The sequence below is a fragment of the Schistocerca serialis genome, chromosome 3 (assembly GCF_023864345.2).
Source record: "Schistocerca serialis cubense isolate TAMUIC-IGC-003099 chromosome 3, iqSchSeri2.2, whole genome shotgun sequence".
Classification (NCBI taxonomy): Eukaryota; Metazoa; Arthropoda; class Insecta; order Orthoptera; family Acrididae; genus Schistocerca; species Schistocerca serialis.
In genome coordinates, this window is record NC_064640.1 from 217,444,326 (window position 1) to 217,556,918 (window position 112,593).

General features: G+C 43.8%; 1 protein-coding gene across 1 annotated transcript; it reads left to right on the forward strand.

Annotated features, from left to right (window-relative positions):
- The first annotated feature begins 1,650 nt into the window (after nt 1-1,650).
- Nucleotides 1,651-75,469, forward strand: LOC126470754 (uncharacterized). The gene is made up of 3 exons (XM_050098761.1): nt 1,651-1,775; nt 63,405-63,805; nt 75,356-75,469. Exons 1-3 carry the CDS (start codon nt 1,766-1,768, stop codon nt 75,467-75,469), a joined length of 525 nt encoding a protein of 174 aa, XP_049954718.1. The 5' UTR covers nt 1,651-1,765.
- The last annotated feature ends 37,124 nt before the right edge of the window (nt 75,470-112,593 follow it).

Below are 112,593 nucleotides of genomic sequence, written 5' to 3' on the forward strand. Positions count from 1 at the left end.
ACAAATTCAGAGACATTTCAAGATTGTTTTCTAGTAGTGTTATTTATGGGTTGGTTCACAAATTGTGACTACTTCCTAATGTAGGAGTTTGTAATCTGATGTCTTGTTTGATATGTCCTCCAATCCTTTTGAGAAGCAGCTGATAGACAATGTTTCAAACAGTGCCAGAAGGAAGTGCACCAGTTGTACAAACTGTGGTTGGTTGGTTGGTGGGTAAGGGACTAAACAGCGCCCGCATCTCGTGGTCGTGCGGTAGCGTTCTCGCTTCCTCCGCCCGGGTTCCCGGGTTCGATTCCCGGCGGGGTCAGGTATTTTCTCTGCCTCGTGATGGCTGGGTGTTGTGTGCTGTTCTTAGGTTAGTTAGGTTTAAGTAGTTCTAAGTTCTAGGGGACTGATGACCATAGATGTTGAGTCCCATAGTGCTCAGAGCCATTTGAACCATTTGACTAAACAGCAAGGTCATCAGTGCCTTAGTCAAGTGATAATTAATCTGGAGTTAGTGAAGTCAACCAGAAATTTGATCAAATTATAATAGTAATGTAGGAGTGGTAAAATCAGTATTGATGCAAGATCTGACAAATAATTGAAAGAAAAGTAAAAGTATATAGGTTGACCCATTATGTAGGTCAGGGCAAATGAGAGGTCTCCCAAGTGTCATCTGTGATGAGACAAACCTCACCTACATCTGACCTCTCAGAGAAGCTACTAAAAGGTGAAGACAATTGAAGGGTAGGGGATGCCTTGTAGCAGGGATACTCATAAGGCTAAAAGTGTAATAGACAGCAGTTGGACCAAAAAAGTAAAGTAAGGTGAGAGAAATAATAAGGTCAGTAGGTGGTTGGGGCCAGGCGAGTGTTTCTTGGGGCTCTGCATATGATGGGAAATGTCCCAACCCTGACCTGTTACAATCAAAGTGTTAAAGAGAGGAATAGCACCCACTATTCATCAGAGTGATACCCCTAAAATAGAAAATATGGTGAAACAGAAAAAAGGTGTTGACCACATGCCAAGCAATCAAAAGAGTAAAAGAAAGGTGACTAAAGCAGCTGGCAAAGGAGGTAGGGCTGAGGGTGCCCTAATCCTGCCATGCGACTGGATACACCTCAACTGCAACCATGCTGACTCTGCCCTGAAAGTAGTTTAAAACCTTATAACTGAAAATAACAAAACCACTTTTCCAGAGAAAACAGAAAATCAGTCCAACTTTTTGTGAGACATCTGCCAGTGGTTAGTTACATGTTTCCTGGGTCATTTTGCACAACAGGTCATAACGATGTGGAACGATTCCTTTTACATTCACACCACAAATTAATTAGAACATGTTGCAATATTCTGAACATTTCTAAGTTTTTTTGATGTATATACTGCAAAAAGAGAAAAAAGAAATACAGATATGAGTTAGTAATTCCTACCCACAACCTTTTACACATTGCAGAAATAGAAATTATTCTATGGAATAGAAGGGGTTGTCAAGGTGAAACTTTCTCAGTTTGTTTTCAAATTTTACTTTGCTTTCAGACAGTTTATGTCTATCACTGGGTAAGTAATGAAAAATTTTTAGTGCAGCATTGTGCACCCCCTTTTTGTGCTAAAGAAAACCTTAATATTCAGTAATGAATGTTATATTTCCTTCTGGTATTGCAGTTATGTACATCACTGTCCCATTTGAACACTAGTGGATTTTTTACAACAAACTTTATGAGGGCATAAATACACTGTGAAGCATTACTCAGAATGACCAACTCCTTAAACAGATGTCTACAAGATGATCATGGGTAAGAATAGCATATTATTCTTATAGCATGTTTTTGTGCAATGAAGACTTTCTTACTTAAGGATGGGTTACCCCAGAACATTATTTCATATGACATTACTGAATAAAAATGTGTCATCTTACTGATTTGTTACTCTCCAAGATTTGCAATGATTGTAAGTGCAAATGTGACTGAACTAAGTTGTTTCAGTAGTTCCAAAATGTGCTTTTACCAGTTTAAATTCCAATCAATATGGGCACCTAAGAATTTTGAGGTTTCCTTCATATTTATTATTTCCTCACCATGCGTTACACTTATCATTGATGTAGTACCCCTAAAAGTTCAGAACTGATTATGTTGTGTCTTTTTAAAATTAAGGGTGAGACCATTTGCAGAAAACCAGTCAGTGATACCTTTAAGAATTCTTGTTTTCCATTTCTTCTGTTTCTCTATGAGTTTGGACAGATTAGAGTACTAGTGTCATCTGCAAAAAGAATTATTTCTAATTCAATAAATATTAGAGGCAGATAATCTGAAAGACCATGCTTAGCATGGAGGGCCAGGAGGCGTGAGTATTTCACCAGCATATGAGCTACTGCCTTTAAGGCTTACCAACCAGTGTGGTGGTGGTTCGTTACATGAAATAAATCTATGGCTTACTCTGATATGACCAATGTGGGGGAAACATAGGATGACGGATTCCTTCTAGAAGGAACACCATGCAGCCATAGTCATCTTGATAGCATGAAGTTTATTAGAGGAGCCAGTAGCCCACCAGATGATGATCCATCTCCAAGTGAGTACTCTTATTTCTGCTTGCAAATCCCCATCTTGGAGTGCCAAAGTGAATGTTGGGCAAGTAACTACTACTCTAATCAAACAGTTAGCCAGTTCATTCCCTCGGTTACCCCCATGACTTGGGACCCAGGAAAAAGACAACTGGGCAGGTATTACGACTAAGTTTGTAGAGAAATTCATGAGTAGCAGATATTACAGGGTGACAAGAGTAAAACCAATCAATAGCCTGGTGACTGCTCATTGAGTCACTACAAATTAAAATGCAGCCAAGGGAGGTTTGTTTAATAAAATGTACAGGGCTATTGCAAATGATTGAAGCGATTTCATAAATTCACTGTAGCTCCATTCATTGACATATGGTCACGACACACTACAGATACATAGAAAAACTCATAAAGTTTTGTTCGGCTGAAGCTGCACTTCAGGTTTCTGCCGCCAGAGCGCTCGAGAGCCCAGTGAGACAAAATGGCGACAGGAGCCGAGAAAGCGTATGTCATGCTTGAAATGCACTCACATCAATCAGTCATAACAGTGCAACAACACTTCAGGACGAAGTTCAACAAAGATCCACCAACTGCTAACTCCATTCGGCGATGGTATGTGCAGTTTAAAGCTTCTGGATGCCTCTGTAAGGGAAATCAACGGGTCGGCCTGCAGTGAGCGAAGAAACGGTTGAACGCGTGCGGCAAGTTTCACGCGTAGCCCCCGGAAGTCGATGAATAAAGTAAGCAGGGAGCTAAACATACCACAGCCGACAGTTTGGAAAATCTTGCGGAAAAGGCTAAAGCAGAAACCTTACCGTTTACAATTGCTACAAGCCCTGACACCCGATGACAAAGCCAAACGCTTTGAATTTTCGGCGCGGTTGCAACAGCTCATGGAAGAGGATGCGTTCAGTGCAAAACTTGTATTCAGTGATGAAGCAACAATTTTTATTAATGGTGAAGTGAACAGACACAATGTGCGAATCTGGGCGGTAGAGAATCCTCACGCATTCATGCAGCAAATTCGCAATTCACCAAAAGTTAACGTGTTTTGTGCAATCTCACGGTTTAAAGTTTACGGCCCCTTTTTCTTCTGCGAAAAAAAATGTTACAGGACACGTGTATCTGGACATGCTGGAAAATTGGCTCATGCCACAACTGGAGACCAACAGCGCTGACTTCATCTTTCAACAGGATGGTGTTCCACCGCACTTCCATCATGATGTTCGGCATTTCTTAAACAGGAGATTGGAAAACCGATGCATCGGTCGTGGTGGAGATCATGATCAGCAATTCATGTCATGGCCTCCACACTCTCCCGACTTAACCCCATGCGATTTCTTTCTGTGGGGTTATGTGAAAGATTCAGTATTTAAACCTCCTCTACCAAGAAACGTGCCAGAACTGCAAGCTCGCAGCAACGATGCTTTCGAACTCGTTGATGGGGACATGCTGCGCCGAGTGTGGGAGGTACTTGATTATCGGCTTGATGTCTGCCGAATCACTAAAGGGGCACATATCGAACATTTGTGAATGCCTAAAAAAACTTTTTGAGTTTTTGTATGTGTATGCAAAGCATTGTGAAAATATCTCAAATAATAAAGTTATTGTAGAGCTGTGAAATTGCTTCAATCATTTGTAATAACCCTGTAGGTCTCTGTAAATGGTTATCAGCTCCTCTGTATCAACATCGCACATTCCCTGCAACAGATGTTGTTACTGGTTGGAAGGGGATGTAAAAGCACACACCGTTCTACCCATGATTTTAAAACTGTCAGTGTAACTGGTAGTAGCATCCTATGATCCTGAAGAGCTCAGAAGAACAGGCTCCAAAAGGTCATGGAGGCAACTGAAACTTTACATCCTTGAAATGGATTGGTCCTAATTTGTGATCTGGGTACAAATCAACACATGCATGCTGGAAAACATGTGGAGCACATTCTAAGGGGATCAGGTAGAGTTCGCAGCACATGTCCTTGAGGCATATTGCAACTAGCAATCCCACATGAGACGAGTGTCAGAGGGTCAATGCAAGAGTTTGATAAGTTGAATGATTAGGCAATTGTCAGCTGATGATTGTATTAGTGAGCAACAGTTGGTACTGTTGAGACTGAAGAGAGAAAATCCCCACTTTGGCCGAGGAGAATGTCTGTGGGACTAGGATGGATGATGCCAGTGGCCAGTCTTACTCCATGATGATGGACTAAGTCCAACAATTTCAAAACTGAAGGCGCTGCTGAGCCATAAATGTGACAACTGTAGTCCAAGTGTGATGAGACAAGGGCTTGGTAAATATGGACGGGAGTAGTGCAGTCCACACCCCAAGATGTGTGGGCTAAGAAACAGAGCATTAAACTTGCACATGCAGCTAGTCTTTAGTTAAAGAATATGTGAAAGCCATGTCAGCTTTTTATCAAAGAGGAGTACCAAAAAAATTGCGACTATGCAACAATGTCCAAGTGTTGGGTATCTAGCAGAGTTTTAGATCAGGACGTAGCGTGGTACCATGACAGAAATACAAAATGTGTTCCTGCAGGAGAAAATTGGAAACCATACGAAAGGATCCTAGTGGAGGATCTTCGAATGGTGCCTTGGAACTATCACTTACCCAAGGCTACAGATTGGGTGCTATACCAAATGCAAAAGTCATTAATGTACAGCTCTGAGGTGACCAGTGGTCTTATCAAGTTCAGTAGCCCATTGATGGAGATGAAGAAGAGTAATACTCAGCAGGGAGACATTCAGGACATGTGGTGTTCAGCAGAAACTGACACTTTGTTAGATATACCACCATGAAGGAGAAGAAGCAGGGAAGTTATTGATGTTTGGTCGCTGAGTAGAATATGGAGATTGGTCCATACCTGAGATGGAGAGGCATACATTCCTAAGGAGGAAATGTAATGCTCCCAGCATTCTTTCTTACTGTGCTAATTAGATAGCTAGCCTTAGCACAGAGCCAGTTGAAAGTGATGAGGAGAGGTCTTCTGTGAAGGATGCTGCTTGAAACAGCGTAGGGCCCTTCGATGATCCTGGATAGCTGATGCATTTTGTTTGGTTGGCTCTGGCACCAGCCAGTTGAGGCTGTAGAAAAGGGGGATGACATTTCCATTGGTGTGGTTAATCACGTCATAGATGTGTCTCGCAACCTCATCAATGCAATCTGACAGAGAGAGGACAAATGTGATGGCAGAGGTACACAACTGCCATTTGGCTCTTTGAAGAACCCAGTGTGGTAAGTGTTCTGTCAAGCAGTGACAAGAAAGTGACAGTATCACCAAAAAGTGGTCACTGTAACAATGATCATCATACAGTCACCATTGTAGCAAATCCACAAGACTGGGGGAAGAGATTGTAAAGTCAATAGCTGTTTGTTCTCCAGCATTTTCATCAGCTTCAGGAAGGAATAATTTCGTGGGAATAGCTGCTGTGGACATAGTGGCAAGTCGCTGTTCTCGTCATGCAAATGGGTGGCATATTCCAATTCTACCTCCAGGACATGGCCCATACCTGCATCTGCAGCCACATCCTGGATCTTTCCCTTCAGTCTAGCTATTACCCCTTTGGACATCCACTGGAATCTTCCAAATGGCAGACTTTGTTGCATGGCATAAGCATAGAGGTTGTTTACATCAAAGTGAAGGATGTAACTTAAATCGTCAAATGGTCTGTACTCCACACATTCATGGGTTATTCCCCTTGATGTACCTCTGCATGCAATGGCAAACTCTGCCATGAGTCTCACATGGACCGAGTGATGCCCGATGCTTACATCTAAGGCTTCCATGCTAGCAAATGCCTGCAATATGCATGTTACAAAAATTTGGTTGGTATTCTTTGACAGTGGCATCTGCTGTGTGGGCTGTGAGTTGCAGATAGCTGTTGCAATGCACAGGAAATCTCAAAAGCATCGGTAAATTATTCTCACTCACTGAACCATAGAAATGAGGATGTCACCTTAGCATTAGGCGATTTCGCATCCATAGCACTGAACTGGAGGTCGCAGGTCTGCGTGGCCATATATTTCATGGGTTTGCTAATTGAGGTACACAGATCATTCATGGGATGATTGCAGCATGGTTGCCAATCCAGTTGATGCAGCAGAAAGAAGGAGGTGGGCAATCCCTCTCATGAACACCCTTGCCACAAGTTACAGATGTGGTTGCGTTTTTACAGGACATGCTAGTATGGTTATAATGCTGACACTGGTAGCAATGCATTGTGTTCAGTATGTAGAGTCTGACATGCCTTGATCTTTGACAGGAGCTCTACTCTATCAAAGATTAAGAAAAGGGTGCGGGTAGGTGCTAATTCTGCACCAACCTTCTTCATATCCCAATGGATTGTGGTTATGCCCTGATAAGAGGGATAATGTTGCATATATCCCTCAATCATAACACCAAGTAGCTGAGTGTGTATGACACCGCATGAAGAATTCAGTGTTCAGTGACACTCAACATGAACAGGCTATCAACCCTGTACATGAAAAGGCCATCTGTGGAGGAATGTAGCTTTAAGTAGTTTTTGGGCTTGAAAGGCACTGTGTCTCTAGAACCAAGTTTCCATTGTGTAAGTGAGTGTGGTACTTCAACGGGCCTGCAATTGTACCCACACTTTTCTGAATGATGGACAGGCTCGCTGCAGAAACATTATGACCAACTCCTGTGCATGATACCACAAGATAGCAGGGTGCAACTGGGAGATTTGTCGTGTCTTAAGCATCATTCTATTTCTGTTTACTAGATGGAGGTTGCATTGATGGAGTTGTTGTACTCACCACGGGTGAATCCCCCATGGTTGCGAGTGTCTCCGATGGTGCGTGCCTTCCTTTTGGGGGGCCCCACAGAGGGGAGCACACCCACCTCAGGTAATTGTTCACAATTAAGGTCACACCTCCTGAATTCCAGGCAGAGAGACCATTTGCAGTTGGGAACATAACAGCTCAGGCAATCACCTCTCTCTGGGCCTGGCATTTATCAGAGGGTACACGTAAGCCATACCTGTCGACCTGGGTGCTGGGAGCTATGCATTACTCAGTTGCCCTCTCTGCGTCAAACACGTGAGCTGACCTCCACACATGCACAAGGAGGAAGACAGACAAAAAGGGAGACCTCCAACGCTGAAACGGAGGGAGGACAGGAGAAGTCAGAAAAAGAAAAGAGAGGAAGACAGAAATGAAATCCACCTAAGTCTTCCGATACTTTCTCAATTCCCCATTATACACAAGGAATAGTCCCCAAGAGGGGGAAGAAGAATAATAGGAGGAGAGATAAGCAGCACGGAAAAGAAAGGAGTACTACAAGGACAGGAGCCCCACGTGTGCTAAGTACGTAATCACAATAGAAACATGGGTCCCGTAGAGTGGGAAGGCCGGGAGTGGGTAGAATGTTCTGATCATTGTTTACAGATACTTGGTGACTATGTTGAAACATAGTGTCATGTGTCTGTGTCATCTTGAAGTGTAGTGCAGAGCTCAATAAAAGTTACTTGGCCTGTCATAATAAAGTGTAACTTACTTTTTGAAGTCCTCTTGTACAAGCCGGCCGGGATGGCCGAGCGGTTCTAGGCGCTACAGTCTGGAACCGCACGACCGCTACGGTCGCAGGTTCGAATCCTTCCTCGGGCATGGATGTGTGTGATGTCCTTAGGTTAGTTAGGTTTAAGTAGTTCTAAGTTCTAGGGGACTGATGACCTTAGAAGTTAAGTCCCATAGTACTCAGAGCCATTTCAACCCTTGTACATGAAGTACAGTTTATGGTAACTTATAGCGGTCAATGTGGAAAGTATTTATTCACATTCATAATGGCCACACAGTGACGCCTACTTTGTTTATTTAAATGAAATTTTATATTTTTCCCTTGGTATTGGAAATAGCCTTTGAACAGGACCTTTTTCTTATGACATCTGTGGAGCTTTATCAAGTAGTGACAAGAAAATATCACCGCAGGCCACTGTCCTACTGTTGTTAGACCAAATGTAGGCAAACACACAATTCATGAACCCTTTGTATGCTTAATACTATGAGTCATATCAAGTAATCAGTATGTTGAGCTTGTGCACTGATGCATGCTTTAAGAAATGCCACCTACTGATGAGACTGTTATAATCCTTGTAATCGACGGATGAAATATTCATGACAAAGTCCCAGAGTTGGAAGCACTCCCAAAAAGCAGTGGAGCTCACATGGTACCAGGTACAGAAAGATGGATATAACATGAAGTTGACAGCATTAAGATTTTTGTGGCAAATTTAAGTGTACATCAAAAGAATATGCTGAAGGGAAATGAAGACAGTGAGCTTGTTACCATAGAAAATAAATTCAAATCCACCTCGACAGAAATTGAAGCTGCATGCAGGACTGTTTGGGTAAAACTGAGATCAGACTCACCCTCAGATATAACAGAAATCTTTTGAGAAAACCTTATTTTATTGGTACGTGTGTTCCCCAATAATACTGTTAACAATGGAGGAGACTAATCATCCAACAATTGATTGGAATGATTAAAGATTGCATAAATGGTGAGGATGATAAGACATCCATCTGAATAGTTCTGTGTCTCCTCTGAAAACTTCCTAAAACAAAAACTTTGGAAACCCACTTGTGATGTAAATATTTTAGAGTCATTGGAAACAAACAGAACTAGTCACTTTGAGGACACCCATATCGAAATAGGGCAACTGAAACTCTTAGAAATAATAATATGAGAAGGAAAGTTGCTACTCACCATATAGCGGAGATGCTGATTCGCAGATAGGTTCAACAAAAAGACTCTCACAATTAAAGCTTTCAGCTATTAGGGCCTTGTCAACAACACACACACGCACGCGCGCGCACACACACACACACACACACACACACACACACACACACACACACACACACACACAAAAAAAAACTGCCATCTCAGGCAACTGAAACCCCACTACAAGCAACAGCACCAGTGCATGAGGGGAGTGGCAACTGGGTGGGGGTAAAGAGGAGGCTGTGGCAGGGAGGGGGGGGATAGTATGGTGGGGGTGGCAGTCAGTGAAGTGCTGCAGGTTAGGAGGAGGACTGGGGAGAGGTGGGGATGGGGGTGGAGTAGCAGAAAAGGAGAGAAATAAAAAGACTGGGTGTGGTGGTGGAATGATGGCTGTGTAGGGCCGGAATGGGAATGGGGAAGGGTCTGGATGGCTGAGGACAGTGACTAACAAAGGTTGAGGCCAGGAGGGTTACGGGAACGTAGGATGTATTGCAGTGAAAGTTCCCACCTGCACAATTCAGAAAAGCTGGTGGTGGTGGAAAGGATCCCTATGTCACAGGCTGTGAAGCAGTCATTGAAATGAAGGATATCATTTTTGGCAGCACGTTCAGCAAGAGGGTGGTCCACTTGTCTCTTGGCCTCAGTTTGTCGGTGGCCATTCATGCGGACAGACAGCTTGTTGGTTGTCATGCCTACATAGAATGCAGCACAGTGGTTGGAGCTTAGCTTGTATACCACATACTGGTTTCACAGGTAGCCCTGCCTTTGGTGGGATTGGTGATGTTAGTGACCGGACTGGAGTAGGTGTTGGTGGGAGGATGTATGGGACAGGTCTTGCATCTAGGTCTATTACAGGGGTATGAGCCATGTGGTAAGGGACTGGGAGCAGGGGTTGTGTAATGATGAACGAGTATACTCTGTAGGTTCAGTGGACGGCAGAATACCACTGTAGGAGGGGTGTAAAGAATAGTGGGCAGGACATTTCTCATTTCAGGGCATGACGAGAGGTGTCCTACCCACATGATATCTTTCATTTCAGTGACTGCTTCACAGCCTGTGCCATATGGATCCTTCCCACCAACACCAGCTTTTCTGAATTGCACAGGTGGGAACTTTCCCTTCAATACATCCTGTGTTCCCGTAACCCTCCTGGCCTCAAACTTCGTTTTTCACTGTGCGCACACATCCAGCCCCTTCCCTGTTTCCATTTCAGCATTACACATCTGTCATTCCACCACAACACCCAGTCTTTTTATGAAATTACAATGAAATCCAGACCATTAGATGCTTACAGGCGTTGATAAATATCAACAGGGACAGCTGAAAATGTGTGTCTCAACAGGTACTCAAACCCGGGATCTCCTACTTACATGGCAGATGCTATACCCGACTGAGCCACCGAGGACACAGAGGATAGTATAACTGCAGAGACTCATCTCTGGCATGCTCCCCGTGAGACCCACCCTTCAAACTTACTGTCCACACACCACATTTGTAGTGCCCCTGCCCAGTATACTCACTACTCGCGGCAGTCAATCATGAATTGCATTTGCATGAGGGTGTGTATGTGCATATGTTGTAGATGAAGGCCTTAATGGCTGAAAGCTTTAATTGTGAGTCATTTGTTGAGCCTATCTGCGACTCAGCATCTCTGCTATATGGTGAGTAACTACTTTCCTTCTGACAATACTGTTACATTTCATCCTGGATTTTCCTTTGTTTGAAACTCTTAGAAAGATTTCCATGCTCAATAGACTGGAGAAAGATGCCATAGTGTCTTATTTCAAACAAGAATGTGAAGTATTAGCTATAGGCAGGAACATGTAGGGGAGTGTGGCTGAAATATATAATAACCCCTTGCGGGCCTAGGGGTTAGAATAGGCCCGAGGTATTCCTAGCTGTTATAAGAGACGATTAAAAGGAGTCTCACACCTTTTGGCCTTCATGTGATGGTCCCCTGTAGGATTTACCTCCAGTTTTCAAAATTTTCCCGAAGAGCGAGCCAATTGGGGAAGGGCACCTTACATGGTGCATTGTGCATCAATATCTTTAGCCCACTCTCTCGTCGTGGCATTGCAGTCCCTCTCATCCTCCATCTCTTGAGCGAGGCCACCCCACTGTGCAGTGTCATTTTCTGTGCTGACGATGACCATGGAATTCTTTGCACCTCATATCGAGCATGGTAGCCAGTCTGTTGTGGTGGGGCTGCCATGTACCCTGTTGGTTGTAGCCCCCTGACTACACAGGGATCGTCCTGCTGCTGCCTGTGTCGCTAACTCCCCACGTATGCCAAGGAGAAGATGCCCATCATCGTGAGGCATTGGGACTCCCGGCAATGGCCATCCTGTCAGGTGGCCTTTGCTGCGGCTCGGTGGCGCCTGTGGGAGGGCCCATGGTCTGTGTGGGTGGTATCAGGGCAGATGACACACGATGAAGCATACCGCGTCATCACTTGCTGGTGATCAAACGCCAGCAGTCTGTAAACGTTCAAAGTCACAGTACAATGCAACAAAGTATGATCCTAAATCATTCCTCTCCCTGGCCACACCAAGGAAGGAACGCCAAGCTAAGGATGGCAGTGAACCTTATTTGCCCCAGTACTTGTATCTATGAGAGCTGATGGGGACTCCTTTGTCTCGATAAAGCCTCAGTTTTTTGTAGAACATTTAGAGGACAAGTTTGAGGAGGTGGAGGGCTTGTCCAAAATGCGGTCTGGGTCAGTCTTGATAAAAATGGCTTCCTATGCCCAGTCACAGGCATTACTCGCTTCTGACAAGCTGGGGGATGTTTCTGTAGCCATCACACCCCATAAGAGCTTAAATATGGTCCAGGGTATTATATTTCACAGGGACCTTCTTTTGCCGTCTTAATGATGAGCTGCACGCCAACTTAAAATGACCAGGAGTTCATTTCGTCCAGCTTGTCTATCGGGGTCAGAGGGATAATCAGGTTGCCACCAGTGCCTTCATCTTGGCCTTCGAGGGTGACACATTATCCAAGAAGGTCAAGGTGATGGTCTACCGCTGTGATGCCAAGCCATACATCCCTCCGCCAATGTGGTGCTTTAAGTGCTGGAAGTTCTGCCATATGTCTTCGCGCTGTACTTACAGCTTCACATGTCGAGATTGTGGACGTCCATCCCAACTCAATACTCCATGTGCCCCTCAGAGCCAGAAGACTACACCTGCCCCCTTGATGGTCGGGAGCACTTCCCTCCCTGTTGCTCCCGCACCACCTACCTTGGGAGTATTGTTCCCCCAACCATCGGGGACACCAGTCCCCACTTCTCAGCCAGAGAAGCGCAAGTCTTCTTCAGCCCCTCTTGCTAGGAAGGGGGGTCCCTTGGGTCACTCCCTTCCCAGGTTTCTGCTAGTGGGAATGATGACACCTGCCAGTGGCTGAAGTGCCCAAAAGCAGCTGGGTTTCAGATCATCCTCAGTCCCAGAGACTGAATCAGTGAAGCCTTCCCAGACCAAGAAACCCAAGGTTCGGCGAGAGAAATCCAGAAAGAAGACCCCCAAGAACAAGGGAATTATGGTGGAACCCACACTACTGCTGCCTAGAAGCTCTGCGTCTGAGGAGAAAATTCTGATGTCCGCTGAGGACCTAGATCTTGCCAGACCCTCAGACACAATGGATATAGCCTGTTATGATAACAACAACAAGAAGGCTAAGAGCAGTGGAGAGAGAAATTCAAGATACAACCAAAGAGAATAACTGTTTGACAACCAAGTTAGTTATCAAGCATTCCTAGTACAGCAAAGAAAGATCTGACAATATCGTGTGAGCACTGAACTGCCCAGCTGTGTGCTGAGCTGCTGCCCTGTGTACTGGCTGCATGGAATCCTGTTGGCCACCATATTCACATGGTGAAACGGTGGCACTATCGCCATTTGAGCATAATGCTGCATAGCTGCAGTGCCCCCTTATGTCCATCTAAGTCCATCTTCTCTGGCCAGCATTCACCATTTGTAGTGCCCAATGCCAAATCTTCTTGCCACCCTTCCCCTCTCCGAAATAGGTGCATACAGAAAGAAATGTCCCAGAAGGTGCTGTTGGAGGGGAGGGGGGGGGGGGGGCGAAAAGATGATATGGATGAAGACTCAGTCCCTTCAACTGCCGGTTGTGGGAAAGGAGAGTGTACGGCAATGTCTATCGCAATGTTGCTGGAGTTGAGGGTGCCAGAGGATTCCTCCGATCCTCGTGGATGCAGAACGTATTGCTGGTGCGCCCATGGGGAGTCCTTAGCAGTGCTGCTCCTGGGGCTTCATGATCACTGGAAGATAGAGGTGGAGGGGGTGGTGTTGGATGTGTCACCTGTGCTTGAGGCTGGAGCTGGTTGTGGTCATGATGCTCGAGCCCATGTTGTTTTTGGAGAGACATAACCTATTGCCCGTGGGTCTGTACTGCTATCACTGGCATTCAAGCCACAGTACCGCCATAGAGTGGGCTCACATAGCCAAATCAGGTGTGTAAGGCTGTGATAGTTGGCAGCAGCTGGTGTCAGAAGATGAAATGGAGTCTGTGGTTGCCACCCATGGGGCAGCTCAGCAGGACTATGACCAGCAATTGTCGATGTAGTAGCAGAGTATTTGAAAGCTTTCTTCATTTGCTGCTTAAAGGTCAGAATGAGACATTCCACTTCACCACTAGAGGAAGAATGGAATCGAGGACTGCAAATATGTTTTATGCCATTGACCACACAGAACTCTTTGAAAGCAGACACAATGACTTGGTGCCCATTATCTGAGACCAAAGTGCATGGTAACCCTTCGGTGGCCAGAATCTGGGCCAAGGCAATGAGGGTGGTGTCAGTCATGCTGGATGCAATGCATACTATATATGAGTACTCGTCCATGATGAGCAACCGCGTCAACCCCAAAAACAGGCCTGAAAAATGGAGGTGGATGTAGACCAAGGTGCAAATGATGATGGGTTGCTGCCTGGTGGCAGGTGCACACCGTGCAGCCATGGGCCAATCTCTCAATGTCACTATTGATAGCCACATTATACATGTGTTGGCCATTCAACACCTTCATCCCCCAGTATCCCTGGTGCAGCAAGCTAAGGACTCATTGTTGCAATTTGAGTGGAATGATTACCAAATGCATGTCAGTCTCAGTATCCAAAACAAGGCTGTCATTGATAACCAAAAGTCTGTGAGAAATGTGTTGGGATTGGGGTTGGTCGCCAACTGGCAGATGAGATAAGTTGTCCAGCCATGGGGCTAAAACCAAATGGTATAATTGTATACACTCAAGAACAATGCCAAGCACTAAGAGGTGTTCACTTTGGTAGATTGGACTGAGGCCCAAATAATGTAACCAAGAGCTTATGATCCATAATTAGAGAGAACTTCATCCCAAACCGATAGCCATGAAAATTTTTAATGGCTAACATTATTGCATATGCCTCCTTTCCGATCTGTGAGTAGCTGAACTGAGGAGGGCCCAACATCTTTGACACTTATGCTGTTAGCTGTTCGGATGCATCCTCTTTCCAGTGGACCAGAACTGTCTCGATGCCATAGGTGTATGCATCAGCCACCACAAACAAGAGACGTCTGGGAGAGAAAGGTGAGATACAGGAGGCAGGTTTCAGCACGGTTTTTAACTGGATAAAAGCCTGGTCACAGGCAGGGATCCATTAGAAGAGCACCCCCTTTTTTATGCAAGTGATTGAGGGGTTACAAAATATGAGCTGCCTGGGTAAGAACTTGGAGTAATAGTTGACTTTGCCCAAAAACACATGCAGGTCAGTTAAATTCCTGGGTTAGGAAAGGGAACCAAGGTGGCGACATTTTGGTGAGCCAATGACCCAAATACTCCACTACTGGTTGGAAAAAATCTACCCTTTTCCAAACAACAAGGCAAACGTGTGTCCTGCATGGTTGTAAAGAGGGTGTTTAGGTTTTTCAAATACTCCTGGCCAGAGGGTCCAGTAACAAGGAGGTCATCCAGATAATTCACACAAACATATTATTACCTTCAGCAAACTTTCCTTAGATATGCAATATTCATCACTCTCACACTACTCTTGAAGACTACAATAAAAATGTTCTTTACTGCCAACACTATTAGAATCTAGCAGCACCATCCAGTGTTGTCTGTAGCACGTGTCTATGCAACTGCATATGTGGCAGTCATGCTTGGACCGCCACCATCCAGTGTCGTTGCAGCCGCAGATACGATGATTGGTCTTGGACTGCCACCAAATCTGTCATATGTCAAGAACTGCAGAAGTAGATGACTTTGACGATATTGCATCACTCTCATCACCTAGTGTGTAACCTACATCACAGTTATTACAAACTATGATTTATCATATTTTGGCTGGACAAATGATGTTGCTACATTGTAATCAACATTTAAAATCGTTGAAGGTGAGGAAAACACAAATGTACCTATATGGCAATACAAATATTGGCAAGTTCCAGATACCTTTGGAGGATTGCGGGTGCTGAGGCAATGCCAAACGAGAGTAACTTGTACTTATATATTCGAAAGGAGTGTTGCGACAACAATGTTCTGAGATTCCTCTTCTAACAGCAACTGAAGGTAAGTGTCAACAAGGTTGATCTCTGGATACTATTCTCCTCCAGCAAGTTTGGTAAGAAGGTCTTATGTCTGAAGAATATGATAAGTTTCAACCTGTGATTGAGCACTAATTGTAGCTTTGAAATCCCAGCATAATCAGAGCCATTGGGCTGTCTAAGTATGACTAGTTAGATGGCCCAGGCACTAGATTTCACTGGCTCAATAACTCCAGCAGCCTGGAGGTAATCAAGCTTCTGCTTCACTGCAGTACATAAGCCCATCAAAATGGGTCTGACATGATAAAAACGTGGCGTGGCATCCTGCCGAAAGGTGACATGCACACGAAAATTCGAGGCACATCATAAATAGGGGGTAAATAAAGATGCATATGCCTAGACGGTGGTCCCCGTGTCCACCTGAAAACGGATTTCCTTGTTATAAATATGTAGTGTCAGAAATAAATTCCACATGAAAGGATTATCCAGCAGGATTACTGACTGCAGTGCATGTACAGAGCCTTGAGGTCCTTTTGGAGCATGATAGAAGAGGGTTGTGTGACTGCAAGACTCCGATCGAAGATGCACCTCTTTTCCACAAAGTGTGCAGGATCACCACCGATCTGGACAGTCTGCATGGCAGTAAGTGGAAAAACACTTCGGCACAAAGGGAGCGGCCCCTTTGATCTATGACAAGGTGAGGCAAGAGGCTCAGATGCTACAGAGACGTCAGACGAGGACGAATCACAACTGTGCTGCAGCCTGGGGACTGTCCTACGTCTGTGGTGCGAGAGTAGAGTGTGCGGAGGCACATTGATGGCCACAATTTGTTGCCTCATCGTGTGTCATTCGTTAGCTGCTTGTGTTTCGAACGAGTATCCGATTCATGAAAATGTTCTCCACAGAGGGATTATCTAGTTTCAGCGCTGCAGTGCTGACCTCTGGATCAGCTGCAACCTGGAACACCACATCACAAATCAAGGAGTCCGCTTATGAAACCTTTCAGTGTTGATTGGTGCAAGAGAAATCGCATTGGTGGCTGAGACCTTGCAAGTCAGTGACTGAAGAGCGGTATGATTGTGCCAGTTGTTTTTGGTATTGATGGAACTCGAGCCTGGAGGCAGCCACATGGTATCTCTGGTAATAGTAAATTAGCCAAAAGAACACATCTTCTGAATGGTGAATGGACCAGGGTCTGACAGAGCCGCTAACTTTCGGAACAAAAAGAAAGTATCTGGTGAAGGCCAGTACAAAAATAATGACCAGTTCAATGAATCATCCGTGACTTGAAAAGCCGTGAAATGCTGTTGCAGACGATTCAAGTATGCGCCCCAGTCCTCCTCAGCATCACTGAAAGACGGAAATGACGGAGGATGTAAAGGGGGGCGTCAATAATGGAAGGCTCTGAGGCTTTGTGCAACTTTGCCTCATGTGCTCTGAGTTTGTACACCTGAAGCTGAAGTTATTTTTGTAACAGGTCTAACTGACGCTGCTGCTGCATTAGCTGTTGCTCCATCCAGTTTAGCGTCCATGCTACTACCTACCTACCTTCCTTTTTCCTAGTTGTCAGTGCTATATCTGCAGGTAGCCGGATATATGTGCACGCGTCGGAGTCCAGAAGAATTGGAGAAACAGAGGAAGTTCCCAGGTGGGAGAGTCGCCTGCTGGAGAGTGAACTAAACTAATGGTAGGGAAGGGAAATGGCTGACAGATTATGGACAAGAAACGAGACCAGGACAGACAACATAGATGACAATGAGGTGCTAAGCAAAGCCTTCGCCACAACAATAACAACAAGGCCAAGAGTGGAGGAGAGACAAATCGAAGATACGACCACAGAGAATAACTGGATGACAAGCAAAGTAGTTATCAAGTAGTCATAGTACATAGAAGATGCATCCGACAATATAAAGTGTGAGCACTGAACTGTTCAGCTGTGTGCTGGGCTGCCACCAATATACTGACTGCGTGGAACGAGATTGGCAGCCGTATCCATGTTGTGAGATGCCCTCGCCGTGCAAGCACAGCGCTGCGCGGCCGTGGTGTCTCCTAAAGCCCATCCAAGTCCATCTCCTCTGGCGGGCATTTAATCTTCACAGCGCCAGATACCAGAATAGCAAATGAAATACGGGATAGACATACCGTGCTATCTGAATTCAAACACGGACTCATGGTCCTTATCCCAAAGCAAATTGCGACCTATCACACTTCTTAACGCCGACCTCAAGGTAGAACAAGCACGCTTAAGATCTGTAAGAATCCTGCGCTACAGAAATGGCTGAACTATCAAACCTGTGCCGATCCCCACCGCAGCGTCATATGTACCGCATGTAGCCTCAGGGATCTTATCTGTTCTTCTACAGCCAGCGTGCTTATTTTTATTCACTTTTCATACGTCTGCGATAGGATAGGGCATGAATACCTTCTGAAAACGCTACACCACATTTGGGGAACCTTTAATCAACAACATCTTGCACAACCTAGTAGCAGGGGCTTAATCCAAGAGATTATTAAACAGTCGTCTTACGAATGAGCTTTCCAATAGCTGAACAATACGACAGGGTTGCCCATTATCAATGACACTCTACAGAATTGGCGTCGAAACACTCCTGGTTAAAACTGAATGGTTAGTGACAGGTATATTTATGGCTCGTGTCCGACTCCATTGCACTGCATATGGTGATGATCTGTAGGTTGCTGTTTCGAATACGCAGGAATTCAGAAGGCTGACAGACGAACAGGAGGAATACGCTACTGCTACTTGTTCTCGAAACAACAAGAAAAGAACAACACTATTCCACAATGGAAGGGGTATATGAGACACATCTCACATCAACCGATGCCAAGTTATACGAATTTCAATAACTTGTAAGATGCAACCTGGCTCAAATCCTACCAATACCCGAATCCCAAGCAATGAGCATTTAAAAAGCACTCAACTAGTTCATTTCCATGAACATCTTCAGGGTCAGCTTCAAAACGCCCACGTTCCCACCAACATGTGTCGGGATCGGCATTTCTAGTGTGAAGCGTCAGAGTGTGGCACTTTATCCTAACTGCATGCATAAGTAATCCCAGAAACAAAGGTCTTGCTTGATCAGAACTTAACTGAAACATTTCAACGCAAAGCCGGACTGCGCCGATCATCATTGCTGGCTTCCCACTGACAAACAAATCCACAAATATCTTTTGGTGTTCAGCTACGTGCAGCCAACCCATAGCGGCCAAATCAGCTATGCACGAAAAACATTTATGCGCTCCTGATGGTAGCAACTGATTGCAACATATTAGGACACAATATACATACACTCGTTTTTCGTTCATTACCATCACGAGCACATTTAACTTAATAATGTTAACGAAGTAGTGAACTATGTTGGTGACTTGACAGCCCAACCAATATAGACCTTTTGGTTCGAATGTCTGGAATAGCTCGTGTAGTTGGAAATTTTTGTGCCACGAACAACATACTAGAAATCCTGACTGGTGAGGAATGAGGGTGGCGGTAGAGATGTGTGTGAAGGTAAATTTGTACGTTTTTCTTGAATAACTCTAAAACCGTCGCCTCCAGCGAAAACTTATCCCAGTACAAAAATTTAACTACATTACATTTCCTACTAAAAGGTCATGCTCTTTTTTTCTGTGGGACTAATAATTTGCACGTAGTGAGCGTCTGGTTTATGAAGGCCAGCTATAACATAGCGCACTGCATAAAACGACAGCGGTAGAGCAACTGAAATATACTCAGAATAATCAGACTAAATGTGCCCTACACGCATGACATTCGTGACTCTCGCACACCGTAAGACGAAGTACACATATAACAGATAGATCAGTCGAATACGATAGAGTAATAACCACAAGAGACATTACAAGAAGTGTCAGCATAACAGAAATACTTAGTGAACATGACATTACTTATTTCTCTCAAGCAAAAATTTTTTGGTGTGCAAATAAACTAATTTTTGAATATAATATTGTGTTTTTTAACTACAAAGTTTTGTCTTTTATAAAGAAGTTTTTCTCAGTTTTATTTTCAAAAAAGAAGCATTTCGCTTTTCGTTTTTCCTGACTGAGGAGCGGATCCATTTGTTTATAGAAAACAAAATTTTTATTTCAAGAAGAATATCTACCTTTTTTAGGAAGATAAATTTACCTTTGTTGTAAGAAAGGTTGAACTTTCAATTTAACAGAAGAAAACTTTTATTTTCAATGTGGTAAATGAAGACAAAGAGACAGTAAAGCAAAGGAGTTACCCGAAAATGGCAAGGAGGGGGGAGAATGGTTGGGCTACAGAAGTTTGTGACTCTTGCACGGAGTGACACTTGTACGGAGAGGGAATTTGTTGACATTTGCAAGGAGCCTAGGACACTGTACGTAGTGACAGGGTGTTTCAGAAGTAGAAAACACCGACCTGTCCGCTGCTATTTGCGACGTATTCTAGGGAAGGCCAAAGCTCATTTCCTGCATAAAGTTTCTTGTTCCCGCCCCAGTTCGCAGTGAGTGTGACTTTCTCCCAGAGTTCAGTACCTCTCTGACAAGTAGTGATCCGTGTTTCAGTGCTGAGATAATGGAGTTCACCGAGACCACAAAAGGGAACTCTTTACTCATTTATAACGGGCATCAGTACATATTGGACAAACAAACAAGAAATGACTTACTGGCGCTGTGTGAACTTTAAAAAGAATAAATGCAGCGGAAGAATATCCACAAAAGTAACACAGTTTTAGGGGAAGGCAGCCATGTTTGTATTCCACATTAAGCAGCAAATGAAGTGCGAAAATATTTTGTCAGCACAAAGAAGCGGACAAAAGAAACAGACGCTACAGTTTCATCAGTTTACGTTGAAGACGTAGGGCAGCTCTTCAACCGAGGCCAGGACTTAGTAACATCGTTACCATCTACACAGAAGTGGGGAAAAATCGTTACAGCGCATTAGGAGAAAATGTATGGGAGCTACATAAGAGACCACCGCTTCTGGAGGAATATCCTGCCAAGAAATAATTTACTGATGAATGATGGTACCAATTTTTTACTTGCATATGACAACAGGGGGCTGAATGACAGAATACTGGTGTTTGCCAGTGAAAAGGGAAAATCGTGTTTATGAAACTGCGAATCATTCTTTGCGGATGGAATGTGAAGAATTCTAGCAAGCAGTTTGGAAATTTATTTATACTCCACATCGAACTTAATAGATCTTGGTAGGAAACGAACACCATTCTAGTTGTTTACGCTTTGCTACCAAATAAAAATCGAGTACATATGAACATTTTCTTTGAAGCTATTGATACTAATGTGACTGAATGGAACCCTGTATCTCTGATGATGGACTTCCAAATTGCCATCGCCCAAGCAGCTAACAGTTCCTTTCTTGGAACAAAGATTACTGTTTGCAGTTATCATTTTGATTAATGTTTGTGCAAACGAGTTCAGTGTTGCGGCCTCGTCCCAGCCTATAAGGAAAATGAGGAAATACGCTGTACCATAAGTATGTGTTCTGCTCTGGCTTATCTTCCCTTAAAACATTGGATGATGGTTGGCTGTGTATCCAGGAGAGCACGCCTGAAAACCAAAAGCTTCAGGACTTCTATGACTATTTTGGGGACAAGTGGCTCGGCAACGAACGTATTCCAAGAGAGATGTGGAACTGCAGTGGAAAGCACCATCGCAATAACATCGCGGAAGGACGGAAACGAAGAGTAAGTGCATTAATATCAAAAGTTTATCCAAATGTTTACTCATTACTGAAAAAATCTTCGAGAAGATGCAGAAAACAACGACCACGAGTTTGACCGACTAATTTTAAACTTTGATAACAATAAAACCAAAGTCAGCAACGAAGACTGACGAAACAATTGCAAAGACTTTAAGGTGGTGGTGGTTAGTGTTTAACGTCCCATCGACAACGAGGTCATTAGAGACGGAGCGCAAGCTCGGGTTAGGGAAGGATTGGGAAGGAAATCGGCCGTGCCCTTTCAAAGGAACCATCCCGGCATTTGCCTGAAACGATTTAGGGAAATCACGGAAAACCTAAATCAGGATGGCCGGAGACGGGATTGAACCGTCGTCCTCCCGAATGCGAGTCCAGTGTGCTAACCACTGCGCCACCTCGCTCGGTCAGACTTTAAGGAAACTCCAAACTGATGGGAACTTAAAATCATTTCTGACTTGTGTTGCCTACACCTAGACGTTGCAATGACGAAAAAGCGTCAGAATCATTGAAAAAATTATAAATATTGAAAAGTAGTTTAATGTAATTATTGACACTCTATTTCCCAGCTGTGCCCCTGGAAACGACACAAAATCGGCTAAATTTCTCTTAAAATTTGTAAAATATTGCCTTATGAAGACTGACATGACTATCTCAAAGGTCAAGCCTTTTCTAGGGAATAATTGTAGCATTCACCTTAAGAGATTCTTTGAATCAAAATCTGTATGGGCAGGCACCGAATATGTCTTTGTAGCGGAAACACAGGCAAATGACATGCAATTAAATCCATACTTTGCCCCTCTAGAATGACCAAAATGAAGCCGGTAAAATCAAACTAAATTATCATAAAAAAGTGATTGGCTGAATTTTTGCAACCTTTCAACGTATGCTGCAACTAATTTCTAGTAACACGTCGTAGACTACAGCAGGACTGTTGAGGATGAGGCTAGGCAAGCAATGTAAATTTTCACGACCTTACAAATCAGCAGCTACGATTATGCTTAGACTTACATGTACATGCTGCTTTTTTATGCAATAATGAGAACGAACTCCATCCACAGAAGCTCTCAGACAGACTTCACCTTAAGAGCTTGTCTTCGAATTAGCGTTACTCGAAAAGTGGTACCTTTAGTGAAAAGCAAAATAAGTAATGTACATTGGCATTCTGTGTTTTTGCGTTTAACGCTTAAATAAAATCTCAAGGAAATATAAATCTGTCAATTTAAATTTCGACATTCTTTGCATCATCAAAATATTAAAAGAGATGGTGAATTTCATTGTGAGTTCTCATTAATACAACAGTCTTAAAAATAAGTTTGCTACGAAACTCGTTAATGAGCCATCCTGAAGCGATTCATGGTTACTCTCTACTGTGGTGTGGGAGCGAGCCACCCCTGCTGAACTGACATAAAGTCGCGAGTTTCAGTCTACTCCTTCGTTAACTTGTTAACCACATTTTGGCTGTCTGATAAAGGTATCAATCGGACGGAACCTCGAAGATAACTTGTTTCAGCTCCTAGTTCACTAGTAATAGCAAAATCTTCCAGAACAATTCCGCAAAACAGTTAATGGCTGTGTCAAGATCAGAAAAGCTTATGCTCTAGAATTTCCTCGCCCTACAGCCGCCTAGATATTTAATCAACACGAGTTTGTAAAGCAGAATACTGCTAATGCGGTATTCGAACATTACGGAATGGTTTTTGCTACTTGTCCACATTAACTTAAACTTTTTACTTTTAGAGCAAGCTACTATTCATCATACCAAATATGAATTTTGTCTGAGTCATCTTTTATCATCCCACAGTCACTCAACGATGACACTTCCCTATACACCACAGCGCCATCAGCATACAGCTGCAGACGTTTGCTCGCCATGTCCATCAGATCATTTTTTCATACAGAGAAACAGAGCTGTCATGTCAAACTTCCATGGAGTACACCTGAGATGCCCTAGTCTCTGATGAACATTCGACATCGAAGATAACATACTGGGTTGTAGTAGTTAAGAAGTCTTTGAGCCGCTCACATATCTGGGTACCTAGTCCTCCTGTAACAGTCTGTTGTGGGACACCTTTCCAGAAATCCTGAAACAGGGAATCTATCTGCTGTCCTTCATCCACGGTTCACAGGCTATCATGTGAGAAAAGGGCAAGCTGTATTTCAAATGCTTTTTAAATCCGTGCCGAATTGCTGACAGGACCTTTTCCGTCTCAAGGAAATTTGTTGTATTCGAACTGATAATATTTTCAAGAATTCTGCAGCAAATTGATGTTAAGGATGTTTGTCTGTAATTTTGTGGGTCCAACAGAACATGCCTGTCATGCAGGGGCAGCCTACATGTTGGAGGCTGGAAAGCCATTTCTTGCCCCTGACATGTATGGCTGCCCTGCAAACCAGGCCAATTTGACAGGTAGATGATATTCCCATACAAATTTTCAGTATTGCAGGGCAGCCTACACACCAGGGCTGAGAGAAAAACAGTTTTGCCCGTGTTCTTCCCCTACTGGACTTAGGTGGTTATAAACCCCACAGTGCTGATACTCACAAGACCTGCTGTTTATGTGCCAAATTTGGTTGAAATTGATCCAGGGACTTGGGAGGAGATCCAAGACAAACATATGCACTTTGCATTACATATGTTGAGAAACAGATGAAATCGCTAAAACTGAACAAATCAGCCGGGTCCAATGGAGTCGTTATCATATAATTTATAGATTTTTCGTAAGAGTTAGCAACTCTGTCACCATAATATTTTGTACTATATGTCTCTGTAACAAAAGGCTGTGCCAAGTAGTTGGAAGAAAACAGAGGGCACAACCATGGTCACAATTACATGAAGGTACAGATGTAGATTTACCCTGCCAGATCAAGAAGCATCAAGTCTGGATTAATAAAATAAAAATGGAGAAAAGTTAAGACCTACGTGAACCTGTCAGCAAAGTCTTTCTTTGATGTGTTGTTTAGTTCACATTCCGCATTGGATTGAATATGGATTATGTTGCCAAAGACTTGATCCATCATGGGAATTTCTGCACTTTGTCGTTTTGTGGTAGGTTCGTCACCTATGATGATTTTTGTCAGAAGAGAATTGTTCGTGTTTCGCACTTCTGTTAAGTCGCAAAAGGCATTGTTTCTGTTCGTGAGTACAGGTGTGTAGAGCAAACTGTGTATGCACTTTTCTCTTAACATTCTAGAGAGTGTGTTAACACTTAATTTAGAGATGTTACTCCATTATGATTTGCAAAACAACAACACTTATACACTACAGTCGCAAGTCCACTACTTAACAACGTCTGCGTCGAATGCACATCTGTTGTTTACAATTGTTTGTTTAAGCTGCCATCGAAGTTACTGCGCTGGCATCACTTTATGCCAGGAATGAAATCAATCTCTGAACTTCTTGGATGGATGGCGTAATTATTTGATGTTGCCTTATTCGTGTCAATTTCCGCGTGACATGCACTCAACCACCTGGCGCTTCAGTTGGCAAAATCACTAACACTTAAGAGAATGATTAAAGGAATTTTACTTGTTTGAAGTTCGTTCGATTTCATGGAATGCCAATTTCTTCAATACCTCATTTCATCGACGTGCCGACATATAAAGTGTCAAATAGTGTTATCTAATATCAGGCTCGCTTTAAGAATTTATTTGGCTCTGATGGTCACAAGGGGAAAGAGCATTTTCATTCGCCCAGTTTTGAAAGTGATATTTTAAGACAACTGAGTTATAAAAAATTTACAAGCAGCTTCATTAGCACAAAGTGTTGGCTGAGATCAGCCAGTAATTATATCTGAAACTATCATTTTAGGACTGGTTGTTTTGGAAAGAGTCGTATTTGAATAGAATATGAATAAAACTTGCTTGGTTGTAGCATTCCTTTTGTTACCTTACATTTACCTAGCAAAATATGTTTAGTTATAGTTACAATGCGATAGTTTTCGTGTTGAAATACTGATCTTTGGGTTTTTAAGAATTATGAAAGACTGTTATGTAAATGTAGACACCTGCAGATACAGGTAGGATGCAGGTAGAGTCTCGTACAAGGTGGTCAGAAGGAGTCTGAAAACCGGCGTTGCAGGGTAGATTGTGCTGAGAAACCACTGTTAAGAAAAAATTCAATACGTTGCGCCGTTTACGAATTAATTAGCTTCGAAGTCAGCCAATCAGGTCGACTGGTGCGCAAATTCAAGCGGTCAGCCAGACACAATTAGTGTCAGTTGTCCTCATAGTGCAGATGATAGTGCACGAGACTGTTCAGTCTTTGCCAGCCGCGGTGGTCTCGCGGTTCTAGGCGCGCAGTCCGGAACCGCGCGACTGCTACGGTCGCAGGTTCGAATCCTGCCTCGGGCATGGGTGTGTGTGATGTCCTTAGGTTAGTTAGGTTTAAGTAGTTCTAAGTTCTAGGGGACTGATGACCACAGCTGTTACGTCCCATAGTCCTCAGAGCCATTTGAACCATTTGTTCAGTCTTTGGCTCGGGTTCGATCCTTACTACCGTCCCAGGTCCAATTTTTGTATCACTCTCTTGTTCGGTTTTAGAAAGCCAAACGAAGATCGCTTTCGGCAACACCGTCTCTAACAGGCCGCTTGAATTTGCGTGCTCATCAGCCTGACCGGCTAACTTCCATGCTAATTAACTCGGAAACACAGCAACATATCAATTTTTTGTTAACAATTATTTCTCAGCACTACAATATTTTCAGAATGTTTCTGACCGCTCTGCATAATGATAAGTCAGATTTAGAAACCAGATAGTACATTGTAAAACATGTCCAGGGGCAGATGTGGACTTCGATAAACACCACCTGTAGGAAACTATGTAAGCGCCATATTCCACCTGGAATGTAAGGTATACGAGACAGGCAAAATAGCATCATAACTGAAAAAGATGGTAATATTTCCAATTTCGAAGAAGTAGGCGCTGAAAGATCTGAATATTATCGAACAATCCGTTTACTAAATCATCGTTGCAAAAGACTTGCACAAATTATTTGCACAAGAATGGAAAAACGGGTAGAGGCTGACCTCTGGGAAGATCAGTTTGGGTTCTGGAGAAATGTTGACACGTGAGGCAATACTGACGACTTATCTTGGAAGATAGGTTAAAGAAAGGTGAACCTACACCTATAGCATTTATAGATTTAGAGAATGTTGACTGGATTACACTATTTGGAGCTCTGAAGATACAGAGAGAGATACGTTACAGAGAGAGAAAGATTATTCACAAATTGCACAGAAACAAGACTGCACTTAAACGCTGAAGCGCCAAAGAAACGTATAGGCATGCGTATTCAAATATTATGTAAACAGGCAGAACGCGGCGCTGCGGTCGGCAACGCCTATATAGGACAAGTGTCTGGTGCAGTTGATAGATCCGTTACTGCTGCTACAATGGCAGGTTATCAAGATTTAAGTGAGATTGAACGTGATGTTACAGTCGGCGCACGAGCAATAGGACACGGCATCTCCGAGCTAGGGATGAAGTGAAGACTTTCCTGTACGACTATTTCAATAGCCTACCGTGGATATCAGGAATCCGGTAAAACATCAAATCTCCAACACCACTTTGGCCGGAAAAAAGATTCTACAGGAACGGGACCAACACTGACTGAAGAGAATCGTTCTACGTGACAGAAGTGCAATCCTTCATCAAATTGCTGCAGATTTCAGCGCTGGGCCCTCAACAAGTTTCAGCGTGCGAAACATTCAACGAAACATCATCGATATGGGCTTTCGGAGCTGAATGCCCACTCGTGTACCCTTGATGACTGCACGACACAAAGCTTTCCGCCTCACTTGGGCCTGTCAACACCGACATTGGACTGTTGATGACTGGAAACATGTTGCCTGGTCGGACGAGTCTCGTTTCAAATTGTATCTAGGGGATGGACGTGTACATGTGTAGAGACAACCTCATGAATCAGTAGGTTCTGCATGTCAGCAGGGGACTGTTCCAACTGTTGGAGGCTCGGTAATGGCGTGGAGCGTGTGCAGTTGGAGTGATATGAGACATCTGATACGTCTAGATACGACTCTGCCAGGTGACAATTATGTAAACATCCTTTTATGATCACCTGTATCCATTCATGTCCATCGTGCATCCCGACGGATTTGGGCAATTCCAGCAGGACAATGCGACACCCCACAAATGGTTCAAATGGCTCTGAGCACTATGGGACTTAACTACTGAGGTCATCAGTCCCCTAGAACTTAGAACTACTTAAACCTAATTAACCTAAGGACATCACACACATCCATGCCCGAGGCAGGATTCGAACCTGCGACCGTAGCGGTCACACGGTTCCAAACTGACGCGCTTAGAACCGCACGGCCACACCGGCTGGCCGACACCCCACATGTCCAGAATTGCTACAGAGTGGCTTCAGTAACACTCTTCTGAGTTTAAACGCTTCCACTGGCCACCAAGCTCCCCCTCGTAGTCTTATGGATCTATGGCCAGCCCTGGTTTCAAATTGGTCAGTTCCCTCCAGCACTACTTCAGACATTAGTCGAGCCCATGCCACGTCGTGTTGTGGCACTTCTGCGTGTTCGCGGGGACCCTACACGATATTAGGCAGGTGTACCAGTTTCTTTGGCTCCTCAGTGTAAGAGTCTAAGGATATGAAAAATAAGCGGTACCAGTGCTTGACAGGGAATGAGACAGGGTTTTTCTGTTTTGTTTTGGGGCGCAAAAATAACGAGAGTCATCTGCACCCATGTCAGAACCTTAGAACACGAAGACAAAAAAAGAAAAAGAAAAAGGGAGTTAAAAGCGATTAGTCCAATCGATGGAAGGAACGACAGCTAAAAACAGGTAATTGAAGAAAAGTCCAGAAAATACGCCATAGAGAAACAAAAGTCCTTAACTAAAGGTTAAATGTCCTTCGCCATATTGCTATGACGAATAAAAAGTAAAACAAGATCGACAGTCCGCCCGTCGTTCGCTAAAATGGCTAGTAACACAGATGGTAAACATAAATTGGAACGTAAGTGGTTAAAAAATGGGACATTCAGTCAGGAAATGGGGAACTATCAAAGCTTGAGAGCAATGAGCACAAAGTGGTGGGGGAGCACCAATTAACAATTGGCGATGACTAAAAAGTCAGTGCCCAATAAAGAACCTAGCTAAAATGATCTTTTCAGGCCGAGAGGAGGTCGTCCAAGCTGCTGGAGCTTGTTCCCATGGAAGGAGGACCATTGCTGATGCCAAAGTGACATCACCTGCTGACAGATGACAACACAGAGATCATCAGAGGGAATGGAAGAACTAGTGGGCAACGGCACGAGGACAGCATCATCAGTATCATCAGCCTTGTTTCCAGTCAGAGCGATGTGACCAGGAAAAACATCATATTGGCTCCATCAAGAGTGAGCAAGTGACAGCTTTCCTGGACCCATTTCACTAAGGGATAGACGATGTACAGTACACAGAGGCTCTGAAGGACACTGAGAGAGTCGAAGCAAATGACACAATCGAAAAGCTTGTGTCTCCAGATGTACTGTGTGGCCTGATACAGGGCTCTGCTGTAAATACAGAGCAGTGTTCCAGATGCCGATACCTATAAACGTTGGCGCCAATGATGAAGGCACAACTGACAACAGTCAGCCCTAGAGCCAACAGTGTACACAAAGTTACTATCATGAAGGTCCGTGCGAAGGTCGTGAAAACGTGAAACTGAAAGCAACTGAGCCGGGCTGGAGTAGTGTCCTTAGGAAGCGAATGAAGGCCTAGGTGAACTCGGGCCGCCGCACAAAGCCAAGGTGGTGAATGTATCACATCCACCGGGCAATGTGTAGGTAGCGTGAAATTAAGCTGTCGTAGCAAGAGCCAAAAGCAAACTCCAGGAGGTAACAGAGAAGAGGGACGCGCCCCATTCTGGCGATCAAAGGGGTCATCAGAGAAGTAGGCATAGGATGGGTGGTCAGGCATAGCAGACAAACGGAATGTATACCTGCTGAGGAGGAAGTCACGGCAGTACGACAGCAGTAGTTCAGCAGCTTCTGCATACAGACACTCAACTGGCCAGTGCAAAAGGCGCCAGTGGCCAAACAGATGCCACGATGGTGAATTGTATTGAACAGCGTAACATGGACAGACATGCAGATGCATAAACGAAACACCCATAGTCTAGTTTCGCATGGAGAAGGGACAAGTACAAATGGAGGAGGGTCGTCCAATCCACTCCCTGGAAAGTACCGCTGAGGACACATAGGACATTGAGGGACCGCATACAGTGGGCAGTCAGGTAAGACACGTGGGAGGACCAAGAAAATTTCTTATCGAGCATGAGCTCCAGGAATTTCGTAGTTTCAACAAATGGAAAAGCAACAGGCCCTAGACGTAAAAACAGTGGAAGAAACCAATTGTGCCGCCAGAAATTCATACAAACGGTTTTGTCAGTGAAAAAGCGAAAGCCATTGTCGATGCTCCATGAGCAAAGACGATCCAGACATCGCTGGAGACGCCGCTCAGTGAGACAAGTCTGTGGAGAATTGCAATAGATGGCAAAATCGTCAACGAGAAGGGAGCCAGGGATGCCTGGTGCGAGACAGGCCATAACGGGGTTAATGGTGATAGCAAAGAGGACAACACTCGGGATGGAACCCTGAGGCAAACCGTTTTCCTGGATAAAGGTGTCCGACAGGCAGAACCCTCATGTGCCCTGAAAACTCTGTCTTTTAAAAATTCCTGAAGGAAATGGGGCATGTGGCCATGGAAGCCCCATGTGTAGAGTGTATGGAGGATACCAGTCCTCCAGCAGGTGTCATAGGCTTTCTCCAAATCGAAAAACACAGCCTCAGTCTGGTATTTACGCAGAAAACCATTCATGACATGGGTTGACAAGGTGATGAGATGGTCAACTGCAGAATGGCGCACTCTAAATCCACACTGTGCAGTCGTTTGTTAACTGTGAGACTTGGGCCACCATACCAGCCGTGCAGGAACCATACGGTCAATCACTTTTCAAACACAGCTGGTGAGAGAAATGGGGCGATTACTAGCAGGAAGGTGTTTGTACTTAACAGGCTTCACGCCAGCATCTGGGAAATGTGCCCTCTGCCCAGATGCAATTGTACGTATGAAGGAGAAAGTGCTTGCCTGCAAGAGAGAGGTTCGGCAACATGTCAATGTGAACATCACCTGGCCCTGGGGCAGAGGATTGGGATGAAGTGAGAGCATGATCTAGCTCCCTCGTAGTAAAGACGGAATTGTAGCATTCGTGATTCTAAGAGAAGAAGGCTGTCGCCTGAGCCTCTTCCACTCGTTTCCGATGATAGTTGGAGGAGCTCGAAATCTCCTCAAAACAGCGGCTCAAGGTGTTGGAAATAGCAGTAGGGTCCACTATGCCACCATCTGCTACAGTCAGGTGGGAAATTTGGGAATGGACCATGATCCCAGGGAACTGTCGGAAGTTGGGCCACACGACAGAAGAGGGAGTGGAACTGTTAAAAGAACTAGTAAAGGAAATCCAGCTAGCTTTTCTGTATCCGAAAGAACACGACTACACTGTGCACAGAACTATTTATAATGAATGCATTTTGCCATCATAGGACGACGGTTTAAAACATGGAGAGCACGTCTAAATGCGCGAATAGCATCGCAGCATGGTGCAGTCCACCAAGGGACTGGGACACAGCGCAGTAGAGAGGAAATGCAAGGAATGGAACGTTCTGCGGCGGCAAGGATCATGTTTGTAAGATATTCTACTTGGTCATCACAACTGTGGCAATGTGTTTCGTCAAAGATCGCCAGGGAAGAGCAAGGCCTCCTGTCAGTCTTAGAAAGTTGCCATTTGTGTGTAGGCTTAGATGGGGCAGGAGTCAGCAAATGCATAGCACATGGGAAATGGTCAGTCGAGCATGTGTCAGACAGAAGGGACCATACGAGAAGATGTGCAAGAAGGAGAGGTCTAAATGGGAATAGATGTGCATGGGGTCTGAAAGGGACATGGGTGCTCCCGTGTTATGGCAGATGAGGTTAAACTGATTGAGGTCAGCCAAGAGGGCACCTCTGATACAGGTTCTGGCAGAGCTCCAAAGGGGATGGTGTGCATTAAAGTCACTGAGCAGCAGAAAGGGGTGAGGGAGTTGCCCAATAAGCTGAAGAAAATCTGCCCTGGTGACACCCAATGATGGAGGGATGTAAACGGTACATAGGGAAAAGGTCAAGTGAGGAAGGAAAAGGTGAACTGCAAAAGCTTGAAGCCGGGTAGTCAGGGAGATGGGTTGATTATGAACCTCATCCTGGATGACCAATATGACTCCACCATCAGATGGAATGCCATCCTCAGGGGAAAGGTCAAAGCAGACTGGGAAGAACTGCAGGAGCTCAAAACAATCGTAAGGACACAATTTTGTTTCCTGGAGGCAGAGAACAAGCGGATGCTGCAATTCTAAGAACAGCTGTAAGTCCTCTTTGTTCCATCAGAGGAGAGAGGGGGAGGGAAAAAATGAAGGGTTGTGACGTTGGCAGCTGCCGAGTTCCAGCTTTAGAAGACTCACAGCTACAGAGCACAGAGGCTGAGGATCCTGCTCCATAAGATCTACAGAGACATTGGCATTCTCCTTCTGTCGATCTGTGGAGTCCAGGGCAGAAAAACGGTTGGTGGTGCGTACTGCCGACGTGGACGTCGGCCGGGCACGGGTATCACGTGGTGACGCCGTCAAGGAGGATCTCCAAGTCAACGAAGCAAAGGACCGTTTGCCTTTGTTCGACTTCTTGGAGCCTTTCCAGTTGGCAGAGGGAGACTCAGATGTTAGTTGGCTGGAGGGTCGTAGGAAGTCTTTGCAGGAGTATTCCTGCTGTCCTTTCCAGCCTGCTGGTTGTGTAGCAGGTGACTTCGCCCAGTAAGACGAAAGTTTGGTGGCTTTTGCACAGCTGGAGGAAGAGACGTGGCTGCTACAATGACAGTGGGAGAGTTTACATCCACGGTGCTGAATTTGAGGTCGCCTGTCTGCATGGCCATGTCCTTTGTGGAGCATGAAGCAGCAAGAATAGTACTGCAAGTGCTGGATGGTAGAAAGCAGGGATTCCGACTAGCCAACAACTTGCAAGCAACCGGGAGTATTGGGGCAAGGGGGGCACCATCCAAAAGTACTGTTATCGAAGATGGCGGCGATGATGTCATCCACGATGGTGGATGTGATGTAATCTGATGACTTCATCCAATATGTCGGCATTTTGCGGGAAGTTTGAATATTGGCGAGAAGTTTGAATTTTTTCGAGAAGATAGGTCAATTGGGCTACATCCACTAACCTATCCCCTCCCCCAGAAAATGGTGGGAAGTTCAAATTCCATCAGGATATTGCAGTCTCTACTAATGTAAGAAAAATGGCGGGAAAGAAAGGGTAGTTGGGGTACCTCCACAAACCCAAGTCAGCTCAAACGCCACCTCCTCCTAGGGAGGGAAAGAAAGGTCTCTTGGGCTACCTCCACTAACCTAAGACATCCAACTGCCACCTCATACTAGGCACTGGTACCAAGTTTGAATTTCGGAGGGAAGATAGGTCATTTGTGCTACGTCCACTAACCTAAGAAAATGGCGGTAAAGAAAGGGCACTTGGGCTACCTCCACTAACCTAAGTCACCCGACCGCAATCTCTTCCTAGGAAATGGCGGGGATAGGACTCAACCTGTGCTAGACATAAGTCTTTATTATTTTGCACGCACTATTTATTGAAACAATTTGATGCTGTACAGCCATCCAGTGTGTTCGCCATGAGGTCCAGACTCCAGCTGACCTAGTAGACAGTACCACCACCACTGGGCACTCTCATCCATGATGTAATCCAAGATGGCGGTCATGGTGTCAGCTAATGATGCAAGTACTGTTATCAAAGATGGCAGGATACAGTGCGTTTACCACAAGGTCTGGACCTAGTACACAGTACCACCATCAGAGAGTGCTGTCATCCATTCTGTGATGTAATCCAAGGTGGTAGGGGGAATGGCGGGAAACAGTGTGGTTGCTGTTGGGTTCGGAGTCCAACTGACCTAGTACACAGTACTGCCACCAGAGGGCACTGTCATTCATTCTGTGACAAAACCCAAGATGACTGAATGGAGGGGAAAATGACTCAGTCTGAGCTGGGTGGCTGGAGAGAGGAAGGAGTGTACTTTATTTATTTTGGAATAATTTCTTTACTAATCTAGTATATTTTTCACACTGATACAAAAAACTCGCTCTGACATGCTTGGGGTCATGCCACACGGCCTACAGACATGTAAACTAGTCCTAAATAATGTGTTACAGACAACTCCTAAATTACTGTAATAATTTCAGTACAGATCTGCAAACTGCTCCTAAATAATGCAGCACACTGATGTGTAGACACACTCAGTACTCATGAGTTGTTCAAATAACACATAGCACAGCCTACAGACCTGCTCACAAAATAATGCAACAGACACGCACAGGCACCGCCCGCCACCTACAGTGCACTGGACCACACATGCTCCCAGAAGTTGAGATGCAACATCAGCCCCTGTGAAATGACGCACAGGAGCCGCAAGCATGAGACAGCGACACCCATTTCATTACCTGACACCCCAGGAATTCCTCTCGAAATACATGATCACCTAGGCACCATTGCTGATGCTACCTCATGCAAGCGAGGGTCCATTTACAGAGCGCAGATGCTCCAAGGACACGCATGTGTCGACTCCATCTAAAAGATTCCGCAAACACGCTTACTAATTGTCAACTTTCGAAATCATGCAGTGCACACACATTCACAAAATAATGAAACAAACACCAAAACAACAACTAAATCCTCAAACCATATTTCATGTCTAACGCTCACAGTGCTTAAACAGCAGGGGAAAAAATCCAGTGCACAAACACTCAGTGCATGTAAAAACGCTTCCGAACTATCATCCATCAGAGCTATCAGGGCCAGCCTGCGCGTGCCAGTGCAGGAGCACTGACGACCGCATGTGAAAGTTTTTCGGATGTCATACTGACATCACATGTGTGTGATAGGTCGCATTTGAGCATCAGGCGTATAAAGTATGTGTTTGTGTTCCGACATGTGCAAAGGAAATGACTATGTCCAGTTGTAAGGAAGGTATGGATTTGACGTGGAGTACTGTGATGGCAAGAAAAGAGTATGTCAAGCCATAAAAATGGGTACCGATTTTTCTATTTTCAGAGCCACTGCCGTCAGCATGGTATATTTCCGATACTTCGCTCATTGTCGAGTATCATTCAACTGAGACCTCAGTGGTAACATTTAGTTGTAAGTACAGGGATAAAATATGTAAGTGAACGATTTTGTAGGATCATTCTGTCTATGCATACTTGGCCTGCAGCGCCAGTGATCTGTGGCGGGAATGATTCATGTTTCCCACTAACGGCAGGAGACCACCATATGCAAAGGCCTATTGGAATGCAAGAATGTAACTGAGTTAAGTTTGTTGTCCTCTAGACGGCTGAATAGCGAACTAATACTTAGTGTGTGTTGGGCAGCTTTAGTGATCACATGGAAATTTGAGAAGATTGAATAGGGACGTGTGTTTGTGCTGGACTGTTATTCCCTCCCATGTAAATTGTTTGGTTGACTGCTTCTGCACATTTCCCGCCTCTATTTAGTTGAGGGAACATGGATTGTGGTGTGTGCATCTAGCAGGTGGTTCTCTGGACATGAGACATGAGAAACACACTAGTTGACTTTGTAAATTATAGGGATGATTTGCAATATGTTACATCACAGACATCGGTATTTGTGAGTGGAAATATCAGTTTCCTCTAATTGTTTCGAGTTCTCACGTAAAGGTTTTTGCAGACGGGATAAGCGCTAAAGTTTCGGGTTTGTAGAGAAATAATTTTCAGTCTATTTCTTCAGAATTATGTTGTGTGAGCGATCGGTAGGCTACTGCTGTGTGACTGACAACGAGAAGTGCCGCAAAAATGGTACTTTCCTGGAAATGGAAAAAAGAACATATTGACACCGGTGTGTCAGACCCACCATACTTGCTCCGGACACTGCGAGAGGGTTGTACAAGCAATGATCACACGCACGGCACAGCGGACACACCAGGAACCGCGGTGTTGGCCGTCGAATGGCGCTAGCTGCGCAGCATTTGTGCACCGCCGCCGTCAGTGTCAGCCAGTTTGCCGTGGCATACGGAGCTCCATCGCAGTCTTTAACACTGGTAGCATGCCGCGACAGCGTGGACGTGAACCGTATGTGCAGTTGACGGACTTTGAGCGAGGGCGTATAGTGGGCATGCGGGAGGCCGGGTGGACGTAGCGCCGAATTGCTCAACACGTGGGGCGTGAGGTCTCCACAGTACATCGATGTTGTCGCCAGTGGTCGGCGGAAGGTGCACGTGCCCGTCGACCTGGGACCGGACCGCAGCGACGCACGGATGCACGCCAAGACCGTAGGATCCTACGCAGTGCCGTAGGGGACCGCACCGCCACTTCCCAGCAAATTAGGGACACTGTTGCTCCTGGGGTATCGGCGAGGACCATTCGCAACCGTCTCCATGAAGCTGGGCTACGGTCCCGCACACTGTTAGGCCGTCTTCCGCTCACGCCCCAACATCGTGCAGCCCGCCTCCAGTGGTGTCGCGACAGGCGTGAATGGAGGGACGAATGGAGACGTGTCGTCTTCAGCGATGAGAGTCGCTTCTGCCTTGGTGCCAATGATGGTCGTATGTGTGTTTGGCGCCGTGCAGGTGTGCGCCACAATCAGGACTGCATACGACCGAGGCACACAGGGCCAACACCCGGCATCATGGTGTGGGGAGCGATCTCCTACACTGGCCGTACACCACTGGTGATCGTCGAGGGTACACTGAATAGTGCACGATACACCCAAACCATCATCGAACCCATCGTTCTACCATTCCTAGACCGGCAAGGGAACTTGCTGTTCCAACAGGACAATGCATGTCCGCATGTATCCCGTGCCACCCAACGTGCTCTAGAAGGTGTAAGTCAACTACCCTGGCCAGCAAGATCTCCGGATCTGTCCCCCATTGAGCATGTTTGGGACTGGATGAAGCGTCGTCTCACGCGGTCTGCACGTCCAGCACGAACGCTGGTCCAACTGAGGCGCCAGGTGGAAATGGCATGGCAAGCCGTTCCACAGGACTACATCCAGCATCTCTACGATCGTCTCCATGGGAGAATAGCAGCCTGCATTGCTGCGAAAGGTGGATATACACTGTACTAGTGCCGACATTGTGCATGCTCTGTTGCCTGTGTCTATGTGCCTGTGGTTCTGTCAGTGTGATCATGTGATGTATCTGACCCCAGAAATGTGTCAATAAAGTTTCCCCTTCCTGGGACAATGAATTCACGGTGTTCTTATTTCAATTTCCAGGAGTGTTGATGTGTTCTTGTAATCCCATAATCTGGAGATGAATGTAGAAAAGCAAGCAAGAAGGTCCGGACCAGAAACAGTAACACATTTGTGCCGAAGGGGGGGGGGGGGGCGGGAACGAGGCCGAATTTGTAGAACAGTTCTGAGAGTAACTTTGGCCCATTTGGCCCACTGAGGGCGCTCTGGTCACACGGTGGGGGTGGATGACCGCCGAACCCTGCAGGGAAATATCTAGTGCTGTGAGGAGTATTTAGCATGCTGCCTGTCTTCGCGGTATATGTACAAATGATGTAAAAGGGATGATTTTGTGTGGCACAGTATACGAATTGTATGTTTACTACATCGACACGGTTTGAGATCAGTATCACGCTCTAAATATTCAAGCTCCTGTCCTCAGTGGGAGAGCAATGTAATTGGGTAAGGGTCTTTCCATATTTGATGATATGTAGGGGCACTTCACAGGGCTTAATTGTCGGTGCAATATGGTGATCTGTGCAAAATACAATCATAATGCTTGATTCACTGACAAGACATCCTTTGTGCCAGGACGTAGGAGTGTCTACAAGTGGATTCGAAGAAGAATGGGGGTAAGGTATGTACGGAATGTTCTGAGAAAGTGTTCAAAGACAAGTTGAAGCATACCATTCATCTCTGGCAGGGATGTCGTCACTCATCCGCCACTGTGGCATTAGGACATCTAGTGCTTTGAATTCTATTTGCGTAATTGTTCTGAGTCACCCCCGTATGTGCTTAGACAGTGATCTATTTCAGAACAAGGAGAATGCATTTATGATTAAGAGTGTTTTCGCAAGTGTGCACCGGCTTTTAGCTGTGTGAACGTTTAACGTTTCTGAGAGGTACATTGACAGCAGGACGAACATTTCGCCATGAAGAGTGAGCCACGCTGGGTATGCAAGAATGGCTAGACACAGCTCGCATGTTCTGTTAGGGATGTGAGGATCAGTGGACCCTGTGATATCCTGTTAACGATTTCTGCAGTGTCTGTGAGAATGAGTCGCTAGGCAATTAGGTCTTCACTAGACCACAGGTAGAGAGAGGGTTCACACAAGCAGCGGTGAACACATGCGAACAGGGCCCAGAGGATGACTTGGCACTTACTTAGACAGACAGACATGTGACATCAGTATGACATCTGAAGAACTTTCACATGCAGTCGTCAGTGTTCCTGTGCTGGCATGTGCAGGCTGGCCCTGATAGCTGTGATTGATGATAGTTCAGAAGCGTTTTTTACATGCACTGAGTGTTTGTGCACTGGATTTTGTCTCTGCTGTTTAAGTGCTGTGAGCGTTAGACATGAAATATAGTTTGAGGATTTAGTTGTTGTTTTGGTGTTTGTTTCATTATTTTGTGAATGTGTGTGCAGTGCATCATTTCGAAAGTTGATGATTAGCAAGCATTTTTGGGGAGTCTTTTAGATGGAGTTGACACACACGCGTGTCCTTGGAGCGTCAGCGCTCTGCAAATAGGTCCTCGCTTGCATGCGGTCGCGTCAGCAACGGTGCCTAGGTGATCACGTATTTCGAGAGGAATTCCTGGAATGTCAAGTATGAAATGGGTGTCGCCGCCTCATGCTTGCGGCACCAGTGCATCATTTCACAGGGGCTGCCATTGGATCTCGACTTCTGGGAACGTGTGCGGTCCAGTGCACAGGAAGTGGTGGTGGTGCCTGTGCGTGTCTGTTGCATTATTTTGCAAGCAGGTCTGTAGTTTACGAGTACTGAGCGTGTCCACACATCAGTGTGCTGCATTATTTAGGAGCAGTTTGCAGGTCTCTACTGAAATTATTTCGGTAATTTAGGATTTGTTTGTAGCGCATTATTTAGGATTAGTTTATTTATCTGTAGGCTGTGTGGTGTGACCCCCAAGCGTGTCAGAGTGAGTGTTTTGTATCAGTGTGAAAAATATATTACATTGGTAAATAAAGTGTTCCAAAATAAATAAAGTACACTCCTTCCTCTCTCCAGCAGCCCAGCACAGACTGAGTCATTTCCCCCTCCAGCCAGTCATCTTGGGTAATGTCACAGAATGAATGACAGCACCCTCTGGTGGCAGTACCATGTACTAGGTCAGTTGGACTCTACACCTCATGGTGGAGACACTGCCAGCAAAATAAAGACTTATGTCCAGCACAGGCAGAGTCATTTTCCCACCATTTTCCCCCATGCCAGACCGCCATCTTGGACTACGTCATGGAATGGACGACAGTGCCCTCTGGTGACAGTACTGTGTACTAGGTCAGTTGGACTGTGAACCCCACAGCAACCATACTGTTTCCTGCCATTTCCCCCCACCACCTTGTATTACATCACAGAATGGACGACAGTACTCTCCGGTGGTAGTACTGTGTACTAGGTCCAGACCTCGTGGTGAACACACTGTATCCTGCCATCTTTGATAACGGTACTTGCGTCATTAGCTGACGTCATGACCGCCATATTGGATTACATCACGGATGAGAGGGCCCAGTGGCGGTGGTACTGTGTACTAGTTCAGTTGGAGTCTGGACCTCATGGTGAATACACTGGATGGCTGTACTGCATCAATTTTTTTTCAGTAAATAGTGCATGCAAAATAATAAAGACTTATGTCTAGCACAGGTTGAGTCCTATCCCCGCCATTTCCTAGGAAGAGGTTGCGGTCAGGTGACTTAGGTTAGTGGAGGTAGTCCAAGTGCCCTTCCTTTCCCGCCACTTTCTTAGGTTAGTGGACATAGTGCAAATGACCTATCTTCCCTCCGAAATTCAAACTTGGCTCCAGTGCCTAGTATGAGGTGGCAGTTGGATGTCTTAGGTTAGTGGAGATAGCCCAAGAGACCTTTCTTTCCCGCCATTTTCTTCGGTTAGTAGATATACCTCAAGTGAACCTTCTTTACCACCAAAATTCAAACTTCACGCCAATCCCTAGGAAGAGGTGGCAGTTGGATGACTTGGGTTAGTGGAGGTACCCCAACTGCCCTTCCTTTCCTACCATTTTTCTTATGTTAGTAGAGGCTGCATTATCCTGATGGAATTTGAACTTATCTCCATTTTCTGGGGAAGGGGTTTGGTTAGTGGAGGTAGCCCAAGTGACCTATCTTCCCACCAAAATTCAAACTTCCCGCCAAGACCGCCATCTTGGATTACGTCATCAGATGATGTCACATCCGCCATCTTGGAAGACATCATCGCCGCTGTCTTGGATAATGATACTTTCGGGTGGTACCCCCCTAGCCCCAATACTATCGTGCAAGGCACTTTTTCCTTCACCCTGGAGTTTCTGCTATTCGAGATACATGGGACAATCTCAGGAGGTGGCGGCATGGTCGCCATTGTGGTTTATACAGCAGGGAGAAGGAATCTGACAATTGCTCGCATGAGCATCCTTACCACAGGTTACACGTCTAGCTGGGTGTCGACAGGACACTCAAGTGTGGCTGTAACAATGACACTGGTAGCAGTGCATTGGGTTTGGAATGTACAGTCTGATTGTTATAACTTCGTAACCTGATTTGATCTTCTCTATCAAAAGAGAGAGAAAGAGTTACCATGGGCACTAAGGAGGCATCTACCTTTCCCATCACCTGATGGACTGCAATGACACCCTGGTCACAGAGATACGTTTGGACTTCTGCCTTGGTCAGATCATCGAGCTGCCTAGTGTAAATAACACCACGGGAAGAATTCGGTGTTTGATGGGCCTCAACATGAACAGGATAGCTGTGGAGGAGCAAAGCTGCAAGCAGTAGTTGTGCTTGAGAATCAAAAGTACTCTCCAAAAGCAAAGTCCGATTGCGTAAGCGAGAGCATAATTTCAAAGGACGAGAAATTGCATCAGCACTTTCTGAATAATAAACAGATTTACCATAGCAAGGGAGTGACGATCTTCAGTATGTGAAACTACAAAGAACCATGGTGCACCTCGAAGGGTCTTTGAATCGTTAGTCTAATTCTGTTTACATTTTGTAGTCGTTGACTGTGAAGAAGATGATTGGGTCATTGCAAGAAAATCCCCCATGATTGCCAGCATTTCCGATGGCGCGCTCCTTCCAACTGTGTGCCCCCTTCAAAAAGGTGTGCACCTGCCTTAGGTGATTGTTCATACCTCAGATCACACCTCCCAAACACAGAGGGACCAATTGGCAATATGGGTACGTAGCAGCTCAGACAATCACCTCTCTCTGGGCCTCTCCTGTTCCAGGACGTACGTGCAAACCCCACCTGTCAACCAGGGGATGGGGATTACGCGTTACCCAGTCACCCGTTACATGTCCGACGTGTGGGCTGGCCTTCAAGAGCGCACAGAGAGGAATAAGAAAAAGCGCAACCTCAAACGCAGAATTGGAGGGAGGATAGGAGAAGGGGAATGAAGACAGGAAAATTTTTGGCGCTGAGTAAGCTGTGAAGGAGACTAAGGAGAAATCTGGAAAGGAAAGTGAAGTTCAGGAAGAAGAAATAAAAACTTTGGGGTTTGCTGATGACGTAATTCTGTCAGATGGCAAAGGACTTGGAACAGCAGATGGCAAAGGACTTGGAACAGCAGATGAACGCAATGGATAATGTCTTGAGAAGAAGTTATAAGACAAACATCAATAAAAGTATTCCAAGGATACATGAATGTACTCCAACTAAATCAGGCGGTGCTGAGGAGATTAGAGTAGGAAATGAGTCATTAAAGTAGTCGATGAGTTTTGATATTTGGGCAGCAAAATAACTGATGAGGGGTGTAACAGTACAGAAAATTCAGACTAGTCATTGAAAACAAAAGTATTCGGAAAAAGATAAATTCGTTGACATCTAATGTAAATTTAAGAGTTAGGAATCCTGTTCTGAAAGTATTGGTCTGTATTGTAGCCTAGGTATCGATTGTTGGGGCATATCCTGAGGCACCAGGAAACAGCCATTTTTCTAACCAGTGGAAAAAGGCTCATATCGGAGCACAAAAAATGTGATTGTGTTCCTGTTTATTTAAAAGACTCTGACTGGAAAGTGGGGTACCAGCTGCCTCATTCTACCTTCCTCGGTACCTTTAAAAATGTTCCCATAAATTTTGGCATGCAAACATATTCGCGCTATTTTTAACATGCAGCTCACCTCAAGCTCCCACAAGTTCCGCTAACTGTAGCTCACTCACACCCACCAGTCCACCGCTGTAAGTCGCTTGTACCCATCCATTTCCAGTTTCCCTTTCTCACTCATTCAGCTCAACTCACTGTCATTATTTCTTCGTGTCTATCCTATTCTCCTGCCACAGCCAAAGTCTCCTTTGTTCTGTCCTACTACTACACTCTCCTCTCTCTGTCACTGTCTCCCTCTTGCTCTCTCTTACCGCTAACATCTCATTTCTTCCTTGCTACTGCCACTGTGTCTTCTCACTGTCACTCTCTCTCTCCTCCTCGTTGTCACTGTCATAGTCATATGCTCTGTCTTTCATGACTGGCTATCATCCACTTTCCCTTTCTCTTTACTTCTCCCCTGCCCCCCAGTCCCCCTCCACTGTCTTACTCTTTTCCTAGCACTGTTCTGTCACTGTCAACTATGTTCCACTGCTACTGTGTCCCCCTCTTTCTCTCACACTGCCATTGTCTCCTTCGCTTTCTATAATACAACCACTGAGTACCGTCTTCAGTATTTATTGCTTTTCCGTCTCTTTCCCACTGCTGCTGCAGTCTTCTCTCCCCACATAAAAATTCGCGAATATGCTCACGTGCCAAAATTTTTGAGAAAATTTTTATAGGTGCTGAAGAAGATAGAATGAGACAGCTGGGAGCCCACTTTTCAGTCAGAGTCCTTTAAATAAACAGGAATACATCACATTTCTTGTGCTCCGATAGGAGCATTTTTCCGCTGGTTCCCTTCTTCTCCATGTTGCAACAAGGCATGTAATTCGTATGAAAAGAAATTTATTGGTCCGTAAAATTTACAGTTTACTTAAGTGGAACTGAAATAACGCAACACTAATTTTACATCTCAGACATATGTATCTCGGAATCGTAGAAAAATATGAAGACGTAAAAATTACAGCCATTTACTGTGCATAGCCGTCTCGGAACCCACAGCTGGGTTTTGGTACTCAAAAAGGTTTTTGAGGTGTTTCTCGATAATGGATAAAGATTTTTGAAAACGAGGAGATGGCTCTTTTAGATAAATGCCAAGAGAATATACCATTAAAATATGAGCAATTTTCTGTTGCTATTTACTATTTAGATTTCGCCTCATACCGGATTCTACGTGCAGAAGTATGGTAACTTTTAATCTCTGTATCTTAGAAACGGATAAAGATATCAAAAAAAATTTCACAGTTGTTCGAGATCGGGAGCTGAATAATGTATCGCAAATCTTTCAGATATTTGCTGTGCATAGCCGTCTTGAAACGCTCGTTGGATTTTAGTCCGCTGCTGACGGCTAAAATGTAATAAAAATCCCTTTTTGGGGGTTTTTCCGAGGAACCGCCGGTGAACTAATGGTGCCTCCGTAAAGCCCCTTCAAGCCCAATGTAGCCCACATCAAATGCAGAAAGAACCAACCGATTTTCTCCACTTGTGAAAGTGTGTAATATTCATACTTTGACCCTGTACTGTAGGATAGTGACACCTAGACGATCCTTCTGCTGGCTATACAAACGGTCCCTAGCCCAAGGGCAATCCAAAACGCTTTACCTTACCTTACCTTTCTATCGTTTTCGTGCGCGGCGTTTTGGAACATATTAGGTACGCATGCTGTCGCACGCATATCGATGACGGAGTGTGAGGCGTGAGAAAATTTTAGAGGGAGGTGAAGCATCGAATACAGTAAGCAGTTTAGAATGAATGTAGGTCACAGTAGTTGTGCGGAGATGATTCTTGTACAGTACAGACTAAGGCGTGGAGAGCTGCATCAACGTAGTCTTCAGGCTGAAAACCACCACCACCACCAACAACAACAACAACATTAAAAACTACTGCTGCTGCTGCTGCTACTACTACTACTACTACTACTACTACTAGTACTACTATTCGACTTTGCATGGACATGTATCAACTTTTTTTATTGTTTTTGTTCATAGCAATGTTAATTAACCGCGTTGAATATCTTAACGATCTGAATTCTTTTCACTTTTAATGTCGTCAATTCATTAAATCATCATCTGTGTAGTACAGTTTTGTGCTGTATTTTTTGGTAAATTTATACAAGAATGATCGGTTTCGATTGATCAGGGGAGCTTATCTGCAATATATAGTCAAAAGCGTTTCGCATTTGAAACATGTTTCGAAGAGCAGATTTTTAACTTAAAACGGCCTTTGGCACAAGAATTGATGAACATAAACACTCCACAACAGACGTAAACCAGAATATGGAAGCGTTACTCACAGCAGTCGAGTGAAGAGTACTGCATGTGTAGAGGAAGTGGAAATATTTAGCATCAAAAGGTGCTCTCCTGAAAAGATTTTAAACGACACAGAGTGAGTTTACTCAGTATTACTATTTTAACAGATTTGAGTAATTGCTTTAATAATCTAATATTTTGACGTCATCTGTTGAAATGTAGTGCATTAAAATATAAAACCAAGAATGACTCGGATCCATACTTCCTCGTATGAAAGCGAAGAGACAGTGAGGTCGCTTCCTCATGGTCCGCTAGCACTCTTCAACGTCACACTAGCGACTGAGTACAACACGAAGACAGATCGCGCGGAAGGCGACCCCTACTGGCGGCAATTATCATGTCGGCGCTACACGCTTTCCGCTCTGTCCCTTCTTTCCTTTTTCTACTTGACATCTCATATTTTTTAAAATTATGTCGCACTTGACTGATATATGTTAATTTACAGTTTTTTATCTACCGTCCCCAGTATTCTTCCCACATTTTATGATCATTCAGCTGTTGATTCTTCTATCACCTTCAGTTAGGTTTTTAAAATTCCTTCGTTATATATTTTGTTTAATTTAAACTTAATCGATCCCCCACCTCCTCCTGTTCCTCCAACATCTCCGCATCCTTTACATTGTCCGCAGGCTTCATGCCCCCCACCCGCTGGTTTCCTCCTTCCTCTCCACCCCACGCCCGTTGGCGCGCCTCTATCGCTGTATCCCTCCCTCTCTCCACCTCCACACCCTCCATCTCCTTCATCAGGGAAATTTTCAACGCCTCCCCCTCGCGGATGATGAACTTCGCCGTGACATCTACCCTTCCTTCCAACTATAACCTGGCCTTGTTCCCCCCCCCCCCCCCCTCCAGGGCTCCCTTTTTTCCTCTTCCCTCCTTCTCTGGTCCCAGAGCGGATTCTTCCTCCTTCCCCGCCCCCCCTCCCCTGAGACACTGCACCCCATACTTGCCTCTTTCCTTCCCACATCCCTCCCTACCTGGCGCTCTTCAGCGCGCCCCCCGCTCATCTCCCCCATCTCTTCCCATCCCTCCCTTCTTCCAGTCTCCCTCATCTCCTTGCGCCTGGCAGATCCTCTGTTTTGATCATCGTGAGTGTGCCACATCAGTGGGATGGGAGTTGGCTTTTGTCTTAAAAAGTAGAGTCACAGAATGCACAGCAGTTTTAATGACACAGTACGTGCTAACGCTAAATTTGAAGAATTACTGTAACAAGGTTTCAATAGAACGTTGTCTGAAGGTTTCTTATACCGGACATATCGCATGTAGTTAGAACAGTTTACGAACAATGCTTTTTGCTGTCTGTCGTAGATTTGAAGATGATTTGCCCGATGACTCGAAACCGATCATCCTAGTATAGGGCGTTTGGAAATTCCCGTTTCAAACTTATCGGACTTGTAAAAGGGGGTGAGTAGATAGTATTTTGAATTGGAACCGACGTGCAGAAACTTATCGTTTCTGTGCTACAACAATTTGAAAACATGTTGGTAATGCGACAACTTTTACAAGTAATTGATTAGGCATGGCCCAGTGCATCACTTGTTTTGCCATTCCACTTATTAATTCCACAAAGACATCGTTCGTGTACTCTTTGACGGGTTCTCTTAAGCATGATGCAGTACGACCTCTTCCGTCTCGGGTGTGCGATGTCTCCTTGGAGCAACACAGTCACGCCTCTGACGGTGAAGGTACCCTTTCTCGAAGCCGTTGCGTAATTGTGGCGAAAAGGTTTGTGCGATGGAGTCGGACGTTCTGGAGGACGATCTTGATAAAGGTGACGAGCAGCTCTTCCGTCAGCTTCGCCATTCAGAGGGATTATGTCGGTGTATTCTGCAAACGTGCACTCAACCATGTTGCTCTAACACTCACAGACAAGTGAATGAGGCTCGAACCAGGTCTGAGAGGTAAGACAGACGTCAAATGACATCACACACATCCATACCCGAGGTAGGATTCGAACCTGCGACCGTAGCGGTCGCGCGGTTCCAGACTGTAGCGCCTAGAACCGCTCGGCCACTCCGGCCGGCTTTACAACAGAAAAAAAAGTATTTCCTCTCTAGCGTAAATAGAAACTCGTAGAGTCACTAATAGCCGCCGTCCTACATTATGGTGATCCTATACTCCAAATATTTTCGTATGAGACCTAACGCAGGGTGGAACTCGCGATGAATGCTTGTGTGCGATACATCTGTGATGTACGCTATTTCGACCATATCATTCCTGCCTACGAGCAGTTGTCATAGCTACGTACTGATAAGTGTAGAGATTATCAGTATTGCACTCTCAAATGTGCAAAACTAATCAGTATCATTCTCAATGGCACCATTATTTTATTATTATTATTCTTAGCGTTACTGTCATTATTATTACTATTTACTAATAATGCAAATTTTTATTATGTCCGCCAATGTAACTGTGTGGTCAGTGTGGCTGAATACCATGCGAGGGTCCCAGGTTCCATTCTTGGCCAGGTCGAAGATTTTCTTCAGTCGGAGACTGGGTATTGTGTTGCCCTCATCGTTAGTTCATATCATCGTCACGTAAGTCGCCGAAGTGAACCAAAGATTGAACCAGGTGGCCGAGCTCCTCAAAAAGGAACCTCCGGCCAAATATGCCACATGCACATTTCATTTCAGTCATTATTATTGTGATTTTTATGTAATATTTTTTATTGGCCCTAACCTGGTCAGGCTAAATAAGCAATAAATAAACGAATGAATAAAATACTGTCACGTCGCGGAGCAACATAATACTTACTTCCGATTGCGTGCTGCGAGCGGTTTCAAGACGTCAGCAAACAGAGGCAGGATCGGCTATTAAAAGTTATAAAGCGCAAGGCTAAACCTACAATTTTAAAATGATAAGATCTCGGCTGGCAAATTAGTAGATTCTGAAGGTGCTTCAAGAAAAGAAATAGGTTGGATATAGCAAATTTTATTATACCAAACGACGATTTCACTCGGTTTCACTTAGTCGACCCACGACTAAGTTAAGAACTTACACGACGAGTGAATACAGTCACACACGCAATACATTCAGTTTTCTCACGACAGTGATTAAGTTGCAATTGGAGCAAATGATATCTACATTCAGCAGAGTTCTGAAATACACAGACAAGACCTTACACGGGCAGTGCAATTGCGGGCAAGCCGAGGCGGGTTCACAGCCTTTCAACTAAACTTCAGACTAATCACTCCATATTCTCTAGTAACTGTCGATTAACTAACTTTCGGACATCTTGTCCGGAGATTATACGCTACTCTGTGTAACGTCAGACTTGGCCTTTGCGAGATCACGAAATGTTTAAAGTTCGTATTCCACTGAACGTCTCGCGACATCCAGAACATTCTTCGGAAAGTCACCGTTTACACCATGTAGAGCGCCTGCCGAAGCGACACTTTATCTTATTTCCCGAGTCTGCGAACACAGAAGTAGCACTTCTGTCAGTAAGAGTATTTGAGATACAGCTGGACCGTGTGATTATTCCGGAACATTCGATGAACGTCCACAGCCCAATGATGGCGCCTTAGCGTGTTACCTCCGAATACACAGGACACAGTTCACTGCCTACGCCTCCTGCCGGTGCCTGCACTAGTACTAATACTTACCATTATTTTCATTTAGAGGTGCGAAAATGTTGCGCATGTATAGCAATACTATTTCTGCAGGTTAGTTATCACAAAATTTTCCCGCACCATAGGTTCAGCTTTGGGGTTCTTGAGCACATCTATCTACAGTAAACGAAGGGTTCCACAAAACTACCATCCAATATTTTTTTGAAATTCATCTTTTGTAGACTTTAATATTATATTATGAGCTCAAACATAATGAGGTAACTCGAACAGAATGACTTCCTCAAAGCCAGCCATCATAGATTCTGAAAGCACTTGTCGAGCGAAACTCTACTCGCACTTGTCTCGCTTGATATGCTGAAAGCTGTGGATCGAGGTTGTCAGACAGATGCAACATTTTTTGGCTTCCAAAATGCATTTGACGCAGTATCACCACAATAAATATCAGCGAATGCATGATCAATGGGATATCAACCCAAATTTATGACTAGACTCGAGATTTCTTGGTAGGAAGGATGCAGCATGTTCTTGTGGATTGAGAGTCATCGATAGATATAGCAGTAACTTCAGGTGTGCTCCAGGGAAGTGCGTTGGGAACCTTGGTTTGCATATGGTATATTAGTGACAAGGCTGAAAATTTTAATAGTAGTGTCAGACTTCCTGCATCTAGAATATAGTACTGTCCGAAAAAGCTGAACTAATATCCAGTCAGCTCTTGATAAGACTTCAAAGTGGTGTAAAAATTAGCAACTTGCTTTAAATATTCAGAAATGTAGAAGTTTACAATTCACAGAACGCAGTATTCTGTTATTACAATATCAGTGAGTTACAACCGGCGTCAGTCAACTTATACAAATACCTGGGTGTACAGTTTGTTGGGATATGAAATGGAATAAGTAAAGCAGGTGGTATACTTTGGTTCATTGGTAGGAAGCTGAAAATGTAATCAGTCTACGAAGGAGATTGTTTACAAAATACCCGTGTCATCTGTCTTACAGTACTGTTCAAGTGTGTGGAAAACATACCAGACAGAACTAACAGTGGATACTGATTTTATACAAAGAAGGACAGCACGAATGGCCACAATTTTATTGGACCCACGGGAGAGCTGGAAAATATGAACTAGCAGGCGCTTGAAACTAGACGCCAACTATCCCCAAAAACATACTTACAGTCTAAAAGTAGAAGATGAGTTTTGCTATTTGGACAGCAAAATAAGAGATGGCGGCAGAAGTAGCACTCCGTCTTCAGGCCACAAGTGGCCCATCGGGACCATCCGATCGCCGTGTCATCGTCAGCTGAGGATGTGGATAGGAGGGACGTGTGGTCAGCACACCACTCTCCCGGCCGTTACGATGGTTTTCTGTGGCCGGAGCCGCTACTATTCGGTCGAGTAGCTCCTCAGTTGGCATCACGAGGCTGAGTGCACCCCGCAAAATGGCAACAGCGCATGGTGGACCGGATGGTCACCCAACTAAGCGCCGGCCACGCCCGACAGCGCCTAACTTCGGTGATCTGACGGGAACAGTTGTATCCACTGCTGCGAGGCCGTTGCCCGGCGGCAGAAGTAGAGAGGATATAAGTTATAGAACGGCAATAGTAAGAAAAGTGTTTCCGAAAACGAGAAACTTTTTCGTATCGAATATAAATTTAAGTGTTATGAGGTCTTTTCTCGAGGTATTTTTATGGAGTATAGCCGTGTACCAAAGTGGAACTTGGGCTGTAAACAGTTCAGACAAGAAGAGAATAGAAGCTTTTGAAATGTGGTGCCGCTGAAGAATGTTGAAGATTAGATGAGTAGATCGAATAAGTAATGGGGTGGTACTGAATCGAGTTGGGGAAGAAAGAAATTTATGGCACAACAGGAATAAAAGAAGTGATCAGTTAATAGGGCATACCCTGAGGCATCAAGCAATCGCCAGTTTCGTAGTGGAAGGTAAAAATTGTCGAGGGAGAGAGTGGCTTGATCACAGTAAACAGGTTAAAGTTGCAGGTTGCAGTTTCGTGGCGTCGCACAAGGTCATACACGGGGCCGGGGACTTAATTTAAGAAGTATCGACGCTGTGCTGCATGAAAGACAAATGACACGACGTACTACTACGTGGGATTAATCGGAAACGTTTATTGGAGGACCCAGATTAAGTTAACTTCTCACTACTCCAATGCCAACAAACAAAGCCTATAGCAGTGCAAATACTTTCAGAAAGATTTAAAAATCTGATCTCTTGACTGGAATACGTATAGTACTTACAGTCCTCACGTCAACGGCCGTGCCGCAGTGGATACACCGGTTCTCGTCGTATCACCGAAGTTAAGCACCGTCGGGCGTGTTTGGCACTTGGATGGGTGATTATGTGCTAGTGACCTACTGGGGTGGACTCAGCCTTGTGATGCTAATTGAGGAGCTACTCGATCGAGCAGTCCCTGCTCCAGATATGTAAACCCGACAACAACCGGGAGAGCGGTGAGCCGACACCGCACCCCTCCATATCTGCATCAGATGACCTCTGCTGTTGAGGATAGCGTGGCGGTCGGTCGGTACCGTTGGGTCTTCCGAAGCCTTTTCAGAAGTAGTTAGTTTAATTTTACAGTTCCCACACTGTCTCCAACTGGCTCCAAACAACTGCAGCCAATAAATTCCTCATAACAAAACAAGAATACGCTTCAAGACCGATAAGGAAAAAGACAGACGAAAACGACACTCTGAAAATTTCCGCTAAATAAATACAATTTATTGGCTTCTATTGAGTATCGCCAAGACCGTCTCGTTCGCTAAAACACCACTCTCCATCTAGCTACTGGCTCCGCGATCTGATGTAAGGGCTCTACATACCAGACAGGTGCGCGCTCACTCCGTTCAACACTCGCTTGCAAAACTGGAAAACCGAGCAAGGTGGCGCAGTGGCTAGCACACTGGACACGATCATCCTGTATTAGGTTTTCTGTGATTTCCCTAAATCCCTTCAGGCAAATGCCGGGATGGTTCCTTTGAAAGGGCACGGCCGAGTTCCTTCCCCGTCCTACCATAATCCGATGAGACCGATGACCTCGCTGTCTGGTCTCCTCCTCCAAACAACCCAACCCAAAACTGGAAAGTGCCTCAGCAGAATTTCACGCTGGCTCATTTGAACGCCCATATGACTGTTGTAGACTTTGCCTATGGAAAAATAACTTGACTGATCACTCAAAATCACCAACTACTGACTTCAGCAAATTACTTTAGAACACTACCTCTGCCCAAAAAGGCACACGACCCACTTACACCCGCAAGGGATGTCGGCCGACTCTCCGATTTCACGAGCTCCCAGAATGCTCCATGTAATTATTTAACATTTAGACCATCTAGACAATCTGAATAAGAAGAAGAACTTAGGCTCTCTTCACTGGCCATTTCCTGCTCCGGCATACAGTGCTTGTTTAAGGTGCTGCTTTCTGTCAGTAGTTTCAGAAGTTTTCCTGGAACTGGTGTTGGAAAACACAGGCCGTCATGGAAAAATTATTCAACCTTGAAATCAGCCTACTTAGCTCTGACCACTATCCATTTAGGAGGATTAGGGAAAGATTGGTCCATCATCTTCAGGCCGAACAAAAAACCCCTCTCTGCTGAAACTGAAAAGAGGCTCTGGCCACAACAATGGCATGCAAGACTAGCACACAGATACGACGAGGAAATATGTTACAGTAGCTATGTAGATATACAGGGGTATGAACAGGATAGCCTAGTGTGGACCAGCAAAACAGTCTTCAGACTAAAGGCCACAACAACAACTCAGTTAAAAGTATTTATTAAAGCTCATGATTAATACAACTTTGATATTGTATCTACATCTACATGGATACTCTGCAAATCACATTGAAATGCCTGGCGGAGGGTTCATCGAACCACCACAATTCTCTACTATTCCAATCTCGTATAGCGCGCGGAAAGAACGAACACCTATATCTTTACGTGTGAGCTCTGATTACCTTTATTTTATCGTGGTGATCGCTTCTCCCTATGTAGGTTGGTGTCAACAAAATATCTTCGCAATCGGAGGAGAAAGCTGGTGATTGGAATTTCGTGAGAAGTTTCCGTCGCAACGATAAACGCCTTTGTCTTAATGATGCCCAGCCCAAATCCTGTATCATTTCACTGAAACTCTCTCCCATATTTCGCGATAGTCCAAAACGTGCTGCCCTTCTTTGAACTTTTTCGATGTACTCCGTCAATCCTATCTGGTAAGGATCCCACACCGCGCAGCAGTATTCTAAGAGGACGGACAAGCATAGTGTAGGCAGTCTCCTTAGTAGATCTGTTACATTTTCTAAGTGTCCTGTCAATAAAAGGCGGTCTTTGGTTAGTCTTTCCCACGACATTTTCTACGCGTTCCTTCCAATTTAAGTTGTTTGTAATTGTAATTCCTAGGTATTTAGTTGAATTTACGGCCTGTAGATTTGACTGATTTATCGTGTAACCGAAGTTTAACGGATTCCTTTTAGCACTCTTGCGGATGACCTCACACTTTTCGTTATTTAGTGTCAACTACCAATTTTCTCACCATTCAGATATCTTTTCTAAATCGTTTTGCAATTTGTTTTTATCTTCTGATGACTTTATTAGTCAATAAACGACAGCATGTTCTGCAAACAACCTAAGACTGCTGCTGAGATTGTCTCCCAAATCGTTTATATAGATAAGGAACAGCAAAGGGCCTATAACACTACCTTGGGGAACGCCACAAATCGCTTCTGTTTCATTCGCTGACTTTCCGTCAATTACTACGAACTGGGACCTCTCGGACAGGAAATCACGAATCCAGTCACATAACTGAGACGATATTCTATAAGCACGCAATTTCACTACAAGCCGCTTGTGTGGTACAGTGTCAAAAGCCTTCCGGAAATCCAGAAATACGGAATCAATCTGAAATCCCTTGTCTATAGCACTCAGCACTTCATGCGAATAAAGAGCTACTTGTGTTTCACAAATCCATGTTGACTATGTGACAATAGACCGTTTTCTTCGAGGTAATTCATAATGTTCAAATACAATATATGTTCCAAAATCGTACTGCATATCGACGTTAATGATATGGGCTTGTAATTTAGTGGATTATTCCTACTACCTTTCTTGAATATTGGTGTGGCTTGTGCAACTTTCCAACCTTTGGGTACGGATCTTTCGTCGAGCGAACGGTTGTATATGATTGTTAAGTATGGGGTTAATGCATTAGCATACTCTGAAAGGAACCTAACTGGTATACAATCTGGACCAGAAGACTTGCTTTAATTAAGTTGCATTTTCACCCCGCTGCGGCGTGTGTGTTGATTTGTAACTTATTGTCAGATTAAAACTTTATGCCGAACCTGGACTTGGACCTGGAAACAATCGTCAAATCTGTAGCTCAGGCATTTCTTCACAACACCCTTTCTTCCAGAAATGCTAGTCCTACAAGGTATGCAGCGTAACTTCTGCGAATTTTACAACGTGGGAGAGAGGCACTGGCGGAAGTCAAGTTTTGAGCGCAACTCATGGGCTGTGCCTGGATAGCTCAGTCGGTAGAGCATTTACCAGCGAAAGACAAAGATTCCAGTTTCGAGCGCAGGTCTGGCACACGGTTTTAATCTTTCAGAAAGTTTTATATTAATTTATTGACTGCATTTAAATAAATGATTATTTAATCATTGCATTCACTATTCAATGTACGAGGGTAATCCCAAAAGTAAGGTCTCCTATTTTTTTATAAGTACAGAACTCTGTGTGGCACTTGGTCACACTGTTATGAAGAGTGCTTCACGAGCTATGTGTAAACATGCGCACGCCGCACAGAAGCGCTCAGTCTTGGCTTGGCAGCCATTGAGAATTGAGCTCCCGCTGGCTGTTATCGCCAAGTGCGAATTGCGCGCAGTTATTCGGTTTTTGAAAGCAAAAGGCACTGCGCCGATTGAAATCCATCGCCAATTGACGAAGTGTATGGTGAGTCGTGCATGGATGTCAAAAATGTTCGTAAGTTCAATGGTTCAAATGGCTCTGATCACTATGGGACTTAACATCAGTGGTCATCATTCCCCTAGAACTTAGAACTACTTAAACCTAACTAACCTAAGGACATCACACACATCCATGCCCGAGGCAGGATTCGAACCTGCGACCGTAGCAGTCGCGCGGTTCCAGACTGAGCGCCTAGAACCGCTCGGCCACCGCGGCCGGCTGTTCGTAAGTGGTGTAGAGTTTGTAGCTGGTCGGACCGAAATTCACGACGAACAAAGCAGCGGGAGACCGTGAGTTGCTGAGGAGATCGTGTTGAAGTTTGAGCAAAGCATGCATGAAGATCGGCGGATCACCCTGGATGATCTCTGCACGTTGATTCATGGGGTTTCCCGAAGCACCGCTCACATTGAACTACCGGAAGGTGTGCGCAAGATGGGTGCCACACATGCGGACTGAGGACCACATGCGGCAACGAGTTGATGCTTCACGCGCATTTCTTCACCGCCTTGCAGCCGAGCTGGACAGCTTTCTGGACTCAATTGTCACCGGAGACGAAACCTGGCCATACCACTTTACACCTTAGACCAAGCAACAATCACGCCAGTGGCGGCTTCCTTCTTCGCCAAAGCCGCGGAAATTCAAACAAACACAGTCTGCCGGTAAAGTCATGACAACCGTTTTTTTGGGATCGGAAAGGGGTATTGTTGGTCGACTTAATGCCCACTGGGACCACAATTAACGCTGACAGGTACTGTGAGACTCTGAAAAAAACTCAAACGGGCAATTCAGAACCGGAGAAGAAGAATGTTGAGCAATGGCGTACGCATTCTCCATGACAACGCTCGTCCACACATCGCTCGGCAAACCGTTGCTCTCCTGTAACAGTTTCAGTGGAACATATACACCCACCCACCCTATAGTCCTGACTAGGCGCCAAGTGACTACCACCTGTTCCCTATGTTAAAAGAACATTTGGCCGGAAAGCGATTCATCTCCGACGACGAGGTGAAAGAAGAGGTTCATAACTTTCTGAACAGCATGACGGCGAGCTGGTATGACATGGGCATACAAAAACTTCCACAGCGTCTACAAAGTGCATCGACAGAAATGGTGATTATGTCGAAAAATAGCTAAATGTTCAAGCTGTAAACTGATGTAAACCATTGTGGAAATAAAGAGGTCTATGTACTTATAGAAAAAACAGGAGACCTTACTTTTGGGATTACCCTCGTATTTTGCATTTAGTAAATGTTTGCATATTAATTGCTTTTATGAACTGTACTTATTGTCTTGTTAGTTTTTATTGTGTACAGATGACGAAACCTATCTCATTTGATATAAGGGACAATCAAAAAGTACCATTTGGCGGCGTTGCTGCAGAAAATATGTAACCTAGCACGACTCCGATGCGGGTATATAAACACAGACACGGGGGCAAGGAATTAGTGTGGCATTTGTGTCTTTCCGAGATGCGTGTGAACTACAGCGACGTCGCTACCAAATGCTTCCAAACAGGACCAATGTGCTGTTATTCTTTTCTCGGCTGCTGAAGGACAGACATTGGTAGACATTCCTTGGGGAATGAAGAATGTGTATGGGGCAGCATACCTATCGAAAACTACCGTTGTGAAATGGTGGACCAAGTTCCGTACTGTCGCGATTCGACACAAGACGCCCCTATATCGCAAATGTGGTAATACAGAAGTTACGCCAACTCAAGTGGGAGAAAGTCGTGCAACTGCTCTATAGTCCCGATCTCCCCACGTGCGATGATGACGTCCTCGATCCCTTAAGAAAGGTCTTGATAGGTCGACGGTTACTATCGGACGAGAAGGTATAGTAGGCAGTTACGGACTTTTTCATGCTGTAGAACATGGTGTTTTACGAAACGGGGATCTTCAACCTGTTGCGTCGGTAGGATGATTGCCTTAGTGCTCACGGCGATTTTGCCTGATTGGCATACCGATTCTGGTGGACTGTACAGCCACCGAACGGAAACTTTTTGTTCACCCCCCCCCCCTCCCCCTCCTTGTATAGTCAGTGGCTAGTAAAGATTCTTGATTCTTGACAAATTAAAAAGCACAGACATGGAGGAAAGGAATTATTGTGACATTCGTATCTTTCCGAAGTGCGTGCGGGAAATGCAGAAATGGCGACGTTATTACCAAATGCGTCCAAACACGACCAACGTGCTGTTACTGTTTTCTTGGCTGCTGAAGGACAGGCACTTGTAGGCATCCATCGGGGAATGAAGAATGTGTATGCTATACGCTTCCATCGACACAAAAAAAAAAAATGGTTCAAATGGCTTTGAGCACTATGGGACTTAACATCTGAGGTCATCAGTCCCCTAGACTTAGAACTACTCAAACCTAACTAACCTAAGGACATCACACACATCCATGCCCAAGGCAGGATTCGAACCTGCGACCGTTGCAGCAGAGCGGTTCCAGACTGAAGCGCCTAGAACCGCTCGGCCACAGCGGCCGGCCCATCAACACAATTTCGTTACTTCAGTATTCTCGAGAAGTATACTAATGATCTGTGCATGCGGATTTTTAGAGACAGCAAAAGACTAAATTTAAATCAGATCCAGAATCCTATATGAGACGACCATTTTGAAAGTCAGTGACGGACTAGGAGGGGGGCGGAGTGGGCAGCACACCCCAAACGTCTGGTTCTGAGGGGCAGCCTTCAAACCTCGAAGGCCTCGAGACTTTGAAACCCTCCTCCCACCTTCAGAACAAAACCATTTTAAATCAAATCCCAAACAAGGCCAACATATGTTCAGTAAATAAGATACCGTTCGGAGTTCGAGGTCCCTTACCTATGCAAAATATAAATACAGGTATCTACTTACCCATTTGATTTTGTATTTATAACCCTGTATTCACCTGACGAAAGTCTTGTTCCTCCTGCCACCGAACTTCACTAATTCTCACTATATCTAACTTCAACCTATCCATTTCCCTTTTTAAATTTTCTAACCTACCTGCCCGATTGAGGGATCTGACATTCCACGCTCCGATCCGTAGAACGCCAGTTTTCTTTCTCCTGATAACGACGTCCTCCTGAGTAGTCCCCGCCCGGAGATCCGAATGGGGGACTATTTTACCTCCGGAATATTTTACCCAAGAAGACGCCATCATCATTTAACCATACAGTAAAGCTGCAAGCCCTCGGGAAAAATTACGGCTGTAGTTTCCCCTTGCTTTCAGCCGTTCGCAGTACCAGCACAGCAAGGCCGTTTTGGTTAGTGTTGCAAGGCCAGATCAGTCAATCATCCAGACTGTTGCCCCTGCAACTACTGAAAAGGCTGCTGCCCCTCTTCAGGAACCACACGTTTGTCTGACCTCTCAACAGATACCCCTCCGTTGTGGTTGCACCTACGGTACGGCCATCTGTATCGCTGAGGCACGCAAGCCTCCCCACCAACGGCAAGGTCCATGGTTCATGGGGGTAATGCAGGAGTAGGTTTAATAATGAATAAAAAAAATAGGAGTGCAGGTAAGCTACTACAAACAGCATAGTGAACGCATTATTGTGGCCAAGATAGACACGAAGCACATGCTTACTACAGTAGCACAAGTTTATATGCCAACTAGCCCTGCAGATGATGAAGAAATTGATGAAATGTATGATGAGATAAAATAAATTATTCAGGTAGTGAAGGGAGACGAAAATTTAATAGTCATGGGTGACTGGAATTCGAGAGTAGGAAAAGGGAGAGAAGGAAACATAGTAGGTGAATATGGATTGGGGGAGAGAAATGAAAGAGGAAGCCGTCTGGTAGAATTTTGCACAGAGCATAACTTAATCATAGCTAGCACTTGGTTCAAGACTCATAAAAGAAGGTTGTATACATGGAAGAATCCTGGAGATACTAGAAGGTATCAGATAGATTATATAATGGTAAGACAGAGATTTAGGAACCAGGTTTTAAATTGTAATATATTTCCAGGGGCAGATGTGGACTCTGACCACAATCTATTGGTTATGAACTGTAGATTAAAACTGAAGAAACTGAAAAAGGTGGGAATTTAAGGAGATGGGACCTATATAAACTGAAAGAACCAGAGGTTGTACAGAGTTTCAGGGAGAGTATAAGGGAACAATTGACAGGAATGGGGGAAAGAAATACAGTAGAAGAAGAATGGGTAGCTCAGAGGGATGAAGTAGTGAAGGCAGCAGATTATCAAGTAGGTAAAAAGGCGAGGGCTAGTAGAAATCCTTGGGTAACAGAAGAAATATTGAATTTAATTGATGAAAGGAGAAAATATAAAAACGCAGTAAATGAAGCAGGCAAAAGGGAATACAAACGTCTCAAAAATGAGATCGACAGGAAGTGCAAAATGGCTAAGCAGGAATGGCTAGAGGACAAATGTAAAGATGTAGAGGCTTATCTCACTAGGGGTAAGATAGATACTGCCTACAGGAAAATTAAAGTGATCTTTGGAGAAAAGAGAGCCACTTGTATGAATATCAAGAGCTCAGATGGAAACCCAGTTCTAAGCAAAGAAGGGAAATCAGAAAGGTGGAAGGAGTATATAGAGGGTGTATACAAGGGCGATGTACTTGAGGACAATATTATGGAAATGGAAGAGGATGTAGATGAAGATGAAATGGGAGAAATGATACTGCGTGAAGAGTTTGACAGAGCACTGAAACACCTGAGTCGAAACAAGGGCCCGGGAGTAGACAACATTCCATTGGAACTACTGACGGCCTTGGGAGAGCCAGTCCTGACAAAACTCTAAAATCTGGTGAGCAAGATGTATGAGACAGGCGAAATACCCTCAGATTTCAAGAAGAATATAATCATTCCAATCCCAAAGAAAGCAGGTGTTGACAGATGTGAAAATTACCGAACTATCAGTTTTTCGTCACAGCTGCAAAATACTAGCGCGAATTCTTTACAGACGAATGGAAAAACTGGTAGAAGCCGACCACGATGAAGATCAGTTTGGATTCCGCAGAAATGTTGGAACACGTGAGGCAATACTGACCCTACGACTTGTCTTACAAGGGAACCTCCCCATCGCATCCCCCTCAGATTTAGTTATAAGTTGGCACAGTGGATAGGCCTTGATAAACTGAACACAGATCAATTAAGAAAACAGGAAGAAGTTGTGTGAAACTGTGAAAAAATAAGCAAAATATACAAACTGAGTAGACTGGCAATGGCAAGGAAAGCGTTTCTGAAGAAGAGAAATTTGTTAATATCGAGTATAGATTTAAGTGTCAGGAAGTCGTTTCTGAAAGTATTTGTATGGAGTGTAGCCATGTATGGAAGTGAAACATGGACGATAAATAGTTTGGACAAGAAGAGAATAGAAGCTTTCGAAATGTGGTGCTACAGAAGAATGCTGAAGATTAGATGGGTAGATCACATAACTAATGAGGAGGTATTGAATAGAATTGGGGAGAAGAGGAGTTTGTGGCACAACTTGACAAGAAGAAGGGACCGGTTGGTAGGACATGTTCTGAGGCATCAAGGAATCACAAATTTAGCATTGGAGGGCAGCGTGGAGGGTAAAAATCATAGAGGGAGACCAAGAGATGAATACACTAAGCAGATTCAGAAGGATGCAGGTTGCAGTAAGTACTGGGAGATGAAGAAGCTTGCACAGGATAGAGTAGCATGGAGAGCTGCATCAAACTAGTCTCAGGACTGAAGACAACAACAACAACTTACCCATTATCAGGCCATGGCAACTCTCAGTAGGTGTGTTTGGAAGCCGGCCGGTGTGACCGAGCGGTTCTAGGCGCTTCAGTCTGAAACCGCGCGACCACTACGATCGCAGGTTCGAATCCTGCCTCGGGCATGAATGTGTGTGATGTCCTTAGGTTAGTTAGGTTTAAGTAGTTCTTAGTTCTAGGGGACTGATGACCTCAGAAGTTAAGTCCCATAGTTCTCAGAGCCATTTGAACCATTTTTGTGTTTGGAATTTTTCGAACTACCTTAAAAGCTTGAATGAAACTTAAAAACTATAGAAAGGCAATCAATTGTCTGCTAGACGCAGTTCTCCTAAACGATACGTTTTTTGACACCTACGTCTTCTACACAGGTGGACTATAAGTACTCTTACTTACTCTTACTCTCCTGGCCTCACAAACCGAGTCAGGTTTTGACACCTTGCTGAAAGTATCTGAAGATCTTTAGCCACTCGATCTCTCCATTATTTTACGTCTGCCTGCCTTCGCCCTTATGTTTCTTCTCTGACACTTCTGTCAATCTAGATCCCTCCTCTCTTCTAAGGAAGTGTCCGGCCTATATCAGCCTCGTTGTCTTGGCTTCCACAACAATATCTGACTTCTTATATGCCTCACTGAGCTCCCTGATTTTTTTCTTCGCCATTCTTCTCCCTCACAAATTGTTCCAAATGTCTTCATCGGTATTCTATTTTTAAAAACCTTTATTTTTATCTCTGTATACTTATCTATTCTCCATATTTCTGGTCCATATAGTAGCACCCGTATGATTACAGTTTCATATGGCCTTATTTTGGTCCTCTTGTTAAAATTTTGGAAAACAGTTTGTTGAGTGAATATGATGCTTTGGATGCCGCTTTTATCCTCGCTTCTATTCCCTGTTTCTCATCAATACTGTTATTTACTGCAACCCCCAGATATTTAAACTCTTCCGCTTCCTCAAACTGTGATCCTCAATATGTATGGCTTCCTGTCTTTTTGTCTTGTAATTTCTTTCTATCCTCATGAATGTTGATTTTCTCATCATTTGCCTCTAATCCAACTTCTTTTGCTTTTTGAACTAGCTTTCTTGCTAGTAGTTTCAGGTCATCTAGATTTTCTACGATTAATGCTACATCATCCGCAAAGGCCAGTACATTTATTTTTATTCATATGCTTCACTTGTTGCACCCAGTGCTTCCTGTATTATTACACTGTACGAGATGGTGGTATTCCGTCTCCTTGCCTGACTCCTGAATTTATGTCGTAAAGCCATGGAATATTCTCCATCCATTTTCACAATCCCTTTTGAGCCTTTCAGTGTAACTTTTACAAGATTTGTATCTTCTTTGGTATTCCAAACTTGTGCATTTTCAGCTCACAACTTTTCTCACTGCCATTGTAGGCTTCTTAAAATCAACAAACAAAATAGCCATTGTTTTTTTTGTGCTCCAAATATTTTGATATGGCTTCTTTCAGTACAAATATCTGGTGAGTGGTGGGTCGATTCTTCATAAATCTCGCTGGCTTCTAACCTATTATCCCTTAAATACGTTTCGAATCTTTTCTGGAGAATCTTGGGGAATACTTTATAGGCCGTGCAAATTAGTGAAATGCATTTGTAATTTCTGTATAGCTGTTTATCGCACTTTTTATGTATTGATAGTATGACCGCTTCTTTTCACTCAGATGACAGTCTTTCTTCATTCCAGATGTTGATAACGAGTTTGCGTAATTTTTCGAAATCGTATCTCCTCTCTGTTCATTTCATCTGTTATTCCATTTCGCGCTGGAGCTTTGTAGTTTTTTAGTATTCTGACTGCGTCGACCGTCTCTTTCAATCTCAGCGGTGCAACTTAGGGCGAATACAGACTACTCTGACGTGACGTGGAAACACGTGGGCTCACGTCATAAGGCGCGTGATATAAAAATCCAACACAGGGTTTTCTGCGCTTATGTTTATACTGAGCTGACGTGACGTGGGAATGCGATGGATGATGCAATCTGACACTACACGCCTTATGACGCGTGGGAAGAATATCTAAAGTTGTAGATTTTCGTCAGTCGTGGGAAGGCGTCAGAAGTGTGAAGTGGTTTCTCCTCTACCGTTTGCAGTTATTATTTGAAGATGGAGGAGATGATTGAATACGTTCGGTCAAATCCGGTGCTGTATGACCCTACAAACCGGGAATATCGTAACCAGCATTCAAAGAAAGAGGCTTGGGACGAAATAGGAGAAAAACTCGGCATTACAGGTTAGTGAAAACAGTTACTTTTTCCATATTTTGATTAGTTTTTCTTTTTTACAATTTATAATAGTTCAATAGGCGTTATATTTTATATTGATAGGAAAAAAGTATCAATCCATGACAAGTAGAACCAGACATGAATATAACAGATATCTATTATATAAATTGGATTATATAAATTGTAATAAAAAATAACACCCAATTGAACTTAAAACGATCGGTTATAACGAATGGGCGTATTAAGTAAATAATACTGGACGTGTCATGGAGCAACTCTACCCTTTCGAATGGAGTGCCATTGCCAAGGACAACTTGCTGAACCATAATCAGAAACGAAGTCCTTTTTGAACTTATCTCTGGTGATGGCCGCTTCTCTCACGAAATTTCTACGAACAGGTTCGAGGTTGGCTACACCATGAATGTGTTCAATTTCCATTCTGATTTGTTCCTCGAAAGGGGAAATATTTGTTGATGTATTCCGAAGCATGTTGTGTAGACAGGTGGGAGCTAAAACTATCAGATCGGCAGTTTCTGGTTTAGTTTCAATAGGCTTTAGAAATATTCTCCAGCGCCCGGCTAGAATTCCGAACGCATTTTCTACAGTCTGTCGAGCTCTTGAATGACGGTAGTTGTATACCTTCTCTTCGTCACTTGTAATGGCTACTTTGCTGTATGGACGCATCAAATAGGTTTTAAGAGGGAAGGATTCATCCGCAATAATTACATAAGGAATCTCCATTGCTGGTAGTAGCTCTTTGTCTTTTGGAACGGCGTATTTGTTGCTTTCAAATCTTTTCCCCATCTCAGGTCGCTCAAAATTTCCTCCATCGCTACTTTTGCCGTAAGCTCCAACGTCAACAAGCGTGAATTTGTAATTTGCATCTACCAAAGTCAATAAAACAATGGAATATATTCCTTTGTAGTTATAGTACAATGAACCAGCACCAGCTGGACATCGGATCTGAACGTGCTTGCCGTCCAAGGCTCCTATGCAGTGTGGATAATTCCACTTCTCACCATAATCCTTGGCTATCTGTTCCCATTCATCTTTGTTTGGTTCTGGCATGTAAATCCGTCGTAGAGTTTTCCAAATTACCTCACAACATTCTTTAACTATTTCTCCAATAGTTGAAAATCAAAACCGTAAAGAAAAACCCAATGTTCTGTAAGAATTGCCAGTTGCCAAGTACCTGTGAACACTGAAAAAAAGCCCACTTATTGAACTATTAATCTTCACGTTGCCCTCTGGCAACTAAGCGACCTTTGTCTTTGAGCGCCAAAGGAGAATAAATGAATAACTAATAGATAACTATGGTACCTTTAAAATCACTTGCGACTTTTGACAGTTCGGTACGGAGCGAGTGGAGGGGAGTGCGTGCCAGCAGGCAGCGATATCGCCACGCCTAAAAGGAGCCGGCCACCAGGTAAACATTCTTTAGCGGTAGAGAAACGACAATAATGAACAGAGAACGTTCTTTGGCGGCAAAGAAACAATTGTGGTAGTGTTTACCTACGGCCTGGCGACAGGAATGCCTTACAGGCCGACACCGGTGGCGGCTCGGGGGGAAAGCCTGGCTCGCCATTGGTGTTGCCTGGCTAACGGAGTCACGTCACCTCCGGCAAGCCAAACGTCAAAATTCGCAACTAATTTTAAATGCACTGTAAAGACCAGCCTAGAATTCTAAACTAATTTCTCTGTTCTAGGTAATGAATGTAAAGACAACTGGAATAAACTGCGGAAAGCGTACATCCAGGCTAAACACCGTAGAGCCACAAAATCAGGTCAGGCAGCAGAGAGTTTGAGCAAATGGAAATTTGAAGATGAAATGGCTTTTTTGAATCCAACTCTCGTAACAAGGAAAACTCGAGGAAATGCGGAAGACAGCCCCAATAATGAAGATTATGATGGAACACGAGAAGAAACTGGCTTATGTCCGATTGATGAAACAGACTCACAAGTGGCCTTGTCAAAAAGTTCCCAATCCAATCCACCAAGAAACGACCTACTGAAAAGTGCAGTCCCTACAATGGCGCAGGCCATCGACAATCCCACTGTTAATGTATCAGATTCTCCAACAACTTTTACTCAACCTTCAGCGAAGCCCGTAAGGCCTTATGTTGGAAAAAACTGTTTGTCGTCATCCGTACAAGAAGTGGTTAAAATAATGAAAGACAACCAACGCTTGCGCTCCCAAGAACTTCTTCAAAGCGCACACGCTACTGTAGTGTCGCGGAATAGTAAAGAGTTGGAAATGTGGAATATTGTCAAAGTTTCGTTGCCTATGCCGAGAGCCAGAGGCAGTAGGTTAGCCAAGAGGTAAGAGGATTGCACATGTATCGGAATGTGTCATCACGCAGGGTCAATGGCATGGTTACACACAACAGGCGAGAGAGAATTGCTTAGCATGCAGGTTTGTGTTAGACGGAGACTTTCGTAGAGTGTAAGACAGAGGTATAGCGTCAGCTGTACTGCATTTCACAACTTCGCGTAAGTCTGCCGTAACAACACGTAACTCTGTCACAAGAACACCTAAGGGGTGAGTGCGACAGATAAATCGGCAGTATAAGTGGAACGAATGCGTTCATTACAAACGAGCATGACGTCAGGACGTCGCTCGTGCTTCCTTTAAATACTCCAGCTTTGATAACAACAAGGCACTCGCCGTTAGACTTGCAGTTAGATGTGTACTGGGACGTTGCGTAGCGCTCAGCTCGGTGATCATGTTAATCTTTATTAAGGAGATGTTGCAATAAGGGCGGCCCATCCAGCAGCAGACGTGAGGGGCAGTATCAGCACGAAGTTTGTACCAGTAGAATGTTCAATTTGTAGACGGTTTGGTCACGCAGTGCACAATTGTAGAGAGTGTCGCTGGGCAATAACAAGGCGGAAGGATTAATTTTGTTTAGTTGTGCATTGTGAGTTTTGTTTGTCTTCTTGTGTGTAGTGCTCAACTGTGAGAAAGGAGTTGAGTAGCTAGTGCAGTTATTGTTCTGAGGAGCAAAATTCAGTATAGAGTAAGTTGTTGGTAATTTGCATAAATCATGCCGGAAACAAGATCCGTTAGTACTGAAGTGAGTATAGCTGCTCTGACGGAGCAAGTCTCAAAATTGTTAGAAGAGAATGCGCAGCATAAGTTACGTCATGTAGAATTAACGACGCAAATGGAGACCTTGCGTTCGGCGCAAGAGTCGCAAACGGTTTCAAGTGAGTGCAAGTCAGTAGCAATGTCCAACCTTGCAATATATCCTTCAGTATCTAACCTGATGACGCCTTTCTCGGGTAAAACAACAGAGGATGTCACAGCGTTCATTAACGATGTTTTGGCAACAGCTGCAATGAGCAATTGGTCGGACGTAACTACGTTACGTATGGCAAATTTGCGACTTCCAGGGGAAGCCAAGACGTTCGTGATGTACCATGAGACGCTTAGTAAGGCGAGCACGTTTGAAGAATTGGCAGATGGGTTACGACAAAGATATCGTAAGCAGAATAGTGCAAGATTTTTTAGGGAGAAGTTAGCTAATTTGACACAGTAGGTCAATGAGACAGTGGAGTCTTTTTCAGATAGGACACGGAAAATTAATTTGCAGACCTATGAACTATCGGGCAATCCTGATACAGATCGTGTATTGCTACGAGAGGCGGAGAACAGAGCCCTCGATGTGTTCCTCGGGGGAATTCCTGCAGAATTTTCTCGTAGGGTTAGGATGGAGAATCCTGGGGATTTCGCTGCAGCACTGCGTATTGCAACGCATCTGCAGGAGATAGACATTGCAACAAGGGTTCGCAATGATAAACGCATCTTTGCGTCGGAGAGGAATTGTTACCGTTGTGGGAGGAAAGGTCACGTGAAGGCTCAATACAGACAGCCGCAGTGCTATGCTTGTAAACGCTACGGTCACAAGACGAATGAGTGTCGTAGTAAGCAGAATGGTAACGGGAATAAAGAGGAAAAAGCGTTAAACGGGAACTGGAGTGTTTCGTCCGCCGGAAGACGTCCCGGTAAGCAGAAGTACGGTGAAAACTAGTACAGAGACGGATTGTTGCTTGATGGGTGTTGTAAGGAATAACATATGTAAGTTTTTGATTGATACAGGGGCACATATATCTGTTGCTAGTCTAGACCTCGTGGGTAGGAGAAGACTAGGTACTCCTAGGTATAGATTACGTGGAATAGGGAATAATGAGTTGCAATCATTGGGTACAACACAGCTCGTTTTTAAGATTGGAACTGTAGAGTTCGGAGAGCAAATGGAAGTGTTGCCAACTGTGGGTTCAAATGGCTCTGAGCACTATGGGACTCAACTGCTGAGGTCATTAGTCCCCTAGAACTTAGAACTAGTTAAACCTAACTAACCTAAAGACATCACAAACATCCATGCCCGAGGCAGGATTCGAACCTGCGACCGTAGCGGTCTTGCGGTTCCAGACTGCAGCGCCTTTAACCGCACGGCCACTTCGGCCGGCGCCAACTGTGGGACAAGGGTATTCTGTGATTCTCGGACTGGACTTCCTCGTTAAACACCATGACAAAATTAATCTTTCACAGCGTACAGTTGAACTTAGTGGAAACTTGTTTTCAATGGGTACAACAGCTGTAAATGTTTCTACGTCCCGACGTGCATCCGTTGCTAAGATGTCACCAATTGAACCGCGTACAAGGGCATTAAAGATGATTACGCATGTCAAAGTGCCTCCGGGTACAGGGAAGTTAGTTTGGTTGTCAGTAGGTACCGATGTACCACAGCAGGGACTATGTGTGGTGCAGTCACTGCAGAGCAATGAAGCATTGGATGAAATGCATTGTTTTATTAGGAGGAGCGTTGCGCGCGTAACGGATATAAATGGGGAGTTGATGATTCCGGTCAGTGTAGATAATTTTGGGGCAGATGAGGTGGATCTCCCAAAGGGTTTAGTGGTAGCAAGTTTCGAAATACTCGACGATGAGGATATAGGTGAATCCCAAGGTGATTATAACGTCAAGCAAACCGTCAAGGCATCTGTACTACGTGATAAGATTCGTCATTTGGAGAATGGTGATCGGGAAGCTATGGAAGCTTTGTTATTATAGTATTTAGATTTGTTTAATTCAGAATGTCCATTACCAGCAACTCCTATTACACAGCAACGTATACCGACTGACGATAGTCCGCCGGTCTATAGATAACCATACAGGATAGCGAAACACCTACAACCACTAGTGGATTGGATTGTTTTGGGGAAGAGACCAAACAGCGAGGTCATCGGTCTCATCAGATTAGGGAAGGACGGGGAAGGAAGTCGGCCGTGCCCTTTCAAAGGAACCATCCCAGCATTTGCCTGGAGCGATTTAGGGAAATCACGGAAAACCTAAATCTGGATGGCCGGACGCGGGATTGAACCGTCGTCCTCCCGAATGCGAGTGCAGTGTGCAACCACTAGTAGAAGAATTTATTAAGCAAGAGCTAAGGGACGGTATTATAGAGAACAGTGAAAGCCCGTGGTCTGCCAACATAGTGGTAGTTCCTAAGAAGTCATTGGACGGTACTAAAAAGTATAGGTTTTGTTGTGACTATCGTTTTTTGAACGCACGAACTGTAACAGATGCGTATCCAATACCGAACATCACGGAAACATTCGACAACCTAGGTCAGTGTAAATACGAGGGCAGTTCAATAAGTAATGCAACACATTTTTTTTCTCGGCCAATTTTGGTTGAAAAAGCCGGAAATTTCTTGTGGAATATTTTCAAACATTCCCGCTTCGTCTCGTATAGTTTCAATGACTTCCGACAGGTGGCAGTGCTGTACGGAGCTGTTAAAATGGCGTCTGTAACGGGTGTGCGTTGCAAACAACGGGCAGTGATCGAGTTTCTTTTGGCGGAAAACCAGGGCATCTCAGATATTCATAGGCGCTTGCAGAATGTCTACGGTGATCTGGCAGTGGACAAAAGCACGGTGAGTCGTTGGGCAAAGCGTGTGTCATCATCGCCGAAAGGTCAAGCAAGACTGTCTGATCTCCCGCGTGCGGGCCGGCCGTGCACAGCTGTGACTCCTGCAATGGCGGAGCGTGCGAACACACTCGTTCGAGATGATCGACGGATCACCATCAAACAACTCAGTGCTCAACTTGACATCTCTGTTGGTAGTGCTGTCACAATTGTTCACCAGTTGGGATATTCAAAGGTTTGTTCCCGCTGGGTCCCTCGTTGTCTAACCGAACACCATAAAGAGCAAAGGAGAACCATCTGTGCGGAATTGCTTGCTCGTCATGTGGCTGAGGGTGACAATTTCTTGTCAAAGATTGTTACAGGCGATGAAACATGGGTTCATCATTTCGAACCTGAAACAAAACGGCAATCAATGGAGTGGCGCCACACCCACTCCCCTACCAAGAAAAAGTTTAAAGCCATACCCTCAGCCGGTAAAGTCATGGTTACAGTCTTCTGGGACGCTGAAGGGGTTATTCTGTTCGATGTCCTCCCCCATGGTCAAACGATCAACTCTGAAGTGTATAGTGCTACTCTTCAGAAATTGAAGAAACGACTTCAGCGTGTTCGTAGGCACAAAAATCTGAACGAACTTCTCCTTCTTCATAACAACGCAAGACCTCACACAAGTCTTCGCACCCGAGAGGAGCTCACAAAACTTCAGAGGACTGTTCTTCCTCGTGCACCCTACAGCCCCGATCTCGCACCGTCGGATTTCCATATGTTTGGCCCAATGAAGGACGCAATCCGGCACTACGCGGATGATGAAGAAGTTATTGATGCAGTACGACGTTGGCTCTGACATCGACCAGTGGATTGGTACCGTGCAGGCATACAGGCCCTCATTTCAAGGTGGCGTAAGGCCGTAGCATTGAATGGAGATTACGTTGAAAAATAGTGTTGTGTAGCTAAAAGATTGGGGAATAACCTGGTGTATTTCAATGCTGCATAAAACAACCCCTGTTTCAGAAAAAAAAATGTGTTGCATTACTTATTGAACTGCCCTCGTATTTTTCGACACTAGATCTAAAGAGTGGGTACCATCAGATAGAAGTAAGTCCCAAGGATAGACCGAAGACGGCCTTTACAACAAGCCTTGGTCACTCTCAGTATCGCAGAATGCCATTTGGGTTGAAAAACGCTCCTGCTGCTTTCCAGCGTCTGTTAGATGGTGTGCTTCGGGGACTGAAACCGAAGATTGCTATGGTATACCTTGATGATATTGTTACTTTTTGGCGTAATATAGAAGAGCATGTGGAACGACTGAACGAAGTATTTAGTAGGCTAAGAGCGGCATATCTTACGCTTAATGTCGAGAAATGTCAGTGTGCTCAGACGCAAGTGACTTATCTTGGGCATATTATCAGTCAGGATGGGGTAAGAACGGATCCTCGCCGGCCGGTGTGGCCGTGCGGTTCTAGGCGCTTCAGTCTGGAACCGCGTGACCGCTACGGTCATAGGTTCGAATCCTGCCTCGGGCTTGGCTGTGTGTGATCTCCTTAGGTTAGTTAGGTTTAAGTAGTTCTAAGTTATAGGGGACTGATGACCACAGATGTTAAGTCCCATAGTGCTCAGAGCCATTTGAACCATTTGAACGGATCCTCGCCTAACGTCGGCTGTGCGTGGTTTTCCAGTACCACAGACCACTAAACAAGTTCATCAATATGTCGGTTTATGTAATTTCTACAGACGATATGTAAAGGGGTTCGCAGAAATTGCACATCTATTAACGAGAGTGTTAAGAAAGGTGTTAAGTTTGAATGGACAGCACAGTGTCAGGAGGCATTCGAGAAGCTCAAACAGATACTAACATTAGACCCAGTGTTGATGCTTGATACTTCCTGATTTCGAACAAGAGTTCATACTATCTTGTGATGCTAGTAATATTGCTGTAGGTTGTATTCTTTCTCAGAGGGTTAATGGACAGGAACATCCAGTGGCTTATGCTTCCAGGCAACTGAATAAGGCAGAGAAGAATTATTCAACTTCAGAGAAAGAAATGTTAGCAGTGATCTACGGTATCTCGTATTTTCACTGTTATTTATATGGGCGTAAGTTCAAGGTGATTTCAGATCACGCAGAATTGAAGTGGTTGTTGGGGTTGAAAGATCCTTCGAATCATTTAACGAGATGGGCACTGAAACTAAGTGAATTTCACTATGAGGTAATTCACAAACCAGGGGTAAAACATACGAATGCTGATGCGCTTAGTAGAAAAATAGCAGCTGTACAAGTTGTGGGCATAAGTGAGAAGGAGTGGATAAAGGTGCAAGCCACCGACAGAGAGTGTCAATTGTCCCGAACGCAACCGCTGTTTGAAATGCAGGATGGGTTGCTTTGCAGGAAGACGAAGTGCGGACTATGCGTCGCAGTACCGGAGTCGCTGAGGGAAGAAGTGTTGAAACAACTGCACGACTATGTATTGTCGGGTCATGGTGGTAAAAGAACGACTGATAGACGGGTAGCTGAAAGGTTTTGGTGGAAGACACGTCGCAATGATGTAGAGCAGTATGTGCAAAATTGTATACCGTGTATGCAGAGAGCAGATTTAAGTCATCAGAAAATTCGGTTACAGAGACTACCTGAAGCGGATCGTCCGTTCGCATTCATCGGATTAGACGTAATCGGAGCATTTAACAAGACCCAAGCGGGTAATCGATACGTATTAACAATATTAGATCATTTTTCCCGATACCTGGTAATGGTAGCTATTCCAGATCAGAAGGCAAGCACTGTTGCGCAAGACTTAGTAAATAACTGGTTGCTGAAGTATGGTGTGCCTGATACTATAATTACAGATCAAGGTAGTAACTTTATTTCGGAGCTGATGAAGCAGTTATGCCGTTTATTGAAAGTTGAGAAATTGCGGACAAGCCCATTTCATCCTCAGTCGAATGGACGAACAGAACGGGTTCATAGGACGTTAGTTAAGATGATTAGTCATTACGTAAATTCAGAACACATGGATTGGGACGTGTATTTAAATCTGTTGACAAGCACATATAACGCGAAAGTTCATACAGGAACGGAGCTCTCTCCGTATGAGGTAATTTATGGTCGGAAAATGCCATCACCATTTGATGTGCTCAAACCTCAGGTAGGTTCACAGGATGAGTCGGTGAAGAATTTCGCCAAGAAATTGAGAGAGATTTGGCAAAGGGTACGGTGTGCTAATACCAAAGCATTGGAGAAACAAGAGAGTACTGGGCAAAGAACAGGTAAACTGCCGCAATACAGAATTGGTCAATGGGTATTGTTGGCTAATCCTTATGTTCCGAAGGGTAAAACGAAGAAGTTTTTGACGAAATATTCTGGACCGTATCAGGTAAATGAAATAGTGTCTCCAGTGAACGTACAGTTGCAGTTACCAACCAAGTCGTCAGTAGTTCATGTGAGTAGGATTAAGCCGTTTAAGGGCACAGTGGATGCGTTATCGCAGATTCCTCCAGCAGTAACAAAGGGTGTGAGGGTACCGAAGCTAAAAGAACAGCAGAGGAACGTTCCTTACGCACAGGGAGGAACATGTCGTATTTATTGTTATTAGGCAATAGGGTATATGTAGTTTTTACTTGTCATTTGTGTGTTTTAGACGTGGTAAGGAAGGGAGCGATTCACATGGCTTCCTTTTCGTTCAGGTGCCGTGCCAGGATTTGGCCCGGGAAACTTTTCGTCAGTCTGGTACTACTACACTGTTGCGGAGGAGAGGTGGTGCAGGTGCCACCATTAGATAAGGGAATTTTGTTTGCTAGGCAATTAGATGTGGTATTGTCAAGCCGTAGGTGGACAATTGTGTTCATGTATAATATATGGGGAGTGAGGAATGATGTACGGAAACTACAGGATAGGTTTACGGCGCTACAGGCGGCCACGGAGAAGGAGGGGTTGTTTCAAGACATACGGAACGAGTATCAGGAATTGAAACTCTCATACGAAAAGCTGAGAAGGCAGCTGCAACAAGTAACGGAAGTGGTCCCGCAAACGCTTATTCGCAGGAAGCGAGGGTGGTTGGATGCAGTGGGAAAATTGCTGGAAACAGTGTTTGGAACCGCGGACGAGGAAGATATAAGGAGCTTAAATGGTATGGTGGGGGAGGTGCAGGAGTTGGCGGAGGAGACAAAGTCGAAAGTGGATTGGCACATGACAAGTATAGTTAACATGGAGCAGGGGATACTGAATGTCACTAGAACAGTGCGGGAGTTGATGTCAGACCGGGAACGGTATGCAGCAAATACCAGGAAAGTGTTGAATGGGGATGTAGAGGCTATACAGGCGAGATTGACCCGAATAGACGGGAAAATACAAGTAGCAGCTTTATTGAGGGCATTAGCAGACAGGGTGGTTGAATCACGAGTCGAGTTGGAAGCGTTATATGAAGCTATGCATCACGCAGTGCATGGGAAATTGAGTGCCACTTTGTTACGTCCAGATCAGATGCTGAAGGCGTTGCTGAAAGCGCAGAAAGAATTCTCGGAAGGAGTGCGTCATGTCGTGCCTCCGGCGAAGCGGAATTTACTGTTATTCTATCGCATGTCCAAAGTGAGAGTAATTACGGAACAGGCAAATATATACGTAGAAGTGCAAATACCAGTTATGGGTATCAATTCGCGGTACCATTGTTATACAGTACACCCGTATCCAATTAGATGGGGTGCACTTGGGAAGTGGGTGCAAGTGCAAACTCGGGAAGTGTTGTTAGTGTCAAGACGGAGGAGTGCTCATGTGGTAATGTCTGTGGAAGATTTGACAGACTGTTTCAGGGGAAGTGTTTTTATTTGACCAGCAAAGGAGGTGGCAACCCACAATCATTCGTGTGAGATGCAGTTGTTCTTGGGGAATATTGGAACCTTAGAATACGAAAAGAATGTGTTACTTCCAGGACCAAAATTTCAGAAAGTTGGGGAACATTGGATTTACTCTGTGGTCGAACTAGAGACCGTAGTTGCCACTTGTTACAGAAATGATAGGTTGACAGATATATCAAAGCTTGAATTGCAGGGCAGTGGGTTATTGATTAATGGCACTGGATGTGAAATAGTGGGGAAGCATTTTCACCTACCAGCTACTTTCATGGGCACAACAATGATTAACGTGACACAGCCTGTCTTGTATTATTCAGAGGAACCACCACACATATTGCCTCGCCTGAACCTAACGTTTATTAACGAGTCCTTGGATCCCACATTGCTACAATCTTTAGATAGCCTGATTCTCTCAGAAAAAGAGCAGATCTCAGTTAATCAACTACTGCAGCACGTGCAGCAATATCAAGAGAAACGTAAGGAATACACAATTATATATGGTGTGTCAACGACTAGCGTAATCTTAGTTCTAGTGTTTATTTGTGCAACTTACTTTTGTATACGGAAAAAGATGTCTCGTTCTGAAATAACAACCGTAGATCAAATACCTATGGGATGGATCGGGAATAGTGGAACGTAATATAAATAGATAACCAATGATAAGATTGGAATCAGTATTATGTGTAAATAGATTATTAGCAGATAAGAAAAGTTTGATAGTGTTGAAGGAGTAGTTGTAAGGTACCTCTACGGTATAAAGAAGTATGGCGTGCACAACCAGTAAGTCCAGAATTGTAAAATTTGGGGTGAATTTTCTTAAAGGAGGGGGATGTGTAGTGTCGCGGAATAGTAAAGAGCTGGAAACGTGGAATATTGTCAAAGTTTCGTTGCCTATGCCGAGAGCCAGAGGCAGTACGTTAGCCAAGAGGTAAGAGGATTGCACATGTATCGGAATGTGTCATCACGCAGGGTCAATGGCATGGTTACACACAACAGGCGAGAGAGAATTGCTTAGCATGCAGGTTTGTGTTAGACGGAGACTTTCGTAGAGTGTAAGACAGAGGTATAGCGTCAGCTGTACTGCATTTCACAACTTCGCGTAAGTCTGCCGTAACAAACGTAACTCTGTCACAAGAACAGCTAAGGGGCGAGTACGACAGATAAATCAGCAGTATAAGTGGAACGAATGCATTCATTACAAACGAGCATGACGTCAGGACGTCGCTCGTGCTTCCTTTAAATACTGCAGCTTTGATAACAACAAGGCACTCGCCGTTAGACTTGCAGTTAGATGTGTACTGGGACGTTGCGTAGCGCTCAGCTCGGTGATCATGTTAATCTTTATTAAGGAGATGTTGCAGTAAGGGCGGCCCATCTAGCAGCAGATCTGAGGGGACAGTACCAGCTCTGGACCTCTCTGCTGCCGCTGTCAATCATCAACCCAGAATTAGCAGACATCGCGGCAGACTCGCTCGCCGCCAATGCTGACCACATCAGTGAGCCATCGTCGAGATTGTGCGAGGCCTAGGCCCTGTGCATCTGCCGTCACAACCGGGTGAGCCGACGACGCTGGGGGACTGCAGCCCGTTCCGCCCGTCCACCGCGGACGAGCCACCAGGAGGAGCAGGGAAGAAGACAGTGTGGGATAGAGTACACTCCGCACTACGAGAACGCCCCTCTTGCCGACAGCGCCGGGACTCCATCCCAGAGCCTCCTACGCGCAGCGGCCTGCTGTCCGCTGCCGAGCCGGCCTGCTGTCCGCTGCCGAGCCGGCCTGCCAGCTGGGCGCCGGCAGCCACGCGCGGCCGATAAAGGCATTACGCCGCTACGTCACAGCACGCGGCGCTGTGCTAGCAAGACTGGTGCGGCCCGGAGCTGGTGTCATCGCTCCGAGTGAGCGAGGACTCGGGGAAGGTCGTTGATATCACCAAGCTCAGCCCGCCTGTGTTACGCGGGCCACATTGTACTCGGCAGGAATAAAGGTGTCATGAATTAATAATGTTTCTTTGGCGTTTCTGGCGCGTCCACAGTCATTTCCTAGCATCCTGTCAACTGGAGAGGTCACCGCTCGGCTACCAGTCCACCGTAGGCAACCGGGACCACCGGGGCGCCTACACTACTTCAAGTGACAACGTGGACGATGAATGCGAACTTTTTTTCCTCAACATGGCGAAAAATGTGAAGAAATTGCGTCCTGATCAGCAAATTAGTGTGAAGATGGAAGTTAGCAACATTGTTTTGGGGGCAGCGTTGCAAGCAGTACGTGGGAGCTCATTTCAGGTGAACCCTGGTTACCACAATACTCTTAATACAAATCCATCATCATTCTATCAATCCTCCTCAACACCATCTCCTCAACGATCTGAACACAGCTTGAACTGCTCAACGGACTCAACGTTGTCCTACACTTGGCAAGAGAAACAGCAAGAAAAATTTTCTAATTTGTAATTACCTTTCTGATGTATAATAAAATGCACTTCGTGAAAAGAAAATCAATAAAAATTCCAAAATGTCTCTGTGATAATTTTTTTCCCTCCCATATATATAATACAATAAAGTATTAGCGCTTACCTCAAGCAAACTGCAAGTCGTATCTCCACCGGAATGCTTTCCCTGAGTTGAGTGGAGCGTTTTTCTATTATCGGACCAACCAAGCTCAGGAGATGGTAGAATTCAGTTTTTGTCATTCTGCAATACCACTTAAACCGCTCTTCGTCTTCTATTAGTTGAGGCATTAAATTTTGGAACTCCCCGAATTCGTCTCGCCCCATATTGATAGGATGCACCCATTCTCTAGACGAGCAAATGGATGCAATACACAGAGCAGCCATTTCTTCTTCTTCTTCTTCCAGCATGTCAAAAACAAGCAGTACATTCATGGTTGCAGGTTCAAAACAAACTGTCGGAACATACAATGCAGACGAAGTACTTGTTTGATGCTGCTATACGTCAGGCCAATGTGACCGCAGCTTCACGTCTGACGTGGCCCCACGCTGCCTGACGTGACGTGGGAACACGGCTCGTCAGAGTAGTCTGTGTTCACCTAAAAAGACCTCTACGTTCTGATATGTATGTTGTACCTCCATTTCTGTAGTTCCATCTTCAACATTTAAAAGCTTCTCAAAATATTCCCTTCAAATTTGCATTCCTTTTGTTCTTCCCAAAAGTATATCGCCACTTTTATCCTTAATGCCACATATCCGTGGTATGTTTTCTTTTATGAGGAACCTAATTGACCTGTAAAAGCTCTTGCAATCCCTGCGTGGAAGTACGAGTACTATAAGTACAGTTCAGAATAATCTAACTAAAGTACTACATTCTAAAAATCTCTTTTTCAAATGTTATACACAGTTATTATGTAGTTTGTTTTATGAATAGAAAAAAACAACTAGATGAACTAGAGATTATGTCAAAAGTCATTCAGCAGCAGCTAGATAAAGACGGGGTGCATATTGCGTCCTTCAGGGCTCAAGGTTGTGACAATGTCGCGTCAATATCAGACGTATGTGGACGAATACAACGAAAAACTCGAGAAGTCGATCAAAAAGCTCTGTTCAGTCCCTGTGCAGATCATTCCTTAAATCTTCGTCAAGTTCATGCATTCTCATGTGCTCCCTCTAATGTCACCTGGTTTGGCACTGTAAAGAAGTTAGACTGATGACCTCAGCAGTTAAGTCCCATAGTGCTCAGAGCCATTTTGTAAAGAAGTTAGACTTATTCATCTTGTCTTCTACATATGGATGGGTATTACTTGTAGAAGAAACAAGAAAAAGTTTGAAACGATTATCTGAAACTCACTGAAGTCTCATTAAAATTCAGTTAAAGTAATGAAAGAAAACATGGAAACAATTGTGAGCACTCTGGAAGATATGCAAGATCCATACAAGGGGAGCGTTGACATTAGCGCTGCAGCAAGCTTGCTCCTCCCACCTATGTGTGACTTACTTTTTAGACTGACATCAGCTTTTAGCACATGACACTGGTGGAAGAAAATTTAGTTCAGTGATATCTGCAGCCTTCAAAAATGACTTTGGATAAAGGACTCATCAAATAAAAATACCTGAATGAAGTTTCAGTGGTGGAACTAACTACAATTACTATAATTGTAGACAATGGTATGGACATTAACACTGATAGAAGAGGAAAAAGGAGGGTAAGTAAAACAATTCCAGGTGAACTACCTCTTGATGCTGGATTATCGATCCAGCAAAAGGTTCCTTGATCATTGTTTGAATACACAGACCGATGTATACAAGAATTTTGTGTCAAAATAAGTCAATGTTGTGTCAATCAGTCAATTTTATATCAAAATAAGTCAGTTTTGTGTTGAAATCTGTAGAGTTCCACAAGAGTTATATGGTAGCCCACAGACTCACCAGGACAGGTCTGCACAAGTTTTGCGTCACTCACATAGTGATGTTCAGACTGTGAACTTCTGGATTTGGATTTGCGTTGTTAGTGTTGTTGGTGTCATGATTTGCCTTTAGGCGCCGGTACTGGTAGGCGACGTAGGACTGAACAACATGGGTCTGGACCAGGTAAACGGGGCTTTACTCGTAAAGCTGATTTATCAAAACATCAGTAATAACACTGGTGCTCTTCACGAGTACCGACACATTAAAGGAATACGTAGAGGTCCTCTTTCCGCACCGGGGTTGAAGCGGATGATTCGGAAGCTGGATTCAGCTGACTATTTTGGAATTGCTCGTGGGAGAGGTCTACAGCCAATTGCAGCACAAATTGTTGAAGAAGTTTGTGTTGCCATGGCTGAGAACGCTGGAGGCAATGTGCAATCTCCAAGCCGTGCACGAGCTATATCACGGCAGCTGAAGATTCCGTGGTCCACCGTTGTTTCGGGCAGCAGTAGAGCAGTCTCTAGTGCGGTACCAGGCTGTCGTCACATTGAGCAATGTTTCTAACCTGAACGTAAACATGATACGCAATTAACCAACGTTACCCTCTCATGTGTAAATTAAAATGTGTTTCTTTCAATAATTTATTCATTATTTATCTACCGCAAATAGCAAAAGTTAAATTGAGGGGTTGCCAGGAAAAACCAAATAGCTAAAAAAATCGAAAAATGAGCTAGAGGCGCCATCATATAGTGTTTAGCACTACGCACCTGATAACAAAACCGCTTTTGTCAAAAATACCTCAAGTCTTACTGTATAAGCCTATAAAAATACGGCGATCCTGCAAAAACCCCACAAGTCTGGACTGTTGCTAGCAAGAACACCACTAGTCGTGAAGCTCCAGTCAACTCCCCATAAACCACTGATACGCTACAGTTTGTTTGCAACCGCCCTCGTTCTTCTAGGCTATACTCATGTTCTCCAAGTTTTTAAGATAGTATGAAGGCAAATAGTCCATAGCAGCCGCGAAGGAGAGCAAGAAAGATGGGAAATGAGGATAATATTCCTGATACAGAATTGCATACTGAAGAACACATTAAGCATGTCGAGAAATTGGTAACAGCTCGCATAACTGGAGAGAACTATAGGTTCGTAGCATTATGTATTTATTGTATTGTCATTATTCATTGGTATCGCATACATTATCGTGAAGTGACCACTTTTAAAAAAATCCCAAACTAGTACATTTGAAATATTTGAGACGTCGCTTTTATCTCCATCTGTCTTTATCTTTCTTTTAAATTTAAGGGAAAGAAATCCACAAAATATATTTGTTTTATTTATATTATGAAACTAATTTTACAAAACAAAATATATACTCATGTTTAAATGCTTCCTACCTTTCTTTTAATTTCACAACCACGTTGGTTTTATTTCACAACAATCCAAGACAACGATCAAAGAACCAGTACGAATGACCATCTTAATTATCACAATTGTTATTGTTAGTTCCCGTTATTTGTTTGATTGCAGTACACGTGTCATATCTTAGAAAAATGATTTCAGGGATTTTAAAAAAGCAATCACCAGTTTCTTTTTAAAAGTACCAGTGTCAGCATTCAGGCTTCAGCGAGCTTCATCTATGCAGCTGACTTCAAAAACAAAGCTATATGTTTGTGAGACGGGTACCATGATACCTGGAGCCGTCACATCATCACAGCTCCGAAGTTAAAACTCACAACGCAATGAACTTAGATGAACTTTCACATCCCCTCCTGGAGTGAAACCTGCGAAGGTTAAAGACGTATTAAAACCTAGAAAATCGAGCAAGCAAAGAGAACTACACAAGACTGTTTGGCACAGCTGCATCAGCGGATTTACCTGCAACAAATTGTGACTAGGAAATAGACAACGATGACAGTAGTGATGGAGATGAAGGTTAATGTTTTTAGATGTCATTTTATGCTGTAAGTCAGATTTTTCGTCCTCTGTCTTTAAGAAAAAATTGTTTAACTAATACAAGTCGTAAGATATTACTTCAGGTTGGAAAAAGCATCTACATGGTATGTGACTATAATATTATTATGCATTATATTGGTGGCGTTTTTATTAAATTCGCAAAAACTCCACTAATCCAATCCATTTTCTTTCTTCACCCAGAGAATATAATTTGGTATCACTCAGGTAGTCCTGATAACGTTCTTGATGCCTACAGAATACTTAGACAAAACTAAAATAAAATAGCTACTTATGGAACGAAGATTTGCGGTTTTTTTTTTTCGTTTTCCCAACATTGTGATTTTCTGACTAGGAGTTTTTGCCGGCAACCCCTCAATTATAATCACCCTGTAAATGCAAGTCAAACCCTTCGCAAGTCATCCGGCCTGAGTGGCCGAGCGGTTCTAGGCGCTACAGTCTGGAACCGCGCGACCGCTACGGTCGCAGGTTCGAATCCTGCCTCGGACATGGATGTGTGTGATGTCCTTAGGTTACTTAGGTTCAAGTAGTTCTAAGTTCTAGGGGACTGATGACCTCAGAAGTTAAGTCGCATAGTGCTCAGAGCCATTTGAATTTTTTTCGCAAGTCAGACAGTCATTCACAGATCCCAGCACACCTATGGTGGTGAGAATCCTGCGTTAAAATTCAACCCAACACGCCTATCAGACTGCTGTTCCCACGAATTTTGTGTCGAAATTAGTAAATTTTGTGGCGAACTCAGTCAACGCTGTATCGAAATCAGCTAATTTTGGGTGGAAGTCAATAAATTTTTTGTCGAAATTATTGACGTTTGTGCCAAAATCGGCTCGTAAAAAATGTTTTTTTTAGTTGTCCAGAAACTCTCCATAAAATTTAGTAAAATTTGTGTGTAGAACTCAAAGTTTTAACCACTTTAGCAATCAAACGACCGTTAAATGTAGTTATTGCAGTGCTCTTGAAATCCGCAAATTACTTTCCGGTTAATGATGAGCAATGCTGAATCTCTCACATTTAGTTGCAATATAACAAACCTTTTTAAGCAGATCCAAACATGATTGGAGATTTTGATAAACAGATTTTTGTACTGTTTTCCGAGTACTTCAACGTGCGACCAGTTTGGAAATTTGTGGTAAGGTCTTAATGGTTCAAATGGCTCTGAGCACTATGGGACTCAACATCTTCGGTCATAAGTCCCCTAGAACTTAGAACTACTTAAACCTAACTAACCTAAGGACATCACACACACCCATGCCCGAGGCAAGATTCGAACCTGCGACCGTAGCAGTCCCGCGGTTCCGGACTGCAGCGCCAGAACCGCTAGACCACCGCGGCCGGCCGTAAGGTCTTACGGGACCAAACTGCTGAGGTCATCGGTCCCTATGCTTACACACTATTTAATATTAAACTAATTTACGCTAAGGACGATACACACATCCATGCCCGAAGGAGGACGAACCTCCGACGGGGGAGCCGCGCGGACCGTGACAAGACGCCCAAGACCACGCGGCTACCCCGCGCGGCTGCAACCAGTTTCTGTTTGAAACTAAGCAATATTTTTATGCTACACATAATTTCGTTGTGAGGATATGTGAATTACGAAACCAAACTACACCAAAGTGCACAGACTAACCCCACAGATGTGATACAGTAGAAAGCTTAGAGAAGAACATCAGTTCATTAATATGAATGTTCACCGACCATACTGTCATTGTTTCAACCTTAAACGAGTAGCTGATCATGCACATGGTACTTATGTATCTAGTGGAACAGTTCTTGATGCGAGGAATCCTCCATAGTATACAGCCACTGTAAAGAAACTGCAGAAGAAATAACAGTTATCGCATAATAGGTATAAAATCATAAGACCATATCTAGAGGGTTGCTGATTGAAACATGATCATACTTTTAATTACGTACTCTTAAACTGTATAGCTGAGTGTTTATAGTATTTAGTTCAGCCATTATGTGAGTGTGATAGGATGTTACGTAGAAGCCGAGCAACCATTCTTATGCCTATCCTAGCGTCATGATAAAATTGCTGCACAGATGGAATTTCTCCAAGCAGACTTTACAGCATCGACAGGTAAGAAAAATTACGTTACCTTAAGAACAGTGACGTCTGCATTGTGCATGAACTTGCTGGTATAGATTTAGCACAAAATGTCATAAATATATTGTATGGCGTTAGGTTTGTGGTATATTTATGGAAGCACTGAATTCTGTCTCGATATCAGCGAATATCCTATCGAGATCAATGGACGGACGATTGGCAGACAAACTCTATATTTGCTTCCAAGAATCCAGTGGAAAGTTTGGACCCCGCGTGTCAAGGGAAATACACTCCTGGAAATTGAAATAAGAACACCGTGAATTCATTGTCCCAGGAAGGGGAAACTTTATTGACACATTCCTGGGGTCAGATACATCACATGATCACACTGACAGAACCACAGGCACATAGACACAGGCAACAGAGCATGCACAATGTCGGCACTAGTACAGTGTATATCCACCTTTCGCAGCAATGCAGGCTGCTATTCTCCCACGGAGACGATCGTAGAGATGCTGGATGTAGTCCTGTGGAACGGCTTTCCATGCCATTTCCACCTGGCGCCTCAGTTGGACCAGCGTTCGTGCTGGACGTGCAGACCGCGTGAGACGACGCTTCATCCAGTCCCAAACATGCTCAATGGGGGACAGATCCGGAGATCTTGCTGGCCAGGGTAGTTGACTTACACCTTCTAGAGCACGTTGGGTGGCACGGGATACATGCGGACGTGCATTGTCCTGTTGGAACAGCAAGTTCCCTTGCCGGTCTAGGAATGGTAGAACGATGGGTTCGATGACGGTTTGGATGTACCGTGCACTATTCAGTGTCCCCTCGACGATCACCAGTGGTGTACGGCCTGTGTAGGAGATCGCTCCCCACACCAGGATGCCGGGTGTTGGCCCTGTGTGCCTCGGTCGTATGCAGTCCTGATTGTGGCGCTCACCTGCACGGCGCCAAACACGCATACGACCATCATTGGCACCAAGGCAGAAGCGACTCTCATCGCTGAAGACGACACGTCTCCATTCGTCCCTCCATTCACGCCTGTCGCGACACCACTGGAGGCGGGCTGCACGATGTTGGGGCGTGAGCGGAAGACGGCCTAACGGTGTGCGGGACCGTAGCCCAGCTTCATGGAGACGGTTGCGAATGGTCCTCGCCGATACCCCAGGAGCAACAGTGTCCCTAATTTGCTGGGAAGTGGCGGTGCGGTCCCCTACGGCACTGCGTAGGATCCTACGGTCTTGGCGTGCATCCGTGCGTCGCTGCGGTCCGGTCCCAGGTCGACGGGCACGTGCACCTTCCGCCGACCACTGGCGACAACATCGATGTACTGTGGAGACCTCACGCCCCACGTGTTGAGCAATTCGGCGGTACGTCCACCCGGCCTCCCGCATGCCCACTATACGCCCTCGCTCAAAGTCCGTCAACTGCACATACGGTTCACGTCCACGCTGTCGCGGCATGCTACCAGTGTTAAAGACTGCGATGGAGCTCCGTATGCCACGGCAAACTGGCTGACACTGACGGCGGCGGTGCACAAATGCTGCGCAGCTAGCGCCATTCGACGGCCAACACCGCGGTTCCTGGTGTGTCCGCTGTGCCGTGCGTGTGATCATTGCTTGTACAGCCCTCTCGCAGTGTCCGGAGCAAGTATGGTGGGTCTGACACACCGGTGTCAGTGTGTTCTTTTTTCCATTTCCAGGAGTGTAGAAACGCGGTGCCCTCCAAATGTCGTCGTCGATGCAAGTGTGAGTGGGAAGAAGACGGAACAACATCTGAAGACGTTTTTTCTGTCAGTTTTGAATCCACATTTGTCGAGAAAGTCATTAGTACTTTGTCACTCCTGGTCTGGACATAAGGATGAACGAGTACTACTGGAAGCATCTGGCGGAAAACATGTACATTTAAAAATCACTCCGCCTAAAACTACAAAATATGCACAACCTCTGGATGTGTATTTCTTCAGGCAATATAAAATATATGCCAAGAGAATAACAGACTTCATTAAACTACGTTCCAGTAATATGCAGCCGAAATTGCACCGCAGAATCTTTATCATGAATATGCATTCTGTCATTTACAATCTGCGGGAGTATACAGACCAATGCTTCGTTAGGCGTGGCGATATTGGTGAACCAGTGAACAACTTCAAAAGTGTCATTGATGTGGTGTTCAACACTGATATTATAGAATGTGCAAATACGCCATGCGATCAATTTGCATTTCTTCACTGTGCGTTTTGCAGTCATTCGTATTGCTCGGAGCATTTATTGACATTCCGCATTTACATTTATAGTTAAGATCGCTGCATTGCGTATGGCGTCTAGAATTACATCTACAGTGATATCTAGAGCATGACTGCAGAGTTTTGCAGAAAAACGACGCCCACCAGCACATTCAGAGGTACAGTCGTGTTCAAAACTATCCGAACGACCTGAATTTCATTTCGCCTGATTCGAATGCAACCCACATAGCGCAGCTGTCTAGCAGGTCCTCTAATAGCCCCTCGGTACAGTCGTTTGACTATCGAAAATGGTTCCAACAAGTCACCACTAGAAAAGACTGCTCTGTATCGCAATAACTCAAAATGTAAAGTAATACCAAGGTACTACAAATATCAGGGAACATCTTATCACAGATAAGACGGTTCTTCAGGCTTGTAAGCTCACATTTATTACAATAAATGACATACATGAAATGTTACCACTCTCATTATTACGTCAGATAGTTAATTCACGTAGTAAGTTCGTCGTATTCATGATTTCCTCTTCAAAATAACATACCGTACTTATTATTTAACACAAAATTACATTAAAAATTTAAGTTATTCACGAGCAGCTAGTTGAGAATATGTATGAACTTCAAATGACACGACGAACCGTCTCGATCTGCATATGGATTCAAACCCAGGTCATGCAGACTAAGCAAAGACTTCGTGACTGACGGAAACTAACAGTCATTCCTGACGAGGCACACAGAGAGTGATATACCTCGGTTTAGACAGTATCAGTTAGCAAATATCAACTTCAAATTACATAACGTAAACATTGTTAACGGACGCGAATTCCTACCCAACATCTATTGTCCTTGTTAACGAAATACGAGAGATGTTAAATATTGCTTCTTCACAAGTAACTTACTTGAAATGCCGTGAGGTAAAGCTTTGTGTTGGACATGGATTCGAACCCAGAACCTAATTGGATTGTCATCGATGCACAATCAACTGTGACATATCGGATTTTCTCGGCAATAGCTAGATGTTTTAACTGAAATGACTAGACGAAACATTAATTTTTTCTTTCCCAGGACTCCAACCTGGCACCTATCGCTGTTATATTCTAGAGAAAACTGACGTTAAAAATGGGTTTGTTACACCAGCAGCGACATGTGAGCTTTGTTTGAACTAGAAATAATATGACGAAGAGTTCAGTGCTGACTGGGAATCGAGCCCCACATATCGTTGTTGACTGCACACAAAGAGACGTCAGCTACTGAATTTTTCTCCACCAGCAGCTCGGAATAACATCCTTGAATTTACAATGATTTCGCAAACAGTTCTGTGTCTCACTGGGATTCAAAAACGTCAGATACCGTAAGTGTTGACAACGAATGAAAATACATTAAAAATCAAAATTATTACCCACCAGCAGATAGGTGTTCTCATGCTAGAGCTTGATAATACATAATGAAAGCTTTAGTGCCGGGCCAGGATTCGAACCCTTTCACGCGCAATATGTGGAGATGTTGAGGAACCTGCAGTTTTGAACAAACAACAAATTGCAGTCGAGCTGTATTGTCACGAAGGGATCAAATTCCGCGTTAAGGGCGGTCTGAGTTGCATTCCCAGATCAGAACCAATTTTATCGACATACAGAAACTCAAATAAAAGATGGAATAAGTGTCCTGTGACCCTACATAGCGTTTGTTGCGTCACTAGAAATAAATAACTAGTATAAGAAAGGTTACTGTTGATAGAGTTTCTACGTGTCGCGGCTCCTGACTTTATTGTGGTTCAACCTAACGTCTTGTTGGTAGAGAAGGAATATCATGTTTAACATGAATGTCAGACCACAATGTCATTATACCTTCTTCACTTGGCGTAGCCAGAAGAGAACAGAATCTGTCCCTCCTCAAAAATCATCAGCAGAAGTCGGTATCGAACCCAGACCATAAATATACGAACCTAGCATCAATCCAAGAGACCACCAAATTCTCGTCCCCACCACTCATTTTTCTGTCGCAACAATGTTGCGCCACACTGGATGAGAATTCTGACACACAGACTCCCTGTAGTGGTTTGCAGCATGCTCAGTACATTCATTTACTTTGTTGACCGAATCGCCATGAGCTAGCTGCCTCGGCTACCCAGTGCATACATTCGACTCTATTTTGTAATCACCGAAATAAAATCACGTAACTGACACCTACACAGAACTGCCAACAGTGTAGGATGCAGAAATTTAAACAGGAAGTGTTCCTTTGGACTTGAGCTCCTCTATTGCGCTATCTGTTTGTTAAAAACGTCGTGCAGTGCAAAAGAAAAGCTGTAACTGTCTGTCTCTCAGAAGTCTAGATCCGGCCATATGCATTATCTCACAGCACTGTGCAATGCGTAAGTTCTGGAGGAATCGTTGCTGAGTTCTAGAGGTGTTGTAGCTCTGTGTCAGTTAGTAGCGTAGCGGTAAACGTCGCGCGCTGTTGATAAGACGTCCCGAGTTTGGGTACATTCACTGGTAAATTTTTTAAAACGCCATACTGCTGTCTGCTGAAGATATCGATCTAATGGAACTTTGAACATAATTCCCTTCACTTCTCAACCCAAAATAGTCGCATGTGGAAAAAGGGCTAACTTCTACGACATATTGTTCGTTTCAGGTTTAATAGATGGCCAGGCTGCAGATGCATCTCGAAACTTTTGTATTATGTATGGGGAGAGCGCATCGTTCCAAAATACGTCAGGAAAGTATTTTCTGCATTAGCTGTCGTGTGACAGTGGCATTTTATTCTTCATAAAACATTGTTTGACAGCTTTAACTCAGAACAAGTTTTCTACATGCATGTAATCAATAAACTGCATGTGCATTGTCAGACAGTTATAGATAACATCAGAGAATTCGCATTTATCGTTGATTATTAATTTCTCTCTCATGTTAACTAATGTTTTAACAACACTAAAAGAAACCGTACGAAAATTGTGCACTGTATTATAAGAAATGAAATAAAACTACCCACGATAACCTTACGACGAAAGTCTGTTTCAATAAAACTGAGTATCTGTACACAAGCGTGCCTCTATCGGCACGAATTAGTAAAATACTAATCCCTTAGATTTCGATTGGATCTGTGTTTGATTAGTATGCTGTGTCTTACTCAAGTGGTATGCAAATGTGGCATTTCATAAATAAAGTTATGTATTCCTAGAAACCCAAAATTTGTTTGTCAGCAGCGGAAAGAGGCGTTACCTGTTGTGCAGCATTGTAAGTTTTTCACCATTGCACTATGAGCCGAAAGTATTTTCTTGCGATTTCCTTATCGATGTGTGATCTGACTGCTTGTAGCTCTTTCACAGAAGGGATAAAAACGTTACAGTCAGCAGTACTGAAACCGCAAACCAGAACAGACGCTTTCTCTCGGGGTAGCACGTTTCCACAGCGCTAGGGAAGAGGAATGCGTCTATGGCTCCTCTTACGAGACCACTAGTGGCTAGAACTCGTAAACCGCTATTTAAAGGACGAGATCAGATGCGATTTGCACGTGCAACGACTTTCCTGGGCTGAAAACCGTAAATTTACAATCTTTTATTACAGCTCAAGCGTTCATAATAACTCAATTATTCAATGGAAGTGACAGGAAAAATCAAGTGAACTTTGAGGCTTAATTCCGTGCACACCAGGAAGTAACTCGTCGATCATAGAGTTGCCAAATATACCTTGCCTTGTTGCCAAATCTCAGTTGCATTACCAGCAGGAAGAAGACGAACCGATGCGATCCTACAGTGGGCTGGGAAGTGACCAAAGCTGACGTCTCAAAGACGCGGCTGCTCCGGCCTGGAATACGTAATCCGTCTGATTCACATTTCTGTAACTGGGTTTAGGGACTGGAGCGTAGTTACTAATAATACTCAGAACTGACTGCAAACTAAGCTTCATAAATCAGTAACTCTCATAGTTATTTTTATATATCTTTCGTAAGTGTACTCAAAACTAAGACAATCAGTGACAAACGTTTTCGTGGCTCGCCGATAGTCGAGAACAACAAACAAATAAAAATAAAAAAAGACTGTGTGTGTGTGTGTGTGTGTGTGTGTGTGTGTGTGTGTGTGTATGTGTGTGTGTGTGTGTGTGAGTAAGAGAGAGAGAGAGAGAGAGAAGAGAGAGAGAGAGAGAGTGAGGGAGAGAGGTAAAAATAAAAAAGAAGAAGAGAGAGAGAGTAAAAAATGGTTGCAAAGAAACTGAATCATGGTATGTAAAGAAATTTTTCATTAAAATGACACGTTCTAAATCATTACGAAATGTCGTATTCATGATCTATGGAATAAGTATTAACCTAATCTAATCATATCATATTGCTGACTAGTCATGAAGAGGCACGAATTACAGAAATTTTCGCCGATATCAGAAACCAAATCTAAACTTGAAAAAAAAAGACGACAGTTTTTTGTAATAAACTGGGACTCCTTTAAAGACCCTTTCGTCCCTGTTAACCAACCACGAAAGATGTGTGATATACCTCCATTCAGATGGCTATCGTTTCATCAAATAAAATAAAATTTTCTAATGTAAGTAAGTTTACTGGAGACAGTATTTCTGTTTACCATGACTTCCGCCTACATCGTTTCCCAAAGTAAACCGGCTCTGCCCAATTGGTAATGAAGGAACGTGATGTTTAATGCGGATTGTGGATTATAACGTCTTTCTCTTGAGGTAAAGTAAATCTGTTTGTGCCTCTTAAAGGTAAATGCCTGAACCCACGCATTGCACCTGTGATAGTTCGTTCCGCCAGACCATTGTGGCCACATTTCCCAGCGCCAGGAGTGTGCTGTAACGGATGATGTGCTTAGCTTACAAATTTAGTCACGGTGGAAAAAATGCGAGTCTATTAAATGGTTAAGTATAAGCAATCTTCTGACGTGGAGATTACGCTATTCTCATGTCAGTAGGATGCAAAGACTCTTCTAGGCATCATAGCCTCGATGTAAAGCCATTTTGAAATATTCACTAATTTAGAAAATTTCTTAGTTCGAGAAAATCCACTGTGAAGTGTGAAGTTACCGGATAATTCGATTATTACCGTCATTGTTACTAACATTTTCTTCATACCGTTGCTGGAACACATGTGCTTGAAGATCATTTAATGCCTTTTGGTCATTATAGAAGTAGTTGCCCAAGAAGAGGTTCTTTCCCTGTCTACGGAGTCCTTTTCATGTTAATATCAAACATCAGAAATTACTCGCAGATTACATTAAAACGAAAGTAATTGATGAAGACGTTACTTGATAACAAAAACGCGCTCCCTTTCTTAATTTACTTGCGCTAGAAATGGCTGTCGAATACTGCCATACCAAAAGCCAAGGGATCTTACTGCTTTCCGTTATACGTCGCTGTCAGTTCTTCAACAAGATTTGGTCGACGTGACCTGTTTCAAGTTGTGTATGGTAGAGAATGTTTTAGAAAATCAATTGTTTTCCTTTGCGATAAACAGATAGATTTTCATTGTAAGCTATCCAATTTAAAAATTTCGCATTGTTAGTTCAGATTTAATATTCACTTCTATAATGTAGGAAAGTATTTCACAGTTGCAAAACCCGCATCCGACACATTGACCTTATACTTAGTCGCTGACCATAATTTCTAGCTCAGAGTGACACCAGTTTAAGTAACCTAATGTAGCGAAGACTGTTTGCCAGTGCTCTTTTTCACCGGAAAATATGCAATTCGCTCATTGGGCTCCAATAGTATACTGTAACAGTAATTTCTGTGTGTATGCAATGCATGCGGATTGTGGAATTTAGTGGTGCTCTCTTTTCCACTTCTGTATACAATATGCCTGACCTAAACGGGCCCTTTATCATTACAGGCCCTGGGCAGTGCAACATCATTCTGACAACTGTAATGTGCTTATACTGACAGCATCACTGTTCGTTTTAGCTGATTTTGTAATCATTTAAATAGAACAACATGACCTTCCAGTGGGAGACATTCCGTCTCCCTTTTCCTTGTGTGAAATTTGTCAGTAAGCTTTTTGCCTTCCAACCAGCGAAATGCAGCAGAGTACAGCCAGTAAACGATTCACAAACCACGATTTAGTGCCGTTAAGACGATTTCTTTAAACAATGTCGTAGCTGAAGGAATTTAGTTTCTCCTTAAATCGTCTTATGCAGCAATGTTCACAGATATCTCAAATAGGAAAAGCTCTTTATCCAGGTACGAAGATTGTGAGACAAACTTCCCACAGTTTGTGTCAGGTTGATCTTTTCGTCTGGTAGCACTGCATAAGTATTTTGTCTAAGAGGTGTCACAAATAGTGTTCCTGTAGTTGTGAGAATCATTGGTTGAAAACGAGTTTAACACCAATCGGTACAGTACTGCCAAATATTCAAAATGATTATCAACCTAATTCTGTGTTCATCCACAAACTGAGGCGTATTTATAATACGGTAGCTAGACTGTGTATCCTTGTGTTCCTTGAGTGGGAATTACACACACGTGTACAATACTATGAATACTTCGAACGCTGTAGCTAATGTTGCTCTCATAAAATAATTTTGTTTTGTTAATTTTTCTGGGTGTTCAGCGTAAATACAGTCTTAAACAAAAAAATTGTCTCTAAGGTGGACAATACAATCGTGCTGCCATCAGAATTCTATGTCCGGCTATATGCTCGATCTGGCTACATTGTAGACTGCGTCACTTCCTGGAGGAAGTCTTGAGTGCAGCCTGAGTGCATCATTTTCCACTGCGACTGTAGTCTTGAGGTAAAACGCAGGACTAGCTACTACGACATCTGGCAACCGAAAGTACATGTCGACATAATTTTTATCACCCCTTTCCTCTTGGTGCTGAAGCTATGAGTGTATTTCAAGCGAATCCACAAAATATTTCGCTTTCTGTCGCATTAGTAATAACAGTTTGGTTCAACAATATTTTAGCGAGAGATTTCTTTGCCGACCATCCGCCTCTGAACACCACATGCGTCTAAGTTCTCTGGGACCCGTTTGCTGCCCACCGGCGGGGGCTGAGGCACTGCGCTGCCTTCTGCCGGCAACGTCTGCTCCACTCCTCACTCTCGACGATGTGAAATGCTTTAATGTTATTGAGTGGTGACCCATAAAACCTGTCTACAATTTGTGTTTCACACTCTATTGCAACGGAGGCACAAAACTGTTTTTATTTGGTGAGTATTTTATTACACTAGTATGCAATACATCAATGTGGCACAGATTTAATTTCATTGTGATCCAGTACGCTATAATTAAAGTGTCATATCCTGTTCTTTTTCCTTTCACAAGAGATTCTTCAAATAATTTATTTTTTTCATGGATTCATATGTGTTTGTCAAGGCACAGAGAGTAAATGCAGTGTAATGTGTTTGGTTCCTTTCTTTGTTTCCCTCTGGTAAATGGATTGAAAACATAGTGTCAATACCTTTCAGAACCTGCTACGTAGCTACTCAGGCATATTGCTTGTTTTGAGGTCTATACATTAATTAATGGAGAAGTGAAAGCTTTTTAGATGTGATATTTAAAATATTCAATTGGATTTAAGGAGACAAAATTGCCCATATTTGAAGCAACCCAGAGAAAAAGTAAGTCGCTAGAGCCGCTGTTAGTAAATGCCTGCAGAGAGTTCCTAACTGCTACTGTGGAAATTTAGCATAGAGGCCCTACAGTAATCGAGAGGTTCATTCCCTTCATACTTATCACCCTGGCATGTGAGTCTTATGTGAAGAACAATATTGAAATTCGTATCGTTGACGGTCGATTCGAATTTCTTCAGACACTTGTATTGTGAAGCAGCTTGACAGTCAGAAAGCCAAGATCTATGACCATTAACACAACTTACTGGGTCGAGCTATCAAGAGAACTTGAATTGTAAAGGTTTTTCTTCCGATTTCGTTACAGAATTTTTTCTGGAAATTCGTTCGTAGCTCCATAAAATAAATCAGAAAAAAAGCTCGCACACGCTGTCTCCTACCATGGTTAGAACTGACGTTTCATTGAGCCGTTGGGGCACGAGACACGGGCTGTACCACGGGGCTACGAACACACTGCTCCGAGTACTCCACTCTTATCATGGTATTGGTCGCTCAGCCTCATAACACATCGTGAAAGATAATAAAAGTTGTCACTTGTGTGAAGAACAGCATTTCTTTAGCCAAAAAATTGAATTTTCAGTCTCAGTGTCTTAGTTTACATGAGGATTATATAGCACGAGTCATTCAAATGGAAAGGGAATATCAAGCAAATTTAGCGAGTCAATTCAGTACCATACGTGGAAGTGATTGCACTGTCACAGTGTTGCCAAATGTTTGTGACGGTGTTGCCAATTCTCAGCTGTGCTACGAACAGCTCTGTAGCGGTATGTGAGGAGAATCCCATGCTCATGTCATAGCAGGAAACAGAGAGGAGGCGTGTGGTTTGGTTAATATGCTGCGTTTTCTGCTACCAGTTGTGTCAAACATTCAGGTGCATAATCTTCCATAACGATTACAGTTTCCAACAAAATATATACAAATAAAACACTTACCTTGTTACTTTGTGACAAAAGATTATTTCAGTACAATAAAAAGTTTTTGGAAATAAACTTTGCCCACCTGTCACAAAAAGTAAGATAACAAACACTATCCACCTCGAAATTGATTACATCTATGTGCAGTCTTGTGATCATACAGGTAGAATTTCATGAATTAACTAATTATTCTGTGCCATGTAATAATCAATTCATTCGAGAATTCAGAAGGGAAGAAACTAAAAATCATGCCCATTAAGACAGAAAGTAAAGTGCAGATCTGCGCTTTTTCATCTTCCGATCTCTACAAATAATGTATACTAATCAGCGTATTCATTGCTTTCGTAATGTTTCACTCTTGTTTAGTCTTCTAATGATGAACTGGATCCACACCCATGAGTCTGTTTCTTTGTATCCTTCCATCTACTATCTTTGTGTGTTACCGCTCGGTGTACAAAAAGCAATAAATTATGCCTGTTCCCACGAGGTATTAGAACGAGGTCGCAAGAAGGTTAACGAATTATAATCAAAATACACCGAGACGCCAATGGGTCTGTCTCATGGTGTTAAGTCGATAGAAATAGTTGGATATTATTGCCTGTATCACCGGCATCCCGTTGTAGTCTTCTCTTACTGAGATTTTCATATTACCCTGAACATAAGACGCCGAGAGAAATGTGTATATTCTCCGTGGCGAAACATCCCACATTCCATTCATCCTGATCCATTCGTAACGTGCATCGGCAGCAGTGAGTGATAGGAAATCTGTTGTGAGGTGACGAATAACAGTGACAATGGTAGTAATAGAAAATCAGTAATCAAAGATGTTTACTGCATTACAGACGATTGTTAAGGATTAAGAAAATAACCAAGAAAGACTGAGTGTTTAACTGTCGCATTGCATAGATCTTCTCACCTCTTTGTTACTGAATTCTGTTCTGGTTGTTTGCAGAGAGAAAAGAAAGACCCCTGTAGCCATACATATCGCTAGTACAACGAGATACTACCTATCAACTATTCTTGCTTTACATCACGAGACGAACATGGCGTCACCGAGCTGATATTTGAAATACATTTCTGTTTTCTCTCTCTGTCTCTCACCCTCTCTTTATTTTTCTTTTTATTTTCTGAGAAAAGTATCAAGAAGCGCGAGTAATAAGCAAGTAGGCATATAATCTCTTTACAGTAATTTTCATCGGGATACATAATGCAAAAATACACATTTTAAGTGTATTATTGCGTAATTCCAATTATTGACAGTCTATTCGCGAGCTTACACGCATTCAGTGGGCTGAAACCCGTCACAGAAGCAAGCAAAACACAAATATTTCTTGCATCATGCGCAACACACAAACGAAAGAGAAGACGGCAATGGGATGCCGGTGATGCAGGCAATAATACCCAATTATTTCTACCGACTTAACACTATGATGACAGAAAAATTGGCGTCTCATTGTATTTTGATTACAATACGTTAGCTTTCTTGCGACCTCGTTCTAATACCTCGTGGGAACAGGCATAATTTATTGCGTTTTGTACACCGAGCGGTAACACACAAAGATAGTAGATAGAAGGATACAAAGAAACAATCAGACTCATGGGTGTGGATCCAGTTCATCATTAGAAGACTAAACAAGAGGGAAACATTACGAGAGCAATGCAAACGCTGATTTGTACACAATATTTGAATAGATCGGAAGAAGGAAAATTACAGATCTGCACAGTGCCCGCAACTGCCCTTTAGTTCCTGTCCACACCCATGAGCCTGATGTTTACTTTGTATCATCTCATCTACTAAAATTAGATTTGGGAGCAACGATAGCTACAGCGTTCGAAGTATTCAAAGTATTGTATACGAGTGTGTAAATGTTTTCCAGTGCCCACTCAAGGAAGACAAGGATACACAGTCCAGCTACCATATTATAAATACGCCTCAGTTTGTGGATGAACTCAGAATTAGGCTGATAATCATTTTGAATATTTGGCAGTACTGTACCGATTGGTGTTAAACTCGTTTTCAACCAATGATTCTCACAACTACAGGAACACTATTTGTGACACCTCTTAGACAAAATACTTATGCAGTGCTACCAGACGAAAAGATCAACCTGACACAAACTGTGGGAAGTTTGTCTCACAATCTTCGTACCTGGATAAAGAGCTTTTCCTATTTGAGATATCTGTGAACGTTGCTGCATAAGACGATTTAAGAAGAAACTAAATTCCTTCAGCTACGACATTGTTTAAAGAAATTGTCTTAACGACACTAAATCGTGGTTTGTGAATCGTTTACTGGCTGTACTCTGCTGCATTTCGCTGGTTGGAAGGCGAAAAGCTTACTGACAAATTTCACACAAGGAAAAGGGGGACGGAATGTCTCCCACTGGAAGGTCATGTTGTTCTATTTAAATGATTACAAAATCAGCTAAAACGAACTGTGAGGCTGTCAGTATAAGCACATTACAGTTGTCAGAATGATGTTGCACTGCCCAGGGCCTGTAATGACAAAGGGCCCGTTTAGGTCAGGCATATTGTATACAGAAGTGGAAGAGAGAGCACCACTAAATTCCACAATCCGCATGCATTGCATACACACAGAAATTACTGCTACAGTGTACTATTGGAGCCCAATGAGCGAATTGCATATTTTCCGGTGAAAAAGAGCACTGGCAAACAGTCTTCGCTACATTAGGTTACTTAAACTGGTGTCACTCTGAGCTAGAATTTATGGTCAGCGACTAAGTATAAGGTCAATGTGTCGGATGCGGGTTTTGCAACTGTGAAATACTTTCCTACATTATAGAAGTGAATATTAAATCTGAACTAACAATGCGAAATTTTTAAATTGGATAGCTTACAATGAAAATCTATCTGTTTATTGCAAAGGAAAACAATTGATTTTCTAAAACATTCTCTACCATACACAACTTGAAGCAGGTCACGTCGACCAAATCTTGTGGAAGAACTGACAGCGACGTATAACGGAAGGCAGTAAGATCCCTTGGCTTTTGATTTGGCAGTATTCGACAGCCATTTCTAGCGCAAGTAAATTAAGAAAGGGAGCGCGTTTTTGTTATCAAGCAACGTCTTCATCAATTACTTTCGTTTTAATGTAATCCGCGAGTAATTTCTGATGTTTGATATTTACATGAAAAGGACTCCGTAGACAGGGAAAGAACCTCTTCTTGGGCAACTACTTCTATAATGACCAAAAGGTTCAAATTCAAATGGCTCTGAGCACTATGGGACTTAACATCTGTGGTCATCAGTCCCCTAGAACTTAGAACTACTTAAACCTAACTAACCTCTAAGGACATCACACACATCCATGCCCGAGGCAGGATTCGAACCTGCGACCGTAGTGGTCACGCGGTTCCAGACTCAAGCGCCTTTAACCGCACGGCCACACCGGCCGGACTGACCAAAAGGCATTAAATGATCTTCAAGCACATGTGTTCCAGCAACGGTATGAAGAAAATGTTAGTAACAATGACGGTAATAATCGAATTATCCGGTAACTTCACACTTCACAGTGGATTTTCTCGAACTAAGAAATTTTCTGAATTAGTGAATATTTCAAAATGGCTTTACATCGAGGCTATGATGCCTAGAAGAGTCTTTACATCCTGCTGAAATGAGAATAGCGTAATCTCCACGTCAGAGGATTGCTTATACTTAACCATTTAATAGACTCGCATTTTTTCCACCGTGACTAAATTTGTAAGCTAAGCACATCATCCGTTACAGCACACTCCTGGCGCTGGGAAATGTGGCCACAATGGTCTGGCGGAACGAACTATCACAGGTGCAATGCGTGGGTTCAGGAATTTACTTTTAAGAGGCACAAACAGATTTACTTTACCTCAAGAGAAAGACGTTATAATCCACAATCCGCATTAAACATCATGTTCCTTCATTACCAATTGGGCAGAGCCGGTTTACTTTGGGAAATGATGTAGGCGGAAGTCATGGTAAACAGAAATACTGTCTCCAGTAAACTTACTTACATTAGAAAATTTTATTTTATTTGATGAAACGATAGCCATTTAAACGAACAGGGCTCTTATTTTTCTTCTACCTGATTGAACGAGAGACGTTGAAAAATTTGGTGCTGGACTGTTATTCGAATTCGTATCTGATCTTTCGAGGATCTGAATCTCTCGAAACAGTATAGTTCAATCATTTCGTTCCTTTTCCCAAGACTGCAATCTTCTCTAGGTCTCCTCCAAAGGTAAGTATGTGGGTCCGAATCCTGATCCAGTACAAAAATATTCATAATTTCATTTCAAGCCCTATAACGTGCATACCAGTCTTCTAGTGAAAATTAACGTCCATTTTTAATGTCTGCTCATGTGTTGCCAACAATCGCAATAGGTGTCGTTATTTTTGGTCAAACATGCGCACATCTTACTGTTGGTGAGTAAGCAAGTGTTACTTAAGCTATGTTCGTGGATGATAAAGAAGGACGGTAGGTGTGCGGTTCGATTGTCGCTCAGGCACAAAAATTTGTATCCTTATTTTAGATTCAAACATCTAGCAGCTGGGTTCGTATCTCCGTCACGGAACTTCACATCATGCGCTTCATCTTTAAATGCATGACCACTTTTTTCCATCTGAATGGAGGTATATCACACATCTTTCGTGATTAGTTAACAGGGACGAAAGGGTCTTTAAAGGAGTCCCAGTTTATTACAAAAACTGTCGTCTTTTTTTTTTTCAAGTTTAGATTTGGTTACTGATATTGGCGAAAATTTCTGTAATTCGTGCCTCTTCATGACTAGTCAGCAATATGATATGATTAGATTAGATTAGGTTAATACTTATTCCATAGATCATGAATACATTTCGTAATGATTTAGAACGTGTCATTTTAATGAAAAATTTCTTTACATACCATGATTCAGTTTCTTTGCAACAATTTTTTACTCTCTCTCTCTTCTTCTTTTTTATTTTTACCTCTCTCCCTCACTCTCTCTCTCTCTCTTCTCTCTCTCTCTCTCTCTCTTACTCACACACACACACACACACACATACACACACACACACACACACACACACACACACAGTCTTTTTTTATTTTTATTTGTTTGTTGTTCTCGACTATCGGCGAGCCACGAAAACGTTTGTCACTGATTGTCTTAGTTTTGAGTACACTTACGAAAGATATATAAAAATAACTATGAGAGTTACTGATTTATGAAGCTTAGTTTGCAGTCAGTTCTGAGTATTATTAGTAACTACGCTCCAGTCCCTAAACCCAGTTACAGAAATGTGAATCAGACGGATTACGTATTCCAGGCCGGAGCAGCCGCGTCTTTGAGACGTCAGCTATGGTCACTTCCCAGCCCACTGTAGGATCGCATCGGTTCGTCTTCTTCCTGCTGGTAATGCAACTGAGATTTGGCAACAAGGCAAGGTATATTTGGCAACTCTATGATCGACGAGTTACTTCCTGGTGTGCTCGGAATTAAGCCTCAAAGTTCACTTGATTTTTCCTGTCACTTCCATTGAATAATTGAGTTATTATGAACGCTTGAGCTGTAATAAAAGATTGTAAATTTACGGTTTTCAGCCCAGGAAAGTCGTTGCACGTGCAAATCGCATCTGATCTCGTCCTTTAAATAGCGGTTTACGAGTTCTAGCCACTAGTGGTCTCGTAAGAGGAGCCATAGACGCATTCCTCTTCCCTAGCGCTGTGGAAACGTGCTACCCCGAGAGAAAGCGTCTGTTCTGGTTTGCGGTTTCAGTACTGCTGGCTGTAACGTTTTTATCCCTTCTGTGAAAGAGCTACAAGCAGTCAGATCACACATCGATAAGGAAATCGCAAGAAAATACTTTCGGCTCATAGTGCAATGGTGAAAAACTTACAATGCTGCACAACAGGTAACGCCTCTTTCCGCTGCTGACAAACAAATTTTGGGTTTCTAGGAATACATAACTTTATTTATGAAATGCCACATTTGCATACCACTTGAGTAAGACACAGCATACTAATCAAACACAGATCCAATCGAAATCTAAGGGATTAGTATTTTACTAATTCGTGCCGATAGAGGCACGCTTGTGTACAGATACTCAGTTTTATTGAAACAGACTTTCGTCGTAAGGTTATCGTGGGTAGTTTTATTTCATTTCTTATAATACAGTGCACAATTTTCGTACGGTTCCTTTTAGTGTTGTTAAAACATTAGTTAACATGAGAGAGAAATTAATAATCAACGATAAATGCCAATTCTCTGATGTTATCTAAAACTGTTTGACAATGCACATGCAGTTTATTGATTACATGCATGTAGAAAACTTGTTCTGAGTAAAAGCTGTCAAACAATGTTTTATGAAGAATAAAATGCCACTGTCACACGACAGCTAATGCTCAGTCCGCCTTTCGCTGCGGAGCAGCTCGGACTTGTTTACGTCTCGGCTGCGAACGGTCGCGGAAGAAGCGGTGTTTACACCGTCGTCACTCGCGTGTGTTACTGTTTAAATCGAACGCAATGGCACACAATTTCCGAAAAACCACGATACAGTTCACGTTCTGTAACGAGTATGCAAGACCGAAGGCTTTCGAAATCGAACGTTTCTTGAGGGACGAAGTGCATCTTAATTACACGGAGATTATTGGAATTCATTTATCAATCGTGAGCAGCACTCTTTACGTAAAGATGATTGACGACGCAGCATGTGATAGGATCATTGAAGCCGCCAAACGAGGATTCCAGTTCCGACACTCCGATGGTCATATTGGCGAAGTTTTAGTCGCTCATTCGGGCCTGGGCGTGCGTACGATTCGAATCTTCGAGCTGCCTTTCGAGGTACCCGAATCATTGGTCACTGAATCACTCCTGCCATATGGCAGAGTTATTAGTCATACGGCCGAACGCTGGGCAAGTTTTAGCACGTATCCAGTGCTCAATGGTGTCCGACAGGTGCGAATTGCCGTTACGAAACATGTGCCATCGTACATAAACATCGGCGGCTGTAGAGCTATTGTCATCTATGATGGACAGCCCAGGACATGCTCCGGGTGTGGTGGTGAAGGACATCTTCGATCAGCGTGTATGCAGAGGAGAGTCGTGGAACTCCCCAGCGGAGACTTCCAGAATCCGACCACACCAACGTCACTGCCGATGACTTAACGTGACGGCACTTCGCGGGGAGGTGACGCCGAGGTCGGAGCGCACCATCGAACCGACGCCGCAGTTGATTGAGGCGCCTTCGGACGCCACTGAAGAAGGAATGGCTCCGACCAACCTCCAATCTCAGACACTACAGGTGGCGCAGAAAGAGGATGAGAGCATCACAATAGGCATGGAAGCTGAAGTGGAACGGCCCCAGGGGATTGTGGCGGCGGCGGGAACGCAGGAGATGCAAGATGCGCCAACACCAGAGGCCGAGGTTAGGACCCGCAAACAACGCTCGCCAAAGCGCCGCAAGAAGCGCCGACTAAACTCTGCGGAGACGCTCCCTTCTCTTCTAGGGAGCCCAGACGAGTCTAACACTATGGATCTGTCTGACATGGAACCACAAGCTTCGGATGTCGCAGATCATATGAATTCGGACAGTGAAATGATGTCATATCGTTCAGACGACGCATCCGCTCAGGGGCCTGCTACCCCTTCGGCGGTGGAGTCTACAGCTGCGAAAGAACAACAGATGTCACTCATCAATGCCGCACAGGAAAATTTGGAGCACACCAATAGTATCAGCTGGTACGAGCAGGACGACGACATCACCGATGCGGACCATTCTATTGGTGGGGCCTTGCATCCGTCCGCATCTCAAGAAACCTAATGCCGCAGGGACACGTTCCTCGGGCGACCCTCGGCGGATGTGCAACGGGACTATCGACACGGTGAAACTTTGTCATTTTAACATAATGTGGAGATGACAGCTACTCGACCCCAGGCATACAGAATAGGGACAGTGAATGTAAATACCATTAGATCGCCCGTGAAACAGCAGTTGTTTAGGGACATGATATACGCGTCGGATGTGGATGTACTGATGGTGCAGGAAATTTACATTCCTGAGTTCCAGGAAGTACATGGATACATCTCCTACACCTCGCCGCACTCGAACAACGACAGTGGAACGGCGATATTGGTCCGGGACGGGATTCCGGTCCGAGACCTGGCTTATCTACCTTCGGCAACAGGACTGGCGATAACTGTTAATGGAATTCGCATTCTCAATGTTTATGCCCCTTCCGGCACAGACAACAGACGGGCGCGTGCGAGATATTATTCGGAAGAGATTGTGCCCTTATTTACCGGCAGATTCGATCATTTCATTATAGGTGGTGACTTCAATTGTGTTTTAGCCCAAAAAGACCAGACACCACATTACAATACCTGTCGTGAATTGCATGTGCTATGCCGGGATCTGGAGTTAAGCGACACCTGGGACATGATTCACAGGAACCGTGAGGGATATACTTTTTTTACCAGTCACTCGGCGAGCAGACTCGATCGAATATATGTTTCGGTTGGCCTACAGGATAAGGTGGTCGACGCGGAACGATGGCCTGCGGCATTTACTGATCATCTGGCTTACATTTGTACCATGTCACTACCTAGGCAAAGTGTGTGGAGAAGTCGCGGGACATGGAAGCTCAATTCGTCCCTTTTGGCGGACCCCGAATGTCGTCAGAGAGTCGAGGAGGTATGGGCCACATGTCAACGCCGTCTACCAACGTATACCTCCGTGCTTCAATGGTGGCTCGAGTGCACTAAGCCGGCAATAAGAAGAGCTCTAATAGAGTATGGTCGGGATAAGGCGAGATGGCAGAGAGACACTCTTGATTATTATTACACCATGCTTCGTGAGCTGTCCTTCCAGGTGCCGTCTGCAGAACATCATGCGGAAGTTCATCGTGTCAAGGCACAAATCCTATCGATCACGCGACGACGACTGGGTGGCATCCCAATACGGGCAAGATGTCTTGACACCATCACTGGGGAACGTACCTCGATGCACCATGTGTCGCGGGAACATCAGCGTTACCGCCGGGCATTGGTAACAGTGCTCCACGGTTTAGATGGCCGTCAACTGACAACACAACAGGACATTGCAAATGAATTTTTAGAGCATTTCCGCCATCTCTATGCCGGTACACCGACGGACCGTCAGGTAGGGGAAGAGATACTGCAACATCTGCAAACGACACTGACAGAGACGGATAAGGCGGCGCTTATGGAGCCACTCACAGAAGACGATATAAAGGTGGCACTCACAAAAGGAGCGGCCCATAAATCTCCGGGGCCAGATGGGATTACGCTAGAGTTTTATCGAGAATTCGTGGACATGATGATGCCACAGTTGGTGTCGATGTACAATGAGGCGATGAGTCCGAACATGCGCCTACCGTCGGATTTTGTGACGGGCTTTCTTCTTCCCATCCCGAAGATGGAGAGGAGTCGCAGTGTTAATCAATATCGGCCTCTCACTATGCTAAACACCGATTACAAAATTTTTGCACGGCTACTAGCGTCTCGTCTCAAGCTGGCGATATCCAGGACAATATCCCCTGATCAGGCTTGCCTAGGGATGCGAAGCAACATCTCCTCGGCGTTAAGTGAATACCGTGACGTTATCGCCCTTGCGGAAACTTGTAAAATGCGAGCAGCGATGATATCTGTGGACTTCGATCGTGCGTTCGACAGGATAAACCATGACTTCTTGGCGTCAGTCATGAGCCGAATGGAGATTCCACCTGTTTTCATCTCCATCATTATGAGGCTAATACGAGGGGCTACATCGAAGGTGATTGTAAACGGTCGGGAAGCGGGCTCGGTTCCTATTAACAGCTCCGTCCGACAAGGGTGCCCACTCTCCATGATGCTGTTTGCGATAGCGCTTGAGCCGCTGATGTGTGTTATGAGGCGCTCACTTACTGGGATAGCACTTAATGAGAACTCTTTCGTTTGTCGCGCATATGCGGACGACCTGATCCTTCTTGTCAGATCAGGTCATGAAGTGCATCAGGCTGTTGAATATCTAGACTCTTACGGGACGGCAGCAGGCAGTGTCATTAACATGACGAAATCCAAAATTATGCACATTGGACGGGGTCTGGAAGACATACCGGGACCGTTTCAGACGGTGGAATCGCTGAGATGTCTGGGGATCACATTTACCCGTTCACTATGGCGGTCAGCGGCGGCGAGTTCTCGGCGGCTTCTGCAAAATGTTCGTCTGGCGATACGGAACAACTCACTGAGAGCCTTTGACATGATCCAGCGTGTGGCATACACTAACGTTCACATAGCGTCACGTCTGCCCCATTTAGCGCAGATCCTACCAATACCGAAGGGTATTGCAGACCGCCTCATGGCTGCCTTTGGTTACTATGTTAGTACTGGGATGTTGTTTAAGATCACATATGGCACGTTAACGCTACAATTCCGGAACGGTGGCCTCAACCTCACAAACGTGCGAAACAAAGCTCTGGCGCTTTACATGCGAGCGATGATACGAAATTGGCAACAACGAAAGCACACCATAACGTCAGCTCTGATAGAAGTACTTGTTCCGCCTTCGTACGAACCCCCTATTGCAGTGGGCAATATTTCGCCTTCTCTTGCACACATTGCCTCATTTCTTGTTGATTACAGTTATGTTCGTCTGAACGTACCTTCGACGAGAATACCCACGACTCGGGAGATCTATAGGTGCTTGATGGATCACCATGCCCGCAACGTAATGGAATTCAAATACCCGTCGAGAACGTGGAACCACATTTGGTGTGCAGTGCATACTCCATTACTGTCAACAGCAGCGAGATCGATGTGGTACATTCTTATAAACCGTAAACTTGTGACCAGGAGTCGATTACATACAATTCATATGGTCGATTCTCCTCTTTGCACAAACTGTGGCCTGTTAGCAACGGAAGAACATGGTTTAGTGTGTGGCGCAGCGAGGGACGTCTGAATGCTGACGCTTCGAATATTGGCCTTCCTTCGGCGCACTAACTACACAGAAATCACATCGGATGTACTTTTTCTACCGGACAAGACCTTTTTTCCCAAACAAAAGACGTATGCGGTCAATTGGATCGCTGGACATGCGACGAAATATTTGTATTCGTACGATATTAAGTCCGTGATGGATTATTGAATGTATTTACAAGAACAACACGAGCTCATACGGAGTCATACGAAATACAGGACTTACTTTTCCAATTTTTTAGGAAGTGTTTTTCACAATCCGCCCGACAGCTGGGGTGTCCCAGAACTGAGAAGACTCCTGCAGCAGAACGACTAGAGACAATACTGCGCGGTTCAGTTATATTGGCATACAGCACACTGAGAAGAAAACGGGCCCCTACATGGTCGACGCAGGAGAAATACATGAATATATGCCGCCCACAAAGGCAGAAATGGTCAAGATTATATGGCTGTCTGCCAGATTTATGATGCGACACCGCGTGCTGCAGGGATTGTGATGCAGATGATACCTTCATTTTCACTCCCGCCCGTGACTAGGATTGTCATTTACTTTCTTCATGTTACACAAAAAAAGGGCGGCCTTTACGTTGATTTTCTGGTTTCCAAATTGTTTTTGCTATGTTTTTGCTGTCTCGATCCTTTTCTTATCCCTAAGATAGTACAATTGTACGAATAAAGATTGTTTGTTTACCCTGCCTTCCTGCTCCCAAAAAAAAGATAAAAAAATCCGCTTGGAATACGAATTTTTATTTTTTATTTTCACTTTCATTTAACTTGTATGTAAATCTTATTTATGTATTTGTATAGATGTATGACATTTAAGTAAAAAAAAAAAAAAAAAAACGCTGTGGAAACGTGCTACCCCGAGAGAAAGCGTCTGTTCTGGTTTGCGGTTTCAGTACTGCTGACTGTAACGTTTTTATCCCTTCTGTGAAAGAGCTACAAGCAGTCAGATCACACATCGATAAGGAAATCGCAAGAAGATACTTTCGGCTCATAGTGCAATGGTGAAAAACTTACAATGCTGCACAACAGGTAACGCCTCTTTCCGCTGCTGACAAACAAATTTTGGGTTTCTAGGAATACATAACTTTATTTATGAAATGCCACATTTGCATACCACTTGAGTAAGACACAGCATACTAGTCAAACACAGATCCAATCGAAATCTAAGGGATTAGTATTTTACTAATTCGTGCCGATAGAGGCACGCTTGTGTACAGATACTCAGTTTTATTGAAACAGACTTTCGTCGTAAGGTTATCGTGGGTAGTTTTATTTCATTTCTTATAATACAGTGCACAATTTTCGTACGGTTTCTTTTAGTGTTGTTAAAACATTAGTTAACATGAGAGAGAAATTAATAATCAACGATAAATGCGAATTCTCTGATGTTATCTATAACTGTCTGACAATGCACATGCAGTTTATTGATTACATGCATGTAGAAAACTTGTTCTGAGTTAAAGCTGTCAAACAATGTTTTATGAAGAATAAAATGCCACTGTCACACGACAGCTAATGCAGAAAATACTTTCCTGACGTATTTTGGAACGATGCGCTCTCCCCATACATAATACAAAAGTTTCGAGATGCATCTGCAGCCTGGCCATCTATTAAACCTGAAACGAACAATATGTCGCAGAAGTTAGCCCTTTTTCCACATGCGACTATTTTGGGTTGAGAAGTGAAGGGAATTATGTTCAAAGTTCCATTAGATCGATATCTTCAGCAGACAGCAGTATGGCGTTTTAAAAAATTTACCAGTGAATGTACCCAAACTCGGGACGTCTTATCAACAGCGCGCGACGTTTACCGCTACGCTACTAACTGACACAGAGCTACAACACCTCTAGAACTCAGTAACGATTCCTTCAGAACTTACGCATTGCACAGTGCTGTGAGATAATGCATATGGCCGGATCTAGACTTCTGAGAGACAGACAGTTACAGCTTTTCTTTTGCACTGCACGACGTTTTTAACAAACAGATAGCGCAATAGAGGAGCTCAAGTCCAAAGGAACACTTCCTGTTTAAATTTCTGCATCCTACACTGTTGGCAGTTCTGTGTAGGTGTCAGTTACGTGATTTTATTTCGGTGATTACAAAATAGAGTCGAATGTATGCACTGGGTAGCCGAGGCAGCTAGCTCATGGCGATTCGGTCAACAAAGTAAATGAATGTACTGAGCATGCTGCAAACCACTACAGGGAGTCTGTGTGTCAGAATTCTCATCCAGTGTGGCGCAACATTGTTGCGACAGAAAAATGAGTGGTGGGGACGAGAATTTGGTGGTCTCTTGGATTGATGCTAGGTTCGTATATTTATGGTCTGGGTTCGATACCGACTTCTGCTGATGATTTTTGAGAAGTAGAGACAGATTCTGTTCTCTTCTGGCTACGCCAAGTGAAGAAGGTATAATGACATTGTGGTCTGACATTCATGTTAAACATGATATTCCTTCTCTACCAACAAGACGTTAGGTTGAACCACAATAAAGTCAGGAGCCGCGACACGTAGAAACTCTATCAACAGTAACCTTTCTTATACTAGTTATTTATTTCTAGTGACGCAACAAACGCTATGTAGGGTCACAGGACACTTATTCCATCTTTTATTTGAGTTTCTGTATGTCGATAAAATTGGTTCTGATCTGGGAATGCAACTCAGACCACCCTTAACGCGGAATTTGATCCCTTCGTGACAATACAGCTCGACTGCAATTTGTTGTTTGTTCAAAACTGCAGGTTCCTCAACATCTCCACATATTGCGCGTGAAAGGGTTCGAATCCTGGCCCGGCACTAAAGCTTTCATTATGTATTATCAAGCTCTAGCATGAGAACACCTATCTGCTGGTGGGTAATAATTTTGATTTTTAATGTATTTTCATTCGTTGTCAACACTTACGGTATCTGACGTTTTTGAGTCCCAGTGAGACACAGAACTGTTTGCGAAATCATTGTAAATTCAAGGATGTTATTCCGAGCTGCTGGTGGAGAAAAATTCAGTAGCTGACGTCTCTTTGTGTGCAGTCAACAACGATATGTGGGGCTCGATTCCCAGTCAGCACTGAACTCTTCGTCATATTATTTCTAGTTCAAACATGCTCACATGTCGCTGCTGGTGTAACAAACCCATTTTTAACGTCAGTTTTCTCTAGAATATAACAGCGATAGGTGCCAGGTTGGAGTCCTGGGAAAGAAAAAATTAATGTTTCGTCTAGTCATTTCAGTTAAAACATCTAGCTATTGCCGAGAAAATCCGATATGTCACAGTTGATTGTGCATCGATGACAATCCAATTAGGTTCTGGGTTCGAATCCATGTCCAACACAAAGCTTTACCTCACGGCATTTCAAGTAAGTTACTTGTGAAGAAGCAATATTTAACATCTCTCGTAGTTCGTTAACAAGGACAATAGATGTTGGGTAGGAATTCGCGTCCGTTAACAATGTTTACGTTATGTAATTTGAAGTTGATATTTGCTAACTGATACTGTCTAAAATCGAGGTATATCACTCTCTGTGTGCCTCGTCAGGAATGACTGTTAGTTTCCGTCAGTCACAAAGTCTTTGCTTAGTCTGCATGACCTGGGTTTGAATCCATATGCAGAACGAGACGGTTCGTCGTGTCATTTGAAGTTCATACATATTCTCAACTAGCTGCTCGTGAATAACTTAAATTTTTAATGTAATTTTGTGTTAAATAATAAGTACGGTATGTTATTTTGAAGAGGAAATCACGAATACGACGAACTTACTACGTGAATTAACTATCTGACGTAATAATGAGAGTGGTAACATTTCATGTATGTCATTTATTGTAATAAATGTGAGCTTACAAGCCTGAAGAACCGTCTTATCTGTGATAAGATGTTCCCTGATATTTGTAGTACCTTGGTATTACTTTACATTTTGAGTTATTGCAATACAGAGCAGTCTTTTCTAGTGGTGACTTGTTGGAACCATTTTCGATAGTCAAACGACTGTACCGAGGGGCTATTAGAGGACCTGCTAGACAGCTGCGCTATGTGGGTTGCATTCGAATCAGGCGAAATGAAATTCAGGTCGTTCGGATAGTTTTGAACACGACTGTACCTCTGAATGTGCTGGTGGGCGTCGTTTTTCTGCAAAACTCTGCAGTCATGCTCTAGATATCACTGTAGATGTAATTCTAGACGCCATACGCAATGCAGCGATCTTAACTATAAATGTAAATGCGGAATGTCAATAAATGCTCCGAGCAATACGAATGACTGCAAAACGCACAGTGAAGAAATGCAAATTGATCGCATGGCGTATTTGCACATTCTATAATATCAGTGTTGAACACCACATCAATGACACTTTTGAAGTTGTTCACTGGTTCACCAATATCGCCAAGCCTAACGAAGCATTGGTCTGTATACTCCCGCAGATTGTAAATGACAGAATGCATATTCATGATAAAGAATCTGCTGTGCAATTTCGGCTGCATATTACTGGAACGTAGTTTAATGAAGTCTGTTATTCTCTTGGCATATATTTTATATTGCCTGAAGAAATACACATCCAGAGGTTGTGCATATTTTGTAGTTTTAGGCGGAGTGATTTTTAAATGTACATGTTTTCCGCCAGATGCTTCCAGTAGTACTCGTTCATCCTTATGTCCAGACCAGGAGTGACAAAGTACTAATGACTTTCTCGACAAATGTGGATTCAAAACTGACAGAAAAAACGTCTTCAGATGTTGTTTCGTCTTCTTCCCACTCACACTTGCATCGACGACGACATTTGGAGGGCACCGCGTTTCTATTTCCCTTGACACGCGGGGTCCAAACTTTCCACTGGATTCTTGGAAGCAAATATAGAGTTTGTCTGCCAATCGTCCGTCCATTGATATAGCAACATCGATCGTGTAACTATGTGTTGCACAGTTAACTGATTGCAACATCGCGACAGTGGTTCGCTCCCCTTTCATGGATAGTATTCTGTCACAAGAAAGTTCATAGTTGAACTGACTCTGATCACAGTTCCATACAGAACTAATATCGTTGTTTTCTCTCGTGATATGCTCATTGACGTCAGCAACAAACGTTTGAGCTCTTTCAATCAGGTCTTCTTCGTCATCCTTATCTTTTCGTGCTTGGAGCATAGTGATACGGCGTGATGTTATCCTAAACTCCTTTTTCAAATTAGTAATAAATCCTAGTGAAGCTGTAAAGTTTGTACACCCGATATTTCTGGCTACGTCCAATACCCAATGTTGTAAATGCCAATAATGAACGGCGGAACCGCATTCTCGCGCTTCATCGAATTTCACCAATACACACTCCTTGATGGTCTTGAACAGCAGTGTACGATTTCCTTTGAAAACTGTATTTCCTTCTCTTTTCTTTGCCACGTAATATGTTTTTAATATTGCTTTTAGACTTCAGTTTAGGGTATCTTTTCAGAAGCTTGTCGTATGTGTGGAAACCTCTTAGGTAATAATCATCGTACATGTTCTCCAGTGTGTTGTCATCAAACGCCGTGATGATACTTGCAACTTTAACCTTCTTCTTGGGAGAAGGTTGGTATTCACTGTCACTGCTTCCATCGCCTCTTCCTGCACTTGCCGTAGCACTACCATTTGCAATGAGTTGTTAGTCATTATCATCATCATTATGTGTTAGTTTTACAACAGTATCTGTTTCTAACTTATGCTCATATTTCTGCACTATAATAGATACCAGAAAACATGTGACTGATTGGCCGGCCGGAGTGGCCGAGCGGTTCTAGGCGGTACAGTCTGGAGCCGCGCGACCGCTACGGTCGCAAGTTCGAATCCTGCCTCGGCCTTGGATGTGTGTAATGTCCTTAGGTTGGTTAGGTTTAAGTAGTTCTAAGTTCTAGGGGACTGATGACCACAGCAATTAAGTCCCATAGTGCTCAGAGCCATTTGAACCAGCCTTGCGACTGATTCGTCTTCTACACCAACACCATCTTCACGAAGAAGGGTTCTTAGTAACTTCATCTCAACCAATCGCAATACATTAGCAGGATTGATTACCAATCGCCGAGCCATCTGACGCTTCAATACACAAATAATGTCACAAAACGCAGCTTCAGAGGCACACTGCACCGTCCCTACTGTTTCCGACTGGCGTACCGGCAGGTCAATGTGCAATGCGGCATGGCATACGCAGAGGCCTCAAACGGTCGACTGCAGAGTTTTGCAGAAGCGGGAGTGTCACTAGTGCAATAAGAGACCTTTACATTATGTCTCACACGATTTTGGTGTATTTGTGTTTGTTCGAGCCCAAGTACTTTCCTGGTAAGTTTCCCCTGTATTCCTCCCGCTGTCACAATGTCATTCCAGTGTAGAAGAAATTATATTTTTGCTTTGACGCCATGTCTCACAGAGATGAACTTAAATAATTTACCACGTAGATAACTGTTAAATGCACAACATATTCCTCTCTTTAAGAAGCCAGACTGCTACTTTTCTAAATTTACATGACAGTTCACTTGCTTAAGGATTTTGAGCACCATAATATTGTCACAAAACGGTTCTGGAATGTAAGTATGCATATTTAAGCGCTTTACGCTAAGGAACGTGCCATTTTCGGTATAGTTTATGCTATCAATGTCAGTAACAAAATTGTCTAAGTTCTCCAATAATAACAACATTCAAAGCTTTCGTCGTTTGGTCTCATCTCCATCCCAAGAAGTTGAGGAACGTTTAGCACATTATACTGTAGTAGGACGTATTGGTGCTTTGAACTTTCACAGAATTAAAATCTCCCCCTCGCGCAGGCAATCGGAAACGACCTGCACTTGCTGCATGGATTTGGCTGCTCAAAAATTAAAGCATGTACGAGTGAAGCGTACAGGATGGAAGGAGATCGCTTGAGAAGTGTTTTCCATTTCGATGCCACTATACTCACAGACTGTCTCCGCAGATGGCTTCGATCTGTTTACTGATATAAGACCAAAAGTTCTTGGGATTTTCTGCAAAATCGGTAGACAGAACTTTACTTCCGAATTCGTTAAACGCTTCACCCATGGCGCTCATTACACTAATTTGGATTTCGTTCAGTTTTTATTTGTCTGTGAGGCTTTGGCTGTATTTAAATTTGCAGTTAAGCGTTCTTTACTTTCACTTCACTCAGCACAAACCCGAGGCGTATTATACAATACTCTTGAACTTTGTCCATTTATGCTCAACATTTTCGGTTCTAGGGAGGAATGTTTCATGTTGACTGCTCAGATAGTCTGAAATACGTTTTCGTCACTCTTGCTAAGCAGATATATCTTCCCACCTTTCTCTACATTCCTATTTACAGCCGTATTGTACACGCAAACTAAGTTGGCGCCCCGCGCAGTGGCAGATGGGAGTGACAGTAAATAAGAAATGCCTTTACGGTCGCTCCCATCAGCCACCGCACCAAGTGTTAACTTACTTCGGCATTTAGTAACATTCTTATGATTACTGATTCCCTGTTCTATGCTAACTGAGTAGAAAAATACGGGCCTGTTGGTGATCATGAGATCTAGTATTTTACCTTCACGAGTCGATTCGCTGATTACCTGCTCAAGGCAGTTTCCAGATAACGCATTTAGAACAATATCGCATGATTTCTTGTTCTTACTGCCCGCGTTAACCACTTGACTCTCCTGGTAAGCAGAAATCTCCATCTGTAACATGACCAAGAAATTTACGCGAAATTATCTCAAAATTCCCCCTCAAATGTTCCAGCATTATTGCTTCTGAGGCAGGAGGCAATAAAAGCATCCAGTGACCTTGTCCGATCCATTTTTAAGCTTACCTTCTACATCTACATCTACATCCATACTCCGCAAGCCACCTGACGGTGTGTGGCGGAGGGTACCATGAGTACCTCTATCGGTTCTCCCTTCTATCCCAGTCTCGTATTGTTCGTGGAAAGAAGGATTGTCGGTATGCTTCTGTGTGGGCTCTAATCTCTCTGATTTTACCCTCATGGTCTCTTCGTGAGATATACGTAGGAAGGAGCAATATACTGCTTGACTCTTCGGTGAAGGTATGTTCTCGAAACTTTAACAAAAGCCCGTACCGAGCTACTGAGCATCTCTCCTGTAGAGTCTTCCACTGGAGTTTATCTATCATCTCCGTAACGCTTTCGCGATTACTAAATGATCCTGTAACGAAGCGCTCTGCTCTCCGTTGGATCTTCTCTATCTCTTCCATCAACCCTATCTGGTACGGATCCCAGACTACTGAGCAGTATTCAAGCAGTGGGCGAACGAGCGTACTGCAATCTACTTCCTTTGTTTTCGGATTGCATTTCCTTAGGATTCTTCCAACGAATCTCAGTCTGGCATCTGCTTTACCGATGATCAACTTTATATGATCATTCCATTTTAAATCACTCCTAATGCGTACTCACAGATAATTTATGGAATTAACTGCTTCCAGTTGCTGACCTATTTTGTAGCCAAATGATAAGGGATCTATCTTTCTATGTATTCGCAGCACATTACAGTTGTCTACATTGAGATTCAATTGCCATTCCCTGCACCATGCGTCAATTCGCTGCAGATCCTCCTGTATTTCAGTACAATTTTCCATTGTTACAACCTCTCGATACACCACAGCATCATCTGCAAAAAGCCTCAGTGAACTTCCGATGCCATCCACAAGGTCATTTATGTATATTGTGAATAGCAACGGTCCTATGACACTCCCCTGCGGCACACCTGAAATCACTCTCACTTCGGAAGACTTCTCTCCATTGAGAATGACCTTCACTCTAATTATTTCGTATTCGGAATCGTTGTCGTATTTTTTAAAGATTTAAAAGCGTCTTCACCACTGGCGTTCAGTCTATCTCCGCAAAATTTTGTGTTTCGTAAGACAGTCTGTATTATGTACTCTACACTATGGTCAGAATCTACTAGTATTTAACGCTCAATTTCTGCAGTCAGTTTTTCCCAGTAAGCCTTTTTAAAATTATATCCATTGTAATTGTGTTCCTGTGCCGTATTCCTTCGTTGTAAACCAGGATAATACGAATCTATCATAATAGCAGTGGTCGCTTCCTGCAGCTTGCTGAAAGATTTTCCGACAGTTGATTTTGTTAGCTGCAGACTGATTTGCCAAGGTGATGTCAATGTTGGTTGTGGCACCAGCAGCTTTTTCATATTTGGCTGGATGGCCCAATCTGTTTATCACATGGAGTATTAATTCATCAAATGCTTCCTGTATTTGTATACCACGCGCATCTGCCACACGACTGTGTCACAGTGCAGATTTCGCATAGCGTCCACCATCATTATATGTGGCGAAACCTGAGCATAATGAGCCGCATTCTCATCCTATCGATGTATGGTTCAGTGATGTGTGAATATTGCACGTAAATGCTCGTTCTTATTAGTTTACATGTGAGGACTTTAAATTTACTGATGCAGTGTGTTCGTCACAAAGTTGGGATATTTCTGTTACTTGATCAAATTCCTGGAAAAGTATTATCGCTGCTAGTGTATTTCGATCATCTCCAATTGTTGTTACGTTAACTGTAAACTGGGGAATCTTACCGTGCTTTCTGCATTGCTCTTAAATACATAGAACGTCTATCTTCCCAATCTTCTACTAATTTAAGTAGTTCAGTTATTACCCTCGCAGGGTGCATTACATTTATTTACGATATTCGCCTGTATCAAGGATATGTAGTAAACACGTAACATTTCAGAGAACGTTGGGAGAAATTGAAATAGATCCGAACATGCGCTTTGACGAAGTCTTTGGAAGTTTGTTCCAGGTCAAGAACCTCTTGTCTACTGGTGAACACTTAATTCAGGAAGACACAGAGTTCTGGATGTTCATTGGTAGGTTGTTGACTTTCAACTGAATTTGGTCAATCGCTTCAGGAGTCGGGAAGACCACTGAGCCAACTCTTGGGTGTGCGATGAAAGTAATGTAGCGCAGGGCTACTTGAATTGTGTTGACAAAGATTATTTTCAAGATTTTTATGCATGTATTCTACTTCGTGTAGCATGTCTACAGCTGATGTAATGCCCTTTGAAGGCAGTTTCTGATTCCCGACAGACTGTAGATTATCAGGCGTC

Bases quoted from the DNA above. Each gene is read 5' to 3' on its own strand.
- LOC126470754 (XM_050098761.1), top strand. The intron at 63,806-75,355 runs GTAAGGCCTTAT...TCATGGTTGCAG, and splicing joins CTCAACCTTCAGCGAAGCCC to GTTCAAAACAAACTGTCGGA.